We start from the raw sequence: 130,111 nt of genomic DNA, 5'->3' as shown, positions 1-130,111 counted from the left end.
CTGTCAGAACCTGCGTTTGGAGGCCCAGTTTAAACAGGGGAGCGTGTGTGTATTTGTGTGTGTGTGTGTGTGTGTGTGTGTGTTAGAAAGAGAGCTGCGGGAAGGAGTAACCTGACCTCCAGTCTTGCCCTGGGAGCCTGCGCTGTGGCGGCTATAATTAGCCATACAGACAGCAGCTGGTGTTAACACTGGACTGAACAGCTTTGAATGTAGGGCACATACACACACACACACACACACACACACACACACACGCTGAACGTGCCCTCTGATTAAAAGCCGGATCGGTTTTTATTGGTGGACTTGATTCCCCAACAAGGAGCCAAAGATCACGTCCCGACACAACGGCAGCTCCTCTCCGGCTCCACCGCTTCCACCGACACTTCGTTCCACGCCGTCCTCCTTCAGGAAAGGTGTAAAGATGCACGGGAAGCCTCGCCGTAACCATGGCGACCAGCATGTTTCCATAAGCGAATAGAGACAACCAGCAACAGCGACAAGTTCACGTTTGACCCAGAAGCAGAGGTGGAAGATCTTCTCATTTTCCTTCACACACAAACAAACTCCTGGTTACCAAATGGAAATAAAGATCATTAAAGGATTTTCAACAACTAAATTGTGGTTTGCCTTTTGAAATCCAATTTTTTTTCTTCTGTTCAGTATTTAAATTGGTTTTCTAAAGGCTTACATGTGTGCGGATTGCAGTCCTAAACTGACCTGCGTGAACAACAAAGGCTTCGTACTCAGCATGCTGTCACGCTGCGCTAAACACAGAGACCCCGTAACTCAGTGTGACTTCATATAATGGGCGTTGTGCACTGAAAACCAGTGCATTCAGATAATAATGAGGCCGGAGAGAAAGAGAGATAAACTTTTTGCATTTAGTTTTGTCTTGCTGTTTCTAAGTGGGGGCCGCGGGCGCAGGGATATGATGTAATTTCAGCCATAACACCCCCCAGGACGTCCAGACATACCTGTCACTGACTTCTCATAACACACTACTTCATTACAAATAAATGAATACGTCAATATGGACGTTGATTGTCAGTCCTAAACGTATGATTAAGTGTCATTTCATGGCTGCTGCTGTATGGACCGTGACAGCCATCAGAGATGTTCTGATGAAACCGACCATGCAAAGTAAGTCTGATGAAACTCAAAGCAACCAACAAGAGCGATGCTGGTGTCTGCAGCGGGACACATCTGTGCCTCGACGTTGCTACATTCACAGAGAAGCAGTTGATTTGTGACCAATACGTGATCCTCCCATCTGTAAATCGGGACGCTGAGTGAGGAGTTGTGAGACAGCGGCTCTCCCGGTGACGGAGCTGTGAGATTCGAGGAGCCCAGCCGCCCAGATCAGCACGCTCACAATTAATCTGGGCTCTTTGAAGTTCTTCCGTGACGACGCTTGGAGAGCCGAGGCGCTGGCAGAGCCCGGCGGAGTGAAGAGCCGTCCAGTGCTCGACTCCTTGGGGCGGCCGGCAGGGACGAGTTCCCACCACCCGGGGGCTGCTGGGAGACACAGCTGGATGTGACGGGACCGAGAAGCGGTTCCAGCGCCTGGAGGTGAGCTGTTGCAATTCAAACACTGAGGGCTCAGAAACCACCTGCTTACTTCATGCCTGTCGCCGTGGCTGCAATATTTACTTGAAATTAATTATCACTTGAAAGCACGATGACGTATTCAACTCACAGAAGTAGTGAAACCAATCAGACGTGACTTACAGTTAATTCGGAGGCCATGTGTTTGTAACACAGCCATGCACCTCTAAACCTATCCTTCTTTCACCCTCACCTCCTGATCTGTTCTGTCCGGGGTCGTTTCGTACCCTCCCTGTCAGTTACACACCAAAACACTTCTTTCTTTTCTCCTCACATGTTGTGCTTATCTCACTTTCTTTCTCTCCACCCCACTCTGTTCCTTGCTGGCTTTGTTTTTCTCACTCCCCAAACACACACATGCACACACACACACACACACACACACACACACACACACACACACACACACAAACACTTCTTATTAAATTAGTAATAATGTCACCATGCTCCCTCCCAGGAGACTAGTGTTATTGACTTCATTATGCAAATGTAAACCAGCCCAAAGCTATACCACTGATGGGATAAGATGCACACACACACACACACACACACACACACACACACACACACACACACGCGCACTCGCTCACATACACACAGTTAGTGGGTTGCGTGTGCTGGCCAGGAAAAATTTCTTGCTGTTTCAGATAATTATGTCAACCAGTTGAGTTGATGTGTGTATTAGCATGAAATTTGCTCAATCCAAAAAGCCCGGGGCTTATTGTGTCTGTCTTACAGTGACAGTGTGCTGCCTGAATAGAACAGAATAGAACAGGATAGAATAGAATAGAATAGAATAGAATAGAATAGAATAGAATAGAATAGAACAGAATTATCTTTTTTTTGTATTTATTGTGTTCTGATCTGGGCCAGAAACTGTGTTATCTGAGGTTTTTCGTTTGTTAAATTGTGGCTGCTTAAAAAAAATTATGGTCAGAAAGGAAACTTGTGGTCCGTCCGTATATTTATCTTCCTTCCCATTCAGTCCTCATAGGGTTGCTGCAGCACTGGTGTGGGGAGCAAACTTTCAACTTAATTAATGATCTGGTATTTGTGTAAGTCGCTTTTTTTATTTTTATTTATTTATTTATTTTTACACAAAAGACGATGTGACCCAGTAAAGCCAGGGATTTTTGGCATAAATATTTCAGGATGCGTTAACACGTTTGACAATTGTTGTCTTGTGCGTTCTTTCGTGCTGGTTGTTGGCAGATGAGAGCATTTCTCCATACTGCTGAACCATCTGGCAGGATGTGACGATGTTTCAAATTATGTGGCGTGTTTGCAATCACAAGATGTTCAAGAGACAATAAAAAAACACTGAGTGCCATATCACATACATCAATAAAAACACGCTGCCTTGTTTTAGTCAGTCAAGAAGCCAACTAGCAGTTCTCGGTTGTAATTTTTAAATGTTTAAAGCGACGTTGGGAATTTTATTCCTGTCTAATACAGTGAACTGAGAACTTTTAGATGTATATCCAATGCACATAATGTTATATTTAGTCTCATTTGTTGAAATGAAAAATCAGGACTTGATGGTGTGTAGGTGTTCTTTTATTAAAATCCGATGTGAAATGTACAGCAATAATTAGTTCAAATAGCTCAATCTGAAGTTTTACATTTATGTTTGTGATTTAAAAGACATGAAAAGATGTTGATGAAAGTCTAAAAATATGCTTGGATATCTCTCCAAAACGTTTTAATGGTATAATCTTTCTTTGATCAGGCAGCAGTGTGTATGGACTTTGTTTTGTGCCCTCCTGACTCTGATCATCATTTAGTTTCCGGTGCCAGTTTATATCCGATTCTGAAATAATGGACAGCATTAACGGGCCGATGGGAACGCAGTCCAAGTCGGACGTGCCCAACAAGTACCTGAGTGGTGTGTGGGAGTCGTTTTGACTTTGTGGTTCTTCCAGGGACTGACAGTCCTCTCATCTTCACTCTGATCTGCCGGGTGTTCAGTCCCACCCGTCAGACTGGCAATAGATGGTCAGAGGAGCCAAACCATGCTGTGTCTTGATGCAAGTTCACAGACCTGGAAACGTTCTGGAGTGCATACAATAAACACACACACACACACACACACACACACTAGCAGAGCAGTACTGGCAGAGTCAGGCAGGACAGATGGAAAGACAGCAGAGAGCAGGGAGGAAGTGGAAATTAAAGTCTCAGTGTCAGGATGAACAATTAGAGCTGAGGGACTAACAATGCATGGCTCTCATAAACACGGTGACCGGCTGAATATTAGACAGTGAAGAATTGTTTTCTGCATTGTCTTACATCAAGCAGACGTATAAGATATGTGTTTATATTGTCTTTGTCTTAGTTTAGCTAATTTACTGCTTGGTTTCCAAATTCATTGAGCTCAATCAGAATGTCCCGTGTTTATTTAATTTGAACTGATCCATTTAATGATCCTCTTTGATATTTCAGGAGTATTTCATTCATTTTCATTTTCATTTTCATTTCATCTCGTTCAAAGCTAATTGGCCCAGTTTGTGTCCTGAAAGCTGCGGTCCCTTAATTAGAACATGAAGAACTTCCAGCCGTGGTTCATTGATTCAACCCACCGTTTCAGTCCAAATACAAAAACGGATGGTTTCTGACAAAATGAAACTAAAGGCGAGTTAGCTCTCTGGTTGTTTAACGTGTGATTTATTGCCCGGTTATTTCAAACTGACTGTTCTGTTGTGTATTAGTCTACAAATAAATCCCCACAAAGCTGCTGACATTCCTCTTCAGGTTCATCTTTAATAGCTTCTGTATCAGCTACTGCAACGGATGAATACTGCAGACATCATTCCTGGTGCAAATGCTGGTGTAGTTGTTGCGTTGAGACAGTTCACGTGTGATCCTGCAAAAGCTGTCCAGAGCTGTTCTTATTATTCATTCTGTGCATAACAGAGTTTTTTTTTTTTTTTTTGTTTAAGTTTGTTTTCCCCTTTTGTACATTTTGTAGGCTGCTGATGAAGTTCTTCGCTGGTAAAAATCCAAACACATTTACTCACCGTGCATTGTCATTGCATTTAGCTCCGCTCACAGCATGGCTGTTGAAGTGACACTGCAGAGAATCCGCCAACAATCACTCTCCAGCAAAACAGTCATTTACATACTTCCCTCCAATGTCAACAGAACCACATTGTGAGCATCAAGTAAACAGAGAGCAAACTTGGATTTTTCTTGAACTTTCATGCGGTCCAGCTTAAGAAGCAGATCTTAATAAGACATCAGGAGAAGGCGATGTGACCCAGTGCAGTGTGTCTGTCTGGGACGGCCTCGGGCAGCCCGAGATAATCCGACAGCGTCAGACATTTACCAGGCGTCTTCTCACTGTCCGGCCGATGTGACTGCTGCTGCGAGCGGCAGCTACTCCCGACCGGGAGAATTACATCTGAATCTAATGTGACGATTATAACCAGACCTGCGCTGCACTGAAACAGTAGATTTCAGATTCCCAAGGAGGAAACATGCTGGACCTGACATTCACTTCCTCAGCAGCATCTAGAAACTGACTGAATTATGTCTTTCATGTATTAAATTCTTCAAAAGTGACACTTAAACAGAGCTATTTGCACAGCTGATGTGTGGTTTTTTTTTTCTTTCTTAGATGGCTGGGTCAGACGGCATTAAATGAGGCACTGCGCCGCAGACACTTCATGCATTTTTAACCAACAAATATCTCTCCTCTACATCTCTTTCTTCTTCTCTATCGCTCCACTTCTCTGCATCGCTCCGTCTCTCCTCGGCTTCCTGCTCTCATGTCTGCTTCTCCTCCTCTCATCTGGCTCGCTCTGCTCTCTCAGTCCATTTCCCTACATGATATCTTCATCGTGTCTTTCTCCCCGTCGTCTCTGCCGTCCTTTGTTTTTTCTGGTCTCAGATCCCTGTGTTCTCTCCGTCCGCACACTCGCCGTCTTGTCTCTTTCATTACACCAACACAGAAAAAATGATCTGCGACCGACTGTTTTGTTTCTTTCTTCCAGTTTCATCAGATTATTATTTCTCCTTGAAATTACGTTTTGATGAGTTTGTGAATTTTGTTTGTGCAACCAGTAAGAAGTCGAATCAGTCAATTTCCAAACATGATTTTCTCAATAGTTGGAGACCAGGCTCTTCTGGTTTGTGTTTTTGAAGAAAACTGAAAAGCTGATGAATGATATTAAACCAGGAGTCCGTGCTATTCCATCACTTGATTAAAAACAAAACAAAAAAAATGTCCCTTTTTCAGATATTTAATGGTTTTAGAGATTCAGTGGCCAGTGGATTTTGTGAGCTTTCTTATGAAAGATTTTATTATGATTTGAATGTATCTAAAAATAAAAAACCCAACCCTGTAGCTAAATGTAATAATGGGATCTAAAGCTTGCTGTGATTTATATTACACATTTAGCCCTTATTCTTGATACAAATGACAAACACATTGAATTGTATTGCACTCCTGTGAGCTACTGCAGCAATATCCAGTCCTAATAGCACTCACAGTTCTTGCCTGAAGGCGCACACACACACACACACACACACACACGCTTGTCATTCAAGCATGTGCATTCACACACACACACACATACACACACAGATTCTTGGCCTATATCAGGGGGATAAAATGCTTCCATAGACAAGGAGCACAAACAACGCTGAATAATTGTGTGATTCATGACTCTGATGTCTCTGTCCACGGCGTCTGAGGCCATCTTTGTTTAGCTTAACAGTAAAAGTATTCAACGCACTTTCTTTAGTTTGTCGTAGTTTCCTTGTGGGAATATTAAAATAGCTTTTTGGGGAAGCCCGAATCAAGGAATTCTCAGACCTGCTTGCCGAACAGCAGCTTCACCATTCCAACACGCCGGCGCTTTTCAGTTTAGCAAAAGTAAATCGGCTTCCCGATACGCTTACCTGACTATTTCACAATCTGTCATTTTATTCCATTCATTCACAGAAATATGCGCAAATCTTGATGCCAAGAACACAGAAACAACCAGTTTTAATGATGACAAAAGAGGGTTGTTAAATGAATTAATGCAGCATGATGCAGACAACACAACACACTGATACCTATGAGTCAAGAGACATTCTCCAGTTCCACACAGAAACACTTTAATCAAAAATGCAGCATTTTGCATCAGGAAAGTCCTCAAAAACAGCTTTATGTCCTGCGATCAAACTGTATGAGCTTTCACTTTTGTGATTGAAATGTTCAGCATTAATTTCATGGTTGTTTTTCTTTACCTTTATTTTTTTTTTAATGGTTGGAAATGGAGCGGTGGATGTTTCCAATATTTTCCAGCCCTCGATCGTCCCCCCTCTGCTTTACGTCAACTGATGTGGGTTTTCTGTTCGTCCTCACGTCATCGGCATCGGTAACCGCTCTTTCACAGTCCCGCATTTTCCACCTTTCACTGGCCTGCAGTTAGATGGTTTTCAAATAGGACAAGGTGTAGGAGGCATAGCATGCCAGAGTGGCAGAAGGTCTGTGTATGTGTGTGTGCGCGTGTGTGTGTGTGACTGAGATTGGCTGGCAGCAGCAGGCATCTGGTGACATCTGGTTCAGACAGATAAAGTAAACACACACTATCTCACTATCTGGAAGGAGGTGCAGCCAATCCCTCGCTCCTTCTCTCCTCTGCTGTCACACCAGGCTCTTTTTTTTTTTCTCCTCAACACATTTTTGCCAGAGTCAAAGGCAAATATAAATGTGTGTTATTGATATGACAGGCGAGAGAAGCATCCATTGGCAAAGCAGGAGAGGGTTTTGAATGAGTAAATAAATCATATTGTAATAAAAATAGTGTCAAGTATGACAACAGTGACATTAAAAAAGAGTTTATTGGGTGAAAGTGGAGATATCCGAGGTCGAAACAGAGCCCTTGAGCTTTTGTGATGCATGACAAAGACGAGGAACTACAACAAATTCGCAACATGGAAGGAGAACGGCTGGCACAGGCAGACAGGTGGCGCTCTCATACACACACATAGAGAGAGGAGGGGAGGTGTGTGAGACAGGTTTGCACATTTATGATGAGGGATTCAGCAGCACAGCACAGGAGAGACACCCCAGGGAAGGACTGACACCCGACCTGCAGCGAGAGGAGAATTAATAACAAGGTCCAAAATATGAAACCAGGACATGAGCATGAACATGACAGGCAGACGGGAACATGGCCATGACTATGACTTCATATTATATGTATTTTTTTTCTTACGTTTTGGCTGCTCCCTCTCCACAGATGGCTGTGTGATCCACATGTTTCATTTGGAGGAAGTTTCACGCAGGATGCCCCTCCTGATGGGGTTATACGGACCGGGCTCAGTGGAGACCTGTTGACTCTGAGATTTGAAAATGTTTGCTTCCTCTAACCGCAATGCTGCCAATCCTCTGGACTGAGTGTCTCATACATAAATTACAAAAGACTGAACCTATAACAAGAAACACTAACACAAATTGGAAGCTCATTTATCAGCTAAGCCTTGGTCACATATGGCCATCCTCTAGAAACCTGTGTTTTAGAATCATCTTAAAATTTTAATTTCAAGATGTTCTTTTCTTATGTGTATGTGTAGCCGTAGCCTCATTATGGCATTCAAATTTGAAAACTGTCTGTTTCCTCCCTGCCTTGCTACAACACATTTTATGAAACTGAAACTGAAGCTGAAATGGTCGAGTTTGGGTTTGGTCCTCTTATCCTGAAATAAAAGGATTTAACTCCTCCCCCTGACTGTGCTCCCACAGTCAGTTTAGACCACTGAAACTCCGAACAAAGGATGAATTTGGGGTGAACAAACTTAAATACTTCTGAGACCTTTATGATGTAACTGAAAAATAGCATGATATGTCCCCTTTAAAGCAACATGTATCCTAAAATTACCTTGGTACTATCTTTTATTTTAAAATTCTTTAAATTGTTTTCTTTTTTTTTTTTTTTTCCGTTGAGGACGACCTCTGTCGATCTCGAAAGAGAACATGGACAAGCCGGGGCAAAGTTTATGGAGGAACTGAGATGCCCAGTTGACAGATCCCCCTTCTCAGCCTCGCTGGTAGTGTCCAATGGAAGGCCCTTACAGTTGGTACCAGTTTGGCCTCAGGAGTTGCCGGATGGTGCCGCAATGCGAGAACCAACCGCCTTCAGGGCTCCACTCCGAATTTCCCTGTAGGGGGATTCTCCCTTAGCCTTTGTCACTATATTGGATTTTTTCCTGATATTCCACATGTCCTACCCATCTGAATGTTTTTCCCCCATTCTACATTATTCATCAGATCTGTAAATTGATATATATTTATTTAATCAACCACAAACTGCTGTTGTGGGAGTTAATTTCCAACACCACACATGATAAGCAGTAAAAACTCCAGTGGTTGCACTGAAAACACTGAGACACCACAAATCACTGTTGTTTTTTCCAATATGTATTCCTAAAGGCAATGCATTCTGTTCAGGTTTTTTGTACTTTTTAATCACTAAGATTAACAACACCTTCTTAAAACTCGTGAAAATAAATCTACATTATTTGACAGATGTTAACTGACATCCCAGAAGTCAAACCAAGAGATATGAAGCAGCTTTGATGGGATTATTTCATAAAATACACGTTTCAAAACATTCACATAGCAACTGTTTTTAGTTAACTGACCGGTTGGTTTGTATTTTGAAGTGAAATCTCTTAAACAGTCATTCATCCAAGAAGAAACATTGTAACGTCTTCAATCTCCAGTGGAAGTCCTTATAAATAATTACTCACTTTTTAGTTTTTAAAAGCAACACAAAGAGGCGTTTCTGTAATTAATTAGTAAATAATACATTAGTATGGTGTGCAACTGACTCTTTTTTGTTTTGGTTAAATAATTTTTTGGTAAGTAATTGATCTTGGGTTTATTTATTATTTTTTTTGTGTCCACAGCTCATCTATTTTATCCGGTTTCTTATTGCTCTGAATTCCAGTTAAGATGTACACACACACTCACATTCACACACACTCACACACAGACGGATGAGATTTGTCATTCATTCACCCCTGACCACCAGGGGCTTCACCCTCCGTGGTCGGAGGCCGCTGGGTGGAGGCCCCCGCTTGGCCCCGTCTCTAACCTTTGTGAAAGAGAGGATGATGTGTGACAGGGGAAATTAGAGAGGCTGAATTTTTTCCCAGCAACTATTACAAAGGCCACAGAAATGACAGCTTTGGGGAGAAAAAGAAGGGAGCGACAGAGGGAGAGGTGAAGAAAGACTGGAGATAATAAGTAGAAAGTTGACTGGGAATATTGATGGACGGATAAGTTTGTTAGATGATAAATAGAAGGAGGGATGGATGGGTGAGTGAGTGGATGCCTTGACACATGGCCCCGGGGAATCAGCCATTATACACGCCACTGTCACTCAAGATTAGAGGCATAATTAAACTCCTGTCCCACCGCGTGTGGCTCCGTCCTGTGTGTTTGTGCATACGCGTTTGTTTGTGTATGTGTGTGTGCGTGTGTATACCTGGATATGTGTGTGTCCTCTTCCCGGGTGTGTGTTGTGTGGGAGGGGGACACTGTGACAGAGATTGATGGTGAGGGGAAAGCAGGCCATTATGTTGTATAGCTGAAGCAGTGATAGCCTCTCCACCCCTGTGTCTGTTTAAACTGCAGGCCATTTTATAGGCGTGGCACAAGTCACCTCACAACACACACACACACACACACACACACACACACACACGTGCACACACACGTTCTTCACCTTTAACTGGGATCAAATCCACTGTTTCCACGCGATCCTTTTTGCTTACTTTGGTTTCAGTGTGTTGCAGAAACAAAACCGAGGTGGTGAAGAAAATGAAGTGTCATTCATGAATGAGGCAATCACCCTCTGAAGTGTTTTCCTCTAAGCCCCACACTTCTCAGTCATGTTAATGAGCTCCATAACTTTTTCTTTTTCTCAATATTTAGCCCTAATAACAGGTTCTCGGGAAACCTTTCACCCTTTAATTTTCTGAAAGGGAAATGGGGATAAAATGATTATCTTGACAGTGAAAGCGGGACTCCCCGCTGAGACAGTGAAAGCAGGCCCGCTCGTGACAACAGTGGAAGACCAGGATCATGAGCAGCTGCTCACCAACCAGAGCTGCATGGCTCTCTCTCTCTCTCTCTCTCTCTCTCTCAGTTTGTGTTTCAGGGAGTGAAAAACCTCGCCGCTCCCCTGCTGAGCAGAACATCAGCTTCATCAAGTCAGAGAGAAACAGCTGCAGGAGGAGACGCAGGCCCAGGCCAGGCCTTCAAAATAAAAGACCCCAAATTTCTTAAAGCCTGAGAATAGAAAATCCAGGATGTTAGAATAAGTCCATATTGTGTATTGAATTTACCCTCTGATCACCCTTTTTTAATTTTATCCTCTAAGTTACATCCTTCCTGCGGTTTTGAAGGCTACACATTTACAGCATTTTCATTTTATTTCATACATTAAAACAAATGAATGATACAATTAATAAAATGAGTGTTGCTACATGGTATTTTAATTCAGAATTGGTTAAGTCTGAATTAAGCAATTCAGAATTATATTCATGTTTCATGTGTTTACATGGGAAAAACGAAGAATTAAATGCTTTCTCACGCCGGGGTCTGCGAAGTGTTCCGATTGGACAGGGGGCGTCCGTGACATACTGACGTCTCCCGGAAGTAAATACCCTTTTTCTCGTCTTTCTTTCTCGATTAACTTTGAGGCTACAGCTTTGAAAATGTTCACGTTGTTAAAAGCACCTCAATCCGCTCGTTTCATTATATCCATTTCTTCTAAAACTGCCCGCTGGTCTATTCAGATTTAAAGTTAATTCTGAATAAAGTTTTCAGGCGTTTACATGGTCATTTTAGAGCAGAATTATGCTTTATTCAGATTTATAGAGGAATACGAAAGTCCCATGTAAACGCACGTAATGAAAATTAAAACTGAACATGCTTGAAAAGTAGTAGGAAGATACACAATTTAACATACTCCCTCTCCATTCAGCCTGTTTGCATGTGATTTTTCTTTTATCAACCAATCATGTACTCATAAACCATAACCATGTACTCATAACCACAAAGCAGAGCAAAGAAAGCAGCCGGCCAGCAAGTAAATAAACAGAATGTGAAAATAAAAAATGAAAATAACACCCGAACTCGTGCGTATTCCATCTTCTTCTCCCCTGTACCTGTTGAAGATCATTTGCTTTTACTGCTGTTTGAGCTGCTTTATGGTTGGACACTGGCTGAGCTCCCCTCTTCTGCTCCACAGCTTCAGTCCACATATTGAAATACTCTTTTGTCTCACATCTTAAACGTCCCCTGCTCCAGTCCAGGCAGGAGGAGGATTGGCCTTATTGTGCAGATTCTCTCTTTAAATGCGTCGTTCTACCCACAGACCAAACCATGCATTTGAGACTAATTAAGTGACTCTAAATTATCCTGTGGGCGATAAAATGTGCGACTGTGACTGTGACAGTCTGCCTCTGTGTGTTTGTACTGCGATGGTCTGGCGGACTGTCCAAGATGCAGTCTTATGGCCGTCGGCTGGGATTGTCTCCAGCCCCTCGCCATCCCAGGTTAGACACTATAAAATCTACTCATTATAGTCAGGTGTAGCTGTGTAGGGATATTTTAAAACCCTCAACACAAAAACTATTCAATCTGTGCTCCACTTCATTAATTTAGTAGCCATCAAACATGACCAGTTTTCAGATCCTGAGGATTTAGAGCCGCAGCTGCACCTCGTTGAAATGATTGGATTGTTCAAACTCTGCTGAAGCTGCAAAGCAATTCAATCTAATTCAGAAGTACTGGGGTGGAGAAATCCAAAACATGCAGAGGAGCAATGACTCAAGTGACAGATCACAGTTCTAATGGTCTATAACTGTATTTCTACCATATTCTTTAATTTCCATTGAAAAAGCTGAAGGAGATGGATATGGTTTCCACATATGTAAAATACGAGGATATATGGCAATATATGACATGTCTGAATACATGGAGGCTTTCCCAGTAGATTCTGAGTCAGAATGAATATAAGCAGGAAGCAGTGACACTATAAATCACACGTTACTCTGACAGTGAGATATTGTCTGAACAGACCCAGGAAAAGTCCTGCTGGTTATAGATGGTTTCCTGCTCCAGCACACCTGAGTCTATTGAGTGTGCCACTATTCAGCTCTGCAGAAAGCCTCCTGAAAGACCACTTATCATGCTCAGGTTTGCATTTTTATGCTTCAAACATACAGGACAGTGGCCTTCCAGGAGCAGGATTTCACAGCCATATTCCACACTTGCAGGTATTTTGGTGGAGTCATATTGTTCTGTAGTGTGGATGAGTCCTTTTAGCCTGAGATTATTTTAATTGTACAAGAAAAGAGTCTGAATATCATATAGACAGAGGATCTCTTTAAGAATCTCTCATTTGATAATAAATGTAGCAGATTCATGTGGACAGGTTGAAGTTCTTTCATGATGTTTGGTAAAATAAGACAAAATACTTGGTAATTAAGATACAAGCTGAAGGAAGGAAACACGAAGGACGTCTCTTATTTTGTGGTTAGATTGTTCCCCGTGTTTTACATCTCCCCCATCTCTTTAAACCTATATTTTTCCTGTTTCTTTTATGATTTCAAAGGACAATGTTTATTAGCACAGCAGAACAGACTGTCTCTTTACACTTCAGCACTCTCATTTAATTGCATATAGCATGTCTTTGAATTGATTTTAGACTGATATAGAATATTTGGGTTTTGGTCTTGTCAATACAACCACCACTCTCCACTGCTCTGACATGAGATGAGTTTACCTTTTCATAAGCTCAGGTTCTGCTGACTTTTATTCTATGAAATCTTAAATAAAAATTCCTGAGCAGGTAGAAACTGTGTCTCACAAAATTTCACAACGGAAACTTAAATGCTGCACCTCACTGCTATAATGATGCTTATTCCAAACTATAGGTTTTCATGTTCTCCTTGTGCATTTGCTTTCAGTATCTTCCACAACACAATGCATTTAATTAAATTGTTAATGAGGGACAAAGTCCTCGGTTCCCCTCATCCGTAAAGCAGTTTGGAAACTGGATGGAGGATGCTTGATGTGACAGTTAGTAGGGAAGTATCTGTGCTCCACTGTCAGCAGAGTCAGCAGGAATGAATCCAGTCCAGTCTGGGCGTGTGTGCGCGTAATCGCCATTTCTTTTATTCTGAAAGAGGGGTACCGGAACCGCGGCGTGCCGGTGAACAACGCTATTGACGCACGGCGGGCGGGAGACGCTCATCTCGGCTGTCTCTCTCTCTCCCTCTCCCTCTCTCTCTCTCTCTCTCTCTCTCACACACACACACACTCGGTCCGTTGGTCCATCCCGGTTCTCATTGTCTCCCCCGGTTCACTCCTTGAAGACGAGCCCAAGACGACTCAGTAAACTTGGCTTTTTTCCTGCGCTCTCATCGCCATTTGGAGACTTGCGGCCAGATCCACTCGCTCCATCCTCTGTCCGGAATTCGGACGCGTTTTCAGCCTTTTTTTTTTTTAAATAATCTTTATTTATTTTATTTAAGAAAAAAAACAACAACAACATATTGTTGCGATGTGCCTGTTGTGACGGAGCCGGCGGTTGGAAGCAGCGAGCGGCGGCTGGAGGGGAGCCGACAGAACGCCGTCTGCGTCCAGGACCTGATGGGGAGATGAGCCGGAGGAGGAGGAGGAGGACTCATTAGCCCAGAAGAGCCGCCGAAACCAGCTTCCAGCTTCCAGCAACACATCTCACTTCCCGTTTTTCTTTTCTTTTTTTTTTTCTGGATTAAAAAAAAAAAATCACAAGGAGGGGTAAAATCTGCGCCGGGGGTTCGAGGCGCGGCGCTGGAGGAGAAGACGCGGGGTTTGGTGGAAGATGCTGCCGCTTCATGCGCCTTACTTCCCCTGAGAGGAGGAGAAGGAGAAGGAGACGGAGGCAGGGACCACTTTCACTTGTTCTCTCCACCCTTAAAACAAATTATCATCACCAAATTCAAGCGGCGCCTAATCGGATTATTCCAGGCGAGATCTAATCTGGGGAATTGTGTGTATCTGATCTGAGCATCTCTCTCCCTCTCTGAGTGGCCGCTGATGTGCAGCTCTGGGTTTGATGAGGATGCGGCTGATCGAGGCGGTCGTCGGTGGGATTTACTAGTCCAGCAGGTGATGTGTGAACAAGTGGAGCTCGTGCTGGTTAACCTGTGTTTAAAGTGGGACTGCTTCCATCTGACTGGATAGTTTCACCTGTGTGAGGAGACAGTGTCTGCCCCCCAGCCCCTACACACCCCAGTCTCTGGAAACACAAAGAAGAACTTATATATCACAGTTTTCTTCTTTTTTTATTGCTGACCCCCTTGTGTACTGGACATCCAGTGGACCTCTCTCAGTTTATCTCATTTTTTTTTTGCCCATTAGCAGCTTGTCCATGTGATTGAAGTGGTGGGTTTTCCTTCCCAGGGGCCGTGCTCTGTTCTCTGAGGGTGGGCGGCGAGAGCTCCTCGCCGGGCTGCCTGCCAGCCAGACGGCCCTCCGGGGGGCTTTTTTGGATTCTGAAGGACAGGCTCGGGAGTTACCCCACAGCTCTTCACGGGGACCACTGCCGAGAGCGAGGGGGGCATCATGGGCTGCTGCAGCGGCAGGTGCACCTTGGCCTTCATCTGTGGCATGCAGCTGGTAAGTGTTCAGATTACTATTGATCCTGCAAGGGGGGGCGAGGAAATAGGCGGATAAATCAAGAGGTTTAGTTAAAAAAAAAACAGAAACCCATCTTGCTTATGATGTGGATTCTTGAATAAGACATGTTTGCCTTGACACGAAGCAGGGAGTGGGTGGATTTGTGGGTAGATGAACTGTAAAAGATGGATTGCTTAAAGGTCACATATCAGAAGTTAATAGGTGTATAAAAGGTCACAGTACAAGGGATGTTGCAATTCTAGGGACATCTTGACGAATAATGGGGCTGAATAGATGAATGGGTGTTGGTGGGAGCTCTATGTAGTCCCCTGATGGATTGATAGGAGTGGGCAGTGATCGATGGAGGCCCTGGAGAGGAGTGAGGTATGGCTGGATGGGTGGAGGGACTACATGTGATGTATGTGGAGAAATGTTTGGAAACAGTGAAGCGGGGAAAGATCTGATACAAACTCACGACTGCTGCTCTGCTTCTGTGTACCTCCCTTTCTCCCGTCACCATCTGTGTCACTGGAAACCGGTGCCAGACAAGACCATAGGGAGCGAGAGAGGGGGGATGAGTCTTGAGGTGTGTGTGTGTGTGTGTGTGTATGTGTGTGTGCACATGCATGCTGGGACGTGCGACGATCGACAATTTCATTAGTTCGCTCTTGTACTTTGTGCATATTAAAAGGGAGGCACGGCTCAAAGCGCCGAGAACAATAGGATGCAGCAGAGAGGGAGCTGCCAAGTGGTCTAATGTGCTGCAGGTGGCCTGCTGTCAGGTCAGGACTCTGGCAGGGCTGCAAACATTTACTCCACTTCTCAAGAGTTCCCTTACGTCCAGGATGGAGGCAGGGAAAGTTGGGGAAAGTTGCAGCTTGTAGTGAAAAACGGCTAGAAATTGGCAGCGTCACAGTCTGGTCCTGTTTAGCTGGTAGTCTGGCTCGGTCTGTTCCGAGTGCAGGAACCATGTTTGCATCGATTGCAAAACACGCTCCTGATCGATATGTCATTGTGATGCTAATATTCATGCTAGTTTTAGCTTTTTGTAAGGCTGACATCAGTCATCAACAGCTGCGTTTTGTGCTTTACAACAAAAACAAATAGTTTATTGTGTGTAAGTTAATTTGTGGTGTTGCAATGTTATTCTCACTTGATTGTTGGCTCTCGTGTTTTACTGATTCATCAACCCATCTTCGATCATACTTTATTCAAGTGTTGGAATCAAGCTGAACGAGAGTAGAAACACCAAGGACGGATTCCAGTGTAACACCTATGCCTGGTTTAATAGCCACCAATTTACACACTCAACACACCAATATCCAGTCAGTTTTACATGCAGTCTTTATCGGCAACGGTTTAGTTGGAAAGGGCTGACGTGTGCTCTAGTGTGTGCACGTCCCCTTTTCTCTTTGATTGCGAGTTTTCTCTGAATGAGTGCCGTGGATCCAGACACTCCTGGGATGCAGCCACAGTTTGTTAATTTTATGTTAACTCTGAATGAGCGAGCTAAGTAGATGTTGGTAGTAGATTATGACGGTGAGTGGCTCCTCTTGCTGTCGGCGTGTCTCTTTGTGTCAGTGACAGCCACTGGCTCAGTTTTAACTCATGGTGGTGGTGGATGACTTGGTGTCTAACCAGTGTGTTGCAGTTTGAGATTCATTCACCGGGGATTGTAGGTGTGGCACACACAACCCGAGACTGAGATCCCAGATGAGACGTCACTGATTCAGCTGTGAAAACTGCCTTATTGCTGAAGCAATAACATCAGAATTAAAGTCAAACCGAGGGTGAATTTATTAAAAAAAGAGATACAAGCAGAAGAATGTCAAATGGCACAATTGGAGAACATGCTTTTTGGTGACATTTCGCTTTCATTCTGCACCAGGGAACATTGTTAGAACTGGAATTTCTCTGTAAAAGACTATGTAAAGATGTAAGATGGTTCAAAACTTTCTACTAAAACAAAAAGAACAGATTCATTATAATTCTAGTTCACCATCTTCTCTCTTTTCTAAAGCATGATCTTTTACAGTAGTGTCACAATTCATCCATTAAAGGAATACTCCACCCAAAAAACAATTTGGCCTCATTTTCTACTCACCCTCTTGCTGAGAAACACTCTGGAGCACTTTTTTGACGTTTCAAATGCAGTTGGAGATGTTTGGGGACTTTCGTAGTCAACAAACAGGGACCGACAGAGCCCGACAGAAAAAAAGGTCCATAAAATCCACAAAACGTGCCCATTTTCCTTCATACTGCTCGTCCGCTGTAATCCAAGTGTCCTGAGCGCGTAATGTCCATAATTAATTCTTAACGAGGTAATTTAGTACATTTTAAGAGCCCAAACAGTGCGCTCCAGTGCATGTCTGCGCACGCACCCTGAACTACGGAAGCCGCGGCAGACCAAGCAACTCGCTTGCGCGCTTTCAGCGACTACTTTTCTAAATTGCAAGCGTAGAAGAAGAAGTTCCGCTGTTTATATTCTGCTGTGAGTAACCGAGCTGTGGACAATCACAAAAGTGATTGGCTACTGTTTTAAAGCTTTGAATTCGGTGTCCTGCTGAAAGGGCACAAGCGTGTTGCTTGGTCTGCCGCGGCTTCCGTAGTGCAGGGTGCGCGCGCAGACATGCACCTGAGCTGTACGAGAGCGCACTGTTTACGCTCTTAAAATGTACTAAATGACCTCATTAAGAATTAATTATGGACGTTACGCGCTCAGGACACTTGGATTACAGCGGACGAGCAGTATGAAGGAAAATGGGCACGTTTTGTGGATTTTATGGACCGTTTTTTTCTGTCGGGCTCTGTCGGTCCCTGTTTGTTGACTACGAAAGTCCCCAAACATCTCCAACTGCATTTGAAACGTCAAAAAAGTGCTCCAGAGTGTTTCTCAGCATGAGGGTGAGTAGAAAATGAGGCCAAATCGTTTTTTGGGTGGAGTATTCCTTTAAACCCAGTGTTCAAAGATTCCATATTAGAGTCAGGGTCTTGTTTTAGTTGAACATCTGTTTGGTTGATGCATTGATGCAGTTGAGACGCTGGCTTATGGCTCTCTGCACATCTGACTGAACCTCTCTGTGTGTAATATTGCCTTTGGTTGACTGGTTCTTACAGGTGACTTTATAGTGATGCTCTGCATGCTGCTTTTATTTTTTTCATCGTCAAGTTCAAGTACAATAGGAATAAGGAACACCACGTCTTGAACCGTGGTGTTAAACATGCAGACACTTCAATAATACATCACATTTGTAATACACGTATCAAATTCCAACTGTACCATTGATTTTTAATGAAGTGTTGAATTAATTTCCGTGGTTTGAATGTCTTTGGGTGCCTCTTGGTCTGGTGTGCCGATGCTGGAGGTGATGCTTAGTTTGACTTCCTGTCTCAGAACTTCTTGAATTCTTCTCTATACTGTCACCTAATGCCTAAAAGTGGTACTATTTAATTTTTTCTTTAAAAAGCAAAAACAGCCTTAATTGTTATAATTTTAATGGAAATTAGATTTTTATTTATGTTTGATGTGTGAAAAGTGAAGAGATTGCTCTCACCCTTCAGATTACAGAAAAATACTGACAGTATGTGAAGTTATTTTCTTATGCATGTTTCAAGTTCTTTTACTCCCCAAAAAATTGCAGTTCCCTGTGGCAATTTAAAACCTTTGAGCTAAACCGGTTCCCAGCTCTGAAAATATAGTTCTTTCCATTACTGATGCTGTTACTGTTATTAAAGCCCCAGTTTGGGCTGTATGTTAACCCAGAGGTCCGTTGGCGCCGTACAGGATCTGCCACACCGGCAGCTGCAGCAGGGCAATAAGTCCGGAACAGGTCCTCCGGAGGCGAGCCGCTAAATGAAGATCGGTGCCCGGGCTCCAGCAGCACGAGAGGACGGTTTCGACAGAGTGCTACCACTCATCACAAAATACATCCCGCGTTTGGATAAGCGGCGTAGATTAACGGGCGGCCGGCGTTCGAAGATCCTGCTGGGGAAGTTTTTTCCCTGCGTGTGTGGAGACAGAAGATACTGCATGTGTAATGGGGTGTTATCCATCATGCGTGTGCATGAATTCCTACACATGAAAAGACCGGTTTGTGCCGTACTGCTTTTCGGCGCGTACGGCATGCCTTGTGCACACTGAGGTCCCTTTGTCACGTTGAATGGGACACTGTTTGAGGCATCATGGAACCCGGCGTGTTCGGCACACAAGGGAAATCTTCGGAAAGTCGCCTAATTTACTGGAAGACGTGAACGTCTGACCCTCGGTGTGCTTGTAAAAAGGTCTATTGTGCCGAGAAATGAAACCTCACTGTGTTGGTTTTGTCTGCAGTTGAAAGCAGATGAGGCTGCACATACATGAAACACGCCACTGTGCTGTAAATGGGACGCTGTGCAATTCGGTAGGTGTGTATCCGTGTGTGTGTGTGTGTGTGAATGAGATGCTGTCATAGAGACAGTCATTGTGTCTAATGCAGTGGAACTAATGCCATGCCATAGTCAACAACATGTTTTGCTCTGTTAACTGTTGTAATAGCTAAGCCAGGCGACGCCACCGCTAGGTGAGCCGGCGGTCTGACGCCGCCGTGTGTGTTTCAGCCCCCTGATGGTCAAATCCATTTCTTCAGCCGAACAGCAGCAATTTCTTGCTCTTTAAGTACACTCACTTGAAGTTATTAATATATATATATATATATATATATATATATATCTCACACAAACTGAAGTGCTTGCATTCGCCCTGCGGAAACCGCACTGCCCACAACCGTCTTTGTTACAAGCGAACCTCCGCGACCGCAAATTGAAAGACAGCCTTTTACCCCGGCTGAGACCCCCTGCTGGAGGTAATTGTTTTTGCTGCGCGAGCTTCCACTCTAATAGGCGACCTCGCCGAGTAGAAAACAATGCCGGTCAGTGTGTCTTATGTAGTGGAACTGATGTCTTATGTAACTCTTAACAGCAGTTTTCCTCCCGCTTCATTAGCGAGGTTAATTGCTGGGAGCTGATGTCACTATATCCCGGCAGAGATCAATGATCCAGGTGGGCGATATATCTGCTTCGGAGCTGACGTCGACGCACGCCAAGTGTAATCCACTCACCAGGTGAGTTTGGAAAGGGCCGTGGTACAAATTAGAGTAAGTAGTGTGTTATCCTGATCAATTCCGACTAATCTCTGCTTTCCTGAAAACTACTGGAGAGACCAATGTGTGGAGTCTTTGTGCCTTTTATTACCTGGGATGCTTTGGTTTGTCTGAGTCTGATTGTTTTTGGTAAATATTATGTCTGAAAAACATTGAGAAATGCAAGGTTTTACAATTAGGCAATAGAAAAACAGCAACCAAAATTTCTATGTTGGAAGACAGCCTAGTGTTTATCCTGAATGACTGATTGTCATTGCTGCTGATGTGCCGTCTGTCAGTCAACTTGCCTCATCGACTATTTGTTTCAGGTATAATTGAAGGGCTGGAGGGCAGATCCTGGACTGATGTGCCTCAGATTTACCGAGAAACATTGATTGGAGGATTGCTCCAATTGCTGTGATTATGTGATTGGGTTTTCGAGCAAACGGCGTCTCTGTACATATTCTTTTCAGGTCGGGATGTCTGTAAGGAAATTGTAGCTCATCTGAAATTAAGTTGATTTTTTTTAAGCGATTCCCTTGGAAGGTATTGATTTTATTTGCTATCTTGACGAGACTTAGATAAGCGAATCGCCGCCACGCTTGTATTTTTTAAGGAAATCTGAAGCTCAAGTTGTCAAAGAAAATAAAGAGAAAACCTGAAACAGATGCTAAAAACTCAAGCGAGTAAATCTTACCTTCAAAGAAAACCAATTAACACTTTGTATCTCGCGTGTTGAATCCCTTCAGGCTGTTTTAGATTCGGCTGACATTTCTCCTCCTGAGTGTGGATTTGTCAGAGAGCCATGCAGACTCGGGTCAACAAACGGTCTGGTGTGCAATTAAATAAACAACATATGAAATTTCACGGGATTTGGCAGCAGCTTTTGTAACTCAAAATAAAATAGACTGATTCTTAAATGACCAAACGTTCAATTTCAAAAGTTCTGATGAAGACGGTAAAGTTACGTCGCGTTACATACTGAGTAAAGGGTCACAGTGCTGCATGAAAGAGGACTAGGTGTAGGATTGGACGGCGCTGAACAGATGGGTCAGAGCAGGTCAGAAGTCGTTTGTACCAACAACTCCACACATGTCATGGCCACCGGTGACTCACTGCCGGTGGTGATGGTTGAGGTCTTTGTTGCTATATCGGTCCGCAGCACCCACCAGCTGCTGTCACCAACACAATGACCAGATAAATCATCCGACGGCGCGGCCGAGGAACGGGACCTCGGCCGCGGCCTGCCACCGTCGGCTGGCCTCGGCGAGCCCGCGCAGATGGCCGCGTGGGTGTTCGTGTTGATGCAACGCTAATTATGCTGTTGGTGTGTGCGTTAATCGAATAGAGCAAATGAATGTGAATTACAGCCCTGTAATCCAGTGTACTGTGCAATTACTGTGAGATAATAACTCATAATCCAGTAGAAAAAGAGCTGTGTAGTTGATCTTTCGGCGATGAAGATTCGGGCGGACCGCGGAGTGTTTCGCCGGTGTGTGACCGTCCACGTTTTTGTAGAGGATAAAGACGGCGTCCATTGATGGGACAAAGCTGCACATAAAGTGGCCAGAGGCGATCTGAGCCCCGGTGTTTGTCTGTCTGTGGCACTGCATTCCTGTGACATTTCCACCACTGAGGGACATAATGAATAATTTACCTCTCGGCTGCTGTGACATGAATGCAGAAACGGTATCTCTGCATGTGTGCTGCGTGCGCGTTACCTGATTGCTAAACAGTGGCTGTGCACACACACGTGTCAGCACTCAGCTAAGGAGCATTTTGGAAATAAGACAAAAGACATCTTGCTTTGGATTTACATCCATTTTTATGACTTTCTTTAATGACTTCTGTGGAATTGGCTTGGCAGATTGGCGTAAATTGCCAGGTTTATGTGCTGTTATACAGAAAGGTGCTTCCACTCAGTCTGAAGGCACTTTAACTTCTATAACGGTTTATTAGGGATACTGAGTCACGGGCGTTTTGAAATATGCATGTATCTCTTTTATAGTAAATCCACTTTGAGTTGAGAGTGAGCAGAGCTCCTGCTCTGTGGCAACAGGCGTAATCTCCAGACCTCCGCCCAAATCTTTGCAGCACAGCGAGATAAAAAGACTTTCCTATCCTTTATGTACAACACTGCTTTCAACAAGGGCCACACACAATCTCCGCTCCGAGTCTATAGATTTTCTGTCACTCTTTCTTTTTTGCACTCTCTAATTTGTCAGTCTCTCTTGCCCCAGGTCTCCATCTTTTTTTTTGTATATGCCCACCCTCCCCGTGTGTGTGTGTGTGTGTGTGTGTGTGTCTGTCTGACCGTTTTCATTTCTTCATCTGTCTCCACGGCCTCGCTCTCTCTCTGCCTCCGCCGCACCTCCGCTGCAAGCTTGACTGGCAGCCCATTCAATAAGCGAGCTGAAAAACAAGTTTTCACTCACGGGCACTGATGAGGTGCTTCCATTGTGCCAAATCGCTCCGGCGGCCGCGCCGACAAGCCTTGTCAATGGGTGCAGGCCGGCCTTCGTATTGTTCGGGGTGTTTTCGGTGAATAAAGGGTCAAGCACTTTTCTGGCTTTCACCTGTCAGTAAAATACAAAACCCTGAAAAGTGCTTTGGGCAAAATTAGCTAGCCAGGCACTTTATTATACTTTTTTTTTTTTTCCTCCCTCCTCCCTGCTTTCTGTGCTTTCGGGAAGACGTTTTTAAATTGACTGTTTGCCACTCATTTAACTTCTGTTGCTGACCGTGTCAAGCTGTGATTTATGACGGATGCACTTTATAAAAACAGTCACATATATCACTAAAACGCACGCTTAGAGCTTCGGCTGAGGTTTTCCTCCGAAGGATTTATTGGGAGTTGAAACCTGAGCTGGAGCCTATTAAGTTTGTAGCCCACACATACACAGTGCGATCATGTGCAGAAGGTTTCCTGGGGTGGATGGGAGGAACGTATCCTACTTCTATTCATGCATTGCCCCTTCTGCTTGATTATAGACACAGCTTAATAATGATAAAAAAGATAGAAAGTGCTGTGGGTGATGGTCTGATTTCCATTTCACGCAGTCATAACACTTCTGTGTTTTTACTTCAGCAAAGGCCAACTGAAGTCCGCCCAGACCCCCCGATCCCCTTAATGTGAGGGAATTACTCCTGTGAGAGCCTTGCTCTCGATGGTGGCGGCGTGATGAATCGCAGAGCTGCACGGCACGCATGTGAACCGCATATTAATTACAGGAATTATCCTCAATTAAAGTACTTTTATTGCGGCTGTTACTTTGCTGAAGTAATAATTTACCAGATCCGGAGGCAGAGTCGCAGCGAAAAGACACAGACGAAGCAGCGGCGGTGAGTTAAGCGCGTGTTAAAACCATCAGACAGTGGCGACTATCGCGGCTGCACAAGTCAGTGAGTGAGGGATCAAAAGTTACATCAATAGCCGTGTTAATTTGCTGCTTGCTGTCTCCGTTCAAACAAAGAAGATGCTCCAAGTTTTCAGCTGAAATAAAAAAAGCACTCCTTGTACACTGCACCATGGTTTTTACTGTGTCATCGCTTTTGATGGCAACTCTGATTTGATATTTTGTGGGCGTATATATGCACATACTAGAGTGTATTTTTTTGAGGTCTTGCAGGCTAAGTCAACACAGCGTGACTGTCTATAAATCAGCAGCGATGCCACACAGTTTACCAGGCATTAGGCGACTAGAAAGCTTTTCAGCATGAGCAGAAGCGCTTGCCGCAGGTGTTATAAATGACTTGCAGATCCATCTGCTACTGAAAGCGAGCCTTCCTCTGTGAAGGTGATCTCATGGGGGAACCGGGGTGTATCTTGCCCTTGTTGTTAAAAGTGAGCGACTCCGCCGCGAGAGTAACATTATCGGCACGTATCGGGAGACTGTGGACTGCATGCCAACCGGAGTGATTATCTAAGCCTAATCAGCCACCTGTATTCAGGCAAAACTTGGAGGATAACACTTATCCAGATGTTGTGTACAGAGGTGACTGGTCCAAAAAAAAAGAAAAAAAAAAAACTATTAACAGTCTGCTTCTTGAACACTCCTGAGTTTTGCTGCTTCGCCTCATCCCTACAATCCAAGCAGTGAAGGCTCTCTGGAGTGCAGACAGTGAGACTGGAGTTCTCCTCGCCACAGCTGGGAAGCAGGTATCTTTAAAGCAACACGCTGCGTGAAATCAGCTCGGCCACCTCTCTCTTTCAGACTCACGCCGCAGGATCCAGGCTCTTTCACGCCCTGACAGTTATCAGTTTCTGGCTTTGACTCATGCACCGTTCAGCTAAGATACAGCAAATTGTATTGCAATAAACTAAATCATCTGTTTTCTGCAGTTAGCAGTTTTGCTAGCTTCATGCTAATGCTTGCAAAAGTCGTTGCGTAAAGACACATTGCCACACTGTTTCTTCCTCTAACTTTGTGACTATCGATCCAAGCTCGGTGATGAAAATATTCATTGGTCAGGAGTAGACCGGCTCATTCCTGATCTTTATCGCGATCGTTTAGGGAAACAAAGAAGCAATCGCATTGTTCCGGGAAGCACTGGTTAAATTGTGGCCGTTTCTTGCAGCCGTGCAGAGGGAATATAAATCCTGCAGGAAATATATCTGCAGTGGCTAAACTCCTCCAGAATAATTACACTGCTATTGACTGTCAAACTCTCTTAGAGATTTTGGAGCGCTGTGCACAGTGTGGCGATAAACATTATCTTAGTTCAGACAATGCATCAGGTCTGTTAGAACTAAGACGTATATTTCGGTGCCCGGTTGGAACGTCTTCCTTCACTTCCAGACACCGACGCTGAGTCAAAGTACTTCTCCGATTCTTCGTTGACATCGGCATCGATTCCCTTCTTTTGTGCTTTTCTTGCATCCACAAATGCTCACAGTTACTTTATAGCCGCTCGCCTCCCACACCAGATCAATCCCCGAGCTGCGAATGGTAAATAGCAGGATGGACTTGGGTGTTGATCGCTCGTTCGTGCGTGCATAAGCAGGGAGGTCTGCTGTCACGGCGAACTTTTCCGATTGACTGAATCCGAACACGATTCTGCAGCATATTGTTTGCATTAGTTGCTGTGTGCTTAGAACTAAATATCAGAATACCAATTGCTCAACTTCACCTTGAAAACCATCCCCAGATGTTCATTCTGAATTGCGCCCACTTTAACAGATGTTGTCAGAAATTGGAAGTATTAACAGCTGGAGTCCCCGGAACTGGAGATGGCAATTTAAAAACAAAAAGGGAAGTTCGACCCGCTCTGCTCATGCTGTTCAGCTGTCAGTATGGACCAATGTCTATCAAAAAGTCTGTCACCAAACAACTAAAAACTTCAATTCTGCTCAGCCTGCAGGCTCAAGATGCAAACATCTACCAATCGAAAAATAGTCAACCATGAGCACTTTAATGATTGTTTATTAGATTTTGGTGAGTGTACAACAGTAATCTGTACACATTATGAACAAGTTTAGTGCCATACATCAATGCTACATTACAGTACCTTCACAATGCAGGGAAGGGCGGCTAAAGTCTGGCTTTTTTGGCTGTATTGTTATCCGTGTATGATTTTTATCACAGATTAAACAGATAAAAGATGTCTGATTGGTTTCCAACACCCCAGAAATTAAAGATTCAGTCACCATCGCCCTCTTTTTCCTCTCGTAATAACTCACACGCACTGAATTTTGAATTGCGCAGCCATAAATTTTTTGCCGTTTCAGTCCAAACGTTTGCAGGCCGGGGTCTCGGGCCACTCGTTTATCTTCTCAGAAGTTGTTGGCAAGTTTAAATTATGACTGGAATCCTAAATAAAATCAGCCACTTTCTTGCGATGCACCTTCAAACGATGTTGGGTCCAAAACTCAAAGAGCCACTCAGTGTAATTTGTTTTCAAAAGACCTCTTCAGCCGCACTGCAGCACCGCCATCCCACTTTCTTTTCCTATAAACTACAATTTTCCACCCAAGATGTTTTTTTTTTTTTTTGTTCCAGAAACAGCTCGAGTCCCTCTCCCCGTTGAGGTTGTAGTGTTTCTTTTTGAAAGCATTTTGAGCCACACAGACAGGGTGAAATACCATGATACTGTATCAGCTCATACTGTCATCATGGACCAGTCTGTGGGTCTGAAAGAGGCGGATCTGTGAAGCTGAGACCTTCTTGTTCGGGCTAGAAATGCTGACTCGATCTATATTCCTCCACAGCTCAGTAAAGCCTCTAAATTGAACCGTTACACACTTGGTTTATTTAGCCTCCCTGATGCTGAGACGCACACCGTGAAGCCGCATCCGCTTCATATACCTCTGTTGTTTGTTTGACTGTGGCACAACGCTCTGATGTAGCACACAAAACGTTATCTAAGCGGAGCGGCGTTCGTTACTCAGCTCAGATGTGCTCCCACGGTCTCAGGTTGCAAAACCAGCGTCATTAAAAACTTCAGCCATGAAAGCAGTCGAGCCTGCTGCTTTGATTCTGAAAGCATTTTATTATTTTGTTAACCATTATATCATCAATATTACTCAACCGGCAGCCTTCTGCGGGTTTATGTAATGACCATCAGTGTTAATGTTTTCATTGAGTATGACAAAAGTGTTGTTTTGCTTTGTTTTTTTTTTTTGTTTTTTTTTTCTTCTAAGGATGACTGTTGGATACTTCCGTTGTTTACTGTTCCAGTGTCTTTTTTTTTATTTTATTTTCTGCTGTTGCTATGAAAGCATCAAACAGAAAAAGGTGTAAGTCCGAGGTGCCGGCGCTTTATAAAGCTTCTGGTTTTGAACAAAACCCATGACAGGAGTTCTAAGGAGTAACTTGAGTTTTGTCTGCAGAATGAAAAGCTTTTTTCTGACTGAAGGCATTTTAGCTTGTCACAGTTCAAAGTGGGATCGGAGAGGATTTTATCCAATTCACATTTGGTGTTCAAACACTTATCCAAAGTAAATGCTTGCACATCCCATATGCAGCTTTTTTTTGTTTGTTTATTTTCAACAGTTGAAGGTTTTCAGCATCAAAAAATCCTCAGCAGACCGTGCACTAATCCATCTGCAGTGGTGTTACAGAAAAATATGTTTCATTGTTTTATTCTTGGGCTGATCTTTAAGCTTTTAGACATTTTCTGTGTGTTATTAACAACAAGTGTTGCCAAATTATCCATTCCTATTTATTTTTTCCTCCTTGTTTCCACCAACAACATATGGTCCTTCTGTCTAATTCCACCAGAATACACTTGCATTTAAAGGAAAATACTGAAGACAAACTTTTGCTTTATTGCGTTTCCTTCTGAACACTCACCGCCGCGGCTCTCACTCCCCCACACCTCCCATTATTTTCTGATTTCTATTGAGCGGCACATTTCTATAAAATATTAAACTGTGAGCTACCAACTGACGTCTGCATCGTTTTATGCGAATCCTTTTTAAACGTTGTCGTCCGCCCTTTGTTTTGAGAAGAAAGGAGTATCAAAACACCAATCGGCTCAAATTTAGAGGCGAGAGCGAGATAGGTTGAAATGAAACACCTCTTGTGTTTGTCTTCAATAGACGCTTCGCTGTGGATGTTCCCGATCGAGGTCAGTGAGGAATAATATAGAAAGCAAAGAGGCTTTCTATGCGCGCTTTTTATTTCATTCTTCTGACATTCCTCCGTTATACATAGATTGTGCTTCTGGGCTGCAGAATGAAGTGTTTTCACAGAAATGTGATGATCCTTTGTTCTTTTTGATGAAGCTCAAAGGTGGCGAGCAGATCGCTGTTCAAGGACTGGAATTAAAGCCACCGACCAGCAGCACTGTGCATTTCCAGACTGTGCAGAGCAGAAACAGTAGTTCATTAAAATTATATAACAGACTGACTTCTAATAGGAGTTGTATTTATATTTAGCAGGACCGAAGTCCTCTCATGGCTCAGTCCTGCTTATTCATGTGGCCCCTCAGGAAAATTAACTGCTGTGGAGCAGGAGAAGAAAGCAAACAGCCACATATAGAAAAGAGCGCGTAACAGTGTTTTCCACCCTCAAAATACGGGACATTAATGATTTCATCTTCACTTTCAAAGCGATCTTGAGAACCTCCGGTGTGGAAGCGGCTGCGGCCGGCCACGTCGGATTGTTTGTTTCTTCAGAGCCATCCAGAGGCCAGTCTCAATCTTCCCACACCGCGCTCTCAGTCCTGACCCCATCTTTTGAATCGCTGCCGGTTCCACGCGGAACCGCCGGAGTGGGAGGGGAGCGAGGCGACGGCGGGCGACGGAGGGCACGTTCAGTATCTGAGCTGGCGATATCGCGGCGCCGCGTTGCCCGCCGAGCCGCAGAGATGCGTATCGACGGCGCCGCCGGCCGACCTTGCGCACGACCACACTGACGGATGAGCGGAGATGGAGTTTGGCCGGACGCCGCCTCCCGTGCGTCGACGCGCGGCACGCTCTTTCCTGTCAGTTCCGGTTTTGAGGCACTCAAAACTGTTGCGATGCCGACGCCGCTCCCGCCTTATTTACCCCTCAAGGTGAAACGCTCGCATTGCTCTCCCGGAACCCGCATCCTGTTGATGCAGTTGTTGCTATTGTTGTTGCCGTGAATCTCGATATCCCACCCATGCCGCCGTTTTGATCTTATTACATCAAAGGAGTGCTTGAATTATAACAGCGATCGGCTGCAGACGCGATGCCTCCAGCTTCATTACACATAATTATGAGACGGAGATATGACTGGTGTCAGATGAATTCCTCCTGTTTGGAGAGAAAACAACCATATTTTCTGGATGACACTCGTATTTTGTGGAGTCTGATGGCTTTTGGGAGGCTGGCAAAGAGAGTATGAGGTTATCAACTCTTTATTTAGCAGGAAAAAGCAACAGAAATGAGCTACAAGGCTTTCAGGTGGGAGCGGCGATGAAATTTCATTGCGCTGTTTGTCTTGGTGTTTTATTTCATCCAGCCATGTAACCAGCCTCCCATCAGCGGCGAACCTTCCGCTGATAAAACATCATCTTAGTCTGAGAGGTTTATTATCTCGTCTTCAATAACATAAACACGGTTAGACTCTTGTACGTCTGTTATGTCTTCCCTTTTTATTCTCTGCTCAGCGCCTCGTTTCTCCTTTGGTTTCTTATGCCTTTCTGTCCTTTTTTTTTGTCTTTCTTGGTATCACTGTTGGCCTTGTTGCCTTGTAATTTTTCTCTCCGTGTCCCTGTCTCTCTCCCAGGCTCGCTCGCTCTTTCTTTCATTCTTTCTTTCGCTGCGCTGCACAGTCTCTCCCGGGCCATTTGAGTTGCTCAGGGAGCTGTGAAAACGATGTCTGTATGTCTTTGCGTCTGCATCCTGTAGGGACTGCCTTTGAGTATGAGTGTGTGTGAGTGTGTGTGAGTGTGTGTTCGCACGCGGGGACAGCCGAGGAGCTAGTGGAGCGTGCTAAGTCTGGCTGTCGAAGCCCTTTGACTGGGACGAGGAGACGAGGGAGGAGAGGCGGAGGGAGGGAAGGACGGATGGCCGGACAGATATATTCATGGAGGACAGATGAACGTCTGGGTGCGGATCGATGTTGGGATGGAGGGATTGAGATTTGGTCGAGTGGATGAGGAGAGGGCTGGAGGAGATGAGCTGGGGAAGCGAGAGAGGGGAGGATGATAACAAGAGGGGATGGATCGATGATGGATAGATACCCCAGATATACAGATGATTAATGGATGAATGGGTCGTTTAACACCGCAAAGTTATCAGAAATGACCACAGATCACAGACACCGTACAGTTTGAGACCGCGGAGAAAATAGTTTGTCTGTGCTTCAATCTGACAAGAGAGTCCTTGAGCTCGTCTAATGGCTTTCCATACACTGCCGTTTTTAGCAGCGTTACAAGTTTATTGCTTGTTACAGTGTGTGAAGTGGATTTCATAAACCTGAGCAGGAAGTCTGAATGCAAGATGTCCGCTCTCTGAAACTGAAAAGCCAACGGCAGCACACAAGAACTACATTATACTGTACGATATATGAATTAAAAAACGTCGAATTGAGCTGTATTCTATGTTTTATTGGTTGGTACCTTTTAGCTGCAGTTGCACTGGGCGATTCGAACGCTGAGAGAAGATTATCTCACAACCATTTCCAAACCTCTCTCACTGTGAGACACATGACGAGAGATTAGAAGCCACGATGAAAGATCATGTCACATGCTTGTGATTACCATAGGATGGTAAAAACGGCTTTTATTTCCCTGCATTGTAGATATTAGGCGGCCATGTCATGTTGTACTTCAGTCCGCTGGCTGCTGACGAGTTAAATAAGGCAGATAGTTATGGAGTTGTAATATTATTCCTGCAACCACAAATGAAATTCCGATGGCTTCTAGTGTCTTTCTTCATTGTGATTAAAACAATGATATTGAAGCAGAAAGTGAAGTATAAAGAGAAGAACAGGTCAAGAAGCAGGAAGGGGAACGGAAGCATTGAATTTGGATGAGGATGAGTTCACATTGAGAAAAGCCCTTTATTTTTTACATGAAAAAATAGATCCGACAAAATTTACATTTGTGTCGATAAGATTTTTTTTATAATCTGAGGGCTGTACTTTTGCCAGTTTGTCTTCATCATGTGAAAAATCATGATAATTTGTGAATTTCAGTGAAGGACAGAAGTATTAATTTTTGCTTCTGGAAACAAATACAGAAATTAGCAAACGGCAAAATTCTAGGAAGGTGTAATATCAGATATTCATTTTCTCTTTTGAAAAAAAAATCTAAAATATTTTTCTTCTAAAATGTTTTTTCTGTCAAAATGATATTAAAGCTCAAACTTTAATTCAGTCAAGTCTGTCATTATGTGATCAATTGGGGGAAAACAAAAAATCCATGTTAATCAGCTTAAAACAGACGGCCTTGAATCCACCGCCGTTCTGCTCAGAACGGTGCGTGTCCTTTGGACAGCGAGAGCTGCTGTTACGGCGTTATTTTATTTATGATATGTGGCATTTACAGATTGATGAGTGGTTGTGACAGTGTTGCTTTACGACTTTCCATTCTGAAATGTTACTGCGGAGTTTCAGCAGGACCAGATCATTGAAAATGACATTTTCCGTCGTTTCACATCAGCGTCATTCAGTTGTTTCTCCTAAATCGTGGGATTTTTTTTTTTTTCCACCCTGAAAGAAATAAGAGTCAGCCGTTTCATGTAGAATCTGAGGAAATACGATGTTCCTTTTAATAAATGTTTGAATGATGATAAACTATAGTTTGTCACTAATTTTTCAGTCGTGGTTTGGCTTTGATTGGATTTTATAGCAGCAGAAACAAATGTTATCCCCAGAAAGATGTTGTTTTGGTTTTATTCAAGAAAAAAAAAACTTATTTTACGATCATTTCACCCTCTTAGACCTTAAATTATAGTGTTAGATTGAATGGATTACTGATGCTACACATTTGTAGCTGTTGACAGAAAAATACAGTTGCAGTCTAAAGCAACATTCTGTGAGCATGAGGTCTGTTGTAAATCAGATTGTTCCGCTCCTATGCATGTATTATTCATTCAGCAATTAGGAAATGTCTAGTACTTGCTCAACACTTCTGCCAGAGTGTTAATAAATACAACTTTTCACATGCCTTTTAATATCGAGCGAATTTTCTGCGCTCATCTGTCACCCGGAGTTTCTCTCGGATTAACACGACAGACGGCGCAACGTTTTTCACCTGCAGTCACAGGAAGGCAGCTTCACACCACGCCTAATGTGGCGAAGTCAGATATCCTCTGGAAGCTGGAAACGGTATGGTGGCGTCTCCACTGTCTGAAACTACACTGCAGTGCTGGAGGGCTTGGTTTGGCAAATATACAGACTGGCCAGGTAATCAGAGGAGTGGTGGAGACGTGGCCGCGCTCCAAAACTATAGTTAACAAATTAGCTTCATTTGTTTGAGTGTCTGGCAGATTATTTTGATATAAATATGTCAAAAGTGTATTTAAAACTGACACCACATTGAATTTAAAGACTCACAATCCTACAAAAATTGTTCACCAGATGTATGACTCAGGTAAAAAACAAAAATCCCCTAAAAGTGTATTTCCTCGACTATTCTGCCTCTTATTCACAAAGCACTTTGGATCTCAAGCCTCTATTTTGACAAGCGCGTTTGTGTTTTGAGAGAGAAGATTAAACACGTCATTTTGAATCCCCGATAGTCGTTAGCCTCTGCCTTTTTGGGAGCATTCAAAAAAAAAAAAAGAAAAAAAAAGAAAAGAGAAACCACAGAGGAGTGTTTTGACAGGAGCTTTCTTATCTGTGATGGGTCACATTTTCACTTCTGCCTGCCAAGGTCCTCTGCCGCTTTTCCTGAAGCTGCCATTATTTTGATCTATAAATATATTGGTTCTTTTGTTCTCCTCTACACACACACACACACACACACACACATGAACACAGATTATTGCCATGCGAGGCACAAATTCACACGCAGACATGCAGATGCTCTCTGCGCTGTGTTTTGTGCTCTGATGTCTTCCAGTGGGAATCCAGAGAGCCCTCCTCCCCTCACATGATCCCCGAAGGCGCCAATGGAGAGGAGTTTTGTCTCAGTTTTTAAATCCCTTTAAGGAATACCGACGGTATCGGCTGACGCGTGAGAGCGGAGAGAGCTCGGCATCACACTTTCATCTTTACCTGTAATCATTTCTCCTCCACCCTTCATCCCTCTCTCCTGCCCTCTCCTCCTCTCCTCGTTCCTCCTCTCAGTATGAATTGATTTAGTCTTATTACCTTACACACCTTACCTCTGCTTTGGCTCCAGTCTTATCTCCTCCCTCACATAGACACACACACACACACACACACACACACACACACACACACAGGAGCTCCTGCCTTCTATTTTTTTTTCCCCTCCCTTGCTCTCACTGTCATACACACACATACACAAACACACACACACACGCGCAGTAATCAGATCCGGCAATCTCTTGTATTTTTGAACACAGCAGCTAAAGTGAGATGCGGATACAGTGTCAGCTTTCAGCCCGGCTCCATATCAGCATATCAGCCCAACTACAGTCTCGTCTCACCGAAATAGAAGCACGGCATGGGGTTTTTGAATGTCGGAGGCACGGTGGTGACAGCGGTGCTCGGCTAGTCCGTGCACAAGCGCAGATATTATACAATGAACGTGGACCTTCTGCCATGCTTGTCAAAGTGGCTTCGTATCGTCCGCTCGCCAAATCGAGGGCTGTCACTGTGAGATGTGAAGAGTGAGCCGTTATCTGTTGGAATCTGACCTCTGGATGAAGAAGTTACATTTAGTTTCTTTGTAGACAGTGAAAGATGACTCAGACTTGGATGATCCAACCTCATCCATCTATCCATCCATCCATCTCCATCCATCCATCCATCCATCCATCTGTCCATCCAACAGTGAGGCCCCATTCCTTCCTTTGGTGCCAAACATGATTCATGCATCCAAGTGCAAAAAGGTTGTGTCTTCACTTTGTCTGCAATCAGTAGGTGATACAGTGAGAACAGTACCATTGGGATGATATGTGCAATATGCATGTAATACACACATTCAACAACATTCTCTCTTTTTTTGTTTTTTGCAAATGATCCCAAACTTTAGACATGTTTTACCTTTTGCAGAGAGTCTCTCCCAACTTTTTACTTTTTCACAGTCCGTGTAGAACACGATCCCCGGGGTGGAGCACAAGTGACTACTTAAAAGAATACTCCGAAGATTTTGGACCCACGCCCTATCCCTATCATTTACAAAGTGAGATAAGCTCATAAATACCTTTTTTGTGTCCGTTCGTCCAGTGCCTGGCTAACAGCTGTTAGCATCGTAGTTAGCTTAGCTCAACTACAGCAGTTGATGAGGAGACAGAGCCAGACTGAGAAAGTGGACATAATCCTCCTTCCAGCGGTCCAGGGGACGGCGTATTAGCACGCAAAGTAAATCCGAATGGTTATAAAACATTTTAAAAGACGTGTTATCTTTTCAATCCCTTAAAATAGCGTTTTGATACACACAGACCTGCACAAGCATAGTGCGCTGCGGAAGGATATACCAGGCGCACAGCGGCTGAGTCTATGCTTCTACTGCTGTGCTCTGGTATATCCTTCCGCGGAGCACTGCGCATGCGCAGGTTTGTGTGGATCAAAACGTTATTTTAACGGATTGAAAAGATAACACGTCTTTTAAAATGCTTTATAACCATTCGGATTTACTTCACGTGCTAATACGCCATCCCCTGGACCACTGGAAGGAGTATTTTGTCCACTTTCTCAGTCTGGCTCTGTCTCCTCTTCACCTGCGGCAGTTGAGCGAAGCTAACTACGATGCTAACAGCTGGGAGCCCGCGGCTGGACGAACGGACACAACAAAGGTATTTATGAGCTTATCTCACTCTGTAAATGATAGGGATAGGTTGTGGGTCCAAAATCTTTGGAGTATTCCTTTAAATATTCTGGGCAAAAAAATTGCCACAAGTATTTTTTGTAATCGAATTACTCGGTTTCCTTGAGTAATCGTTGTAGCTCTATGACAACAATTGCGCTTGGAACAATACTGTTCCCATGTTTGTTTGCTGTTGGTAGGGAAATTATCAAACATGGAATGTTAATTAAATACTTACCGTAACCTTTTGGGGAAAAAAGCAATGATAAAACAGTTAATTTATTGTATTCATTTAGGTAAATGCAGTAGTGTGTGTCATATTGCATGTCTGTCTAATGTAATGGTCTTAGATGCTCATTTACATGACTATTTATTTCCTGGGAAATTAATAGAAGCGATTTAAACAAGCCGTGATCGAGTAGCGAGCGCAGTTGACTGAGGATCAATAGGTCGCAGCCCTCAAAGCTGCTGTGGTTATGGAGGCCGTGTCCTTGTGTGAGGCTCTTTACCATCCTCACTCCTCAAGGAAGCGTGGTGTCGCGGCTTCCAGGATCCGGTTTGCATGATAATGTGCCGAGCTGCACCTGGCCCACTCAGGGGTCATTGAGTGTTTTATCTCCGGACCGGGGAAGCAAAGTGTGGCTCATTTAAGTGTTGCTGGACAGGTTCAGGTGCAGGCTGCAGAGCCTGGAGTGTGGAAATGAGAGCAGAGAGCAACACAATCCCATAGAGCATGTCGCCAACTTTCCTTTCACTAACCACAGGATGCAACCTCAAATTTTCACTGTTGCCTTTCTTTAAAGCGTGGATATGAATTTGACATCAAATTTAGAAAAATCACATAAGATACAATGTCACTCAGTTTAGGATTAAGAGTGTCTGAATTCATGTAATCTTTTCTTGGCAGCACAGTCAGTAACTCTGAATGACTCTTTCGTGTTTATTATAGTTTCCAAAAGTACATGTATGGACCGCCTTAAATCCTGCTTGTATTTTGCGGGATTGTGAGGTGAAGGAAGGCAGAGGTTGCTTGTTTTCCGCCTCGGGCAGCAGGTTTTGGACAGCTAAGAATGTATTGATGATCCCAGTAAGATCACGATGCTTCTCTACCAGCGAGCCCACGTCTTCACGCATTTAGGCAGGCTGCCTGGAAAGTTTCAACGCAGAAAAAAAAAAAAAAAAAAAAAAAAACACAAAAAGCCATTACCTGAACAAACAGTCACCTAAAGCGCATCTCCAACCCTGAAAGCGCCGTGATCATTCACCGAGTCTGATGAAAGCAAGCCAATATCATTTGGCAATCTGTGGGCCTTTTTGCAGCGCAGGGCATGATTGATTGAAATAAAGGGAGACGATACGTAATGCCGACACTGTCAGCTGTCCAATCACCAGAAAGGATTTTATGATTGATGGCAGGCACAGGCATTCCGAAGTCTCACACCTCGACGCTGCACTTTCAGCACTCACTGTGATTGCATTTGTGTGTGTGTGTGTGTGTGTGTGTGTGTGTGTGTGTGTGTGTGTGTGTGTGTGTGTGTGTGTGTGTGGACACAGAACCAGAGCTTGTGTGTGTGAGTCTGCATATGTGGGGTTGATTGCAGTGGCAAGCATCTGCCTACTTGTGTGTGTGTGTGTGTGTAGTGATGGTGCGGTCTGTCCGTGTGTGATTTTGCGATTGTGTGTGTGTGTGTGTGTGTGTGTGTGTGTGTGTGTGTGTGTGTGTGTGTGTGTGTGTGTGTGTGTGTGTTGCTGTGGAAACCTGACTGCCAGCGGTGATAATGTGGGACCCAAAAGGAGGGAGGCGAGCGGTGAAGGACGAGCGAGACGTAGCAGAAAGCGATAGATGGAGGAAGGAGTGAGCGAGGGGCGGAGGGACGTATAGGAAAGGGGAAGATGAATAAAACGCGCACCAGACAAGGTCCAAAGGAAGGAATGGAAGCAGCAGAGGATGGATGGACGGTTAAATAAAGCTGGAACAGATGGGGGACAGAGAGACAAGGTGGTAGAAAGGGGACGAAGGAGACGGATGTAAATCCATGTCGGTGGAGGAAGGATCCAGATGTAAAGCCGGACCCCTAACCTGAACTCTTCCTCGAGTTGGGCCTAATTAGTGTCAAAAATCTTAATGTCATATTTTCTGGACTATAAGTTGCACATATTATGTTGCGTCTATTAAATATATCACGATAAACAAACCAAAAAATACACCATTCGTAAACCTCAGCTGGTAGATGCTGTTGGAGAACCCTTCTGTGAGTTTATTCTTCCCTTCGAGCTTTTAGCTCAAATCAGCCGCCTGTTTTTGTTGTTGTGTTTTTTTTTTTTAATCATGGTTACAGTGTCTCTCCTTTGAAACTCCAAGCTCTCTTTCTGCCGCTCTTGATTCATTTTCTTTTTAATTGTAGGTTTTCGTTCTGCTGTGTAGCTTTTTGGATGGTATTGTGACACTTAGTGATCCCAGACAGTATAGTTCAGCTAAATTAAATTGCTTCTTAATGTAATTTGCATGACCACTAGAATAAATGAAAAAGAGCAACTTTTACCACAGAAAAAAGATGAATCCAAATGAAACCTCCATAAGAAAGGTGAAATAACAATGAGAGCAACTTTGATGACGCTGATAGAAACATAAACCTGAAACCACAAAATATAGGAGCTATTTTCTATGGATTAACATGATTATGGTTAAAATCCTCGAAACAGTTTAGTTTGGATTATTTTGCAACATAATTTCATTTTGACACAAAGCACTTGATATTCAGCTGAAGCACTTATGACTGCTTTTAACTCATTTTTAGTTTTATCTGCCATTAAATGGATGCCTTCATTTTAAGCTCCACTAAATCTAACAGCTAAATGTGTCAACATATTGACTTAGTACTTTGTAAATATTGGCAAGATCTGTTTAGGAATTTTGCAGTTTCACTGTATCTCAGAAATGTGTTTACTTTGTTGTTTCAGCTGATAAAAAAAAAAAAAGCTCATCTTCTGATTGTCTTCTACATTTTTAAAGATCATGAAAATGTGCTCCGGTTCATCTGTGTACGCCGTTCTCATTCCTGCCACTCACAAAAACGCAGATGGTTTCATGGCACGCCGAAGAATTTTCCTGGCCGGTTCCGGTGGCTCGCAGTTAAACAAGTGAAAAATGGACGCCGAAGTGCAAGATGAAGCGTTAATAAATCTCCGTCTTTTTTTTCTGCCGTCGCTGTAATGTGTATGGCACCTCCAGCTGTGTTTGTCATGGCTCTCACAGCTAAACCCACTGCGGCTTAAGAAAACACACGGGAAATAAGAAAGAAATCCTCTTAATTTTGACAACACATGTTGCGAATGCCGCACAAGTGACAGAATCTCTCGCCACAACACTTCGGAGCGCCGCGCGGGAGTGATTTCAGGTGACTGCAAGAGGAAGGCAGTCGTGCTGCAAAGAAGGCAAAAAGGAAAAAAAAAGTGGAACTTTTTTTTGGCTGTTAGTTGGGAAATAATTGCAAAACTAATCTAATTGCTGTGCGGAACGTTTAGTTTGAGACACTGGGTAGTGCAGAAAACGCTGGCGGCTTGGGCTGATGAACTGCTGAAGCAGGTGAGCCACTGAATCATTATCTGGCCGGGAACAACAACTCAGCGGTAACAACAGTTCCTCCGCTCCTTTGTTTACATCCACCTCGTTTTTTTTTTGTTTTTTTGGGTCAGTATTTTATTCTTATTTCGTTAAAATCAAACCTTCAACTAAGTCATCAGATTTACTGGAAATAATGGCAGCAAACTGAATAATACTGACACAAGTGTTTCATTAGTCAGTTAAATTTGTGTTTTCTGATCTGCGGGACCGGTTGACTGTCATGTGGCTGATTGGATGCAGAGAAACAGCAGAGTGCGGATTTTAATCAAGTTAGGATGTAATTGGTGTAAAATGTTCATTTAGGCCCCATTTACAGCGTTTCAAGTGGAAACACATTGTTTGTGTGTTTTCGTCACAGAAGAGTTCTGAGTTTACAGTGTTCGTTTACTAAAATCAATTTCGTTTGCTTGTCTTGTCACTTTTATTTTGGAGAGCCAGGCTGGTTGGCTTCGCGCTCCCAGTCAGCGGTGCACACATTTGCAGATCGAATCACACAAAAAATACATTCTAAAAGAAAATCTGCTCGTTTGCTTTGCTGCTGCAAGAGAGTGTCTAAAAATTGTTATTCTAATTACGCCTGCTTTAAAATGTTTGCGCTGTCGTTTCCCAGCACTGTGTGTTTCTGGATGCCGGTATTAATTTGAAGCTCACTAAGAGCAGCTTCCATCCACTGGCGCAGCCTGTAGCTTTATGCAGTTCACCAGTTGCAGCAACCCTTATGTAAGCAGCGCTTCTGCTCATTGGGATGGAAAACATTGTACAGTCTGCTGGTTATTTTGCTTTTTACTGTTGCTATCAGTTTGGCAAGACTCAAACAGTGCTACAAAATTGACTTCCCCTGTTCTCAGTTCTCAATTCTTAGGAAAGAAATTAGATTTTTTTTTTTTTAAACTTTCCCATTCCGTGAAGATTAAATGTCAATATCAAATCAGCTTTTGTTGTAGTTTCTCTTTCCGTGCAACTTTATAACTGGATAATTTGTGTTTTAGAGAATGTTTTAAGCTTCTGCGCTGCAGAGATTGTGACAAAAGGCAGTGAGTTTATAGACATAAACTCACTGCTTATGATATATAATTATCTGAACTTACTAAAAGCTGTGCATCAAGAGAGGGTACAGTCTGGTTTAGTATTGCTGGCACTTTTAGATCACCAATAAATCAATCAGCCTGAAATCCATGTTTTTGAACTGTCGGAGGGAACATTAGGACGCACTGACATAACATTCAAATGCTATACAAACATGCCAAGCACAACCTGGACTTGAACCAGGGACCATGGAGCTGTAAGGAGAGACCACTTCCTACTGAACTGCACTGATAAATCATTTAATAACAATAAAGAAAACTACATAAATGAAAGAAGGAACACAATAACCCGTGTGTCACATTACATAAAAGCAAAGAAAAACTAAAACATGCATTGAAACAGTATTAAAACTAATTACAAAATGATTAAAATATTAAAGCTAGTGTTCAGAGTTGACAGATGTGTCGAGCCAGAGCTGCTTCTGTATTTTGTCTGCGAAATGCATTCAACCCCACTGATTGAAATTCATGTTTCCGTCAAGCAGAAGGCTGGTGTTACATTATCCACACTACCCAGAAAGTATCGAATGCATTTTAGAGATCGCCCTTGGTTTTCCAGTGCTTAAGACTTCTTGTAATTCATTTGATATGGCCTCAAGCTGTTGTGAGCGCTGGCTGCGACACTGTAACTTTTGTTGGATAAATAAAGCGAGGCACGAGCAAACATGTCTAATGGGGACTTTAAATAGTTCCTCCGAGCCCGTTATAGCTCTCAGGCTCACTCATTCTGTGCGCATACCATTTAGTGGCAATTACATTTTTATTGAATAAACGGCCCCCTTTATTTCTGAGTGCAGCACAGTGACTCAGTAACACGGTTATCAAGGAAAGCGAACAGTTAGCGGCGTCGCGGCGGTGAGGTTGCGGCGGCGGCGGCGAGGGTTTGGAAACAACGATAATGACAAAACCGCTGTTGCTTCTAATCATAATTAGATTGATATTAAATCAGCAGAATTTTAGCATCACGGCACACAGCTCCTGCCCGAAAAGGCCTCTGGACTGAAGTGCTGACTACTTCTGCCGTGCCATTAGTTTAATGAGAATCAAGCACATATACGGACACACACACACACACACACACACACGCACACACACTGGCTCAGGCTCTTTGTCTATAAAGAGAAATCTGTTCCAGTTTTTTTTTTTGTTTTGTCCAGATGCCAAAGTGAGACTTATTTATATTATATTTTTATCGAAGGCTAAAGACCAATATCTTAAATTGTTGTGACAGCTGAAGTGGTTAGTTGGCTTTTGGGAAGACACATAAAGCTTGTTTTTTCCACATACACACACACACACACACACGCTTATTGGATTGGTGTGGCGGGTAAATCACATTTGGAAACACAAACAGAGCTGCAGCCCTGCTGCCGTGCACACAACAGCAAACCACTGATCACATTCAGCTTTAAAAAAAAAAGGCACTGTAACAATTGGACGCTGAATCATTTTTGTATTGGCAGGAAATCAATTGATAACTTTTTAACGTTGCTTTTCCCCCCTGCTCTGCTTTGAGGCTTTATCGTTTCCTCCTGGATTATCGCTTTTGCAAATTATGTAGAGATTGATAAAAAACTTAACAAGCAAGCATAAAAATGTCACCTTGGTCTCTGGGCGCTGAAAAGGGCCGTGTTTTACTATTTATTGACATTTTATAGGCGAGACAATTACTACAGTAAATAAGATGAAATCAATGAAAATAATTGTTTGCTGCCTCCAGCAGAAAAGCTCTTCTATATTATGTGCAGCAGCAATCTGAATTAATCTCATAGGGACGCAGGAATCACCTGCAGCTACAGTTTGTCCCACATATGAATCAGCTCCTCTGAAGATATGCCAACGTACAGAAAAAGGAAATCGACTGCACAGTTTACAGGAATCCTATTATGCTCATTTTTAGTTTTGTTTCTATATTCTGTCATTTTTTAATGTGTCAAAAACACAAAATCCTCATTCTTCTCATTCAGACAGATCACCTTATAGATGAGGCCAGTTTACCATCTGCCTGTGTCGAACGTCTGTAATTTGACACCATCCTCATACCTTGCAAACTGCTTCAGTTTTGGAACCGAACTTCTGAAGCAAAGAAGCCATTTCTTCTCACAACTATTTTTGTCCCATTTAATAGGAGCAGCAGGTGCGCTGTCATTCATCTCTTTTTATGAATCTTTTTATAGTAGGAGGGTGATGAACATCAGGCCCCTGGGATCGCTTTGCACAGCAGACACTCTGAAGATGCTGCAATGAAAACCTGCGGGCACAGACACGTTCGCATCAAATCCATACGATGAGGGGATTCTGTGAATACGTGCACGCTAAATTCTGAAGAAACGAACATTTTCATCATGTATTTGTAGAACTTTCCCATAAAACCAGGAAAAGCATTTGGAGTTTGCATTAATTCTCGGTTGTATTACTGCGATTTGACTGAGCAGGACCGAAGAACACAAAACGCTGCAGTCTGCGGTCCGTGACGCCGCTGTTTTACACAGCGAGTGAGCTACAGGTAAGTCAGCTGTGGAGCCGAGGCCGCCAGGAAGCATTCAGGCTCGACTTAACCCTCATCTGAAAACACGGCCTCGCTGTAAAAACGCCGGTTGTTTAGCTCGCCGTCGCAGGTAGCCCGCTGATGGAGGGCCGCGGCGGCCTCCAGATTTACGGCCTCGTAAAACGTCTAAAGCGCCGGCCTGCTCGTGAATGTTCCCGTCCAGTAAATGCACAGACGCACGCGGCTCCGGGAACGGGCCGCGACACGGATGTGCTCCGCCGACGGCGAATGGGCGATCAGCGGCGTGGCCGCAGTGATGGCAGCCGCAGCAATCTCGTGGAAATATGGCCGCATTTTCTGCCTCATAACAGCAGGCGGCGGCGGGGGGTGGGTGGGGGGACAAAGTGCCCGGCGTCCATTGATGCCATGAGCACGGCGAGCACAATGAGGCCCATTTAAATAAGGGTGACAGAGATTCCCGGCAGTCCATTGTCAGCCGGGACGCCGCAGGTTCTTTTCATGTCTCCCATTCAGCCCGGGACACAAAGTTAATTTAGCTCTGGCCTGGACCCAGACACAATAAACCAAACCGATGCTATTGTGTCCCGACTTTACTGAGGGAGCCCGGGACATTTAGGAGCACAGCGTGTGTGTATAAAACCTACCTGGCTGTTTCCACGCTGAAGTCGCTTCTCAGATACTGTAAACTCACTGGAGGGGGGGGGGGGGGGGGGGGCACGGGACTCGCCCGCTTTCAAGTCTGTTGTTGTTTATTTCCTCGATTATGCAACACACACTCGGCCGCACGCTGCTCGTGTATATAGACGCACACACACACACACCGCAGCTACCAATGATGTGGTTGATTTCATCCGGCTCTCATGAGGTTATTGAGAGAGAGAGACATAGAGAGGCCAATATCTGCTTACTATTCTGTGTGTGTGTGTGTGTGTGTGTGTGTGTGTGTGTGTGTGTGTGTGTGTGTGTGGTAATGTGTTTGTGCGGTCTTAATGTTTCTTAGCCCGCTGGGCGTCCATCTGTGGGTTTATCTGGTGTCATTTCCACTCCCGCTTCTCCCCTCGCTGACGTGCGCGTGCCTGAGACACTAAATACACTGAACCCACACGGCTCACGCTGCTGAGACTCTGTGCACGCTCAAAAAAACCCACCTGATCCAAAAAAAAACAAGGCTTGCACAATTTAAACTGGCAGACATGAACACGGACACACACCATGCACTTAACACACGTGCACAGACGCAAACGAGAGCCCCTGGGTGCAATAGAGGTGCCTCCTAATACTTCCTATTTATCATGCAGCAGTTGAACTAACCAGCGAGCACGCACACACTCACACACACACACTCACATTTTAGCCTCATAAAAGCACTGCCTGCATAGATCGGCCATTAAGATAAAAGTGTACGAAAGGGAAAAAAACCATTGGTGGGCTGATAATTCATTTACACATTGACTGAGGAGGGATGCTACTGCATTTATGTGTGTGTGTGCGTGTGTGTGTGTGTGCGTTGAATAGTGACACAGAAACCGATTAGGAGAGGCAGGGAGGGGCGGAGGGAGGAGAGACGAGGAAGAGGCCGATAATGGAAACGCAGGCAAGAATGAAAACGAGATATGGAGAAGAGGAAGAACAGAAGGCCTGAAAGAGGAGAGAGGGAGGCAGATAAAAAGCAAACAGGAGGAGGTGAAATTGACAAGCTAAAAAGCAAGATGGAGAAGAGAGGTGTGTGATAAAGCGGAGGGGGGAAAGGAGCGAGGCTCGAGAAAGAAAAGCCACCGGGAGAGCTTAAAGATCAACAAAGAGGGGAAATGCAATAAGCAGGAGAAGCCGGAGCCATTGTTAACCGGGAGAGGAAAAGCAGGGCCGCTCCGCCGCTATAGCTCCTGACACCTGCTCCAAATCACAGCACCTGGACAAATTCTTCAATGTATAACCGAGGGGCGTAACAAGGTTTCACCTCTCGCTGCTCGAGAACCTTTCATGAACTTCTGAATAATGTATCATCGAGAAATGGGATTTGGAGTGTGCAGAACGGCGTTCTCTTTTATTTTCCCATCAAATTGTTTAATTCAAATCATCTTCCACAAGTTTAATATGCTGTCTTCATTCCCCCCCCCCCCCCCCCCCCCAATCCTCTCTCATGTGCTTTCGTCAGAGTCGGTCCAGGTTTGATCAGAACAGCATAGCGGGGGAAACATGTTGAGACAAATCCGAGCATCACCCTTTTCTGTTTTTCTCTGATAATGTCAGAGTTTCTGTGGTTTGACCAGATCAGAGAAACGAAAGAAAATCTGACAGAGACCAAGAGAGAGAGAGAAAAAAAAAAAAGCTTTCACAGGCAGCAGCGGGGAGACGAGCAGATGGACAAGGTTTCCATCAAAGGCTTGGAAATCACCGCTAAATAATTCGATTAATAAAGCCCAGATAAGAGCGTCGGGGGAGAGGATGATGAGGCAGGAAGAGGGAGACGGGGAAACGGGGCCAGCGAGGAGACGGGACAGGTGCATTTCTTGAGATGATGTGTATGATATTAATCTTAATCAGTTGGTCAATCACGGCAAACGACTGGAAGGAGCGTCTGCTGCAACCCGCAATTATTGCTAATGAAACATTCTACTCCAATCCGGCAGACACACACACACACACACACACACGTGCATGTTCTCGTTGCAGGCAGTCTGCTGGTATCTGATTGATAGTCTGCAAGAGAGGATGTCCTCCAGCCCTCCGTGTGTGTTTCTGTGGATTGCTGCTGTCTGGCTTTTGTTTCTTTTTTTTTTTTGTTTTTTTTTTTGTTTTCGTCCTTGTGTATTCAGTTGTGAACCCATGTGGGTGTATTATTTTGCGTAAACCATTCAGATGTCACAGCTATAAATAGCCCTGACGCCGTCTGCATTTCGGGAAGGGGACACACACACACACACACACACACACACACACACACGCCTCTGAAGCTAATTTGATTGGGCGGATAAACCTCGCCGCTGAATCTTATTGGTGTTGCACTATTAGGGGGGCTCAGCGCGCCTGTTGGACCGGCGAGAAATAAAGTGACAATGCAACAGCTTCAGAAGTAACCATTACAGAAGGCAGACGCCTTTTTTTTTCTCTCTCTCTCTCTCTCATTGTTGTTTCCAGGCATGGAGTGAGCAGCGCCCAGCTGACAGAAAAACAAAAAGAGCATGAGCAGAAATAGATAAAGACGGAGGGGTGGACCGTCGCAGACAGAGGGGGAAGATCTGTTGAAATACCAAACTGATTAGCTGGTGTTTCTGACATTTAAATGCCACGTTTACATACAGAAATGTTTCCGAGGAATATTAATCACCAGTTAATTCACAGGGAAATGTGAGCTGGATCCAGGATGCTGGCGGCCAGGAGGGGAGGGCAGGGGGAAGAGCGAGCGGGGAGCCTGAATGTGGTGGGATTAATAAGAAGTAATGATGCAAAAAATCAAAGACTTTGCTTCTTAAATTAGTGTCCTGTCGTTACTGACAGGATTTAGCATGTGTTCCTCTCATAATCATAACTCTTAGACACTTTATACATTCTAGAAGAAGTCAAAAGATACCAGTAACTAGATGACTAGAGGTTTGAGTTCATATACCAGCCCAGTGCTGGCCAAACTGAAGCTTCTTGCAGGCCGGTTTTGCTCCACGGGCCTTATGTTTGACACCCCTGCCATATATGGTCATCGTGATGCTCCCTCAAGACCACTTCATTACATCAGCGCAATTAAAGACAAGATTCACTGGCGTGCCGAGCGCCTGAACAATATTGAAAGAATATGAAATTGCCAGAGCAGCCGTTCATCACACACTTTTATGAAAATCTTTAAATCAAAGTGTTATTATCAGACGTTAAAGCTTTGAACCCAAAGCCGCTCAGAAAGCCGTCAGACCAGCAAAACCATTTACTTGACGGCTTTGATGAGAGGGATAAACATGTCCATTGTGTTCAAGCTTCCTTCTGTGGGAAATACAACCTCCAGCGCGCTTCCTTTAATTCAGCGGTCTGAATATGGCACAGCCCACGGAGGTGGTGGGTGAAATCATGTCGACTGCCTCGAAACGTCTTCATCCAGGGAGCTGAATGGGATTGCATTGTTGACTGAAGTGTTGAACTGAATGAATTGCAGCCTTGAGACCAACAGGGAAGAAAGCCACTCGGGTTAAGCCAACAGAGAGAATCCTTTTAGCGATGTTTATGTTGCAAAAAATAAGTTCTGTGTGAAGCCCATCTGTCTGCTTTACCGGAGATGCTCCGTTTGAGTATATCGGACGTCCGTGGGATCCAATTTGCACTTGCAATTTGTTCAGGTGTTCAGGCTTATTATTGCGAATTAGGTGGGAAATAGGATTTTGCCTGTGGGCCAGCAGTTGTTCATCATACTTCCAAGCATTCTTCCTTGAGCATGAAGACGAGTGATCGCGGCGACGGCCTACGAGTGTCCTTCACAGCTTTCATTAACGCGCGTCTCGATCCATCCCGGTTGTTCGGCGCGGCACACCCGGATACTTGAGGCGCTGCCGCTAAATGGGAAACGCAGCGTTCGTCCCCGCTCCCCATCTGTTGGCAGTGTGAATTTTAAAAACTGACAGGCCAAAAAAAAAAAAAAAAAGTGTGAAGCAGATGAACCGAACGTGTGGAACAGCTCTGCTGGCTATTTGCCACTCATTAGGTGAACCTTTATTGCGACTGATGGTGTTAAAAGAGTTGATCTGAACTCTGATGTCTTCTTCAATTTCAGATTCTCATACAGCAGAAGGGCAGTTAATAGAAGAAAAAACAAAAACATCTGAGTCTGATCTTCCTCAGTGTGTTTTTAGCACACTGGGCATTAATGTGAAGCCTGAAGCATGTGCAGCACTACTGCTACTTCACTTTGTACGACAACAAGGCCCGAACGCTGCCATTTCAACCTGGATGCAGAGATAGCCTGAAGGTCCCTGGTCCTGAATGTCTTCCAAAGAAACGGGAGGCTTTTCAGCCGACCAACCTCCCTGCGTTGCGGTGCGGTTTTTACCTTTTACTTCACGAGAGAATCTGAGGACATTTTTCACATCGGACTTTTCGAAGGCTGCAATTCTGTTTCCCCTTATTTCAAAAATGCAATCATCATCATTGTCCTGGGTTGTGAACTTTTCGAAAACACTCAGATCTGTCCTTGAACGCCTCTCAAACGTCACCAAATTACAGATGACTTTTCACTGTGTGAAAGACTCTCGCTGTTCACACTGCTGCAGCAGAATGAGTGACTTTTGCTTGAAAAATGTTTTTTCGAAACTCCTGAATTCATCTTAATCTCGACTATATTCAAGCAACCGAATCTCAGCTTGTTGGTACAGTTTACTGAAACGCGCGCGCGCGTGTGTGTGTGTGTGTGTGTGTGTGTGTGTGTGTGTGTGTCTATAGGACTGCAAAATATGCAAACATATTGAAAAAGGTGTGTGAGGAAGAACAAAGGTATAAAACCTCACTGCTTCTCCATCAGTTATTATGAAATAATGTTTTACAAAAAGAAAATAAATGTCTTTTTCAGACAGTATCTAACTGTAAATGAGCAAATCGATGCTTGTCGCCTCATCTAATAGTGCCTGCAAATAAAAACTTATTGTGAGTCCTGCTTCATGTTTTTATTTAACAATGCAACCCGAAGAAAATCAGCTCAAGAATTGGAATGGTTTAGTTTTGACCTCCAGTTTTGTTAGTTGGTAAAATTCATTTTTTCCCCAACATAAAAATAAAAATAAAAATAAAAATCAATTCAGCCTCGTGTCCCTTCGAGACAAAAGTCTGAACTTTTTCTCAAGCAGTTTATAAATTTTTAACACTATTTCTGTGTTCTAGTTAAACGCTTTTAGCGATTGCCTCTTGCGAGTCTCTGGCCGTCGTCACATCCCAGCCTGACAGTTTCTGACGTCTGTCTCTGACCTGATCGGGTCGTACTTCACACAAACTTAGTCTTTCCGACCGTCACCCAGAACTGGAGCGCCTGACGTAACCCGGCTCTCTTCATCTCTCCGCGTCGGCTCTCCATTAAAGTTTGAATCCAATTCAGGATTCTTGGGATTATTTCTGAAACTCTGCCTGTAACTGCGCCGCAGCCTGGTAACTCCAGTGGATCTCTGAGGTCCTCTGATCAAGGCTTAATGTTTGCTCCTTGCTCCAGGCTCAAAACTAAAGGAGACTGTGCCTTTGAAGTGCCTCCCCAAAGACCGGCGCTCTGTAGATAGTGTGGACATCTAAAAGAAAATAACAGCTCAAAACACCCCCGTGCACCACTCTGGACCTTGACTCCTCAGCTTGACATAATAAAAGTCTGAAGTAACTGTTGTGTGTGAGGTTTTGATTCTTTTCAGTAGTTGTTGAAACAGTCAAAATTATAGATTCTGACAGATTTTGGCTCTTTCCCAGGTTCTTAAGCACTCGTATTGCTTGAACCCTCGTGTTTTTTCCTCCTCACCGCTGCACGTTGAGCTACAGAAGCCACATGACGAAACGCGATCACAGAGCTAAATATTAAGTCGTGTCTCCGGCTGTATCTTGATAATCTCATTCAGCGGCATCAAAAAGCCCCATAAGATCAGAAAATTTGAAAAGGCGCACCTCGGGCCCGCGCGGGAGCTTGATACGACTCTCCTGAAAGTTCTTCTGAGTCGTGCGAAGACTGCAGATCATTTGTGAGAGCATCAGGTAATTCTGCAGCGAAAGTTCCAGCGCTTCTGACTGCTGCCTTAAATACACCACCGGCCGTCCGGTAACACGAGCTCAAGCGGGACTTTACCTCGGACTAAGGGCATTATGGCTATTATAGATATGATTGAACAGTTGTGATGACAATGAGCCGATCTGAATGGAGGAAATTGGATATTTAATGGAGAGCTTTTCACCTATATCATTGTCTATTTCCATCGCCGCTCTTCCTCCGTCTTTGCTCTTTTTCTCCGCTCCCGCTCCTCTTTTCGCGAGATCCTTTCTTCTATTTTCCCTCTTCGCCCGCTCGGCCCATCTCCTCCGTCGTCTTTCTTCTCTCTCCGAGCCCTAAGTAGCCACAAATGGTCCCTAATAGCCTCCAATGGAGATGAATTGATCGTTGTGTGAACCAGATCGATAGGAGATTGCTTTTGCTGTACACAGCGGGATACTGCGCAGGCAGGCGGCCTTAATTAAGTTAACAGTAAACCACGATTGCTCCGGAGTTTTATTAGGAGAATAAAGTTTACGATGATTATAGAAGCAGAAGAAAAAAAAAAAAAGAAAACTGTTTCAGAATGAAAGCTGTGCGGGAGAAAAGGGCATATTTACTTCAATGTGTTTGCGATTTGCTTGGATGTTGCTACTCAGTCGTGATGCTCCCTGAGTGACTCATAAAGTCTTTTTGAACATTTTCTCACTTCCTCTGCCTGTTTTTCTTTCCATTTCATCCCTGCTGCTCTCTGCACAGCCTCTCATCCACCATCTATTTCTCCAGCTTCTCCTAACCAGCTATCTCCCCCCCTCCTCACCACGTCATCCCCCCCCCTCCGTCGTCTGTAATGGGATGAGCGGCAGAATTTGATCAGCAGTTTTTTAAAGGTCACAAAACCGAGCAAAAAAAAAAAAACTGCCGGCCAAAAAAGCTGATGGAACGAGGGAGGAGGAGGAGGAGGAGGAGGAGGAGATTTCAGGAAGAGGGACGAGAGCTCGCGATGGAAATCCTTCTTGAGGAGGAGATGAAGACGTGAGAGGGAGCGAGCAGGGTGAGCGAGGTAGTGCAGTAATGGAGGGAAGGAGGGAGGAGGCCAATGAGGTAATTTGCTGTTTTATGACACAACAGATCTGGTAACAGATGAATGCATATTAAATATGCAGGAGAGGAGAGGAAGGAGAGGAGGACGGAGGCTGGCAGGAAACGAGAAGACTCCAATGAGAAGAGAGGAGAGAAGGTGAGGAGGGAGGAACCGTGGGGCAGAAGACGAGACATTTCCATTTCTCTCGCCCCCTGCCTCTTGTCTCATCTCGTCCCCGTTCCTCAGTAACAGTGGGATTTTAATCAGCCCCTCCATCTCTCGCTGCCCTCTCATCTCATATCTGGGCCTGTCTCTCTCCGTCCCTCGCAGTCTTATTCCCGCTCCTCTTTTCGTCTGTTTAAGATGAAAGACACTTTTATCACTCGGCGCCGTCTCGTAATGGTCACACAGTGCAGATGTCTTCCTGTCTCCAGCAATAATGATTCTTTGATGTCATTCGATCATTCATTATCAAATAGTGGAAAATCGTTCCCGAACTCACTGAAGGCACTCGCTCCCTGTTTGCTCCTCTGTGTGTCTGCCGTCTCTTTCATCAGCCTCGTCTCTCTGCCGCTGATCTATTCTCCGAATGTCTTTCGGTGTCGCCGAAGCCACGTGTCAGCGCCGTGTGTCACACTCAGCGAACAAACGCACATACCGAGCCTCTCTTTACAAGACACGCTCCGTCGACCCCTGTAAATGATCAATTTCAGTTTCTCTTTTTCATTTTAAGAGTTAATTTATCATGACCGGCAGTGCTTCAGCTCCTCACCTTGATGCAGTGATGTGAAGCTGTTCTCCGGGACACGTCAGCTCTCAGCTGGGGGGTTCATAGCACTGTTTTTGTTCCAAAAACAGGAACATTTTGACTTTCAACTGGCTTAAACTCTGGAAACACACATGGTCTAGTTATACGGGCTTACTGTATGAGATTAAAAATGACTTGTTCTTGCAGTTTGAGAGTTGTGTGAATATTTGATTTGTGTATGTCTATTGATATTTCTATGCATCTAATTATATTTCTGTGTCTGTATTGAGATTTGTTCTTGAATTTGCATACACAAATTTGTTTGTGCATGTAGAATTTCAACCTGTGTGAGTAGATTTGTGCGTGTGTGACAGATTTGGTGGGAGATTTCTGCAGAGGCTCCGTGAATCTTCACTTCCACTTCATTTGATGACAGAGATCCGTCTCTAACAGGAGCTGCAATGCCCTCAGTCGAGACTGGCAGGCTCAGCCGGTCAAGTCAGGTTCAAAGCGGTTCTTGCATTGTTATTTTTATGACCTCTGACCTCAGAATGACCAGTGTGAGTCTCGTTAAGCACAGAAAGGAAACTCAAACCCCAGTTGTGAGTAGCTGTGTGTTGGAAATCCGCTTGTAAAAAGACAGTAAAAAAAAAAAAATCATATTTACTGTACAACTTTCAGCTCTTTAGTCAGACAACGATGACTAGTACATTTGGAAAAGTCATCCAAGAAAGTGCACCAGCGTCGGTTTACACTAACAAAACAGTAGGTGGAATCAGCTAGTGGATCAGACAGACTGACAGAAGCTGCATATCAAGTGTTTTCTGAACTGTATTCAAACACAGACTTGCATACTATCCTGAATGTGTATTTACAGACATTTTAACCACATTCTCTGCAAAGGACAAGCTCCTCACCGCTCACACCATTCTTTCCCAACGCATCAACATGCATTGGGGCTGCCGTGCTGCGTTCACAGGTTGGCTTTGCATTAGAGAACGAGCCCGAAAGTGCAAGTGTTCCCCGTCTTCGCAGCAGCACTGAAATGAACATCTCTGTCAGCAGCATCAAAGCGTGTTGCAGCAGCTCCCGGAGGACGCGGCCAGCCGGCTTGAAGCTCCACCTTGCACGGCTTTCATCAGCCTCGCAAAAAACTGCCAGATCTGCTAACACGGGTGCTGCTAGCGACGGCGCCCGGCTCACGTCGCAACAACCTCACCTCCCCAACCCCCCTCCGCCACCTCCGCCCTCCGTCCTCCGTCTCGAGTCAAAGTTGTGGAAAAGCCGGGCGATTTCACACTTTTATCCAAAGCTTTCTCCTGTCTTTTCACTCGTGGAGAGGGTGCCGGCGTTACAGCTGAGGGCGCCGCGCCTCTGCTTTGTCTCACGTCTGTCAGGAGACCCGGGCCGCCGACTTTACAAAGAATGATGTACCGACGCAGCTGAGGTTAGTTGTTCTGCAGCTGAGCCATGTAATGAGAATTTCACAGGAAAAGATGAGCGCGACGCCAAGGAGCAGATGGTCCGCATTTGAATATTGCTCTTATTGGTTCCTATATTAACCCGGGTTTGAACAATAAACACCGGCAGAAATGAGTTTGTCAGGACTGTCTGTTTGTTGTTTGTTGTGGTTAAATACTTTAATCCTTCTACCAAACAGTTTTCCGCAGCAGTCTGTGTTTGTGAGTTATTGTATATTTTTGTGTGTGTGTGTGTTTGTGCGTATGTGCATGTGTATCCCAGCTGGTGAGAAGACTGTTTATATTATTGGTGATGAAAGAGGGGTCCCCGGGGGTCTCAGTAATGGGGTGGGAGGCCCTCTGACTTTTTCTAATGGCCTGTGCGTGTGTGTGTGTGTGTGTGTGTGTGTGTGCGCGCGTGTGTGTGTGAGAGAGAGAAAGAGAGAATTGCAGCACTATATAATTGCCAATGGAGGACACACTTTTACATAATACAATGAAGCAGATACACAAAGACACTGAGCCTGTCCGCCACAGACAGGGGCTCACACAAAGAAGCACAATGTGTCTCACACACACACACACACACACACACACACACACGCGCACACACATTGTGTTGCCAGATGAGAGTCTGGTGCATCCAATAACAGCAGGTGCTGTCAAGTGCAAGCACAGCAGACCTGCTCTAACATGGCAACACACACACACATACACACACACACATACACACGCGCGTGTGATTGAACGCACATATATCTGAACACCATGTCCGGACCCCTTCTTCCTCATTCTTGGAAATGTGGCAACCAAAAATCAAAACCTCATAGTTAAAAGCAAATGTCTGATGGGTAACTGTTACACCGTGATGGTTTGTGTGTGTGTGTGTGTGTGTGTGTGTGTGTGTGTGTGTGTGTGTGTGTGTGTGTGTGTGTGTGTACCTGCTATGGGCTTGCAGTGTTGCCATATGGTCTCACATTAGAGCACTCTGAACCCAGCCATGCAGAAATGTGTGTGAGAGGAGAGAGCAGAGCAGGAAGGCATTGATCTGACATCTAAGCTGTTGGTGTTTAAACACATCGAACGTTAAAGTGGTGACCGCTCTGATTTAGGTGGAATGAAGCTAATATGGGTATCTTTACTTCTTTTTTTCTCTTTCTTTCTCTTGTCTTCTTTTTTGGTACACACCTCTTCTTTGTCTCCTGCTTCCCCTTTGTGTCCCTCTCTGCCTCTTTCAGTGTGTGTGTGTGTGTGTTTGTGTGTGTTAATATATTTAGCAGTGCCATATCATACGCTGTGCTGACTTCATTAACTATCTCAGCGTGAGGGCTCCAGTGAGTGAATGATAATAACCCCCCCACTAACACGCGCGCGCACACACACACACACACACACACACACACACACACACACAGCCCTGGGAGCTTCACAGTGATGCATGTATAACTGATTACAGGTTACTTCATTAGGATAGAGCATCTGTGATTTATGATATAGTGTCACAAACACTTCTTTTTTAACCCGCAGCCCTTTTAGTGAGTTCTTTGGCGCAGATGTGACCGGCGCAGAAAGGTCCACGCTGGACCCCGTGTTTTCAGCAGTTTCCAAATAGACTGATTTATAACTGTGTTGTAAATGAGAGTGATCTGGGTTGTGGGTTTTGGTTTTATGTCAGAAGACACTGAACCGTCTCTGTGATTGCAGGGATTTACTGACTCTGACTAAAGGAGTTGGGAACTTTATCATATCTGTGAGCCAAAACAGGTTCATGTGAGCAGCTGTGACACAGTGAGGCCGCAGGACGCCCATCAATTAACCATAATTAATTGAGAAGTCTCCTTTAACAAAGGGTGTTTGTCCTCGCCAGGACCTCGATGTCCAGCGAAGATGGAGGATTGGCTGAAACCAGACGTTCATCTGGTGGCAGCAGATGTCAAAGTGCATATATTAAGTCTTCATTAGTTCTTTTTAAAAGCCAGTGAATGACACACTCGTCTCTTTAATCATCATTTACATATGAAACAGCGTTTGCGTGAGGGCCCTCTGCTGTCTAATGTCGTGCCGTGTCACATCACTGACATCTATATCACGTCGACTTGACATCATTTGATGTCATTTCTGCTTCACTCGATTTTTTTTTTTTTTTTTTCACAAATGGTGACTTCAGCCTCCTCTTCTTCCCTGCAGGTCAGCGTGCTGGAGCGGCAGGTGATAGATTTCCTGGGCTACCAGTGGGCTCCCATCCTGACGAACTTCCTCCACATCATCGTCGTCATCCTGGGCCTGTTCGGCACCATCCAGTTCAGGCCAAGATATGTCACCGGAGTGAGTTCTTCACATTACACACACGTCACACACACACACACACACTTTGGCACAGCATCACTTGTGTTTCAACCATTATTAAAAAAAAACAAAACATTCCCTGACTTTATCTGTGTGTCAGGATTAACCAATGCATTATTAATAACCACATGTTAACCCTCAAAAAAACATGTTCAGCATTTTGGCTTTCAGGTTTTTGACCCTAGAAATGTCACATTTTGTGACATTTTGGTGACGTGACGTTGATTCACATACAGTTCTTAACCTAACTTCACCCCGAGAAGCCATCATGAAGCCATATCTTCACTTTGCAACAATATTCCCTGAAGGGACTTGCTGTTTATTTCCAAAAGGAATATGAGCGCCCGGATCTGACACACACACATACACACGCAGGCGCACGTGCATGCACATACACACTCTCACTGAGGCTGGAAAAAGCCATTTTACATATGCTTTGCCGTAGAAGTCGCATTAGCCTCTTGTTCGCCTGCACTCAGCTTTCTACATGAAATAATGAGGGCTGAATAATAACTGAGTGACAGTTTAATGTTTTCTCCCGTCTCCTGAGAGGAGACCTTTGGAGTAAGTTTGCATTTCTCGGGGCTCTTATAATGGTCATCCATGCAAACGGTGACATAATAATATCCGAGACTGTGAGGAGAGTTTTATCGTCTCCCCTCTCATCCACAGTGAAAACAGTGATAAAGCTTGAACGCTTAAAACAAGACGAGTCTCTATTTATTATTCATAAAAATCCTGCTGCTGGATACAAGACTGAAGGAAGATCATGCAGTGTATTCATTATAAATGTATATATTGGACCATGTATTATGCAAACTGTGAAAATATGTGGAGTTGGAACGGTGAGAACTTTCCAACTGCATATTTTTATTTTTGATTTCTCCATCTGTCTTCTGTTTCCATCAGTTGTCGATAAAATGATTCAGAACTTGCAGCAGTTCATAAAACAGCTGCAGGGGTCCGCAGAACCCGGCTGCCCCCCTCCACCCCTCCCTCTAAAGGCCTTCAACTGCTCACGCAATGTTTAGTGAGCTGATCCAGACAATAAAAAGGAAATGGAAGTTTGATCCAAGCTTGTAAATTCGGCCCCCCTTCTGTCGTTCATTCATTCCTTCCTATAGCTTGTTTTTGCACAAACAAAAACACGCACGAACACACACACACACACACCACGTTGCGCGCTGCGATCCATTTTCTCCCCCTGTCTGCTCTGATTCGGGTGATTGGTTGCACTCTTCGCAGTTGTTTTTATTTCTCTGCATTTTAACAATATCAAAAGTGAAGCCTCTCTCTGTCTTTTCTCTCCATCTCGCCGGCTCCAAGTGCGAGACATGAACATGCTTTTTTTAAAGAAAAAAAAAAAAATCTCCACCAGGGGCCTGTCAAATCCTGTCTGCATCTCACTTTCTTTCCCTCCGTCTCCCTGCAGTACGCTGCCTGGCTTGTAGTCTGGATGACCTGGAATGTTTTCATCATTTGTTTTTACCTGGAGGTTGGAGATCTGTCCAGGGTAAGGAAAACGCTTCCTTGTTTTTACTTCTCTAACCTTGTAAAACACTTCTGCTGTACATGTCCGCACTGACGTCCTCTCTGTCTTCACTAATACTGCGGGATTACTGGAGGCCTCGCTTAGATGTACGCTTCCACTTTTTCACATCAAAATGCATATATAAGAGAAGGAAAGGTAATAGTTTATAAATCCCTGGAAGAGATGAAAACCCTGCGGCTGATCCCACAAACAGATACTCAAGGAAACGTTCAGCTCAGCTGAAGTTTTGTATTACCAGGGCTTGATCGGTCTGGTTTATTGCGGCCTGTCTCACACATTAGCTATATTTCCCTGTCGAGAACGAAAACAGTTTTGGTTAATTGCAAGAATCCTTGCAGCAGCAGCCGTCTTACAGCAGGTTAATAAACAGACGCTGTTGTTAGGAGTGGTTGTGCATTGCTCCAGCAGTGTGATCATACAGAATGCCATTTTTTTCATCGTGATAAAGCCGACATGTCTGCTGTTTTTAGGAAATTTGTGTAGAAGTTCTTTCTTTAAAGCTGCTGTAGGCAGGATTTTGCTAGTCAATGCTAATTTTTCTGTGTTTTCTTTGGATTAAACATTAGAGTATCCATTGATAATCCTTTAGGAGTGTAGCATAATTGCACCACCGCGAGGGCGCAGCGTTTCCATCTGTCTTTGTTCTGAGCTGAAAAGGAATCTCGACAGCTCCAGGTATCTTTGACCAATCAGAAGAGCTCATGAGGCTCTAACCGTGATTGGTCGAGGGGCGTTCGTTGCACGTTCTTGTGGGAGGGGCTTAACTTGCGTAAGGGCGTGATGTCAGAGAAAACAGGACAGGATTGGCTGTGCTGGGTTTCAAATCGCCATCTTAGATGGGTCAAATCGCCAGCTTGCTTAGGTAACCCTAAGCAAGATGGCGGAGATGCCGAATCCTGCCTACAGCACCTTTAAGCGTAATGATTGATTTGTTTTATTTTGTTTTGTTTCTGGCTTTTGATGAGTCAAATCTTTCATTTAAGTAAAAAAAAGTGGACAAAAATTCAAAACCTATTCACAATATACTTTGATGGAAAAACCAGTGACTTGTTGGTTTATAAAATTTGCAACAGGTAAATAAAAGCATGATAAAAGATGGACAGTGTGGACCGTCTCAAATTAGAAGTCCACTCTAGTCCATCCAGAATCCAATCTGGGCCTCGGAATATATTGAAAAAATGTGTAAACCAACATTCTTTGATGATAATCATCGGTAATCCTCAAACTTGTGCAGAACTTTTAACACTCACAGATATCTGAAATATCCAAAATGAGGCCTGCGCTGCGTCGACCCGAGGAAATTATTCAGCTGAAGGAAATGTTTTCTCCTTTTAAATGACTCTTTCTTCATATGTCCTTGTTTTTACTACCCTGGCAGCTTTCCCAAAAAGATACATTAAAAAAAACAAACAAACAAAAAAAACTGTTAGTTTTACAAATTGATTAGCAAATTCAGTTTTTTTTAGCACTTAGAAAACACTCAGGGCAGAACAAGCTTATTGAAATCTAGCGTGGTTTGTGTTTATGGTTTAAGGATATTTGGGCAGATTTTGACTTTTAAAACTTAAGATTTTCATTTTTTTCAGAGTGTTTGTACCATTGAGGTGATTGTTCCCGTTGCTCTTGTCCCTCAGTGTTTGGTGTTTCCGGTGTAAACACAAACGTAACCAACAGCTGAAACTGGTTGAAATTAAAGTATAAGACAGAATATGTCAGCTCTGATGAGAGCTGACTTCAGGCTCAGCCCTCACTGTTACTTCAATCTACAGCAGATGGCGTCTTAACAGGCCTTTATTAAAATACACATCTTGAATATTGTTATTTCAGTGTGATTCAGCTCCTTTTGGTAGCCGTTTAGAACGTTCCCGCTGCTCTCAGCAGGCGCCACAAGAACGCATCCATCATCAGGAATGCTCCAAGAGAAATAAAGATAAATGATTTAGCATGATTGCATATACAGCATGTTGAATATGTTCTTGCTCTTATACATGTCAGATGAAGTTAAGCTCACCTCGTAGCCTTTTCTAACTGTTGGTAATGGAGCTGGTGTGTGTGTGTGTGTGTGTGTGTGTGTGTGTGTGTGTGTGTGTGTGTGTGTGTGTGTGTGTGTGTGTGGAGGAGCTGCTGCTGAGCCGTGTGGGTTTTATCTGTCTGAGATCTGAGACGCCTGCCGGAGGGGGGGAGTTGGAACGGGCTGGGTGAAGGGTGTCAAGGGTCACTGATGGTTTCTACCTGCACGCTTTCCGGCCCTGGAGCTGTACTGGCATTACCGCCTGCTTTCCGCTGCTGCTGTCCGCACAGTCGGCTCAAGTCTACCGTTTGAGTGCGTAGTTTCGACTCTGAACCAGCTTGTTTGATTTCTTCATGAAGGACAAAAGTTTCGTCCCCGTCTCTGACCGCAACTTCTGAAAATGCTGAGACGGCGTTCTCTCCGCCTCCCTGACAGGAAAGGTCACGTAATTAAGAGTAATCTTGGGATCGCTTCAGCAGCTGTGATCACAGGGGCAGGACCCTGTCAGCCGCCTGTTTACTGCTTCCTGACAAAGTGGCGCGTCGTGTGTTCATTCACACCTTTTCAGCGGTCCGACTAACCGAGGCTGAGGAGATGAACTCCTCTCTGAGTTCAAACCACGTTTCCCCCACCCCCCACTCTGTAACCGAAACCTCACACCGTGGGTTACTCGAGGTCAGATACAATCCAAATCAAGTTATTCACGATTACGCACGCTCCGTGTTTGTAATTAAAGCGTGTCAGTTGAATTTTATCTGTTGACTCATGAGAGTTGAACTGAAGTCTTTCTTATAAAAGTTCACCGCTCTGTTTGGGGAAAAAAAAAAAAGAAAAAGTCAACTTCATGTAAAGATTATCAACTTGGACATTGAATTAAGGCCAATCAGTGTGCACAAACTGAAGAAAGTCAGCTGATGGGAGTGTTGATTATGGCTGATTACGCTCTGTGCCGTGGTGTCGAAAATCACAATTTGTCGCAATTTGCTCATTCTGTTCGACGGTAATGTAGCGTGTTTGCTCTCTCAGCTTAATACATCACAGAAAATCACACTTACAGCGCCGTGTGTCATCAATCCTAAATTACATCCCGATTCGGTTTTTCTCGTCTTTTCCTTCGTAGGTAGCGGTAGTTTGTCCTCAAGTGTAATTGGCGCCGGTTCTCCAGCTCCGAGTCTCTGCGGTACTCCGTTACGGTCGGATGCACTTGCACACACGTGTGCTGAGAGCCTTGTTGCGCTGAGAAGTTTCACAGCATTCCATCGGTTATATAAAATTCGGTCAGGAAGCTGCAGGTTTAATATGCACTGACTTTAATGATAATTGTACCTCTTGAGGCCGCCGAGTTAAAAATACAACTGCTGGGGTGATCGGGGACTTTATTTAGTGATCAGACACAAAATATACGCCTGTGTTCAAGGTAGCAAGAGCTTGAAAAATATAATCAGCATGTGTATCATTTTTCTTTTATGATGAGTTTATAGGAGTCCATAATTCCTCCTCCTTTTTTTTTTTTTTTTTTTTTTACGGGAACGTAATTTAAAGGGCTCCGGCTCTCTCCGGTCCGTGATCCACACATCTGGCTTCTAATGAGGGTGAAGCAGCCGCTTAATCAGCAGCACCTTTATCAATTACCTGCTGACCAATCGGCGAGGAGCGCGGACGAACCAGATGCCGAACAGCTTGTTTTTATCACCGGAACAGTTTGCGTGCGGCTCGCTGAAGGGCGCATCCACCTTGACCCAGTTACTGAGGGAGAGGGGAGCCACGAATCCCCCCCCCCCAACCCCGCCCCCGATCAGATCCACCAGCTGTTGGATGAGATGTGAATCCATCAACCCCCCCGTTTGAGGGCTTGTTTACTGACCTGCGGGGCCGTTATTACAATGACGCGCATGTAAAACAAGCGCGGCTGCGTCTGGGATTGTTTTCCACTTGATGAAAAAAAAACAAAGAAATTCTGGGAAACGTGGTCGATTGTGTTATCTGCTGAGAGCTCTGCATACAGCCAAAGTGAAAAATGAGGGTGTGGGAAAACGCACTGCCCATGACAAAAATTAAAACTAAATTGTGAATTTTGGAAAAACAACTTTTCAAACCGCACGTTGCAACCACATATTATGTTCGTTTTTCTCAGATACTGAAGTGGCTTTATGCAAACTAGCAGACCGCAGGAGCCAAAGCAAAGAGGAAAATTAGTCAGGCCAACATGCTAGTTAAACTACTGCTGACGTAGGATTACTTGTTATCATAATGAGTGCAGGAGACGCCACTTTTAGTAAGAAATGACAGAATTCCTCCCATACAGAGGTCACCAGTGCCTGAGAAAACATGCGCGAATGCGGCCCACGTCACACCAAAGCTAACAAATCTGTGCGTTTAAGGTGGTAAAAACTGTGACTCCGCAGTGCAGAAAGATCAGAATAGCGTCAGAGGCAAGTCACGCGCACGGCGACATGAAAAGAAGCATAAATACTGACGCACAGAGAGAAAACAAAGGAGGAGATCCAGATGACTAAGCGGGAGAAAGTTGAGGAAAATAGGGAACAGATTGCGCTTTTCCAAAAAAGAAAATTTGACAGCGTAAATAGAGATTGTGTTCATTGAAGCAGAGTGTCGTCTTTGTTCAAAAACGGCGGCGCTTATCAGAGGTGCCAGTGTGAAAAAAAGGGCCATTATGAGGCAAAGCATGAAAGTTTTGAACAAACATAAAAATCTAGAGTGAGATCATAGAAAATAAGCAGTGTCAGACCCCAATACGACCAGCTCCACCTGAGACACACATTCACTGCAGAACATGATCAGAGGAAACTCCGATCTCTGCTTCCTGCAGCAGTTCAGGTTCAGGGACAGAGCAACACCTCTTTTGTTTATGTTAAAACTTCAGCACCCATTTGGACATCTCAGCGTTTTCACATTTAATTTATTTGGACTTTTCAACACTCTCTCGTGAATACATGAATGAGCATTGATAACATTTCCAGCAGATCGACATGTAGCAGGCATGTTAGCATTTTGGAATTTGCACCAAATTCAGCACGAATCCGAGGCAGATGTAGTCATAAACCCAAATAACTTGCTCTTGGGAATTTTCCTGATCGTATGTCCAAACCGTCTCAGCAAAACAGACAGCTGCGCTTTAAATCATGAAGGATCAGGAGTCTGAGGCTCACATATCTGTCAAGGAGAGATGAGACGAGCGCATCAGAGTCCTTTAGCTGCTCCACTTCTTCGCATGCATCTTGCATGCACTCGTCTGTTTGATGAGGGTAATGACGGCGTGCTCTGTACTCCAGGAATACTGCGATATGAATGACATCTCTCTCTCTCTTTGATGCCACTTCCCTCCGTCTTTGTCTGGGTCTCTCTCGCTCATAAGCTCTGCTCTCTTCATCTACATGTAATTCATTCCTCTGCTGCCTCTGCTCACCCTATAATCAAGTCTTTTTCATGTTGTTTTGCAAAGTGCCATGTTAATCTGCCCTGTGCTCCTTTCAGATTTCGCTCGTTCACCTTCTCACCCCCCTTTTCATGCCGCCGTTTCCTCTGTATATATTATTTGTCCCGGCCCGGGCCAAGTGTGCATCTGTCTCCAAGGCGGCGCTGCTATTTATGGCGAATGGCGAACGTAGCGCGGCTCTGTACGAGAACGCATTACTTTGTGTGCTCAGGCCATTACGTCTGGGGTCACAGGACAAAACCGATTGTGACACCGTCCATTTTTCTTCATTACAGAGGTTTGACGTCTGTTTCTGTAAGAGGGTGAAGATGAACCTCTATTAGATTTGTGCCAAGTTTTCCTGATTTAATTTAGCTTTTCACTTGATATTCCTGTCGGTGACGCCTGGCGTCGCAGTCTTAAGTAATTGGAATAACATGCATTGTGTGACCCACAAATATTGTAGGAAACAACAACAAATCCACTCGGTCGTGTGTGTGTGTGTGTGTGTGTGTGTGTGTGTGTGTGATGACCAACCGTTTTATCATTTCAAGTATGCAGAACATGCCAGGCGGACTGTTTGAAGTTCAGTGAATGAACTTCAAATATCCTCGGTGTTTTGTAGCGTAACAGCAGGAGAGGCAAACGCATTAGGCCTGTGAGGGTATGAAATTTGCCAAACGACTTTGACATTTTCTACTTGATAAGGGAAGTAAACCGCTGACAGCCAGCGGAAAGTAGGAGAAACGGCGTGGAGGGAGGAGAAAGTCCTGAAGCCAGCCGGGCGGCAGATGGACGGACAGACAGCCGAGGAACAGGCAGATCAGCCGGACCGAGACGGCGCTAAAGTGGATCTGATCGTGACACTCAACAGCATCATCGTGCACGTCAGCCATGACTCATTGCTTGGCCGGTAAACCAAAGTTGGAGTCGACTCACGTCGTTATTCTCCAATTATTTTGAGCTGAATTGTCGCGGCCGAAGATAATTTCAATTGAAGCGTTTTCTTTCTTTGTTGCTCCTCAGATCTGAGACGCCTGGTCTACGTGCGATGCTGGTGTAATCATTTATTCTTCTAACATTTGGCTAAAACAGTGTCTTCAAATGCAAGAAACTACCTAAATGGTGTTTTGAGCTCGATCTCACAGCCACAAAAGTACCAGCCTTCATAGGGAGTGGAGCCTATTGCAGCTGACTCCAGACATTCTGCACAGCTTAGTGAAAGCTCTCGTTTCAGTCTCACAGTTCAGCCAAGCATGTCTTTCAATTGTCAAGCGAAGGCAGAGTACCTGCAAAAAAAAAAAAAAAAAAAAAAGCCTGCTCAGGCACATGGAGAACATGGAAACTCCACACATGAAGGTCCTGTCATATCCTGCTGAACACTGGAACACAAAGTGGAAACATGACGTGCAGAATAATAGACACACTCGACACATAAAAACAAGTTAATGCTTTAAAAAAGATCGATCAGGAATGTTATTGTGAGCCAGTGCAAAGATGCTTTTATAAAGCAATCCCCATTTAATGGCTATTGTTAAAACTTGTCTCTGAGTTTTGGAAAAAGTTGCAGTGGATCAATAATTTTTGGGCAAACCGGTAAACGGGGCATTGTAATAACCTCAGTGTGAAAGAACAAAGGCAGGAGTCGGGACTTCAGTGTCCTCGACGGAGAGCTGGAGTCTGATGATCAAAGGCTGTTTTGGTTTAAATATATCTGCGAACTAATTTTTCCATTTGTTCCCATTTCCACTGTTCTGTTGAACAGGTAAGAAATTTCCCCGTCACCCCTTCTTGTTCAGACATTTTTTTTTTCTTTTAACCCTCATGTGTCTCATAGACTTTGTATCTAATATGTATCTTTGCCTTCCATAAGGCCCCCGTAGAGCCCCACGGGCGAGATAAGGTGTACACCCTGTCTTGACAGTAATTTGAGTTTAAGCCGAGGATTCATACCACATATCAGTCTGTCACACTCCCGTCCTTCCTGTCGCTCACCGCCGCACTATCTAATACAGCAGCAATGCCATAAAATTAATCTTTAAAAAGATTTCTGATGTGGCGTCCCTGGCAGATTTGGAGAGGAGCCTGTGGAGAAAGAACTGTCACTGTGTCGCAAAAACACACACACACACACACACACACACACACACACACACACACACACACACACACACACACACATGCTTAGACAGCTAACTGTGAGTAGTCCACCATGTCATATAAAAGATGCAGCCACCCTCTGGGCAGCAGATGACACACAGATACTGAAGCCCCGCGCTTGGTTGTCAGTCATCGACCGTGGGGGTGGGCTGCAGCGTGGGCGGGTTTATCCCACATGCTTTCTTGCTCGCCGCACGTGTGAAAACGTGCATCTTTTAAGTGCGAGTGTGTCGGCTGAGAACCCGCCGTTCACCAGAGGAAAACACGAGCCGAACCCAAACCGTCTCAGGATAAACAAATGGCGATTTGTTGCTGTTTTTTTTTTGTTGTTGTTTTTTTTCTAATATCAGTCTGGAAACACGCTGAGCGGCGGTGACAGGAAGTGGCGGTGGCGACCGTGGGGAGTGTGGTCGAATGAGGAAAGACAAAGAAAGCGGAGAAACGAGAAACAAGGCAGCAGGTTTCGACATCCACAGGCTCGAGAGCAGTTATACGTTGCGGTATGGGATGTTGAATCACTGTCTCTGTCATGAGAGAATCCAGGGAAAAGCAGGGATAGCGGGAACAAAAGGAGGAGAATCACAGAGAAAGTTGGTCTTTCACAAATCCTCTCAGGAAGAGGCGATAGCTTATCTAACGCTGCACAGCCCCAAATCAAAAAAAGAAATCAAATATGTCTCTCATACCAATTTCATATCAGCAGATAAAGTTGTCAGTTACCGGAGGATAAAGTGGATAAGAGATATGATAGTAAATCAAACTGCAAACAACCCGATTCATCCCTGAAGAAAGTGCGAGGAGAAAGCGGGGAGATTGCCCGGGCCGGTTTGAATGCTAATAGTCGCTTAATTTCGCTCCCCTCAGTAATCACTCAGCGCCGGCGACGGAGAGGATGAATGAGACGATCCCACACGTTTAATCATAGGCGTTCTAGTTAAAACATCCACCCTGTTTCACTGAGTTAATCTATCAGCCCTGACTGTGTTTGATCAATGGATGCATTTGTTGGAATCATAGCATGAAATTGCCTTTTTTTTTTTTCATCAACATGTCTCCAGCGGGACAGTTCTACCAGCCAGTTTTTTTATCATTTAAAGCCCTGAGCTATTACTACTGCTGATTTAATTTGATTATTCATCGCAACTGTATAGTTTCATGTGTAACAACAACAGTTAGTTTTGTCTTGTTTAAATGAAACAAAGCGACTGAACACACAGACTGGCTGTTCGCTGCTGCACATAATGGATTTAATTGACTTGACTCCTGCAGTCAGACTTGTCCCGAGGTTCAGATGCCGTCTCTAGTGGATTTCTAGCCTTGACTGTAATGGATTTCACTGGGCTGTGCTAATGATAGTTTAACTCTAATGCACATGCTAAAGTCTGGTACTTTTTTAAATGTGAGCCTGAGTAAATGCTGTAATTTGAATTCGGCACTTTGAAAGAATCAAAATAAGACGATGATTTATTGTTGTTGTTTTAGGATGACAGGAACGCGCTTCTTCGCTCAGGCAGAGGAATCATAATGAGCAGTGCAAAATCAATACCACGAGATGGAGGGTTATTGCAAATCACGTCTTGGGTCCGTGGGTGTTTGTGTGTGTCAGGAGTGTAATGAGGGGTTTTAAGGGGGGGGGAGATATTGTTGGTTGGAGGTGGAAGCTGTTCAGTTATTTCCATGCATCTCCGGCAGCAGGAGGAACAGTTAATGTCCAGACTGAGTGTGCTTCTTTCAGAGCACACAGGTCTTTCGGGGCCGTGCAGCAGAAAGTGAGCCTTGCTGTCGGAGCGGATCCGCTCTGTGTCTCCGAAGGGGAAAGCGGTGTGTTTCTGATGTGCCCTGCCGTCCTCACCACCTGCTCCAGGTCCTTCCTGGTCTGATAGAGAGCAATCACCAAGGTATGAGGAAGGAGAGCTTCTTAAGAGTTAATTCTCTTATTACTGAGCATTTTTCACGAAAACAACTGTGTGAATAATCCAAAATGCATCGCAATCCAAGGTTAAAACACAACCTCGATTCTCTGTTTCAGAACATGATTATCTATAGGTATAGATGATTTTACACACTTGATTATGTAATTTTCATCTTAAATGAACCAACTAGTGGCTACATGTTCTGAGCCACTGAATTTGCGTTGAGCTTCACCCAACCTGACGGAGCCATCTTCACTCTCTCAGCCAGCGCTGAACAAAAAAAACTGAAATGGCTTTTCACTGTTGTTGACGACGCTGCCCCAAATGAAACAAATACAAAGAAACATCGTTCCACTGATCATTTCTTAATGAGGACAAAAAAGGATTAATATCAAACTGTTGATAAGAGCAGCATTAATAAGAAGCTTGTTTTTTGTTCCAACAGATCTTCCGTTCTTTCTTTGTATCAAAACAAGCTCCCGTGGGATTTTGACTCATTTGTAAAATCAACCCCACACACACAGTTAACCCATTGAAAGCTTCTATTAGTGCCCTCTCGCTTTCATGAAATGCTGGATTCCACCTGAGGTATTTGTAAAAGCACTATAATTGGCCCACGGATGTCAGCAGCTGAAAGAGTTGGAGTGGCTGTGCTGAGGCATTTGATTGGAATTGGTAATGCCTTTAGTATGGTTAAGGTCAGGTTTTGGAGCTGAAACAGACCTCATCTCTACTTACCCCCTCAGGACATATGCACACACACACACACACACAAATGCAAGGAAGCGATTCCCAAACACCCCCACCCAATCTGATGGCAGAGAAGTGCCGTCGGCATTATGGGTTCAGGCCTCATCTGACACCCATGGGAAATCATGGCAAAACAATGTAGGGAGATACACCGTGACTGATTGTATGGGTGTGAAATAACATAAACTGAGCGACATAGAGAGAGAGAGAGAGAGAGAGAGAGAGAGAGAAGATGATGGAAACTGGGATGAAGCCACAAATAGAGATGAAAGTTCAGTTAAATAGACTGAAAAATTGACTTTAGAAAGAATAAAGCTGATATCGCCCTGAGCTGATTTTATACCCTCAGATGTGATCATCAGCTGCTCAATGAAAGGGACTGAGTATGCAGTTGACTGTTGATTTTTGTCAGATTTATTTTTAACTTGTTGTCGGTTTCCTCACATCCTGCCCGCTGTAGCGTGGATTCGTTGCATGTTCTCAGCTTGTACAAAGCTGTTGGTTTAGGTGTGGGATAGTGTGCATCGGAAGGATCTTTACAGCATGTCCTCACACCTGTGTTTGAGTGTGCGTCCAGGGAGCAGATGCCGAGGCACTCGTGGGGAAAAAAACTGGCTCTGTGATTCCTAGTACCCTTCAACCGTCCGTCCATTTATCCATCCATCCATTCAAAAATGAAATTATCTCAGTTATCCTCACTGCCTTGAACACTGTTATTTAAGGTCAGTTGTTTGTTTTTTTTTATTAACTTAAAACCCATAAAGTGTCACATTTGGTAGAAACCATTCCAGAAGCTGTTTAGAAGCTGGATTCTGTCAGAAATGATAATATGAATAAAAACTGGGTTGTAACTTTAACATCTTCAATCAAAAATAATCAAAAGGGTTGGCAAAATTTTTCATCATTACTGATTCTAATCTCTGGCCTGGATTCTGAAGGTGTACAGGTCTTTGTCAGATGGAGACATGAAAAACCCCAAAATGTGACCAGATTGTTATTGTAGCTTATAAAAGGGATTTCTCCCTCATTGACTGTCAGACCATCAGAGGAAAAACCTGTTCTGGATGGTCTCTTCCCCCCCCCCCACCCTGCACTCCGTTACCCCTTGGGACTGGAAGACAAAGGAAAATATGGAGGTGGGAAATTGAGGGGAAATTGAGTAAGAGCGAGAAATAGAGGCAGAAAGAATGGCGGAGGAAGCGGGATGGAGAGTGAGAGAGGTGGAGAGAGCGACGGAGGGAAAGCAGATGTGCTTCATTGAAGCGGCTCCAGTCCACAGTCAGAGACAAAGACCTGAGAGCACGAGTGCACGATCCTCAACTCACACACGGGAAATTATAGACTGTGTGTGATATTGTGTGTGCCTTTGTGTGTGGCTCAGGTATTCTGTAGCATTGTGGGGTCCTAATTCTGTTTAAACAGCCCCATTATGGGAACAAAGAGCAAATCCCCATTACCTAATTGATTCAATTTTCGAGCGAGGATATGTTTGAGAGTTTTGAGATCGAGGGTTCATCCAGGATGGGTGAAGGTTGCAGAAATGATTTTATTTTATTAAGGTGAGATAGATGAGAGATGCTGACAGAGGACAGGGAATATGTGGAGGAAAGGAGTCTGGAAAACAGTCAGAAATGGTGCTGAGTGAGAGACAGATGGACACACACACACACACACACGCACAGAGTTAGAAATATGAATAGAAACCAAACCAATATGTTCTGTTTGAGGGTGCAATCCAAACAGCCCATTCATCACCAGACAGACTGATACCTCAAGATTATTTTTAAAAAATGAATACAATTTTTTTTTTTAAACTTAACATTTCAGGAATTTGTTGGGGTGGTTCTGTCCTAAAACGCCTTAATCCCAACTGTTTGCAGTGGTTCTGGATCACCCCAGAGGGATTCATAGCACAGTGACCACTAGCGAATGGCTAAGCTAATATGCTAACACAGGACTGACGCATCTGTGAATACTCGATAATGTAAAATTGCGCACCATCAAAACATTTGCGATACTATCGTAGATGACATATATCACTCGCATAACAGTGGACTGAGCTTCCTCTGCTCTCTGGAGGACGCCACACTCTGGGCACAGCGGCTGCATAGCCCACCTTTACCCAGTGTGCTCGGTAAGAGCCTCCTAATGAGATGAAACCACTTCACTGTCCTCTTCAATCCCATGCACCCCTTCAAAGCCCTATATGAGCCTCCTTTCCATTTCCACACTCTTAAATGCTGCATTGCCAAGTCAATTCCGCCATATAAGATCAATATGTCAATGCCGACACACAGCTGCGATTTAATTGTCTTATATTCTGTAGGTGAGTTTGAGCTCTGTCTCCAAAATCCCTTGTACACGCTGTGACCACCACAACTCGTATGCTTGGATTGTTGTTAGATATGAAAAAATATGATTAGTTTGTTGTTTGCTTGTTCTCCAATATCAGATTTGTTTTCCTTCTGTCCAGGCTTGTAGTGTCTTGTTGTGGCTGCTTGCTGCTACCAGATGAATGGAGAGAATATAATGTACTTTTTTTGTATTGAGAATAATATTCGCACCAGTCTCGTTCTAAATTAACACATAGTGGTTATTTGTCACTGTTGCATCAATAAGTGTATAGGATCAACCTTAAACAGTAATATCTTCTACATTTAGCACACTAAACAGTTTTGCTGTTAAAAGTGTAATTGATTATATTAGAAAACTTTTGGAGATGTGTCATTTTTCTATCAAGGTACAGTAAAGAATTATAAACAAATGCTAAAGTACTGATTTAATCCAGATTTTGCTTTTAAGAAATTACACCAACATGACACATGATCAGTGTGTGATTCCAATGAAACTTTAGGATTTAAAAAAAGAAAAAAAAATTGAATCAGCTCTATTAAAAAAATACAAGCGTAGATTTGAAGAACATTGAGTTTCTGTGACAATGTCATCAGTGTAAGATTGAGCGTAGCAGTTACTGCAAATTTATATCATTAACAAAGAAGAAAAGTGGTCCTAATAGTTAACCTAAGGGTAAACAAAGCTAATCATGCGTTATTGATCGTGCTCAGGGACCCACGGTGACCTGTCCGCTGTGGGATTTCAGCTTGTGTGCCTCCGATCCAGCTCTGTTTCTCTGGCCTCGAGGCCACGACTGCCCCCACCCACCTCTTTATTGATGAAAATGGGAAGAACCAGTAAAGATTTCACACATAAACTTGACAGCTGTTTCCAGCATATACCATATATTTTGGTAATTTAGGAAAGGCAGGTTTGTAGAGTGTTCTGATTATGATTACATCTTATCAATGTCCCCAACCAGTGAAAATAACTGCTTTTCTAATCTGTGATAATTGAGTTACTCAATGAATTTGGGAAACTCTCTGTCAGTTGTTGGGATCAGCTCCAGCTCCCATATAGAAAATGGACGGATGTCTGCTGCCCAACACTGTACGATGTTGCATATTCCGTAAGCGGTTTGCCGAGTTGACCGTGCCAAACAACTTGGCCGAGTTGGAGCACATTTCTCTTGCTACGTCCACTTTCAATGCCTCCGCCGAACGAGAGAATATTGCAGAATTAGCAGCCGTGCATCCTGCCAGGTCTTCATGACACCAGGCCAAATTCAGATTTTCATTGAGTGCCACTGTTTGTGTTTGTTTGATTTTTCAAGAGGGTGCTCACAAAAGTACTGATGAATGATGCTGTACTGAAATAATTATTTGCTCCTCTTGTAACCCCTTTCACGGAGAGCGAGACACATGCAAAACAGAAACAGGAGGAAGACAGAGGTGCAGGAAGGAATGAAATATAAAGAGATGAAGACAGGGGGAAAGATATGGAGCACGGCAGTGACAGGGGGAGAGAGTGATGGCAGAGAGGGAGAAATTTAGAGAGATTTTACCCATTAGAAAGAGGAGCACAACAAGGGGAGACAGCATTAATCAGAGTTCTGTGCTAATGAGGCATTTGCTCATTATGCTGAGATAGAGAGAGGCCGAGGAAGAAAAAGGAGGAGAGAGCGAGAGAGCGGCTAATCGAGAGAGAGAGCAGGAACAAACGCTATGGATGCGTTGGTAAAGATGAAATGAGACCCACAGAGAAGAAACAGACCTCATTGAGTCAGATGTTCATGTCAGTGGATGAAGTGAAACTCCAAAGATTTGTGATTTACAAGGAACTAATTGACTTCAAATACTGGAACTGATTTAATCTAAAAATGAATGAACTCTCACAGTATGTGTGACTGTTTTTTAAACCTTTTTTTTTTTTTAGTTGAATCTGCATTTACAGTATCATTAAACCACAGCTGGAGCCCAACTTGGGTCTGAAAAGTAACCAAACTTTGCTGAGCAAACCCCAAAAAAACCTCAAGTTTCTTCTGTGTCTTGCTGAAACTATATGTACTGAAGGCGAGTTCATCGTTGACGTCGTTTTCATCGTTTAGTGTGGTTTGCACTGCTGTTATGGGTTTAGTAGGTGCATTGTTTAAAGCTAGACAAGACTCGCAAACCCATTCATCGTGCATGTCTGAGGCGTTTAGAATTAAAATAAATGAAAATGTGGCTGAGCAGACACACTGCGCTGTAGCTGCGGGGGCCGTTGCTATGAAACGGCAAAATGTCGATCTGTAGAGCAAAAGCACCAAATCTATTAAGGTTACTTAATCTAAATCATGCATCTGACAGATCTCACGTATAAACAGATTTATTTCTGTTTATTTATTTATTTTTCCCAATAATACCAATTTCATTGTATGTTCGTAGGGGGCAGGGTGTAATGCAGTTGTGGAGGCTGCAGACAAATCAAAAGATTAACAACGGTATTGTGTTGGATGACATAAAATTGCAAATTGAAAGTGTGTTCACACTTGTCAGGTTTGGCCCAATTAAAGTGAAATACGATGCAGTTCTTCTGCTAATGTGGTCCATTTGTAGAAGTGTGAACGCTGCAGTTTTTTTTTTTTTTAACCCTGGTGGGCGAAAAGCAAGCCTACCGAGCCCCGCTGTTCAAACAGTGTTGATTTCCAAACACACTGCGGTGCGGCTTGATTGAAGTTTGACTGAAGTCTGCATGCGGCCCGGACCAAAGACCCCTAAACAGACCAAAGACAGGATGTGACGGGTCTCAGAAGTGCCATATCCTCGCAGCAGATTACCACTGATGTGTGCAACAGAGGGATTTCTGCCGCTGTTTTGACTTTATACATTTTTAAACAGTTTTTGAACATTCAGCTGGTAAAAATACCTCAAGTATTTACATGCGTTGCACTGCATTCAGGCTGGCACATAGCAATGGTTTAGGAGTTATGAAAATGAAATATACTTCAGTAAATGGTAGCTGTGTCTCAGACCGAATGGCTGTGACATGTGGGGTACCTCAGGGATTGATCCTGGGACCCCTCCTGTTCCATTATGTTTTATATGAAGCGATAAGAGAAAGTGTAATCAGTTACCTTGAGACTCTCACTCTAAAACCTAAAAATCAGGTTATGAATCTCGGGGAAATAAAGACCTCAGTCCTGAACTTTAACAGCCGCTATAAGTCAATAACATGCCTCCACCCTGACCACGTTCAAATCCATCCTGAAAAGAGTTCTGATGAGTTGTGCATGTGACAGGTGAAAGTGTTTTGTCTGTACTCTTTGCTATTAATTTGATTAATTACTATTTGTGTTTTTCTCTATTGATTCTATGTGCATCTTGACTTTTAATGGGATTATTGATTGATTTTATGTTCTATGGACTGATTTTATGAGTCTTATGTTTTTGGATGGCTGTGAAGCACTTTGAATCGCCTTGGGTACAAATAAACCCACCTTGCCTTGTCTTGCCCAAATCCAGAAAGGAGTTTTGTTAACATCTTCGGTCAGTCTGAGCATAAACTTTGCTTTTCAGTGTCTTTGTTTGTTTGTTTGTTTGTTTTTCTTAGTCAAGTTGATCACACCACAAGTGTGAACACAGTCTTGTTTAACAAAAAAATGAATCAGACTTTTCATTTCAGATCTTATGTTGTGGAAAACATGAATATTACATAGAGTTCACACTGCCACGAGTTGGTTTAAATGTACATTACTTATGCTATTCTCTTTACTATTACTGTAAAAACTTCAATATTGTGCATATTAATGCAGTAGTGATCAAATCTGGAGTTAAGTTTACCTGATGATCAGTGAAGCCTCATAAGTCCAGCTGTGGCTCAGATGGTAGAGTGGTCATCCTTCATCCTCATGTCAATAGTCCAATTTCCCATTTCTTAGTTTCAAAAAACACACTCAAGCCCAAACTGCTCTCAGAAGTGTGTAACCATGTGGCATGGTGTCATTGCATTAAACAGCACTGAAGTGATTATATTCTTCATAGGTAAAGTCCCCCTGCCATGAAGGTTCTACTAAATTGCCATAATGTTATATATGTTATAGATGGTGACTTCATGCACACCTGTGATCTTAAGTTTGCCTCCTTAAGAAATAAAAAAGAGTCCAGGCTTGTGGGGAAACTGTCCTGGATGTGCATGTTCTCTCAGTGAGTGTGTGGGTTAGCTTTGCTCGGTGTCGGCCAGGCGAGGCGTACAGGCTGTACCCTGCTCATGGCCATAATCACCTGAAAGGCTCCAGATCCCCACGACTCTGAATTGAAGCGGTATAAAAGGTGGACGGATTGATGAAGGTGTTCATTGGACTGTGAGTTCTCTGAAGAAAAACAGGATACGCTCGAAGATGATCTGAACGAAGGAGTTTTCCCTCTGAAGAACCCTTCGGTGGGATATTTGATGAGGCAGCAGCTTTGAAATGCAGCCTGCCAAAAATGACGGCGCCAAATCGCCTCTGAACCTCATTGTCTATCGTTCTCACTCTCTTCTCATCCCTCACTCAACATCAGCAGCATGATTTTAAATACAACACATGGTTTTATAAAATCTCATGGCAGTGTCAGTGAAGATAATTTAATTTGTGTCCAAGTGTAGATTGAGTTGACAGTACAAGAACTCAGATCAAAACTCTCAAAACTCTTCTTTTAATGTCTCTGTTCTTTTGACTTTCTCTGTCTTCAACCTCCTCCCTTTGTTTTTCTACCTCTCTGTCTCATAGCCCTGACTTTAACCCTCCCTGGACATGATTCTCATCTAATCTGAGTCGTCCAGGACTATTAGAGGTTTAAATCTGGCATTTATTTTTAGCTCTGCTCTCCTCTGTGTCTGACTCCCAGACCCGGTCATGACAAACAGTTGGGCTTTAATTAAAACTGGGTTAAAACCTGCTCTGACATTCAGCCTGTGTCTGAGGATGTAATTTAACCCTCTTTCCCTCTGTTTATCTTCCTCGCCGTGTCTCGCCAGGACTCCGACCTTGTCCTGACGTTCAACCTGTCCATGCATCGCTCCTGGTGGATGGAAAACGGCCCGGGGTGCAGGGTGACACCCATCACCCCTCCTCCCTCCTGGGCGCCTGAGGACCACCGATATATATCTATATCTGGCTGTGTGATGGATTTTCAGTTCATCGAGGTGGCTCACTCCTCGCTGCAGATACTCCTTGCTGTAAGTACCTCAGCTAAATAAGTACTTTTTGAGAAAACAAAGTAATTTCACACTGTGTAGGACACGAACAGGAATGACCTGTATTTTAGAACTGGGTCTGCAAGGTCCACATGAAATGGAAAACAGATCTTCACGCTTGTTCTCAAGTTAGTTCTTGATCTCTGTCAAATTATTCCCAAAAATCACATCATAATTCCTTCTTTTTCTTTACCTGCGAATCAGTCAAATGCCTGGTTCCTCTTCCTGCAGGTGTTTATTGACTGTGCTTCTAATAGAAATGCAAATGCCGCATGATGAGTCTCTTTAGCACCAACCGCAGCGCCGCCTTCATCTCGCACTGCAAACTGATGTAGAGCTCCGAACCGCGTACGGAAAATGTCAATCAAATCTGCAGAATACCCTTCTTTACTATAAAATGTTTTTCACCGGAAGAATGTAATTATGGGAGATCAAACAGCTCTCTGAAGTCGTCATAAAGTGCCTTTAATAAAGGATAAACGGCACATAAAATCATCTTGAATATGCTTGGTGGAATCATGTGTGAGAGAAGGTTGAAACTATGTCTCAGACAATGAATTAGAGCAGTAATGAACTTTAAAGCAAGTCGATGTTTTCTTAAGCTTCAGACTGTGTCCCTTATGCCAATCAATATTTCAGCCTTCTGCCTGCCATCCCCTAAACCTGTGCAATTTCGGTCTGTCGCACAGGAAAGAAAAGCAATCGATATCCCTCATTGTGGATTAAAATCTGTGGTCTTAAATCCTACAGTGAGGGGGTTTCCCAGATTACCGCTGTCAAAGTGAATAAACATTTAGGACTGTTTAAAGCACTGTTTACAAGTGAAAACTTTGGGTGTCCGCTTACACGATGGACCATAGCATGAACGATATATTCGCCATCGTTAATTTTTATACCGTTTTAAACTGCATTTGTTGCATAAGTCTGCTTTTGCTTGATCTGTAACACCAGTGGTGCAAAGCACACAATCTTAATTCATTTGAGATATTTAACACTGTTTTACAAAGAGGAATATGACAAGGAAATGTTTTTTTTAAATAATTATTTCACACAGATCAAGTGCTAATGGAACAATTATTCAACAGACAAAGCTGTGGAATTGTATTTTTTTCATTTTCGCTGGGTATTTGAAGTATTGCAAAAAAGCCAAGCGGCTGTTGTGAGTCAGGAGAGTAAGTGTTTTTTTATGTTTTTCATTGATATCCCATACATCTTGAACGTTTCCTCGAGTGAATAAACACTCTTTCTGGTGGAGAAATATGCTGGAGTGAATGAGCAATATAAAAAAAAAAATCTAAGCAGAAAAGAATGAAAATATTTTGTAGAGTGGAAATTTGTTCCATTGCTGGAGAGATGATAAACAAATATCTTTCAAGAAGTCTGTGAAAAAAGTAGCTCTTGGATTTGTTTCAGCAAAGCATATTAATGCAACTGGAATGGTAATAATGGATCAAATTATTCATTTCAATTCAGCCTCATTTATTTTAAGAATAGTTTTTAGATGAATGACTGTGTGATGTACATTGTGCACTCCACTTAAACTATTGCACAATGTCCAGCATGCAAAAGCTTTGTCGCATCCAAGAAATGCTTTATGCAACTAATGGGACGAAACAAATCAGCCCCTCAGTTTCTAGTAGCTTCTGGGTGTTGGACAAAAATGTTGGACAAATCTATATGAAGTTGCATTTTGTTGACACAAATACAAATACAAATAGTTTCATACACAAGGATACTGTACGTCATTTGAGATTCTTTTTTTTAATTTATGTATAATATGTTTAATCTACAGATTAATAGTATTGCTTTATATACGTTGCCAGTTTTCTCGTCTGCTGCTGAGGGTTAGAGAATTGTGTACCGTTGTTCAACTTTGTGTTGGAGTAAAGCAAACTATCTCAGCTCCATTAAGTGAGCAACTTCTCTGCCCTCATTAACATAGAATGGAAAGGATAAGCTGCTTTAGAAACTCTCCCTCCATCTCTGTCTCTGTGTCATTTCATTGTTGCCAAAGCGCTTCTCCTCGCCGTGCTTCCCGCCGCCTGTCTCATACCTTTTGCCCTCCGCATTTCTTCCTCTCCTGCTCTGTCAAACTGTGATAATTAGGAGGATCAGAGGAGAGAACAGAGGGAGAGATGGAGATCGGGAATGAAGGAGGCCTCCCACTTTTCATCTTGGGCTTGCTCTGTATTTTTCGGAGCGCGCGTGCGAACGCCGACCCGGCGTGCAACAAAACAAACCGTCGCTTTAATGCGGCTGCAGGCATTGTTACGAGAAAAAAAAAGAGCGAGAAAAACAAGCGGGAAAGTTTGGTGGAAAGTGAAAAAGTGCGTCATCCCTGTCTCTTCCCTCCCTTTCCTATTCATGATGCCTCCTCTCCGTGTGGACTCTCCGTGCCTCTCTGTCAATCGATAGCGGTGCTTATAGTGTGGCGGAGTGCCAAGCCGCCACCACTGTCTCACTGTAATTGGTGTGTGGAAACACTGTCATGCTCCGTGAGCACAGACTCACCAGCCTGACAGGTTCACATGCCGACTGGCTGGCTGGTTTACAGTAATTGACTAAGTGAGGGGTTCGGGTTTAGTTAGTCCGGGCCCGAGCTGAGGAGAGTTACCCGGTTTCTCCACGACGAGGGGGGAAAAGAAAAAGCTCTTGAAAATCAAGGCGAAGCCGGACAAGAAAATAAGTCAGAGTACGTGTTAGTCGGAAAAGTGTGGCCACTGAGGCATCGCAGCTGTCGAGCATAATTTGTTTGGCTGGGTGGTCAGTTGGGTTTGTGATGGACTCGCCGGCTCGTCTCGCCGCCTCACTGGCTGTCTGATTTAGACTCCACCTCACCGAGTTACAGATTAATATGATGTACCGCCTGGAACTGCACGCTCAATCTTACACCCACGGCGGATAGGACTCTTTATCTCATAAGAAAACATCTCATTTCACATCTTTTTTTTTTTTTTTTCCACAGGCTGTCTCTCACGGATTTTATTTTTCACGCGGCGTAAATTTAATTGTAACATCATAAACCGACGGGTTTGCCACCTGACTGTTTCAACAAGTGATTTTTGACGAAAGCACTCATTAGTTTTTCCGGACTTTTTTAGAATTTCTTCACAATTTGTTGCACAGTAGGAGGATGGTCTGCGCTGAGGCGGAGCAGAGGGCTCCTCCTGGGAGATCTATGCAGTGCTCGGTGTAATGTAGGCCATCACTGCCAGACTGTTGCACAGTAGGGAAACGCACAAGCGTGACTTCTTTAATTACTGTATTTTTCAGCTTTTTCTTTTCTTTTTCTTTTTTTTTTTTCTTTTCCCACTAATAGCACAGACAAAGTCATAATTAGATTATATTTGACAAAAAACAAAACATCTAAGACAAGGCTCTCTGTTGGCCCAGTGTTCTAGAAGACTGCATGTCTGCAGGTGATTTTAAGTGATTTGCATAACTTCAGCTAAAGTAGATAAACTCATCAGTGAAATTTTCCACTGTTGTTTTTATTTTCGAACGGATCCTGGAGACTTTGAGGCTGAGCTGCACAAAGCAAATAATCCTAAAACTTAAACTTAAAGCAGGTGGATTATATATTAAGGGTTCTTTCACACCAGGCTTTTGGTTGAGTTTTCAGACTGATGTGCACCGAAACAGTAATACTGAGACTTCGCCTGAGGAACGATGCCGCGATCAAACTCAAAACACAACTGCTTTAAACTAAACACCCACAGATGAATATGTTGTTCCACCAAATTGGCTGCTACCCTTGACATATCTCCGGTGAAACATCCGACGCGATGTTTTTCTGCTGAAACCAGCAGCAGACGGCAGAAACTTTCAGACAACCGTGACCCTCCTCTCACCCTGCAGCTTGCGAGAGTAATCTGTTCGGCTGCGCTTTAATTGCGTGACCTCGTAAATCCTGATGCACCGTGTTCACAAACCTGCAGAGTTTGTTTAATGAGCTCGGTTTAGTTTCACGGTGAGATATTATTAAAACACAATCAAAGCCTTTCTCAATTACACTATAAGAAGACAACTTGGAACTCCAAAGGAGTGATGCTGATTTAGAGGTAAATGCTAGGGTACACTCTGTTTTTTTTTTTTTTTTTTAAGGGTTAGGGTTAACCCTAATCCTGAAACTCCAGAATTGATCATGCAAATGAACGATTTGTGCAGTGGAAACATTTTTGCATAGAAGAAGAAGAAAACAAACGTCCTCTGAGGGCGAGTGAGGTTGAGGCCGCGTTTCCCTTAATTTGTGGTTCGTGCGCTGCTGCCGCGAGCCGCGTGTCGTTTTTGCACGAGCTTCAAGCAGTTCAAACTCATTTAGATGAAAGCGATTAAATGTAATTATTGATTGTAGCGTCGCTGTGATTTTTTTTTTTTTCAGTGCAACTCTGGCTTATGAAATGTTTCATCATGGCAGATTCTCCCATCAGCGTTCACACTAAGCAACTTTAGCAGGCTGAAAATTGTGACGCTCACTCGTTTTTTTTTGTTTTTTTTTCCCCGTTCTGCAGACGGGGATGATGAAAAGTTAGCGCCATCAGCACATTCACTTGCATTTGTTTTGGCAGAAACCGTCGTCACCTCTCTCTCTGGTGGAGGGCGAACCGCGTCGCCGGGCGGCTGACCTATAGACGCCCTCCCCTTGGCATCTGCACTTGCTTTTTTTCCGAAAGGTCTCATCCCACGGTGCAATCTGGGAACTTTCTGGTCTCAGCTCTGTGCGGAACGCGGCGTTATGCTCCCCGTCCTCATTGAACACCAGATGTTTGACATTCAGCTAATTTCTCCCTGAGCTGCGTTTAAAACTTCCAGGTGCTGTCAGAAACTCTGCTGAGGGAGTGTTTGGAACATGATTGTTGCGAGGGGGAAAAAAAAAAAAAAAAAATGAAAAATGATGATTCAGTTATCTTCCTTTAGTTTAATGGGATTTGCTTGGCTACTTTGCACATTGCGAATGCAGCCCTTCTTACACCTTTATAGGATTTCCTGAGCATTTTTAGCGTGGGTGTCATCTGTCTGACTTTCCCCCTGCATAATGAAAATGAAATCCATCCTGACAGCACTGACACGGGTTACATGAAAGTCTGCAATGGAACGATACTATCCGGTTTGAAACCCATCCATTTGATATCTGCAAGCACTTTATCCTGCAGAACCTCACTGACAGCGGTTGTAGAGGCAGGATTGTGTTTGTTATGTGGCAAAAACCGCATTGATTTGTATCATTGCGTCATTTCTAGAGGGTATACCGTAATCCTGGAGCCATTTACAGGAAGGACATGGTGTACTGTACACCTGTGTAAACTGCACCAACATGGTAATAACAGGACTATCATTATGTGATATGAAAAGACAACCACTCGCACACAAACTCACATGTTGTGAAATTTACAGCCACTGCTTGAAATAAGAAATCCTCTTCTGTTGCAGAATGTAAATTTTTCCATTTTCCGTCTGGTTTCCTGCCACTGCAATGAATAACTTTCAAAATGAATCAGTGAATCAAAAACGGTTTTTCTGGGTCTCTTATCCAGACGTAAACAGCTTTTTAGCACACTAAAACACTGAGTCTTGAAGAAGTGCTTCTGAAAGTGTTTATTTTATTTCTGAAAAAGCCAAAGCGTACTGTGTCTTAAAGCCATCTTAAAGTTCATGTTGGTGAATTTTGCTTAATTTTCTCACCAAAACTTTCTGGTTGGATTACCATGAAATTTGATCAATTATCACCCTCAATGTTCATCCTTTTATCTTTTGACTGCCGAATATCTTCCTGAAAACTAAAGAAGGACCGCCATTCACTGTGAGAATCACACCTGTGGGTGAATCGCAGCTGCTGGTCCAAATGATTTGCCTCTGTTGGAGCTAATCAAGCCCAAGATGGTCTTGCTATATCTTGCTCGGGAGCGGCATTAACCATTGCAACACCCCATTTCATTTTCGTTTTATTTAATGAGTGCACTTAATTACAGTTAATGCAGACTGATCTGGAATGAGGGCCAAATAGGAGTCATAAAAATAAACTCACCGAGAAGCTGCCAAAGCTGAGATGGAAAAAAAAAAAGCGCGAGCGTGAATGTCTGTCAGTATCTCTTCATATCAAATAGCCTCATTTTAAGGTAATTTAAGGTGGAACCAAAGTGCTGGATGCCCATTTTACAGTCGTTATAATTGAAAACACTTGTTAGGAACGCAGTGTTCAGGGTCTGAAGGGAAGAAATGTTCAAGTCAAACACAGCAGAAAGAAGGAACACGTACAGTCTGACAGTCTATTGCCCCCACTGTTACCTCCCTCTTCTGGGTTTTACTCACTGGTGCATCGCTAAACACATTTGCGGTGTTTACCATGGCAACAAGTACCTGCAGTAAGTAATGTTTAAGAAATGAGATAAAGACCATCTCCTTGTGTGTGTGTGCATGTGTGTGTGTGTGTACCACAAGGCCTATAAAGCCCCACAAAAATGGGTTCTGCTCTGAATGAGGCGCACACCGCTGTGAGGCGAGGTGGAGAAGTTGTACAAGTTATTGCTTGTCAGGCCGATCAGGGCAGGGATCCTGTTTGAGTCGATGCCTGAGAACCGCTATTTCCATTTCCACTTGTCAAGCCGAACATCTCTCCCTCTCTCTCTTTTTTTTTCTTTTTTTTCTTGTTGTAACTAGGTAACCTTAATCTGAAGACAAAACAGGCAGGAGAATAGAGCTGGGTCTGTGAAACCTGGGAGGCGCTTTCCTCAAGTCATATTCATTTCATACTAAAGCAGCATTCTCTCTCTTTTCTCTTATATCACATGCACTCCTAAACAAGCTGACATTACTTTTTTTTCTCTGTGAAAGTGTTTCATTTGATTTGATGTGATGAAATTGAACAACATATTCCACAGTTAAACTTCCAGTGGTGTTTTAGAAAGAGTTCAGACATCACCAAAGTCATTAAGTGTTTCTTTCACTCAGACAATTACACCAGTCTATTTCATAGTGATGTTCATGGGCTACACTGGTTGTTAGAATTAACGTTTATTATTAAAGCCTCAAGGAAAGATAATTCAACTCCAAGCTACAGAGGTTTAAAACCAAAGCAAAGGTCAGGCCGGAGTTTCCGTGACCAAAAAAGCCGTCCCTCTCACAATCATTTCACTTAGATTAATCTCAACACTGACGCTGAGAGCCAGAGGCATGAGACGGGGTGAGCTCTTTCCTCCAGGCAGCCCCTTCAGGTGCAATAAGAATCCACCCGCTTTTCATATGATCCATACCCTGACCTGCTGCTCCAATCAAAAAGTTAATGAGGAAGAGGAGAATGTGAGGATTCCTGTGTACAGAACATGACAGAGGAGCCAACAGGGGGAAGAGCGGCGTGTTACAGAGTGCTGCACCGGGTCGGGTACCCAGGGTGAAAAATATAAATCCATAAACTCACGGGTAAAAATAAATGGCAGGTAGCAGATTAGGCGTTGGGTGGTGGGTCTGATATTTATGGTCCAGGCCAAGGTGGGTGTAACATATAGAATGAAAGCAGCTTTGAGGGCCAGTATTGAGCAGCAAGGGATATTAGTCAAGGACTGGTGTGAACGAGACGAGTTGCAGGACCAATGATGGATGAGCAGCCGTTCACCAGCTCAGTGTGACTGGTCAGAGTCTTCTTGCCAACCTCATACAAGTTGTAACTGTATATGTTCAATCTAAATCAAGTCAATCCAACCATCCATTAATCCATCTTCTTTATCACTTGGTCCAGTTCAGGGCTGCAGCTGACTGTAGTCGATATGTATGTAGCCTACTGAACAGGTCGTCAGTCCGTTACAGGGCAAACACATAGAGGCAAGCATGAACACACACACTCACACACACTCACATTCATACCTGGGGGCATTTTAGAGTTATGGAGTCTCAAAACTTGGAAATTTAAGTTCTTTTCTGTCTGCATGTCAGGAACATAGCAAGGCCCAAGTAGTCCACCTGTTATCTATCTATCTGTGTACATGTGCCTTGCTCAAGAACACAACCACAATAAGGGTTCAAACATGCGATATACAGTCCAAAGCTCTGACCAGATAAACAGCGGATGAATCAGAATAAGCATACTTCAACAATTCCAGCTGAAATTCATCTTAAAGAAAATTCAATTCATATCTGTTTATGTAGTTCATATCATCGCTCTGACTGCTTCGTTTTATTTGACGGCAACCTTTGGGTGCATCTGTGAAACTTTTAAGGAAACCTTGGAGACTATGAATGTGACTGCCCGGAGCTTTTCAGTCCCAGTCAGAGCAGAGCAGGACTACAGAGAATACACACAGACAGCCAGCTCCGTCTGAATTCATCATTGTGGGGATGATTCTTTAGATGCTCTTTGATCCAACTTTCAGCCATAAGATTTTTCGTGGGGAGAGTTTTCTGATAGATTTTACCTTCATCTTTACTTTGGGCCCGTTTGGGCAGTTTCAGACACTTAAAGTTTGCAGACTTCATGTTCAGAATAGTTCATAACCGCCGGCACCCAGAACTCCAGCAATAAACAAGATAAAGCCTTGTAGCTAATATTGATGCGCCCCGGCTATCTTATTTGGATTTCTTCAGTTGGGTGGGAGATGCAATCGGACTTATTGTAAACAGGATATTATGTTTACATGCAGCAATGCCAAAACAGAATACTTGGGGTTTGGAGAATATTAACAGGATATTGATGTGCAGAGAAACGTTCTGATCACAGCTCTGTGTTCAGCCGCAGAGTCAAAACTGCACCCGAAAGTCATTTTCAGAGGCAATGAGCCTGACAAAGACAGAGCAGGTCGCACATCAGCTTTTTTTTCCCTCCGTATGCCAAGAAACAACCCCCAAACTCCTGAAAGTCAACATTTTGACTTTGTAACATTAAAGGTTTTCATCAAGTGAAAACCTAATAAATTAATAATTTGGGATGGTTGGCAGGCAGAGAGGAGAGGCGGTCTGCGGGTTGAGGTCATCTTAAATCTTTCAAATAATATATTGCTGTCACCTGGAATGACAGCGCAGATGTTTTTATCCGCTAACTTTTATCAGGACACGAGATCTGTGGTGATTTTTCACGCTGTATCCGGATTTCATTGTCTTTCTTTGCTTATCAGAGATGGTGGGGAAACAAGGCAAAGAGGGGAAAACAGAACGCGAAGCGATGCAGGCGCGACGGCGGGGAGGCAGAGGAGCAGGAAGGAAATCGTGAAACAGTCGGAGAAAAGCAGGGTGGAGAGAAGAGCTGTGGGAGCCCAACATTATTTAGACTAAATGAGGTCGAGACCTTGAGATATACACTGAATCTCAAATGTCGCCCCTCACATTTGCAACTTGTGGGTGTGTGTGTGTGTGTGTTGGCATGTGTCCAGGTAGTCGATAGAATACCAACCAGGTCAATGTCATCCCACCTAGCACATGCTTAAAGCCTTATTTGAGCCATAATGCATCCTCGTGCAGGATAATTTGTTAACCTGATGCTTCACTGAAACACACACACACACACGCGCGCGCGCGCGCGTGTGTGTTCGTCATCGACCCGCCCTCATCCTTCTTTCTTCTCACATTCCCGCCGCTCTTCATCTCGCTTTCCTCCTCTATCATGGCGGGGTAGTAAGGTCACTAAAATGCTGACCCTATATTGACTGCACCTCTCTGCATCCTCGCTCCGATTCGGCGCCCCCCAGCAGTTGCCATGGAAACAGACAGCCAATGAAAGAACGGGTCAAAGAGCGAAGGTGTTCCGGTCATGTGGACCGCTATATCCGTTTTAAATATCTCACACACACCTGCACATTTTATGTTGTCAACAATCATCAGCACCCAAATACTGTCCCTTTCGCCGTTTTCAAGCACGTGCACGGCGTGAGGCGCACGTCTTGGCTACAGGCTGGATACAGCGGCGCTCGCTTTTTATTCTGATCAATGCAGAAGTTTTTACCTCTCGACATTGTAACATCAAGGGAACAGTTGAGCTAAAAATTGAATTTCAGTGATGTTTGCCCACAGCATCACTACAAAGAGGTGTTGTGTTGTGTGTGTGTGTGTGTGTGTGTGTGTGTGTGCGCATGTGTCTGTGTGTGTGTGTGTGTGTGTGTATTCCTATTACATATAGCTCTATGATATGAAAATGTGCATTAAAAACACCAACAAAGAAAAATTGTGGACTAACCTTGTGCTTGTCATTGAAGATGCAGGACTGTGTTGCAGGTGTGTGTGTGCGCGTGTGCGAGTGTGTGTGTGTGTGTGTGTGTGTGTCCATTGATGCAAGTGCTCTATTTTGGAGCAAAATACCACGGAGCTGTTCTGCTCCACTTACACCAACACCTGTTTTCTCTTGTCTGTTCCAACTATTTGTTCACAGCCTATGTGTCCTTCCTCTTTCTCTTTAATTCACTGTTGCATGAAATAATCCTGTTGTTGTTGTCGTTGTTTTTTTTTCTTCCTCTCTTTGTCTCCAGCTGGTGGGGTTTATCTATGCCTGTTACGTGGTCAAGCTCATTTCTGAAGAAGAGGATAGCTGTAAGTATACAACCGCCGTCACGACAAACACAGCACAGGTCTCAGCCGACTGTTTTAAGATAGATGTAGATGTATGTTTCATTTTGTTTCGCAGCTGTGTCCTCTTCTTTGAAATGATCCAATCGGGTAGTGAACAGAGCCACAGGTGGAATCTTGACATCAAGAACATCTTGCTAGAGCAGGGAGGCCTGACAAGAAAGGAAATGTAAAAATCCAGCGTGTTCCTATACAACACGCGTTGAACAGTGAGACCAAGATTGTTTTTGCTTTTACTAAGCTTGATATAGTGTATTCAAGCTGGGTTTTTTTTCTTCTTTGAATTCAGATTTTGTCTCTGAGATAACATACCACTGCAGTGACCTGAAGCCCAACAGCAGTATTTGGTTCTCATGATTCAGAGCTTTAGTGACCACAGTGGGCGGCCGGGCTGCTCTACTTCAACTTTGGGAGTTTACTGAGAAATTTAATGGCATTGCTTTCCTCTAATAGCAAGCTGCATTTTTGTATTCTGTTGCTTTGTGAAAGGAAATTTATACAATGATAATTTAAAATCATGACCTCCATGTACCAGCCAGTTGTGACAGAAATGAGCTGGGAAACAAAAGAGTCTTTGTCCCTCGCAACATCTTTCAGCTCATCTGGGCAGACCTCAAGTTTCCAAGCCAACCGGGTGATATAATTCCTCCGGCTGGTTCTGAGCAGACCCAGGGTCCTCATTCCAGTTGGCCGTGCTCGGAACACGTGTAACAAAAGGTGGCCAGGAAGCGTCCTGGTCAAACAGCTGGCCCCTCTCGATATGGAGGACGAGCTGCAAAGGTTTATTCTGATGCTATTTTTTGCTTCTCGACAGGATGTAAACGGTAAACGTAAACTGCTGCGCTTGGTTTTGGTTGCAAAGCTGTGGCTCCACGACCGTTTGGGAGAATAAATGGTCAGTTTGTAAAATATTTGACGAGGTAGATTCAGGTCCAGCTTTTTTTCTGGCTCCTTCATTCATTTTGTAACAAAAGCAGCGGGCTTGAATGAAGAAGCCGTCTTGGAATTGAAGAGTTTTTACCAACAACTTTACCGACTGGATTCAAAGAGGAACTTGTAGCCCGCAGGTTTCACAGCCAGCCTCATTCGTTGACAGTTGCACGCCAAGAGGGAGACAAGACAGACAGGTGGAGGATGAAGAGAGCTAAATAGATTCATGCCAGATCAAAGCCGTCTTTCATTCGTACCGTAGCTCTCTCCCACATGCTTACCACATTCAGCCACCATCGTGAAGACGAGGAAGGTAAGAGACGACAGAGGGACGAGAACGCCGAGATTCTCATTATTTACGCACCATTTACCTTCATTCTCCCTTTAATAGATAAACAGCACAACTCTGCTGATTGGGACGACGCCGAGGACGGTTATTAGTTACTTTTAAAGATTAAAATGAGGCAAATCACAGTGTTACCTCTGAGTGTTGTTTCTGGAATCCGTTAATTCAAATGAGCCTATTTTCCTGGAAGCCTCGGTTCAGACATTCTCTTAAGGTACACAGGTGTCCTTTTCCCAGGATCGATATTGAAAGATGTCTTATTCATCACCGGACCGAGGCTCCCGTCTGAATAAGACATCAATATTGATAGGTGATGAATGCAGACAGGATCAGCGGATTTCGTCTGAAGCTCTCCAGAGCAGACTCTTTCCCCTGCTCTTTACTTCTCGATCGGCGGAGGTCGTCCGGGGAAATTATTCCCCGTCTGTTATAAAACCTGCAGGTCAGCAGGAAGACACGACCGTCCCCCGCGTTCACGGAAGCCACAGTAAAAGCCTAAATCATCCCTTTGTTAGTGGTTAGAGGTAATCTCACTCTGCGTTTGTATCGCAGTAATGGAGGGAGATTGAATTTTATTTGTGAGACGCGAGTTTCTTAACACTGCATTTTAATAAGCTTGATGATGGCAGTAAACTTGAAATGCCACTGTGCCATTTCCCCCATGTCTAAATAATTAATGTCTAACACTTATTATTTGGCCTTTCCTTAACTGTTGTGTTTTGGCCCTTGGCTCCTAATACTGTGCATTTCTGCTTATTTTGCACCACAAGGGTGTTTTTTGTACAGCTGAACAGTCGAGTTAGATGAGACGACGCTGTTGAAACACTGTTTTTTTTTTGTGTTTTGGTGTGAGTGTTTCATTGCTTAGCGACTGCTTTAAAACTCGTCTATTCACTCAGTAAAGAAACGCTTTGGAGGAGCTGATCCTGTGTTACATGCGCTTCCAGTCTTCGTGCCTGCTTCTTTCTCGTTACATATTCAAAGAGTTGATTAAGGTCCGGATTTCTTGAGATTGGCTGCTGGCTTTTCTGTTTTTAAAAGCACTTTAACTTTGATTATTTATGTATTCATGTGCATTTCATAAGTTAAAGACAAAAGGCAGCGGAGCCGCTTTGTTAAGAGGTTTTAACAAATCCAGACACAGTCCACCGAGCATCTTTCCAGCCGTCATTTTATTTTCCCTGTTACTACTGTGTGGAGCCGGGTTCCTGTTTTAGCATGCATGAGGCGGAGCGCGCCGTGAACAGGTTGCTGGTCTATCACATCGCTAACACGTGTTGACAAACACCTTCACACCCACAAAAATCACACCAACAGGCAATTTGGAGCTTCCAGTTTATCCAAATGACACGGGTCTGCGCGCTGGGATGGAAGGAGCGCACACGCGGGGAATTCACACGGCGAGGCAAACCTTCAAACGCCACACAAATGAGAAATAATAAGCCACAGTGGTAATTTCAGCACTTCGGTCTCAAGGGGGGCAAATTCTATCAGGGAGAAATTGGGATTCAAATTGAAGTTTCGGGCCATTATTAACTCTTAATATGTATGAAAACATGAGACATGCAGCAAAAATGTAATCATTTCCAGAATCATGTCAGGATCTATTGTGATCTCTGTGGCGCCGAGCCTGCAGTCCTGAGCGAGGCTGTGTGATTATGCGGCGCGCAAAGAATAAACAATAATCAGGAAGCTTTGTGGAGGGAAAACGCCTTGAGTGTAAAAGTTAATACCCACAGAGGACCAATGAAGATTTTCAGTTGCCGAGGAAGCTAATTACTGCTGATAATTATTCTGTGTGTGTGCGTGCACACGAGCGTGCACGGTGAGATTAGTCATCCCAGTCAGTCTTATGTGTCTCACAACACCTCTTATCAAACACCCCCAAAAAAAACCACACACAGATATAAACACACACGCTAAGATAACTAAAGTAGTGCTTTTTATGATTAACTTTTGTTTATATTGAGGCATTAAGGACGCTTTAATCAACAGCAAACATTATAAAAAATGAGCACAAAGCGACGGCAGCTCCACTGTTATTCCCTTTAAAGAAGATGGAAATTCCTCTCTCGCTCTCTTCTGCTCCAGATGGTGAATCTTTCACAGATTTCTGGAGAGAATTGTTCATCTTCAGGACAATCCCAACCCTTATGAATAACATATCAGAAATTTTAAAATTGTGCAGCTCCGGCTTGATAGGCAGCACACTGACAAGGTTAGAGGCTCCATTTCCTCCCGTGTTCAAAGGGTCGAGCTCGGCGGAGGCTCTACTGAGACTATTTGACTGCAGCATGAATCAGCAGGAAGCCCTTACCCGCTCGCACCAGGCTGTTCCTCCACAATAGCATCCGCACAAAGGAGGAATCCATCAGGCGCTGGCAGACGCTCCGCATTGTCTGGGCTTCAACAGCCGTAATGAGCCGAGTGATCATAAAACACCGGCAGAAAATATTACCGATAGAGAAAGGTTGTCCCATTGTGCGGGGCGGTCAGATTTTCATGTGCATAAAAAAAAAAAGAAGAAAAAAGACTCGCAGCAAAGAGATATTACAGTACGGTTATTTCTTTCAGAGAATCAACCAAACAAAAACGGTCGGAAGGCAAATATCTTGACCCCTTCGGCTCTTATCTGGTAACACAGACTTTCAGAATAGATTTTTTTTGCACTGAATAAATCTCGAATAAATCTTTAAAGCTAAAAGACCTTTGCATGCAGTTTTTTTTTTTCCTTTCTGACATTTTGGGAAATATAAAAGATTGATTCAACTCTTGCATTGATTTAAGTTTTTCTGAGGTCTTTGAGGGGAGGTTAACCACCACGCGAATCTATGAAATAGAGCTAAAATAATGTGTCTCATGCTGATTATGAGCATGAGACACAAGATCCTGTGATCTTAGGAATCGATTTATACATCCATCTGTCTTCCGTATCACTCCATCCGTCTTTTTGTTAAAAAGACCAAATGGCATCTGTAGGATCTCGTTGACATGTTTAGCTTTACGATTTCACCGTGTTTTATCACCAGAGTGAGCGGATGTATTCGATATTGGCAAACAAACTGGAAGAAGGTTTAGGCATTAAATATTTCAATTCTGTCCATGTTTTCTGCATCACTTCAGTCTTAGGACTTCACATGCTGTTGTACGTCCCTTTTTTTTTTTTTTTTAATGTATCTCGAAGATAAACTCATCTCTGCTTTTCATCTCAGCGGTGACAGCCAGAAGCCACATTGTACTTGATGTTATAAAATCTCCCTGAATAAATAGGAAAATGCACTTCTGATCAAGGCGAGGAAGTACCCTTTTATGAGCCCTGTAACATCAAAGTAGGGGAAAAAAAAGGAAAAAAAAAACATCATGGCGTCTTCTCTTCAGAAGTCCGGACTGCCTGCCTCAGTCTGAGGGAAGAAACCGCCTGCTGGCAGCTGCTGGGCTCCAGAATCTGTGGATCCATCCTGGATAATTTAGGACTTAAGCGTATTCTCAAGGCATAAATTTATAGCTGCGTAAGATTTCGGTCTTGCCTCCTAAAAATAGAACTTGATTTGCATTGCTGGGTTCTCACACGGTGGCTCCGGTACACAACGTGCCACGGCGATTATCTGTCAGTGTGGGAGGCCTTCAGCTTTGAATCATCGGCGGCGGTGGGATGTTCCCCAGGTATCGCCCAGGCAGCGACGTGCCGCTTTGTCTAATTGGTGGCGTTTCTTCTCTGCAGTTGATTTTATAGGAGGGTTCGACTCGTACGGTTACCAGGGGCCTCAGAAGACCTCCCACCTTCAGTTACAACCCATGTACATGTGAGTATAGTCACGCTGTGTATGTGTGTGTGTATGTGTGTGTGTGTGTGTGTGTGTGTGTGTGTGTGTGTGTGTGTGTGTGTGTGTGTGTGTGTGTGTGTGTGTGTGTGTGTGTGTATGTCTGTTGCATCTCCAAAATTTGCAATTCAGGGTGAAATTCAATCTGATCTCAACCGTAAATCTTCCAATTATATCACATTTTTTAACAGAAAACAGAAAGTGAATATGACTAATCTCTAAATATAAACCTCTAATCAACAGGCATACGTGTCTCTAGTTGAAATAAATAACTGATATCTGGTTCAGATGTGCCTAGATTACCTGTAATTTGTGATTTTTTTTTTTGTATTTTAGCAAAAGAGCAGCAAACTGTTGGGGAACATTTTGCCCCCAATTTTTCTGGGGAGTCATTTTTCACGATAGCATGATGTATAGGGTTCTGAATGATGGGATCTTATTCTGATTGCTTCAGCATAAAGGCTCACCATTCACCAGCCCAAGGTCTCATCACTTATCTTTGTTTTCATACTTCACACACATGCAAGATAAATGTGGGGGAACATGATGAAAGCTACTGTATCCTTGGTTATTTTTCCCGAAGCAGCTCTACATTAACTAAAAATAAAACCCAGTGAAGTGGATTTTTCTTGGGTTTGTTTATCTCCAGGCTGGTTTCTTGTTGATTTTCTGATACTCCAAACCATGGATTCACAAGCTTCACTTTCATCAAGATCCTCGGCTATCTTTAGCTCAAAGAGTCAATAAGATTTCGAGAAGAAGAGGGGAAAAAAAACAAATAAATTTGAGTCCAGGTTTAGACGGGATCACATCAAACTCACTTCTCACTTTGTCCAGGGGAAAAAGAAGCCGCGCCACTGTAACAAACAGCAAGGCAGAATAATGGTGATTCCACTGATCCGCAGCAGACAGGTTATCAATAGCAGTTTTTATTAGAAAAGAACTGGAGCAAATTAGAGAGAGACACAGACGGACAGGGAGAGTTGGGTCGAGATGGTCAAGAGACGGCCAGATAAAGAGCCAGGAACGAGAGAGAGAGAAAGAAAGAGAGGTGGAGTGGGTTGAAAAAAAAAAAAAAAAAAAGAGGAACTGAGAGTGATGGATGAAACGTCGAACTAAACAAAGAAGAAATGCAATAAAGGACCATTCTGTAGTTTTATTTGTCCCCTGTGGAAGCCATAACACAGATCATAAATCATCGACCCCAAGATAATGGCTGCAAACACAACTGAAACACACACAATAGCTGGAACACGAACACACACACATATTTATGCACACTCACAAAGGCATGCGGCTCGCTCCCTCGCTCAGCGATACACACTCTGCTCCCAAACATCCAAACGCAGCATTTGTTCTGATAGACGGCCCGTGCTCTCATCAATGCGCACGCACGCACGCTCGCACGCCGGCCACGCACACACCAATACGTATGCACACCGACTTACACAAGCATCATCAATATGCTATCATTGTTCCCCAGCTGTTGTCCCCCTCAGTTTGCTGTTTATTGGCTCGGGCCGGAGGGACCAATAAAGAAGCATCAGCTGTACCATCCTAAAGGAAATCTCTCTCTGTCTTCCTCACACGCATCACAACCGTCCGCCACCCACACACAGGAAAATTATTTTTGCAATAGTTAGTGCCTCCAGAGTTCGATAGAAATGTGTTCATCTTTACAAAGGGACGGAAAAAAAAAAAAAAAAACCTTGCATCAGCTTACGGGTGACCTCTGGAACAATCTGTTACTCGAGGTGTTTTCAATAAGGGCAACAGACTTTAGCATTTATGCAGAACACTGTGCAACACATAGACTAGAGCATCGACCAAGGCCATGAGTTTGCTCTTCTGTGATGTACAAGTCTTCTAATGCAACCACTTCATATGTTAGGATATAAGAGTCTAAACCAGCAGTAAACTCCAATCAGGGCAAGAAATGTTAAAAAATATAATGGATAATCAATAACTAGAACAAACCTTTTAGAAAATATAACGATTCTTCTGTAATTATTGGAAACTTTGCGCATCTCATGTCACCTGCCATTGGTACACTTCAGTGACTTTTATCAATATTTAATGTCCCAGCTGAATGGACGGAAGGAGACCAAACACACACACAGCCACACACACTCACACCAACTGGCAATCTGTAGACACCAAACGAACCTGTGGGACAAAGCGAGAGTGTTTCCAGAGAACATCCACGCACACGCAGGGAGAACACGCACACGCATAAAGTGGATTCGATCCCACGGCTTTCTTGTGACGTGAGATTACTAAAAACCTGCCCCAGAGTGCAGAACTACCCCCCGTATGCATGAGCTCATCTCTGGAGTTCAGCTAATTCAAATCCATTTCATTGTTGTAACTTTTTGTTTTTCATTTGTTTTAGCCTCTTGGTTTAATAATTGCTTCATTTGAGCTCAGATCGTCCAATTGCATGTAGGTAACAAATTATTTTGGACCGCACAGAAAATAATTGGCATCAGTATATATATGCAGGAATACAACATTAAACCAGTGGTTCATGGATCCTCCTCTGGTTCCACTGATGGACACTTATGTAACCAAGAGGGGGCAAGACCTCCACAGTGTACTCAATGAAACCACTGGGGAAAATAAAAAATCCAGCCATTAGTCTGAAAGTCACTGGTGTTATATCAACTGTCTTTGTTTTGACAACCACAAAACATTATTTGCATTTTTTCATCCTTATTCAGATTTTTTTTTCAGCCTCCTCATGTATGATTAATATTTTGGGCAGGGGGTGAGTATCTGAGAGCCGCTATACCCATGAGAATGTGGAGCCGTCTCTCGAGTGTTATTATCTTTCATAAAACACACAGGACAAGTGCTTCTGATGTTCTCATCAAGCAACATTATGTTGTTAAGCCTGTTTGCCAGAGTGAATTACTTAGTCAAGGACGGCACTGAACAAAATGTATCACTTAGCATTTTATCATAAGCCCCTTAACCTTCTGTGTTTTTTAATTACAGCCAAGCATTAATGTCAGACAACATAAAGAAATTCCCCCCTGGGATTCTGAAAGCATTTCTATTCTGTTCAATTCATATTTTTCTCAGTATGAAAGTTTGTATGAAAGCCAATACAGGCGTGAAACGTCTACAATATCGGAGGTTAATCTGAATATTCAATGTGCTGAAGACGCTACATGTTATTTTTAATGATCTTTTTGTCTCTTTCCGCAGGTCAAAATAAACCCAGGAGTTGCTCCAGAAGTGCTGCCTTACTGACGATCACAGCTTCAAATCCTGCTTTACTATTCCGACTGTATTTTGCTTAAACAACAACAGAGACACAGACTTGAAGACGGGGAACAGAAACTCACATTCTGTGGATCAACTCCATCGTCCTCCCCAGCACTTGGGCCCAGTGGCCCCCTGCTGTGTTGTGTCTCTGGAGTTCTTGATGAAACACTGGCCTCTGGCGGCAGAATCTGGTAACTGCAGGACGCTTGAGCTTAAACTGCTCCTTTTCTCGCCATCAGGCCCATTCCAGTGACAGGCTCTCCTCTCTTGAGCTGGGTATCTGCATTTTGAAGGGAACCAGACGGAACCAAAGAGGCTGTAACTCATTTGAAACGTGCGTTCCTCGGCCTCCAGTGAGTGCTCTCAGATGTTCGATATCAAGTAATCTTGATTTAAACCCTCGATTTCTTCGGGCTGCAACATAAAACGCAAGCACGCCGGTTTAGTATTTTTTCTTTCTAATGCAGATGCACTGACCAAAGAGTTAAAAAAAGAAGAAGAAAAAGAAGACAGAGATGCATCGTTGCGTACACACTGGAGCCTGTACGAGCATCTGCAACCTTTTACTCTTGGTGCCTGACGATTTATAGCCGGACTTCCAACCAAGAACCTGCTCGCAAGGAATGTCAGACATCTTTTCTTTCTTTGTTTCTTTTATTTTATTTTTGGGTGCGTTTGATATCTCCATGCAAACAGTGCCAGCGAAGACGTAAGCTGGCTGGACTTGATTACATTCTCTTCTGGGTTTTTTCCATGAATGTCAACCAACAGCGCGATGTGTTGATTTATCTGCTCCCGTCTCAGATGCACGGTTAAAAATAGGCAGGACGGTGTTCCAGAATACCCCTGCCAGTACACTCACACACACACACACACACACAGATTGAAGACCACTTTTTTTTTTTTTTTTGAACTTTTAATGTGAATCTTAATGATGTTTACATTGGAAACTGTGGGGAAGAAAGTTTGAACATCCGTCTGGTAGACTTGAAGTGTTTTCTGCCATATTGATACAAACAGGACAGTCGTGTTCCACGTGTGCCCTTTTGGTCTCTTGCTGCCTGAATATTTTGTCTTCTCTGTAGAAAAACATCACAGAAAAGGAAGCAAGATCAGGCCACAGTTTCCCATCTTTTCCACATCTCTCGGCAATCCGTTTTTTCTTTTTTTTTTAAGACTCTATTTCTAAAATTGCTGAACACCAGATAAAGCACCCAATCAGCCTTATCATCTTCAGTCTCCAGCTCTCGTTAATAACTGAGCAAGTTCAAAAGCGGCAGCGGCAACAATCTCCTGCGGGCAGCGCTTCCACAAAAAACGAAGACGACACCCTTTACAGAAACGACAATCACAGTCGGAGCGGCCCGAGCCTCGCCGTGAATCGGCGTTTTTCTCGGCTGATTGTTGATGGTGGGAAATTTAATGAGAGGATGATCTCTTCAGAAAAAAAATAACCTGGCGCTGTCATCGTCGCGGGGAAACAGAGAGGCATCAGAATATTCGCCTCAATTCGTTTTTTGTTTATTTTGTGTATTGTAATTTCGAACCTCTGGTGAATAAAGCAAGTCAGGAAACGAAGGGAAAGGAGCTGAACGATCCGGTGACACTCAACATGTCGGCCGGGAGACTAACGAGGACAGAAATTACAGCAGAGAAATGCCACCCACTTCGCAGCTCACCCCACTTTTCACCTCACTCTTCAAATTCTGATGTTTAAAGTGCCAACCAATTCTTCGTGAGGACCCCGGGACTGGGAAATGACGCATTCGCAGGGTCTTTTTGTGGGAGAAACAGAAAGAATCGCTCAAAAATCATCACAATTGCATTCCAGATACAGCCCCCCCCCCCCCCCCCCCCCCCCCCCCCCCCCCCCCAGTGTGTTTTGGAGAAATGTGAACTAAACACATCTGCAGTCGCTGGACCAAACGTTTGAGGCCTTTTCTGGAGGAACTCTGGCTTCCCTTGAACAAACTGATCGCAGTCCAGCCCAACCTGAGCAGTATATCTGTTTTGTAATGAAACCGTGCCGGCGACGTTCGGGGTCACTGCGTCGAGGCTCACAAAAACAACATTTTTTTTGTGTGTTTGCATGAGGTGTTTCCAAACTGTTGCATATTTAATCTCATGCTGCGTGTGACTAACTAGCTACTTAAAAACGGGAACTGTTCGGTTTGTTAAATGCTCCTCAGCTCTCTTCGAAGAGTCCTAAATGTGAACTTTGTGGTTTTTCTATAAATAACACAGTCTGAAATGTCCACCCAGTAAAGGAGAAAAATAGCTACTTCAATGTAAAACGATGAAATGTAACTTTGAACTTCTAGACGTTTTTTAACCACATGTGGCTGTGTTTACTGTTTTTTCTAGTTGACTACTAATGTACAATGTTGTGTATAAGTGGGACTACTGTTTTATTTCTTCTAATTGTACAGTGTTATTTGAAATGAGAGAGTAAACGGACAATAGGAGGAGAGAGAATTAGTTGCACTATAGTCTGTATTTCTTTCAGTTTGCCGTTCCGTCGGGGCTGGGAATTCACTTCCACTTCAGCGCAGGAACAAACCTTGAAGTCTGAATCTGACCCGTCGGCCAACGGTGCACATTTCTTTCAAATAATTAAAATGAGTGTGGATTCATTGTTTGTTTTGGGAAAAAAAAAACTTCAAATGAGAAACTGTGAAGAAGGTCACCTTTCCATTACGGTGAAGCCTAATTGAAAAAGACGTCTGGCGGAGTGAGAAATGACACTGCCTGAACTGAAAGTGAATTCGTCTGTTAATTTATTTGTCTTTAATGGAGTTGACTGATTTAACTGACACTGTGTAGCCGTTACCAATATCCCAGACAGTCTGAATTTCGCACACTTGACAACGAATCAGAAAGCATTTAGGAAATATGACCCTTTTGTGTGTGTGCGTGTGTGTGTGTGTGTCTGATCGTGAGACTGCGCTTCAGTACATTGTTTTCCATGTCATGGTGAACTAGACAGCTCTTAACCCAGAGCCTGCTCCCAATCTCAGCTCTTTAAACTGAAGGAAGAACTCATCACAGATTAATGAACAGCAATAACAACTCCAGAATTTTAAAGTAATAAGAAAGAAAGAATGTACAGTTTGTTATCTTTGGAGTATTACCCATGTAGATGTTTTTTTTTCTTATGTGTACAGAATTAAAATGCAAAAAAAAATGGAGCAAAGCCATTTTTTTGGTTTATCTGTGTCAAAAAAACATCCAGTTCAGCAGAAACCATCTGCTAAATTGTTGAAAACTGCTGCCTGAGACAATAAATTCAACAAAGAAAGTATCTTATTTTGCTCCTCCATGAGCGTATTTCAAATTCTGTTTACAACCGACCTGTTTTGTGATTATTCGCAGGCTGAGGAAGCTTCCCACGATCACCACTTTCAAAAAGCTTCCCAGTGATGTCTTTTACTGAGCTTCAACAGTGACGGTGAGATTCACCGTCAAGCTGTTGTCAGCTAATCCTGGTCTCAGTATTAACAGCAGTCTGAAGCCTTAGCTTATGACTCAAACTTATTTTTAACACATGGTGAACATTTGTCTCTTCAGATGGATTTAGCATCAACCCCCCCCCCAAAAAAAAAAATTTTTAAGTATGTCAGTGAAAAATAGGAACAAGCGTAACCCTTTAACGTGCCTGCTTTAGTGTAATTTATTGCATGTTAGAGGGAAAATTGGCCGTCGCAGCACAGAACATTTATTTTTGACGAGCAATTGGAGAGTGCAATAATCATAACACATTAAATATCCCCCACAGTGCATCAGCCTGGCTGCGACTGCCAGTTCCAGGACCGATGTGCGGCTTCACCACGTGGATCTGGGTTGATTTGTTTAAGTTCACCATGTATGTTTGCTGAACTCCTCCTGTCTTCACGATGGCTTTCCTCACCGGTGACTGAGTGTACATAAACGAGACTGCTGGGATTAAAGTAGAGTGTGGAGAAGGAGCGTCTATATTGAGTCCTCTGTTATCTGACACTTTCTGAGTTTCGACTTCAGATTTCTTCACTGCATTTACGTCTAGGGATACCACAATATATTTGCAGATGATTTTGTGGGATGAATTATCTCTCCTGTTTGTTTTTTTTAAGCAGTATTTGGATCTCATCTTCACATCCATTCTCCCATCCTCCCTCAGAGACCTCAAAGCTTTCAGTCATGCAGGGGAAATTCTCACTGGTCTCCTCTAAATAAAAATCAAACATATGTATCGCCAACATGGTTGTGAGTGAAAGACAGTATTGATTGCTGTAACGCACAGTTTTCCGTTTGGAAGGCAAAGAGAGGAGCGGAGCAGGAGGTGTTCCGACATCCTCATTTAGTACGAGAAGATAAACTTAATGCTTCAATCACAAAGGAGAATAATGTCAAATAGAAAAACTTCAAACTTTGACTCAATTAAGATTAAAGCCCTCCTGAGCAAGAGGCTGCAGTCCCCCTGATAGATGCATTAGTCTGAGTTTCAGATGGAGTGAAAGCTCAAGGTAAGAAGCAGTTTAAATATTTATTTGCATCCGGCCCTCTCTCGCTCTCTCTCTCCACCCGCTCTGTGTGGAGGGACTCGCTCCTGAACACTTCTGATGGGCTTTCAGGCTTTATGTAATAAGCTTGCTTTTGTTATAAAGGCTTTTTAGCATTGTTGGCATTCTCCACGAAAGCCAATTGGGCACAGCCAGGACAAGAAAACTAATTACAGCGTGGCTCGCGCCCTATGGCATTAATGAGAAATCGTAACAGAGCTAACAACCCATTTTACAGGCGCTCCGTTTGGGTTTGTTTCAACGTTGTGCCAACAGCGTTGAGCTAAAAATGTGTTTGTTCAAATTGCTTTCATTCTTCAGTGTTGGAAGTGTCACTTTTCCCAGCAAAGCGGAGTGAACATTGGTTAAGAAGGGGCTTTTTATGGAGATGAAGTGAACTGTGAGCATGATGCAATGTAAAGCAACTGATCTACGACAGCTTCCTCTAATAGCTCCGTCTTGGTACATTACTTCTACCAGCAGCAATTACAGCGAGGATAATAGTAATAGCACAGTGTGATCTCCAGATTCTCCTGATAAAGGAAAAAAGGACAGAAATACAGTGTTAACAGATATGCAGTTTGAAGGAATATCTAGATGCTTCATCAATGCCCATGTTCTAATGTCCAGGCAGGAAAAAATGATTTTATCTTTTTATCGTGAGATTTGGTGTGTTTGTGGTTTTAGATATCCATCAGGGCTTTAATAAAAGAGTTAATTTGGGACTTTGAATGCAGTTCCATTCGGAATAAATAAATCAAGGTTACAGTCTTCATTAGTAGAGACAGTTTGTTCGGTTGTCACGGAGATGGCTTGACTCAATTCATATTAGAGTCTGCAGTAATAAAGTGATCCATTACTGGAACAACACTGAAAGCTATCCACTGTAGAGGAAAATGAAAGGTCTTTGAAAGTATATATAAAAAAGTAAGACTTTCACCTCCATGTTCATGTACTTTTTTTTAATGGTGTTTAGGAACTTGTCTAGAGTCCTGTATTGTTAGTCCAATTGAAGAAAAAGTAGTGCAGGGTTGATTTGGCTATTTTTTGCATGTCTTTAATAGGGACAAAGAGGAAGGATGACTGTGTCCATACACAGAAGATAAATTTTATCTGATTATTACAGCCATAATGAACTGCTCCATGCAGTCTTGTATACATTTTATAGTGTTAATATCCCCAGTTCAAATCTGCTTGGAGCTTGGAAGCTCTTCTGTGGAGCGTGCATGTTCTGCCTGTGTGGTTTTTTTTCTGAACTTTCCTGCCAGAGCCAAATGCATTTGAGGTTGACTGGTAGTAGGCTATAGCCTGCAGCTGTGAATAAGTTTTGAAGAAAGTGGAAAATTATTGGACCGACAGTCATTTTGAAAGCTTTGTGCACATTTGCATGTAATTGTGTTTATTTGTTTTCCATTCTAAATGTTTTGCATTCTTTTTTGGCATTTTTCATTTGGTACTCCATCATTCTGTTACTCTCTGTTGTCATTGCTTTGTATAGTAGCTACACTTAAATTTACGGTACACAGGATGGTGGCTGTTTCTAGTTCTTTTTTGGACTTGTTTCATTTTTATTTACATTTTTTTGGGGTGCTTAACTTTATTTATATGCTTTATGTGAACTTTTGATGGCTATGCATGCCTCGTTGTGTCTCATCTCTGGACTCAGACCCAGGAGGCCGTGCAGCTCCACCCCTCAGAGTGTGCCCGGTATGTTCACTTTAATAATCTTTTAATACAGATTTTCAGTCAGAGTTGACAGAGAGCGGTATTTGGGGTAATCCACGTTTCCAGCAGCAGTCTGTGAGGCTGAACTCCACCGCTAGGCTTCTCCTCGGCCCGCCTCCGCCGCCGCCGCTCTCCGCCTGCTCGCCGGGAGACCCGGAAGCTGCGGCCCGCCTGCCTTTTGTTTTGTTTTGGCTGCGGGAGACAGGCGGAGGTCCTCCCGGCCCGCGGCACCGCTCGCTACATGGGGAGAGCCAAGCTGGGGATGGAAGATGACGGCCCGGGAGCCGACGCCTGTAAAATGCCCGGTTTAATCAGCAGTTTGGAGGAAGGGAGGGCGAGACTGTCCCGCAGTCTGCCGACACAAACTTCCTTCACGGACGGTAAAGTTGAGCGACCGGTCGGACACCTGAGGTCCGGCTCCCGGTTAGCGCCGGACCGGGAGCCGGAGAAGGGGAGCAGCCCCGAGGACGAGGAGGGGGAGGAGGGGGAGAGAGAGGAAGACGAAGAGGAGGAGGAGGAGGAGGCGGCGGAGGAGGAGGAGAGGGATGCGGAGGGCAACAACAACAACAACTGCAACAGCGGAGGGAGAGCGGGGCGGAGGGCGAGCGCTGCCGAGATTCTGAGGAGGAATTTCGGGGATCTGAGGTCTCCGTGTCTCCGCGCACACACCGGCGGTCGGATGCAGTGCGGCACCGAGCACGAAACCCGCACAGGAAGCGATAACGCCGACGCCAGTAACGAACATGGAAGTGAATGTGGCGAGTGTAAAAAGTCGGACGGAGAAACGGCGGACGCCGGTGCGCAAAACGAGCCAACCTCGAGCGAGTTAGCCACTTCGGATGTTGAAGGAGTTGTTGAATATTTAAAGGTTGTCGGCCCTAAATGTGACAGCGAGGCCGGCAGGGGCACTCCGGACGGCTCTGTCAGCGCCAAGGAGCACATCTACTGCACCGTTTACTGCATCGCCAACGACGGTCACCTGAGCGAGGCTCAAATCCCGGACCGGCGCGATGAGGCGGTGACGAGCGACGCCGCGGAAATGGACTCGTCCTCGGGACGAGGCGCGGGTTCGAGTCCCGAGCCGACCCTGTACACGGTGGACGACCTGGTGGATCCGTTCGGGGATCTGTCCTATCGGCTGTACAGCGAGCTGAGCGGGACGGACGCCGCGGTGCGGAGTTGCCGGGTGTGCCTGGAGGAGACAGCCATCGCATCCCTGTCCTGCTGCAGGAAGGCCGTGTGCGATGGGTGTTTGAAGCTCTACGTCAGCTCCCAGGTGGGTGGGCGGCTCGGAGAGAGGCTGGGGGGGGCGGGGGGGCAGCAGCAAGTCAGTGCTGGGTCAGCCAGCAGCTGGTTAAAGTAGCCTCGAGCTGCAGGGAACACAGGCCATTCTCTTTGTGAGCTATATTTAGGGTCGTTTCTACCCCACTGGCGTTATTCCGGACCATCAGCAGCAGCAGCAGCAGCAGCTGACCCCTCATCTTTAAAGGGAAACATCCAGATTAAGAGGCCACACCTCCAAATTACTGATTGATTATAATCCTGCAACTCCAAATCTTTCTTTTTGTTTGTATACTTAGAATCTCAAACATATCCATTGCGCTTACTGCACAGAGTGTATATTTGACATCACTGATCTGCACTTCCCTTATAAGATGGCAAAAAACATTACACGGCAACATCAGCATGTCTTCTTGTGCTTTTCTGTGAATCTTTTCTGTGCACAAAATCTGGGACCTGATCGGCATCACAGTAGAAGACTCTGACCTGTTCTTGAGAACTTCTTTCTTCTGGTCTTGTTAGGGAATCCACCTGCAAGCACATATTCATGTGTCGTTACAATCCCAGTCGAGACATACACACATCCTAATGTCTTCTGCTACTCACCAAAAAGATTGGAGAGGACTCAAGGTCTTGTTCACTGATTCAGATGATTCATGCTAATACTTCAAAGAAATGAATAATTGATAGATGAACATATACTTCCATTAATCTTAAGCGTTTCTTGGATAATTGCTGCGGACTGTCAGAGCTGAAGCGTGGATTTTTGTCCTTAAATGCCATTTCCAAGAGACACTGCAACGCCTCAATCTTATGATCTCAATCCCAGTTTTAATAAACAAGTAAGAAGTTACTGTTCTTCAAAAAAAAATCAGTTAAAGGCTGCTCTCTTTGCTACTGTTTTTAATTTTCTGCTTTATCTGCCTGAGATAAAACCGCTTCTATCAGATGTTCAGAACAGTTTTTTATCTTCATTTGTTCTGCTTTGATAACAAGGCACGGATAGTCACATAAACACAGAGACAAGCCTGCACTGATAAGAACTCTGGAAATGAGACGGGTCATGTAAATTATCTGTGTGTAGGTGGATTTATTTCTGTTAATGCACTGCTGCCTGATTTTAGCACACACTTGCTTGGTTTTAAGCCTCAGAGGGTTTACAGACCCTAGTCTGTGGACATAGATAGAAGAGACTGAAATATTCCCTGGTCACTTGAACTAGGAAGGTCGATTTATGTCCCAGGACGGCAGACTGGTGTGCGACCCGCCGTATGGTTTAAACTTTCATCCTTTGTTGTTCTTTACCAGGCTTCTCAGAACAAGTCCGTATCTGAGATGAAATAGCAGTATGATAGCATCTAACTTTGCTGGAAAAAAACAGTTTTTATGATGATATTCTATATATTTTCTTAGATGTATTATTATAGTTTATTTTACCAATTGGGTTATGGCTCCGAGCTCTGCAAACTGTATCAATGTAACGCTATCTTTTGTTTTTTCCTCTATAAATTGTGTATTAAACTACTGAACCTACTGTATACACATCTCCCTCTAGTTGTCAACATTATTCATGTACTATTTTTTGAGGGGAAAAAGTATCGTTTGCCAACTTTTCAGTCTATTTGCTATTTTTGTTTTACCTTTTGGTAACCTATTCAAACTGTTTATTCATTTATTACTATTGTACTCAAGTATATTTTACTCAAAACCATTTGGCGAACTACTAAACCTTATGCTGACCTTGAGCTTCACGACTGATTTTATATTTGATTTTTTATAAAGCTTTCAAATTAACTTTTGGCTATAACATATTGTTGCTTTTGCGGTCATGTGGTCACTTTTTAAACTTGTGGCGCATGAGCAGAGCACAGATTATGTAATCCACGCCAGCGTCACGTCAGAGAGCTTTGACAAAACCTGAAGTCTCCGCATTGTGACAGGCATCGGCCCATTTGTTATTTGGCAGTCATTAATCATGCTTGTGGCTGTTGGATCGAGTTATTGAACAAAGTCACCTACATTTGAAACATCCTGCACACAGAGTGTGTGTGTTTATAAGGGTGATAACCTGCTCAGCCAGTCTGGCTGTGGTCATCATCACGGTGTTGGTGTTGTGGCAACAATGACAACAGAGCTGCACAGGATACATTTTCATAATCATGTAATAGGTTTTGTTTGCATGTGTGTGTGTGTGCGTGTGTGTGCGTGTGTGTGCGTGTGTGTCAGGGGGATAGTGGGTGGAACACCATCAGAAGTCACTGCTCTTCTTTGCTTTCTGGCTGTCCTCTCTCTCTAGTTATCGTGTGTCAGTCCGACAGGTCTCTCAGGCTTCGATGGTGGAGAGACAGAAAGTGAGACAAACGTAACGATGTGGAATAAGGAAAAGAGAGAGGGGTGGAACAGGAGAAGAAGAGATGCCCTGCGAGGAAAAGCACAGACAAAGCAGTGACGTAGATCATGACGACGTCCACAAGAGCTCCTCACTGTGTCGCATTAGGACACGTCTAAATCCACACGTATATTAGGTGGATCTTTATTTAATCTCGGTGTGTACATAGTCATTTTGGAGTCGAGGTTAGCAATCTGAGAACATCTCTGCTTCAAGTCTTGATTTAGAGGCCTTTATGTGTGAAGTTTTCATGCCCTTCCTGGGCTTGTGTGGGTTTTCTCCTTCTATTGATCGCATTTAAATTTGCAGTGATTGATACTGTAATCAGTAGCATTCAGTTAATGGGGCTACACTGTGGGATGGTTCAAACTGCCTCCTCTGGAATGCTCAATCATCTTTCTGTGATGTTTTCCAGGTGCGGATGGGTAAAGTATACATCAGCTGCCCGATCCCGGAGTGCAACGGCAACCTGGAGGAGGGAGTGGTGATCGCTCATTTAGCCAAAGAGAACGTGGCGAAATACCAATACTTTTTGGAGCTGAGTCAGCTGGATTCGAGCACCAAGCCCTGCCCACACTGCAGTCATTTCACGTCTCTGAAAGCACATAACCCAAACCGCTCCGAGCACAAGTACAAGGTACGAACGTGCACCGGCGGCAGCCCTCGCTGTAATGTTTAACAACAGAAACCAGTCGTTGCTCCAGTAGGATCACCTTCAAACTCATTTTGGCAGATGGATTCATCAATAAATATGCTTAAGCGCTTATGTTTATTCAACTAAATAATGTTCATCCATTTTTTTTCTTTAATTATTTCTAATGTTGATAATTATGTGTTTTTAAAATGAATCACTAGCAATGAAAAGCTTGGCGTCTGTGCTCGTGGTTACTTGGTAGCGTTGAGGTGAAACCACACACCCGAAAGGCTTTGGTGAAATAGAAATGCTGTGTTGCATATCTTGCACACAGCACTGCGTTTACCCATTTATTGTAAGTGTAACAGAGATGAATTAAAGTTATGAAACAAGCTTCACTGCAAAACCAATTCTGATAGTTGTAACAGTTGCAGATCATTATGAAGTCCTATCTAAAGGCTCTAACTCGCACTAAAAGAGATGCGCTTTTTATTGCCTGGGATTCCCAACACCTGATAATAATTTCTAGTTTAATTAACTGATATAATGAAAAACATAAATAAGCCCAGCATTCGAACAGAAATTAAAGATAAAGCTCAAGTGGCGTGAGAGTTGAGGGGTGAAAGAAGAGGTGAAATCTGGCTAAAGCTCTACAAGAGTTTGTTGATAGTCACAAATTTTAATAATCTATGGCTAAAAGTTAATCCCTGTTGAACACCTCTTTCACTGGATGTACGTACGTCTTTGTTACTGTAGCTTGCATCCTAACCGTAGCATTCAAGTTGACACGTCGTCTGAACAGCAACACGTTTCCTGTGATTGTACAGTTTCGAGGCTTAATATCCGTCGCCCCTCTGTCTCTGCCGTAGATCCAGTGTAGCAATTGCCAGTTCGTGTGGTGCTTTAAATGCCACGCGCCCTGGCACAATGGGATCAAATGCCGCGACTACAGGAAAGGAGATAAGCTGCTACGGACCTGGGCGAGTGTCATCGAGGACGGACAGAGAAACGCCCAGAAATGCCCTCAGTGCAAGGTAAGAGCCGAGCGTCACGCTGACCGTCCCGATGGAGGATCAAACGTTTGTTCTGCTGCATGAGGCCACAGAGTGGCGAGTGACCGGCGGAGGGTGGCATGAGGATGGATGGAGACTTCCTGGCATCTCCCTTATCTTGCAGCCTCATCACGACCAACTTAGTCTTTATAATGTCTAATTTGACTGTCAGACGACCAAAAGGAAGATATAAATTAAGCCAATTATGGATATATGAGTAGTGTTTTGCTCACAGCAGCAAGCAGCTTCCCTCTGCGGCGGTCGCCTTGTCGCTGCATGTCTGTCTGATGCGGCTCTGGAGGCAGGCGGGGAGGATCGTGTTCCACTGTGAAGCCAGCAAATTGGTGTCACGCTGTGTTTAGCTGGAAAAGAGGCTGAGCGCTGCTGAACTTAATGCCCAGTTTTTAGGAAGACGGCTCACTGCTGCTGCAGCAGCCAAGTCGTGAGGATCCTTCCGCTGTGCTGCTGTATTTGTGTTTCTGTGCCATTTAACCGCATTCTTACAGTTTCCATAAACCGGTTTTCATTATTTTCAAATCAACTGAGCTCCGTTTCAAATTGAGCTTTGTGCTTTTGTCATTAATACATTAGAATTGTGTTGGCTTTAAAATGAAACCACTCATCCCATTATCCTGTTTTTGTATGTTTCCCCCCCCCGATCATCAGATCCATATCCAGCGTACGGAGGGATGCGATCACATGACCTGCGCGCAGTGTAACACCAACTTCTGTTACCGCTGTGGAGAGCGCTACCGACACCTACGGTTAGAAAGAAATCCACCTTCTTTACTCCAGCTGCACCGTTTGGTTTCTCTTCTCCCTTCCAATCCCAGCTTCCTTCTGTTGCCAGATTTTTCGGGGACCATACATCGAACCTCAGCGTGTTCGGCTGCAAGTATCGCTATCTCCCCGACAAACCTCATCTGAGGCGGCTGGTTCGAGGGTCTGTCTGCGGTAAGATCGCTCTGCCTTGTTTCCTGGTGTAAATACCTTTACGCTACTGCTCATTCATTAGAGGGCGTGGCCCATTACTCTTCAGTTGTTACTGCGCTCGTTTAAAGAGGGCGATAGTAAAGCAAAGCACTTTGCTCTGGTAATGAGGACGCTGAACTCTGTTATTTAGCTGCAGTTTATTCTCGCAGTCACAGCTGTGGCTCAGGTGGAAGAGCAGGTCGTTCTTCAATAAATCTGACTGGCAGTGAGATTTCTGTGGAGACACCGAACCCCGAGTTACTCGAAATGGGGGCCGAGAAGGTGAAAGGTGGTGCAATCTCCCTGTACTAATGTTGTGTAGAGCACATGCAGTTTGTAAAATATATATTGTTCAATAGGTGAGAGGATGAAATCATAAAATACTTTGGATAGATCTGTGTCCCTCTGCTCTCCATGGCAGCTCCAGCAGGAGGTCTGCGAGCTGAGAACTCGTTTGTTACTTAACACGAATCTCTGGCTGTTACATTACTGTTCTTATGTCATGAACTGTTGGTGGAAAATACTTTTTTTAATAGGTAAGAGTTGAAGATTCAAAGCAAGTTTTCCACTCTCATTAGCCAAAACTTGAAAACAAATGACGCGTTAAGTGGATACATCCTTGTTTACGTCCACATCCCAGCTGTGCCCTGATCCAAACAGTAACTTTGAATCAATATGAGACTGGTGTCCGGACATACACACAGATATGGTCCTTAGAGGAGGAATTTCCTGCTCCGGGGTTCATTTTGCTATTTTAAGCTTTCAGAAATTGTCATAAGTCATTTCGGAGAAAGTCAGGCGGTCAGATGAGTCATGTTTCCTTTCTGTGGGCAGTCAGATGAGTCTCTGATGTTTACCTGGAGTCTATTCGACCCTGGGAAGCCTTGTGGAGTCCAGGCGATGGCCGGCTGGAGGTGTTTTGATGACATGAGGCAGATCTACACCCAGCAGGCTTTTTAAATGTGACTGGCTGACATGATGAGATTCTTTTCCAGTCTTCCTCTCACTTTATTTATTTATTTTTTTTCCCCCGTTTCTCTCTGCAGCCACCAAAGTGCTGATCGCCCCAGTGGTCATTCTTCTGGTGGTGGTGCTGGGAGCTCTGGCCTTGGTGATAGGTAACACAATTACACACATGAGCACACATGCTGATTATTCAGAGTGACGTTCCAGTGAGAGCAGTGCTAAATGGTTCTGGCTCAGTAACAACGGTAGACTATTTTTTTGCTGCCACATGGCAAAAAGTGGGAGCTGCTGCACCATCAGTGATATTTCCCTTCATATCCGTTGTTTTTTTTTTTTTTGTTTTTTTTCTGTTAAGTAAAAAGCAAACCTTTCCTATTAAAAATGCGCCAAAGCTTGAGATCCTCATTATCATTCTCTGGATGACTGACTTCTGTTTCCTGGAAATGCATTAGCAGCTGGAGACTTGTACTCCACAAGTCGTTTGTCAAGGCCGTATTGTAAACTACCGATGCCTCAGCTGAACTGTAATTAGTGTTCATCTCCTCTCCCCGCCTGTAAGTCTGACTGATGATCTGCAGCAAACTAAATTTGCCATGATGGTAGATTCATATTTATTTTTATCGTTAATGGAATCAGTGTCGTCCTCTCCAATCCGTCCTATTTCAGCTCAATTTATTTCACAAATGCCGAATGTGTTTACTTTGTGCTGCAATATGAAGTAATCTAATCACATCCACAGAGGAATGTCAGTCCAAGATGTTGATATACATTAGTGAATGATTAATTTGTGTGGGACAAAAAAAACAAGATTTCAGCGTCCTCTCATCCGTCTCCTGCAGGATTGGTTGTGTTCCCGGTTTACTACGTGTTCAAGAGGAGAAAGAAGCAGCACACCCGCGGCTCGGGACGGTGGATTTGATACTCTTCCCAACCTGCATCCACATCGCACGGTCACAGTTTGTGGGGGGAAAAAAAAAAAAAAAAGCGAGGTCCCGCTTCTTCTCAGGGACGGACGTGCCAGCCCGAGTGCTTACAGAACTCCGACACAAAGCACCGCATTATGATCACTGGCAAGTTTTGAGGACGTTTCAGGTAAAAGGAAGCGAAGAAACGCACGGAAAGAGGCCGGATTGTTGCACAACATCACATCCTGATTATTTATTTCTCACAGGGTTATTCCTGAAAGGATGCTAGTCGTTTTGGCCAAAAAAGGAACGAGGACCGTTAAAGTTAGGTTAAACTTCCTGGACAGTGAATGTATGAAGCCTCTTAAATCTGAAATAGATTCAGCTCTCGCCTGTAGAGAGGGCTTTCTTACTGCCCAACGCCTGCTGTGGACCCGCCGGAGGACATTTCAGCAGCGCACGTTTGCCGTTTTTCACCACTTTTGCTGCACATTTATTCGTAACTGTTATTCAGGAGAACAAATCCGAACGCAGGTTACCGTCACGTGCGGTTTACAGCCCGTGACGATGTTTTATAAGAACTAGCCGAGAGCGCCGGGTTAGCAGTTCTGATGCATTGATGTTATGAGCTGGAGGAAGGTTCTGGGTCGTGGAAACTCCGAAGTGGCTGCAGAGTGAGCTTGACAATGAAAGTGAGGACTGTTAGATGGAAAACAAATTTGGAACAAGCCATGTTGGTGCAGCGTCATCCTTGCTCATCCTGTTGTGGTGGAAGCTCGGCTTTATGCTGGATGTGGAGAGTTTCCATTGCAACTGGAGTCATTTCCGAGCGCGCTCTGCAGATCATGCGAAAGGAAGGCTGATACTTGACTACTACTCTCTCCTAACCTGGACGGCTCTGCCTGATCTGAGATTCGTGCTTGAAGGTTTAAAAACTGGGTGTGTGCGCAACTCCGAACAGGAACAAACAGATCACACACACACACATCCTCCTTAACAAACTGAAAGCACTTTGACCAAGCCTCGTCCTTCCTCGCTCCCCTCTTTCGGCCGACTCTCGCACAACCCTCCCCACAATGCATCTGGCCACTGCTGTGCCCACGTTACTGTTTGCCAGTATCTGCATCATCAAAAAAAAGCTACCGTGCCAAAACAAAACGCTGAGCGTGGTGGGACGGAGGGATGACTCTGTCCCTCTGTTGATTTTTTGTTGTTGTTTTTCTTTTTTGTTTTGTTTTTTTTAAGGGTTGACTCTGGCAGAGGTTTCAAACACACAGGCTGTAAAATTAGAAAATAGATGGTTGAAAACACTTCAGAACAACCAGAAATGCTTTTAAGGGTATGAGAAAACAAAAAAGACAACTTCTTTATTCTTTTCCTTTTGCAGCCTGGACGGTGGTTCAGCAAAGAACTAAACAGGGTGTTTTTTGGTTTGTGTTTTCCATTCAGATCAGTTTGCTGAGCACTGATTACATGGTTTATTATATTTGTTTCTGGATTGATAGTTGATCAGGTTTTGCAGGAGCTGGTGCAGAGAGGAGCTTCGATGCCGCTCTCTGACAGTTTTTGGATGGTCACGGTGGTTTATATCGCGTCTCGTCTGGATCCATTCTAACTGGCACATGAGAAGGAACACACACACACACACATACACACACACACACACGGAGTGCTGCCAGGAAGCGGGAGATTTTCAAGAGCTTTAAAGGTCGCCACCTGGCAGCCGTCAGCCGGCTGTCCTTCACTTATCCTTCTCTCCTCCCCGCTGTCATTGTTTCACTTATCGCGGCCGCTCTCTGATTGTCCCCTCACATCCTCCGTCCGTCCTGCTCTCAGAGCCGCGACTGGACTCTGACCTCGGCTGTGAGCGCCGATGATTACCGGCACAGAAACCTCCGTGCAGGAGAGCCGGGATACACACTCGCTGCAGCTGCAGCCACAGAAAAGCACTCAAACGGATGCTTTTGACCTCCTGATTGACAAAAAAATAGCGCAGAGCTGCCTGCTGTGCACGCCACAAGGTCAGAGACAAGAGCCTCCTTCGTCACTCACACAATTTTTTGTGTGTTTATCTGATTGGTCTTTGATTTGTTTCAGGGTGTTTTTTTTTTTTTTTTTGTCAATGTAACGGTCCTTCTTAGAGGTCAACAGAAAACGTGAAAGATAGGCACGATTGACAAATCGATCCGTGCAAAGACGATGCAGTAAGGAAACATATAGGATGACAGTGCAGCTGAGCACTGATGTTCCCATTAGTGAAGATATGCAGTTCTGTTTTTGGGTGAATATTAAAGCACATTTTCATCACAGAATCTTCTTTGACGGACTGAAGGTAAGAAGCAAGAGTCATCTTGAAGTTTCTATATGATAACGCGGTAGCGGGTGAATACACAGTCAGACTTTTCGCGCTGCGTTACGACAGAAAGCATCTTGTGAGAGTCTGATTCCAGCAGTCACGAGAGCTCTTAACTCTGGGTTTGAGTCCACCCTCAGGGAATTTGATTTCACTGAACTCAGCGCTGTGCCACTGAAGTCACTTGAACAGCATAATAGTTTTGTTTTTTCTTTCTTTCTTTCTTTCTTTCTTTTCGATGCTTCCTGATGAGTTTTCCTGGAGCTGCCCCAGTTAACATTTCCAGTTCCAGGAAGTTGAAACACTGTAGTGTTAAAAGAGGTCAAAGTGTCATCGTGTTGCCGGCGCTGTGCTGGCGAAACGAAAACACAAGTAAACATGTGCCAGCACAAATAAATGTGTAACACTGAAACACAGCTGTCCCCTGGTAACCTCTGCAGACTTTCCGCCGTTTGACCCTCAGCTTTTCTTTTCCTTTTTTTTTTTTGTTCGATTGCTGAATGAGTGACGGTGAAAAGGATGTTAGTTTTTATTATTATCTTTACCTGGAGCTTTACTTCCTGTTTCTTTCAAGAACAGGTATTTTCAACTGTTTCCGTCACATTTGCTGCACCAGTTGACCTGTGTGTGTTTGATTGATCGGGTTGATTGATTGAGTTAAAGTTGCCAGTTAATTAGCAAATGGAACAATTTGGACAAACAAGCAGTTCTTTGGGTTTTGGTTTACAGACTGATTTTTTTTTTCTTTCCAGACATTGTGGTGTGTGACTCAGTGTTGCCTGGTTATATACTTAAATCAACTTGCAGTATAAGATGGTGCTTGCCCCTCGCAATAGTCTTTTTTTTTCCCCCACTTCTTACACAAGTGTGTATAAACGCATACTTGTGTGACATTCAGAAGCCATGTTAAAGCCCATCAGTGCTTTGTTTTTGTGTTGTGTTTTTATAACAAAAAAAAATCTGTTTGGATGAAGTTTCATAAGTGTTGAAATTTTACCAGTGATTGAGTGATATGAGTTCTTTTGGCCAACGGTTTTTGCTCTTCCCAGATGTGTCGGCTGGCTGATACTTCTGGATTTGTTTCTTTCTACTACAATCAGAGTGATAATGATGTGAAAATGTTGCCTGCGCAGTGATTGTGGACCAGATTAGTAACTTCTGAAGCTGGGGTGCAGTCTGTCACAGCTTCGGTGCCGTTTTGCATTATGTGGTAGAACAACTACTGAAACAGCTAATTCCTCGCAGCGATAAAGGCCCCATGTGAAGGAAGGTGTGTGAGTGGAATTGCTGTTAATGGACGTCTCACCCAAACACAGAGAATATGCAGTGCATCCGTGTGGTTTGGGGGCAAAACTTTTGTTTTGTATGTTGAATTTTAACTTTAGTACCACAATCCAGGGTGTCGGGCGGCTTAATCCAAATCACTCTTGTACTTTTTTGCACAAGTTAAACTGTCACTTTACTTTGGTTCATATAAACCTCGCTCTCTGGATCGGGATGAAGAAGCAGTCGCATCGTGAGCCCTGCTTCCAGCGTCAAATGGACATCACGAGGCCGACGCGGACTCTCAGAGAAACAGAGGATTATACCAAAAAGATGTGTCTTTTTCAGCAAATGAAGTGTCTGGTCAAAGAAGAAACATTACAGGTTCATTTTAACTCAGGAGACCTGAATGTTGATGTTTCACTATATGATGTATTGTGAATAACATCTGGATGGACCACATGTTGGAACCACAGCAGCATATTTATTTGTAATACACTGCTTAAGAAGAATATTTCTGGTCAAAAAGATTTGATTAGTATTCTCCTTGTTTGCACCAGGAGCCCATTGTTCCACCTGCTGCCACTGTCAGAAATATCTGCTGTTATTATTATTATTGCTCACTTAACCAGGTACACTGTTTTCATCCGAGAATTTAATGGATAATAAACTAAATTCCAAATGAATTCCTTTTTTCTTCTATTGATTGGTACAATCGTTGATTTGTGTAACAGTCGTGTAGACAGCTGGTGTGTGCTTCAGCCTGTCTGTTTGAGCAACAGGAAATGATCTGATCTGCAGCTGTGACTGCAGGGTTTTGTCAGTAGGGGTCACAAGAGCATCATGGGAGGCAGAGCATCTCCAGAGACTGAAGACTGAAGATGCAGGGAATAAATGGAACAATGGAACAACTGCAACTAGATAGAGTAAGGCCCGTCTTTGAAGGCCACAACAGTATAAACAATAGAAATGTTACACAATGAAATCTGATCTAGTTCCACTATGTGAATTGTTTTCTTCACAATTGATATGATCAGTAATGGTTGTGGATGAGATCAATAAAAAATAAAATACCTTATAGAGCATGACAGAAACATTTTCTGTTCCTTCAAGTTATGGGTAGTTCATGAGAATAATAGGGTATTAGTTGAACTAACTTAATCAACTGTAACAAAGAATATAATTAAACTTAGCCAAATAAATAATGGAAAAGGAGCACGAAGCCAATCATTTTCAAACAGTTTCCATGAAATCATGGATATAGATGCATAAATTAATAACGAATATGAAAACTATTTGAGAATGAATTTTTGAAGTCCTCCTTATAGGAAAGTGGGATAATTAAAGACTTCAGCTTGATGCTGAGCTACATCCCAAAGATTTTGTTCTTAATAATAAAGAGCATTTAATTCCATCGTGCTTAAAGTTTTCAAACTGAATCGTGTTATAATCCGATTAAAATGCACATCGCGGCGAGCTCACCGTATTGATCCATTGTACCAAATTTTCAGTATCAGAATGAAGTTTGAGTTTATTAAAGAATTAAGACGGTGCGCTCTCATTGGCTCGCGCTCCAAGCTCCGCCCGGGAGCTGGCTGAGCGCGTGACCCCCGCGGGGAGCTTCGACACTGAGCTGCGCGTGCTGTCCGTTTACATTACAGAGGAGCTCCCCCGCGCGTGGCTGATGGAGACCCGACAACAAGGTGAGTGGTGGGAGAGAACGGAACTCTGTTTACTGTTGATTCATTCAGTCCTGCTTCATTTTGACGTCTTTAAACGGGATTAAAATAGCCGCGACGTGCATGTTGACAGAGTAGGAGTGTGTGCGTGCGTGCGTGTGTGTGTACAACATGGAAACTGCACAGCAGGTCCAGGACTGGATACTGTTTCCTGGCTCAGATTCTACCTGTTCCGTTAATGCATGAGTTTCAAAGGTATTTCTGGTATTTAAAGTTGAACAAGGCTCATCTGTTTAAGTCAGAAATCCTGCAGCCTTTCCAGCATGCTCACTAATATTACTAACTTTTATATTGGTGTGTTGAAAGAGATCATTGGATCTTCAGACTCATTAAATTTATACAGGTAGTTTGTGGTTCTTCATTTTGGTTCTTTTTTTATTATTATTTCTTACTAGTATAATCAGAATTGATTTCCTAAGTGATAATCTGAAGGTGAAAAGTGAGGGTTTGTTTATTCTGGCAGTCCATTACATTCCTTTGCTCTCCAGGTCTCAATAGGTACCTGTTTCAGCTAACTGGAGGCCACAGAGGCTGAGCATTAGCAAATACAGCTGGACAGAAAGACCCTTTCAACATGTTTTGAACTTATTTTGGAAGTATGAAGACATTGGAAATGTCTGATGCTTTCTAATCCATGCAGCTGTTGATTTGAGGCACTAGTTGAACCTTGTACTTTTTCTTGTTAAGTGTTGCTGTAATGACAGTTTGGTGGTTTGGTACTGGATTGAGCTTTAATTGATTTATTTTATTTTTTTTACAGCCATATGACTTACTCCCAGCCTCTGATTTAACGTAGCCACATGACTACTGGGCCAAATGGTAATCTTGTGACTAGAGGTATTTCACCCCTACAAAAACAAGGGGGAGCGATTCCCAGAGGACAGTGAGAGAGAAAAGCTTCACCCACTTTTATCTGCTGGGATCATGTTTTATTATTGATCTAGATACATTTTCCAGGGATGAATAAGACGGTGTCACGTTTTACTCCAGGGTGTCTCTCAGATCCACAGAAACCAAACTTGGTGTTTTGTGTATCTTCTTTTCTTGGTGAAAAGTGATGTGCTGTTCCCTTTTATCAGTTCAAAATGTGGAAGCAGAAGGAAGTAAGTTTATTCAGCTTCCTGCTGAATGTGTTGTAATGACATTTCATCAGCAATCCGGGAGCCTCCATTGCCTAATAATGTCTGATTTGAGTTCTGGATGGATTTAAAGCAGCAGAAGGTTTTTATGTGACGTTTGTATAGCTGCATTTTAAATGTGTTTAAATTTCAGGAATCAGATGTGTCCTGTTTGAAGAGCCTGGGCTTTGTTACAGAGTCAGGGGTCAGACTTCTGGTTCCTTTATGAAACGCAAAGTCAGGTGAACTGCAGAGGATCGGATCTCAGACCGGCCGGTTGAAGCGAAAACTGGAGAGAAACCATCTCTGATGTGTGTGTGAGAGTGTGTGTGTGTGTGAGTGTGTGGTGTGTAACTAGTTCTCATTCCTGCTCTCCCCCTGCTGCCTTGCTCTGCTGCAGAGTTGTACTCTGATGTTCTGAGCGGTGCAGTGGTGGACTGGGGCAGCATGGGTCCTGGAGAGGACTGGGTTAACTCGGCCCCAGACGAGGGGGAGCAGGGTAAGCCTCCGCTCTGGGCTGGTGCCATGGCTGTGCACGTTGCACGCACTTGTTGCATTGAAGTGGTTCTGTGGTGATTTCATGTCGTGGCTCAGAACTAGAGATCACCGTGTGGGTAGACATATATTTTACACATTTTTCATATGACTTGTTTCCGTGTGTTGGTGATGACGTGCGTTTAGGCTTTGACTCAGGAAACATTATGTGGTAGGTAGGTTTTAACCAGCAGTTTCAGATCTGACCAATCGGTCACGTTGGAACATCCTATGAAATTATACAATAAATCCAACTGTCCTGTTTGTCCCGGGCTCTGAGAACGTTTCATACTTCGTTCAGGTGTGGATGAGGGCATGTTTTACCACCCGGGGGAGGAATCGGTAAAGAGGAGCCCGTACGGGGAGGACTTGGCTCCGGTGGTCCAAAATGGGGAAAGTGTGACAGGATGGGGTGCAGCTTCACCGGCGAGGGAGGATCAGTGGGGTCACACATCAGCGTCCCTCTCTGACAGCTGGGTCATGTCCACCACTTGGGACATGCAGCTGGACTGCTCAGGTGACAAGTGGTGTAGAGTAGATGTGACCTTGCACAGTAGATGACCTTTCACCTTGGTTGAACATTCAGAATTTGCCACCAATAATGAACATCACATGTCTCTGTCTGATCTGCTTGTTGGGAGCGGTAAATTCCCACCAAAAAAAAAAAACATACTGTCAATCAAAAGTGAATATTGGAGTGTGTTCAGCCATCATGAAATGTCTCATTGTTGTCAAAAAATAGTAGCTTCTGCAAAAAGAGTACACATTCTGTGTAAATAATGTAGTTTTTAGTGTCTCTTGTTTTCGCACAGTGTGGACCAGTCAACATTTTTAACATACCAGAGCATCATATTCTAAACCAATGAACTGCATCAGACTAAATCAGACTATTCAGAGTGAATTTAATGTGTAACTAAAGACCATGAGGGCTTCCTAGTAGACTCTAATTCCCCCGTAATATATGGAGAGACTGTGCGCTGCGTTGGTGCTGATAATGTAAGAGCCAACTCACACTGTTTCGTTTGTCCCTGTAATTACAGGCTGATTTACATGTGACTCAGGGAGCTTTCTGCCATATGTCCTTTATAACAGAGACTTGGACTGTTCTGAAAAGTGGCAGAAGTCCCTTAAAGTCACATGCCCTGAAAGGAAAATGCATTATCCAGGAGGAGCTTGTAGCAAAACAAATCTTTGGATCCCTTCACAACAAAAAACCTGACTTACTCTGATTGGTTTTTTTTTTTCTTTTTTCTTAGACTTAATCTAAACCAATCACGTTTCCTCATACCTGAGCAAACAAAACACATACTGGTCAATCTGATAAGAGGAGGGCAGGGTAATGGTGTACCAGAGACCTGATCTGCTCTGATCATGGGTGCAAACGCTGCTTTCTTGTAGGCCTGGCCTCCCATTAGTTCAGGCAAGGAGTGTGAATATTTGTTTCAGCCAGTCATGGCATCGCTCAGTCACACATGCACAGAACAAATCTGATGTGTTGGTACAAAATGGGAACCTACACTTCGTTAAAGGAAAGAAAACATGCATGCACTGGAATGACGAGTATGTTAGTCGAAAACAAATTTTGCGTTGGCTCCACAGAAAACGGTGGCAAAGCTCTCAACAGCGCAATCAAAGAAAAGAAACTTGTGTCCTGTTTTAAACTAAAGTTAATTTGTAACTCACAATTGTTGACACGTCTCATGCTCCTCTTCTTAAATGACCTCCTCTAATGACTGCGTAAACAGGAGCACATCTCAGTCTGATATCTGATATCTGTAAACAGGGCCCGAAGCTTCCATTTGAGCAGCAGGTGGTTTGAAAGTCTCATTGTGCTCCCGCTGTGTGACGCTTGCAGAAATAGCTCCCCTCTTATAGAAAGGTCTGCTGCATGCTGTGCTTCAGTTAAGTGGTAAGCTGTGCTTCTCTGTCTGTTTTATTGTGTTTTTGCTGCCGAGCCCCTATAAAGTGACCTGTTAACAATTGTGCCAGATATCAGTGGGCAGCGTCTTATTTCGCTTTTTGCAGCCTTTGACTAACGTCACTGTTTCCTCGTGTGTTTTTGTAACGCGCCCACATCCAGAGAGAGGACGCCTCACCGCAGGTACAGTAACTCATTTCATTCCCATCCCGGTGAAGTGACATCTGAGAAACGTGCTTAACAGGTCCGCTGCGAGGATGCCATAACAATCCCCCCTGTGTGTTTACCTTCCTGGTGTTGTGCACACAGTCGTCCCCGTGCTTTCTGGTGCTCGGTGGCACACATCTGCCCCGGCTTCCTTTCACAAATATCCTGCAGGATGTCCTGTAACACGACTCATCACAGTGGAAGTCTTTGAATGCTCTCATTTCCATTTTACTTAACTGTCACTGCTCTGCTTTTTAAGAACGTGATCAGCACAGTGTGTGTCACTTAGCTGAAAACGTTTTTGTGTGGCTAAAATGTTCTACCAGTGACGCCACGGATGTAAAAAAAAAAAAAAAAAAAAAAAAGCCGAGGTTTTATATAAAGTCTTTAATTTTGATCCCAGGCAAAATTCCGTCTTTCCACTGAAACTACTGGAATCAATTATTGCAACTTCAAGATTATTCTGCACTCTGAAGTCCGAAAGCTTCTTGTGTAGGTGTGTGTGTGTGTGTCTGTGTGTCTCTCTCTCTGTCTGTTCTGTTAGTCGGTGGAGTTAAAGCAAGATAATCCACATCAGTTAAGCCAGATTAGCGCGCTGCAGGGCTGCAGCCAGAGATTACATAACTGTTGGATGTAGACGGCGTCTGACGTGGAGACGGACACGCAGGCAGACGTGTGGACAGAGATGTCCGACGGCAAAAAATACAAGAGGCTGAATTGTGTTTGCATTGACACGACTGAAACTGAACCCCAGATATTCTCCTTGTGAGGCAAAAAACCAAAATGGTTATTGCAATTTACCCTTCCTTATTTTTTCTTGGTTCCATCTGTTTCTCGGTCACTGATCAAACACGAGTCTGCCGGAGTGCCTTCATGCAGCGTTTGTGTGTGTTCAAAACAGGTTTTCTGGACTCGGAGCCTCTGAGGGAGGCTGATGAAGAGTTTGTGTCAGAGGTCAATCTGACCAACTCTATGATGACCGAAGAGGAGAGGGAAGAGATTCAACAAGAGCTGGCTAAAGTACACACACACCACACACACTAAGACAGCACACTGCTAGATAGCAGAGCAATAACCTTTGATTTGTGTGTGTGAACCCTTCTAAGTGGCTTCTTTCCTGTGTGTGTGTGTGTCCAGCTGGAAGAGGAGATCAATACGTTGCGGCAGGTTTTGTCGTCCAAAGAGAAGCAGCATGCCGAGCTCAAACAGAAGCTGGGCGTCGGGCCGCTCAGCGAGCTCAGAACCAACTTCAGCCGAGGCTGGCAGGACATGCAGAGCTCCACCGCGTAAGTTCACCAGCGCGTCTCCAACGGGGCGGCAGCCAAACGACAAAGACTTTCCAAGGTTTAAATGGGTCTTTTGCCAATCCAAAAGTTGGTGGTTTGATCCCCAATCTCAACCCGTCCACGTGCCCAACTGTCCTTCGGCAAGGCACGGTGCAAAGTAGATGAAGTTGGCCTTCTTGCCTCCAAGTTTAATAAAACCTTTTGATCATTTATTCTGTCAAATTTCTAACAAAAACAATCAGAATGGTCATGAGGACCTGCAGTGTGAAAAGTCTGTTTGCTGTCAACATCGATGCCCTTCAGAGAACACACACACACACACCAGCTAAACACACAATATGCAGGTAGTTCTTTTCCTAACAGCACGCTCCAGAGTGTTCACTCAGATCCCAGAGCCAGTTAAAACTGCGCAGCGTGTGTGTGATTTGCTATCTGTGTTTTGCTCGCTGTAACAGACACCAGAAACCTGATTAAAAAGGTATCAGACTGCTGCTGCAGGCTGTCCGTGACCTCGGTGCACGGTTAGCATCGTGTTCTCTTTGGTCGCTGGATGATGCCAAACTAGTGTTTTGTGGAAACAATGTCAGTTCACTTGAAACAGCAGGAGGAATTTGCAGTTTGTGATCTGTAATTATTGTCTTTCAGTTAAAAAAAAAACCAATAATAATAAAGCAGCTCTCTTCAGGACTACAGTTTTTAATCAACGAAGTCCTAATAATAAAAAAAATGTGGAACTCGTCCTTTAAAGCCTGTGACTTGCAGAAAAATAGTGAAATCTCCTGATGAGATAGTTTGCAAAGCTTTTAAAGCGATGCCAGGAGACAGGATGGAGGAAGAGGATATTCTCTGAAGGTTGGCTGTCTTATCCAGTTACACTTCATCCTGAAGATCACTTTACACTGCCGGCCTCAGCCTTCATCTATAATGAACCACTCTGGCCACAAGAGCGTGAGGCCCAAGATAAAGAGGGCGAGGCTCGCACATATATGTAATGACTCTGAGAAGAGGAAGACTCAAACAAGTGACCTGCCGGCCAGAAGGTCCAGTCTGGTCTGTTATGTTAATGCCATGTGTTTAAAAAAATATTAATATTGTTTGCAGTCTGGACAGACTAAACACAGTGATTATTAAAGTAACTCACAGATGCTAAAAACTTTAAATCTGATCATATGAAATATTAAAAGGACATTAAATGTCTTGATAAATGGGCTCTGAGGAAGGATCTGACGAGGACTTGAAGTGTGATTCCTCAGCAGAACTGGATTAATTGCGATCCACTGGTATAAAACGGCATCGTAATGAGCCGAGTGTGTTTCCCCGTGTGTTTGACAGATATAAGAAGACGTCGGAGACGCTGTCCACAGCCGGCCAGAGAACCTCGGCAGCCTTCAGCACCCTCGGCAGCGCCATCACCAGGAAGTTTGGAGACATGAGGTATGTCAGGTGGTTATATTCCTTTAAATACCAAAAGCTTTGTAACACTTAGAACTACAGAATATCTTAAAAAAAAGAAGGAAAAAAAAAGAAAGTCTACCTTTTTCAAACTGAGAAAGCTCAGTATTCAGATTGTAGTCTGGTATAAAACATTAGAAAAGTGTTCAGCATGGGTCTCTGCAGTTGCAGTCTGTACGCCGTTGCTGAACAGTGGGTTTCAACCAGTGGTATCCATTTGCGCACTGTTAATTATCAGCTCATCTGCATAACTGAGCAGGTCTGACCCGTTTTCTCCCATCCACCACTAATGCATTCCTCTTTTATCCACTTCCTAGAAACATTTTTTATCTGTTCATCTCCATGTCTCGGTGCAGAGTTTTGACTCTTGCTCCAACCAGTTCAAGGGAGCTTGAGATTATATAAGACGCCATTTTAAGCTGCTTTCTGAAGAAGCTGAAGGGCTTGAGGCGAAGTCTGTCTCCCTCGTTCTCTCCTTTTCTCTTGTGGTGGATCTCTGACAGTCTGTGTTTGCATTTCTGAGGCACTGAAAAAAAAAAAACAGTGATTTGAGCATGTGCACGAGTCCCCGCATTATTCTGTGTGAAATAAATGGGACATCTTAGGTGGAGGGTCAGTGAGGCGTGTGTGATACGATGTGCATGTTGCAGAAAGCGCGGCCATGGAGCTTGTGAAGGTCGCAGATCAGATGTTGAATTCATCTTCTATCACTACTAAATAATTCTACTATATCCAGAGAAGAAGACATATTATAAACAAAGCAACCAAAAAAAAAAGTAGAGAAGACCTTGACAGCTTATTCTAAAAACATGTCTTTTAAGATTTTTAAGCTATAAACTACAGAAAGAAAACAATTGATGGTCTTTGGTATATTCCAGCCTGGTTGGTCTAGAATTACTGTTCCCTCGAAGGTACGTTCTCATCAGAAGCTCAGATTTTGGTTTGTATATTTTGCTGTGGAGACTTCTTGTGTTCTTGCATGTATTGTGTTATCCCTTCACCTTATTTTATCTGACACCATCATGCTGTATAATCATTATATTTTCTTAAATCATCAGAGAAAGTTTTATTCCAGACCCTCATGTTCAAGCTCCCACCCCACACTTTGAAAACCACCGCTTGACCATCTCGTTCTGTGTTCATGGATTTGTCATGATTGACTCACTGCTGTCAAGAACTGTGTGGAAAGCCACGCGGCAAGCAGATTTAACACCAGGGAATCTGTTCCACACACTGCCAGACTGAAATTTATGCTGTGATTTTACACTTTTTGTCTATTTTGCTATTTATATTTTACATATTGTACTACTTATACAGAATTCTGTTGTGAAGAATGAATAAAATCAACAGTATAATCTCAGTAATCGGCTCAAAAAGTGTCAATATTGGATAAAAAAGTACCCTGAATATGACTTATTTAAAGCATTGGACAAATGCTTGAAATCTTGCACTGATTTTAATCTTTAGTGAAGCAGTTTTACCGACTTATTAATTTCAAGGAAACATGAAAAAGTTACCAAATGAGCATCTTTTCTGTTGTTTCATGACCACACTGGTCCTTTAATTTTTTGATTCATCCTTTCTTTGATTGGACAGAACTGTTTTTGCGTGTGTGTGTGTGTGTGTGTGTGTGTGTGTGTGTGTGTGTGTGTGTGTGTGTGTGTGTGTGTGTGTGTGTGTGTGTGTGTGTGTGTGTGTGTGTGTGTGTGTGTGTGTGTGTGTGTGTGTGTGTGTGTGTGTGTGTGTGTGTGTGTGTGTGTGTGTGTGTGTGTGTGTGTGTGTGTGTGAACAAATCACAGTGATGATAATTCAGAACAGGGGTGTCAAACAGATTTCAGTTCAGCGGCCTCATACAAACCTTTTCATGTTCAGTGGGCCGGACTGGTAACATAGTGCCACAAAACCTTTAAATTGAAAGGGTTAGTTGACACCCCTGAGGTAGAGCATGGTTTTTCTGTTTTTCTCACTGTTTATGAAGTGAAACATTTTCTCTTTGCCAACTCATCTGTGCATGAGAACAAACTTTGTTCACGGTGTCACTTCTCACTTCCTTTCTGCAGATACTCCATAGTTTCAGACACGCTTTCATCTTTAGAATTGCTTTTATTCCTTCTGATCATGTAGATTAGAAGTATACTGTGTAGCAGTTGTGTTAACATAAACGCTGAGTGTGATTGTGAGTTCTGAGATGTTTTCTATCTCCCTGCATGCTTCCAAAGATCCAACTCGATAGGGTAAGACTCGCGTCCCATTAGCCGTCCCTGAAGAGTCTCCGTCAGATCAGCTGATCGGCGGTACGGTGTGTTTGGTACAGTGTGTGCTCTCGCTCAGCTGGACCACAGAAACCACTCAGGTGCTCAGAATCACATCGAATTCATTTTACTTCAGAAATGTCAGTCATGTGGAGTCATGTCATGAACTTTTCGGCACTCCTCTCAGCACTTTGTGCCAACGACTTCACTTTGTTTCTTCATGTAACATTTAAAAAAAAAGGTGAATTTAAACATTATGTGGATATTGCAGCAGTTTGTTTCCTTTTAATATCTTCAGAATGTAGCCTTCTCTATTGATTTCATCCCTGAGATAAACCACACCTGCATTATGTCAAACAGAAACCTCCGACCAGCTTCACCTCCCCTCACCCAGTGCTGCTCTGAGCCTTGTGTGTGTTTGTGTGTTTGCTAATCATTAACTCTTTTTTCACCATGCTGTCGGGACAGTTACTCTATCAGACACTCCATGAGTATGCCCACCATGAGGTAATGTGTGTGTTTGTGATTTTGATTAAAAATAAACATGTATTTGAACTTTGAAGGGAAAAAAAAAACCACACCCTTGTCCTACTTATGTGTTCAGTTCATGACTGTGAGGTCAAAAGGTCACTGGAACAGTGATAAACCTGGAAACACTGAAACAGCAGGGAGACTTTCAGTTTTATCAAACTGTCCCAGAAAGCTTTTCCCAGAAAAATATCAGTCTTTATAATCCAATTCCACAGATAAAGTAATTTTAACATTCAATGATGCTGATGAAAACTTTTTTTTTTTTTTCTACAGAAACTCTCCCAGCTTCAAGTCTTTTGAAGAGAAAGTCGAGAATACAGTAACTACCATCAAGGTAAGTGATGTGTCCCTGCCAGAAAATGACTCTGCATTAATAAATACTGACCAAAGTTTCCAGAGTTGTGTGCTTTTGAAGCATAATTGTCTCTATATTTGTGAAATTGTGGCTGAAGAGCGGCACACAGACATACCCATCAGGTTCCAGAAGGGAAACAGTTAACTGACACAAATCTTTTAAAAGTCTGCCCCCTTGAGGCCACTCTGCAGCACGACGTCAGGCTGCAGTGAAAGAATCCTTTCTTCTCAATGACTCTGCAGATTCTCATTTGTTTTTCTTTTTGTGTTTAACTCGCACCAGACCAAGGTTGGTGGCACGGGGCCCGGAGGCAGCTTTGAAGACGTCCTCTCGTCTGCGGCCAACGCCAGCTCTCAGGACACGCCCACCGGCAACCTGCCGGACGGCTCCGAGAGGGCGTCCTAGAACCGTGAAACGGGACTTGAAACCAGGAACACAGCCTGCAGCTGCAGCACAGCACTGACCTGCTCACACACCTGACCCACGCTGTTTCACAACATTTGGATCGGATCAGGCAGATACTAGAAGACCCTTCAGGGCACCAGAGAAACGAAGGCCGTCCGTCCTCCAGCGGGTTCTCATTCATGTTACACCACAGATGTCGATCAGATGAGGTTGAGTCGGAGCAGCCAGCAGTCGAACCTTAAACAACCCTTAATAAAAGACATAGAAAGGATTCTCAGCAGGCAGAGCATAAAAACTGCTGTATTTCTGCTCTTTATGCTCCGTCTCAAGCTGAGCTTCCAATTTCACTCCCTTAAAATCACAGCTGGGATTCTTCAAACTCCCATAAGTTATTCAGATCTTGCTGCACAGATGTAAACAGCCTTATTGGACTTGGCATAAGATTATATGGAGAGGATCAGCAGTGGTTTCCTTTCACAACATTTTGTTTGACATAATACGTCTGTTGTTACATTTATCACTAATAATGTAAATAAATTTGTGATCGCGCTTATTTGTAACTTTATACAAATGAATTCGGCAACGAATGCAGAAAATTAAAGTAGTTGTGAAACAGTTTGAATGCCTCGTCATGCCAACAGTCCCAGTATTCAGTTCTCACTGGGGTAGCAAGTCTTGATTTCAGTCCATAAAACACTTTCGTTTCTGAATTTTCATGTGTCGTGACTTTGCTGTGGTTTGAGAAGACATCACTGTCCGTTAAAGATGAAACCCTCCCTCACTGAGGGAAAGGAAAAATGAAAAAGTTCTGTCATTGGAAAGTGTTTTACAAAATATATTTTAATAAAAGCAACAGATCAATGATTGTTTTTAACAAACTCAATAAAATGCTATAAACTGAGGCAATATACTAATAGAATGACACAAGTTTTTTTTTTCTTTACCAAATAGGACAATTCTGTCACATTCTTGAACAAAGAGTAATTCGGTACACATCTGATAGTGAAGCAGCTCTACAGTGTACAATGGACCAGAGAACAAACTGTTGAAAGAAAAAATGTATGCATTTGTAGTTCACTCAACATTTTGCAATGAATGGTGAAGACAAACAAAATGTGGAAAGATCATAAACAAAATGTTCAACATTAAAAATGGTAACTGTTTGGAGGAATTTTAAATGTGTAGTCGTTAAAGGAAATTACATATTAGAGTTTTCACTCTAAAGGATTGGAGTTTACAGTAGGATATATACCGACTTTCACAGCCACCGTCGGTTCTCTTAATGGCTCGGAAAGGAGAAATGAAGGTACGAGTTTCTTGCCTTGAGGAAGTTGACTGCCACAGAACATAAAACCGATATTAAATCCTTCACACACAAACAGAACTGCACCTCCAGCCTGTTCAATTCTGGAAGAAGAGGAAATTGGACTTTCTGCAGCGCCTAGCACCACCCGGTTGGGAGACTTTTAAACATCTGTTAGGATCACGAAGTGTGTGACGACGTCTGTGGCTGTTCGGCGGCTGCCTGCGATTTCCCAGAATTCTCTGTTTTGTCGGCGCTGATCCGGTGTTTCCCTCTCTCTTCATTCAAAGAGCTGAGCAGCTGCAGCACGTCCGGGTGGTGGAAACGACCTTATGAGAATGAGAGGGGGAAAAAAACATCAGTTTCCAAGGCTGCTTCAGTTGTCATGATTAAGCGACGGCTGATTGGGTCTGACTGGAGACGCACCGTCGGTGGAGTCGAAAAACTCCTGCAGCCGTCCAGGTTTCCCCTCCAACTCCTCATACTCGTGAGCCTGCAGGATCATCTCCAGGAGGTCAAACTGTTTGACCAGCCGGGCCTCGGCACTGCTCTGAGACTCATATTCCTACAGATGAGACACATATTTCACAAAAACATCCCATGATTCACACAAACGGTCAATTTAAAAGTCTCACACACCTCCCACAGGCCGTAGATCTCCTGTCTGAGTCCCTCCGGCACGAGACTTGATAGATGTTTCATGGCCTCCTGGGAGAGAGGAGAGAAGCACCTTCGATTGTTTTAGCTGAATGGAGAATATTTCCATAGTCCAGTCGGACTGATGGCCACCTGCCTCCTCTCTCCTGTGCTTTTCTGCTTTACTGATGTTGTCTGCCGGTGCAATGTCTCCCACAATGCACTCCGCCATGTCGTGTACCAGAGCCAGCTTGATACACCTGAGCAAACAGATGAGAAGACGGTTTTTTCAGCATAACCATAACAGTTTCACAGCTGCGCTTCGATCCACGGAGCCGTTGTCTCTCGGCCGTGTGTACGAGCCCACCTGTCCTTGTCCACTGTGGGGTCGGTGATAGTCAGAGACATCATGGCCATGCGGTACATGTGGTCTGACACGCTCTCAGGCTCCTTCACCTTCCTGTACACCCAGCCGGTCCGAGGGACCCTCTGCAGGAAACACGACATTCATCTCTCTATGAAGCAGCATTTTTCCTTCATACATCCAGAACTCACACACTGAATGTGCTTCAATGACTTTAAACTACACAATATGATTTTATTGAGTAGTAATCAAACATATAATGGACTCTTGTTACTTTTCTGATGAACTGGGTCACATGAACCCCACAAAGGTCCAGTTTGGTCAACAGGCTCACCTTAAAATAAATAAATGAAAAAACTGAAAAGTTGTACCAGATACTTATACACTCCCTCAAATGTCACTTGGATTAATTCTGAATAAAGGTCGAAAACAGGAATAACATGAAATATAATATTTTGATTTTCATGACTGAAAGGGTAAAACGATCAAGAATGAAATGAAACAAGCTCAGCTGAAATGCCGTGGGTATAAAATATGTGGAAGTTGCATTATTTTCTCTATTGTATTGAGATGTTGAAATGGTAGATCACATTTCAATAACAGGACTGAATGATCAATGTCAGCGTCAGGTAAGATACTTTACTCTCAGATAATAAAATACGTGCATGTATTGGTACCAAATTAAACTTTTGATAAGCCTAATGGCCCCAGCTCTCAGGCTCCTGCCGCGCAGCTTGTCGAGTCTTTATAGGGAGGTCAGAGGTCACATGATCAGATCGAACACTAGACTTACTTTAAGTTGTCCAATGAGTTTCAGGAATTGCAGCATGTTTTTCATTCGGGCTGTTTTCTCTATGGCGGCTGCCATCACTCTGTCCTGACCCCGGATACAGAAAGCGGATCTGTCTGTGGGTGTAGTAACTTCAAGCAGCCGCTGGGTGGCAGCATAAACAACAGCTTGAAATTGGTCTTGCAATGAAAAAGTTGTATCATCAACACTGTGTTCAGAGGCATGATTTCAAAATTTGGAGATGTTTGTGAGACTAATTCTTTAAATCTAAAGAAATTTTATTTCTCTTGAAAGCATACTTAACTCTTTGCTAATCTTTCCCAGGACGAACACTGACATGGATGCTTTTTATGTGTGGTTCTGACCTGCCAAGGAACTGAAGATTGAAATAAGAACTGGCTGCTTAGAACAGTATGTGTCCAATGAACAGCTTGTTTTACGAAGAAAACGAAATCCTACATCTATTTACGAAGGCTGTACAGAGTTTGAACTCGGTTGCGCAGTCCAGTCATGTGAACAACAGAGAAACACTAGAGGGCAGTACTGTCAGACTACAACAAACACACTTTAGAAAGCCACGAAGAAGAATCAGCTGACCCGGAAGTTGGTGAAGCGGGAAAACGTCAACAATTTGAACTTTTGTTTTAAACTGAAGATCTTACCAAAATGTGGAACAAACCTCCCGTTTTGAAGAAGACGATCAAGGCGAAGGCGACGACCAACATCAACACGAGGAAGGCGTCAGATGCGATGGTCAGTATATAAAGAATTTATCTGCACACTCAGTCTTCTGTCTTTGTGGATGTAAACTGATCGATTAAATCCAGGTCTGCATTCTCAGATTGAGCTGCTGACGGTCCTGTTCCTGAAAAGTTTGGCCGAGGAGGCAAAAACCAAAGCTTTTGAAGAAAAGTCTGCGACGATCAGACCTGAACATGTCCGAAATGTCGCCAAGGTGAGCTAAAAGATTACAGTTATTTAATTCAGATTAGATTACATTTTCCTCTCGTTATCATCATCATCCCTTTCACATTACTGGCCAACACTGACTCCCTGTGAGCTTTTCACTGTCAAGACTGGTCGTTTCACCCTTCTTTTACAAAGACCTGAACTTATTTTATGCATAAACCTATCACAGTGGCATGTGTATGCAAGGCAGATTAGAATAACGCTACTTTCCAGAAAAACAAGACTTTCCTGATTGTTATTTCTGAAATGTGTCTTTAAAAGCAAAATAAATAACAATATTTCCCCTTTAACCCCCGTGTTTAGGAACGGGAAATTATAAAATCCACAACCTATAAGGCTTGTTGAGGGGAATAAACACCAGCAGCATGCTTATTTGTTTTGGTGAAATGTGCAGCACGATCGACTGATCTCTTGAAAATAACGAATCGATTGTTATTTTACCCAGAAGCACTCAACAGTAATTGTAATGTGCTTATTTGTTAAAAGTACAGAGAGACGCGGAGCTGGCTGGTTTAGCCTCAAGTAGCATTTTTATTCAACAACAGTTTCTCCCTACGGATAGCGCTAAGGGACAAACGGGCAACTGTGACTTTCTACGGGCAGCCCCAAGGGACATACCAGCAATCATGACTTTTCACATATGCATAGTACATTACGGTAATATTCGAAATTCAATGTTGAAGTGAACTTTATTGTCATTTACACTGTACATACAAGACACACAGTGGAATCTTGCTTGCCCTGCTGCAGTGTAGATATATCACCCAAAAAAAAGCAATATAGACAAAAACAACACCCAAAGTAGAACAAATATAAGAAAATAGAGAATTTAGGTGGGATTGAAGAGTGCAATAAAAATCGGACGTTAAACTGAAATTGCTAATAATCTAACATATCCCCGAAATGTGCAATTTACAATGCAGTGCAGCCTCAGAATAACATCTAATTGTCCATAGATATGAAATGGGGTTTTTTTTTATATAATTCAGTAACATGTTCAAATATGCAGGGTATTTTTTTCACTTTCATTTGAAGTAAATCTAGAAATCACTGTGCAAAAGTAAAAGGTATTTTAGACTAATCTGTTTGAATTTCAGCTTGTTTGCCCCATACCCTTCATCTTATATCTTACATTTTCGAGTCTGATGAGTGATTCCTGCTCCCTCTGTCTGCACATGTTCAAAGAAAAGAAAGATTAGTCCTCTGCTCAGAAAATGCTCATAAATGTCTTCAGCATCACATAGACACAAGTCAGAAAGTCTTTTTTTCCCCATATTTTCAACGTGTGAAACATGCACTTTGTGGTTCTTGTTTCAGTCTTTTCTGTGTCAAAAACAGCTCATGATGTTTCACTGCATAGGTCTCTTTCCATTCGAGAAAAGAGGGGGGGGACATGTTTAGTATGTTATACTGTCTGTATGTAAAACGAAGATGGACAGATCCTGACGATATTACACATCTTATCTGTCAAGGTCAAATTTTCACAGCAACACATTTTCATTTCTTATTCATGAGCCTGATTTTCACTTGGAGAGCATGTGTGAGTTTTCAATACAAGTGTAAGACTAAATATGACATGGCATTTCTGTATTTTCCTTTCTTTTTTTAGGAAATGTTGAAAAAGTCAAGAGGATGAAGACACTGGAGATCATTCTGGACAAAATACATTTAAACTTTTTTTCTTATTTTGTATTTTTTTTTTTTTTAATTGAATTAGTTATTGTTTCTGTGCCTCTTTTTATGGCTCAGAAGCAAATTCCTTTGTGCTTTACTTTAAATCTGAGATATTTTCAGTCTTGTTCCTGGTGTGAAAATAATTTTCACATCTGAGTATTTTTTGCAGAATGTATACTCTATAATGCCTCTATTATTAAATCCCTCATGTGCACAAATAGTGCTGCTTATTTATTAGGCAAAATAGGTTATTTTTATGTGAGTCAGAAACTTTCAAAAGCTGAACAACTCTGTTAATCGACCGTTTTTAACTTTGTGTTCCTCGTTTTCAAACTTCTCTCAGCTCTTGCCTCGCTCTCCTATCGTCTGTCATGCTTCATGTTTTTAACCTCATGCTTCACAGCCTCTTCGAATTCCTCACCTCTTCACGCTACATAGATTATCTGAGCCTCTGAGATCATATCCAGCTCATTCCTTATCACCGCGGGGTTCTTCCCAGTAAGATATTCGCCCTCTGGAGCGTGTGTTACTCAGACGAGCAAGGGTCAAAGTCGTAAAATAATCCGATCGCGCTGCCGAGTATCTCTTAAATGCTTACTGAAAAGCATGTTGTGTCTGCTCCACCAGAGCCTTGACAGCAGGTGGTGATCTGAAAGTTGTTTCTGGTTTGTATTATATTGGTTTAACTTTTTTTTTTTATTGACCTATTTCCAGAATTCTCTTTATCTTTTCCGTCTTGATGTGCTTGAAAACGAAATGTGTGTTATAATGCAAGAAATTCTGCCGCTCCAGTGGTTGTTTTGTGATGTTTTCTAGTGGAAACGCTTGAAGTGGCTTATGTCCGCATGTTTTACATGGGTGCCGACTTGCTGTTTATGATTTATTTGGCTTAACTTCTCTGTTGCTTGGTGCTTGTCCATCCTCACTCCGCTCTCTCGCTGCCAGTTGAGACATTCCTCGGCTTCCAGTGGTTATTTTCTTCAAGAATCTGATCTGGCACCCCGGCGAGTGTAGCCTTGTCATGTTTATGTTCCCAGTCAGATTGACGGTGGTGTTACTGGGTTTGTGGAGCCCTGCCATTCTGACCCTCTGAACCCTCCACACCTTTCTCTGCGTGGAGCCTTGCTTGTCTCAAAGTGATTCACATGTTTTCATGACGGAGCCTTCTGAGATCCAATAACACATCTGTGTCTGTTTTTAAAAACTAAACAAAACACTTTAACTCTTTTTTTTTTCTTTTGATTTTGGCAATGTCTCCACCTTGATAATCTCTTGCCAGCAATAAACTTCACATTCTCCTCAAAAAAAAAAAAAAAATCTGGGCGTCAAGATAAATACATCATATTTATTGCATGCTGATTAAAAGGTGATATCTCTACAGAAGCTTTCCTCAGGTCATGTGTTAAGCAACACACTTCAAATCACCTGGATTCAGATGCTTTTAATTTGCAGAGAGTTGATGACTTTAATTCAACAGGTGAAATTCCCGCCTTGCTTCGGGATCACAGGTAAAGTTTGCATGGACTTAGGGGAGGAACGGCCCTGAAAGATCTGCATCATGTCGGCAGATAGAGGGGTGGTCTCCGATCGGCGTGTGTGGCGAGCTCCTGCTGTTCCATTAACTCACCGATGGCAGCATAAAAGTGCGCAATGACTCCACAGCGCCTTTAAAGCATCTTTTATCACTTTGTCTCTTTGTTCAGCGTGTTCCGGGTAGCTGTTTACCGTTCAGGCCAGCCAGTGGAGCCATGTCCAGCCCTTCGCTCTGGCGATCTCCTTTTTCAGAAATAAATCAACTGCAGCGTAAAATACGGCTTCGAATCTCCTGCTGATTCCTCTCATGATATTTTTTTTTTTCAGACAAGCCAAGAAGTAAGAACTTGCTTTTTCTTTCTTAACAAGGAACACATGCTTTCACAGGTTT

General features: G+C 43.5%; 5 protein-coding genes across 13 annotated transcripts; 4 read left to right on the top strand and 1 right to left on the bottom strand.

Annotated features, from left to right (window-relative positions):
- The first annotated feature begins 15,192 nt into the window (after positions 1 to 15,192).
- On the top strand, positions 15,193 to 92,929 carry nkain2 (sodium/potassium transporting ATPase interacting 2). The gene is made up of 7 exons (XM_030110661.1): positions 15,193 to 15,277; positions 54,136 to 54,273; positions 55,727 to 55,807; positions 73,449 to 73,649; positions 84,113 to 84,173; positions 89,207 to 89,288; positions 92,517 to 92,929. The coding sequence occupies exons 1-7, from the start codon at positions 15,224 to 15,226 to the stop codon at positions 92,524 to 92,526; spliced, it is 627 nt and encodes a 208-aa protein (XP_029966521.1). The 5' UTR covers positions 15,193 to 15,223; the 3' UTR covers positions 92,527 to 92,929.
- A 6,075-nt stretch (positions 92,930 to 99,004) lies between these two features.
- On the top strand, positions 99,005 to 111,340 carry rnf217 (ring finger protein 217). The gene is made up of 7 exons (XM_030110649.1): positions 99,005 to 100,115; positions 102,925 to 103,146; positions 104,013 to 104,177; positions 104,862 to 104,959; positions 105,046 to 105,149; positions 106,214 to 106,285; positions 106,973 to 111,340. Exons 1-7 carry the CDS (start codon positions 99,081 to 99,083, stop codon positions 107,050 to 107,052), a joined length of 1,776 nt encoding a protein of 591 aa, XP_029966509.1. The 5' UTR covers positions 99,005 to 99,080; the 3' UTR covers positions 107,053 to 111,340.
- Positions 111,341 to 112,253: 913 nt separating this feature from the next.
- Positions 112,254 to 123,353, top strand: tpd52l1 (tpd52 like 1). 9 transcript variants are annotated; one of them, XM_030110659.1, is made up of 11 exons: positions 112,283 to 112,352; positions 113,910 to 114,010; positions 114,347 to 114,562; positions 116,126 to 116,146; positions 117,072 to 117,190; positions 117,308 to 117,456; positions 118,789 to 118,890; positions 121,128 to 121,142; positions 121,629 to 121,667; positions 121,965 to 122,025; positions 122,329 to 123,353. In XM_030110659.1, the coding sequence occupies exons 1-11, from the start codon at positions 112,339 to 112,341 to the stop codon at positions 122,449 to 122,451; spliced, it is 960 nt and encodes a 319-aa protein (XP_029966519.1). In that variant the 5' UTR covers positions 112,283 to 112,338; the 3' UTR covers positions 122,452 to 123,353. The 9 variants fall into 9 exon arrangements, with proteins under 9 accessions (XP_029966515.1, XP_029966517.1, XP_029966519.1 ...); XM_030110651.1 differs by lacking the exon at positions 114,347 to 114,562; XM_030110653.1 differs by lacking the exons at positions 114,347 to 114,562; positions 116,126 to 116,146 and having other exon boundaries at positions 112,295 to 112,352.
- hddc2 (HD domain containing 2) lies at positions 123,280 to 125,628 on the bottom strand. The gene is made up of 6 exons (XM_030110660.1): positions 125,548 to 125,628; positions 124,758 to 124,879; positions 124,548 to 124,650; positions 124,394 to 124,462; positions 124,181 to 124,319; positions 123,280 to 124,083 (listed from the first exon to the last, which is right to left on the bottom strand). Exons 1-6 carry the CDS (start codon positions 125,620 to 125,622, stop codon positions 123,935 to 123,937), a joined length of 657 nt encoding a protein of 218 aa, XP_029966520.1. The 5' UTR covers positions 125,623 to 125,628; the 3' UTR covers positions 123,280 to 123,934.
- Positions 125,629 to 126,165: 537 nt separating this feature from the next.
- Positions 126,166 to 128,914, top strand: cenpw (centromere protein W). Its single transcript, XM_030110438.1, has 3 exons — positions 126,166 to 126,297; positions 126,386 to 126,499; positions 128,123 to 128,914. The coding sequence occupies exons 1-3, from the start codon at positions 126,211 to 126,213 to the stop codon at positions 128,147 to 128,149; spliced, it is 228 nt and encodes a 75-aa protein (XP_029966298.1). The 5' UTR covers positions 126,166 to 126,210; the 3' UTR covers positions 128,150 to 128,914.
- Positions 128,915 to 130,111: the final 1,197 nt, after the last annotated feature.

This window comes from Salarias fasciatus, chromosome 15, assembly GCF_902148845.1.
Source record: "Salarias fasciatus chromosome 15, fSalaFa1.1, whole genome shotgun sequence".
Classification (NCBI taxonomy): domain Eukaryota; kingdom Metazoa; phylum Chordata; class Actinopteri; order Blenniiformes; family Blenniidae; genus Salarias; species Salarias fasciatus.
The sequence above is the reverse complement of the archived record's forward strand: the minus strand, read 5'-3'. Positions and strand labels throughout refer to the sequence as shown.

Excerpts from the sequence above, each read along its gene's own strand:
- nkain2 (XM_030110661.1), top strand. The coding sequence starts at position 15,224 with ATGGGCTGCTGCAGCGGCAGGTGCACCTTGGCCTTCATCTGTGGCATG. Across the intron at positions 15,278-54,135 it reads TCATCTGTGGCATGCAGCTG|GTCAGCGTGCTGGAGCGGCA; the intron begins GTAAGTGTTCAG and ends TCTTCCCTGCAG. Across the intron at positions 54,274-55,726 it reads GGCCAAGATATGTCACCGGA|TACGCTGCCTGGCTTGTAGT; the intron begins GTGAGTTCTTCA and ends GTCTCCCTGCAG.
- rnf217 (XM_030110649.1), top strand. The coding sequence starts at position 99,081 with ATGGGGAGAGCCAAGCTGGGGATGGAAGATGACGGCCCGGGAGCCGAC. Across the intron at positions 100,116-102,924 it reads AGCTCTACGTCAGCTCCCAG|GTGCGGATGGGTAAAGTATA; the intron begins GTGGGTGGGCGG and ends GATGTTTTCCAG. Across the intron at positions 105,150-106,213 it reads GGTTCGAGGGTCTGTCTGCG|CCACCAAAGTGCTGATCGCC; the intron begins GTAAGATCGCTC and ends TTCTCTCTGCAG.
- tpd52l1 (XM_030110659.1), top strand. Across the intron at positions 114,011-114,346 it reads CCCAGACGAGGGGGAGCAGG|GTGTGGATGAGGGCATGTTT; the intron begins GTAAGCCTCCGC and ends TACTTCGTTCAG. Across the intron at positions 117,191-117,307 it reads TTCAACAAGAGCTGGCTAAA|CTGGAAGAGGAGATCAATAC; the intron begins GTACACACACAC and ends GTGTGTGTCCAG.
- hddc2 (XM_030110660.1), bottom strand. The coding sequence starts at position 125,622 with ATGGCAGCCGCCATAGAGAAAACAGCCCGAATGAAAAACATGCTGCAA. Across the intron at positions 124,880-125,547 it reads AACTCATTGGACAACTTAAA|AGGGTCCCTCGGACCGGCTG; the intron begins GTAAGTCTAGTG and ends TGTTTCCTGCAG. Across the intron at positions 124,084-124,180 it reads GTTTTTCGACTCCACCGACG|GTCGTTTCCACCACCCGGAC; the intron begins GTGCGTCTCCAG and ends CATTCTCATAAG.
- cenpw (XM_030110438.1), top strand. The coding sequence starts at position 126,211 with ATGTGGAACAAACCTCCCGTTTTGAAGAAGACGATCAAGGCGAAGGCG. Across the intron at positions 126,298-126,385 it reads GGAAGGCGTCAGATGCGATG|ATTGAGCTGCTGACGGTCCT; the intron begins GTCAGTATATAA and ends CTGCATTCTCAG. Across the intron at positions 126,500-128,122 it reads ATGTCCGAAATGTCGCCAAG|GAAATGTTGAAAAAGTCAAG; the intron begins GTGAGCTAAAAG and ends TTCTTTTTTTAG.